Source organism: Nyctereutes procyonoides, unplaced genomic scaffold, assembly GCF_905146905.1.
Source record: "Nyctereutes procyonoides isolate TBG_1078 unplaced genomic scaffold, NYPRO_anot_genome, whole genome shotgun sequence".
In the NCBI taxonomy this organism is placed as follows: Eukaryota; Metazoa; Chordata; class Mammalia; order Carnivora; family Canidae; genus Nyctereutes; species Nyctereutes procyonoides.
In genome coordinates, this window is record NW_026575120.1 from 40,550,542 (window position 1) to 40,688,006 (window position 137,465).

Here is a 137,465-nt window from a genome sequence, read left to right on the forward strand (position 1 = left end):
CGACTGCCACTGGGTGTGAGCGTCTCCGGCCTCAGCAGCACTTGTCACACTACCAGTCACCTTGGTGGGGCTTCTTGTCTCTGTCCTTTCAAAGGCCTGTTCTCGGCCTCCCTGTGGCTCCGTGGGAAGCGGCCTGTCCTTCGTCGGGCTGCCCTGAACAGCCGTGGGCGCAACAGCTGTGCCGCCCGCTCACCTCGGTCCCGACACCGTCACTGCCTCAGAACACACGTTCACCACCGGCTTGTGCTCCACGCGGGATCGTCGCCACATCTCGGGCCCCTGAGGCTCTACAGCCGCGTGTGCTTCTCCTGCTGACGTTCGTGCGAGGACCGAACGAGGACGAGCAGTCCGAGGACGAGCAGGGCACCCTGAGAAGCTGTTGCCCGCCAGGAGCCAGCGTCCGGCCCCCTCCACATCCCTTCCCCTCTCCCAGTGTCACACATGCAGGAAGGGGGGGGTCTTCTCTGATGGAAGCCATTCAGGGCAAGCTGTAGGTGCCCCATGCCCAAGCCTCTGGGTGCCTGCAGCCTGCGTCACCCGGCCAGCGGTCACCTAGTGACTGCCTGGTGTCATCTGAGGCCGGCGGTCCCCACACCCCTCACGGTCCCCTCGGGCTCCTTCAGGAACTGTTAAGATCCCTCAGAGCTTCTGTTCTCCGATCGATCCTGCTGCCTGTTATTCTAGAACAGTCCCCATGCCTTTTTTTTTTTTCCCATGCCTTTTCACATAAAAGAAAAGTTTTATTTCCCGTGACACACAACCTCCTGAAGGGGGGTGGTCCACGGCTGACTCCACACCCACACTGAGTGGCCCCCGTGTCCCAGCCCCAGCCCCGCTGGCCCCCCGGGCCCCTGTGGGGGAGCCTTCCCGGCAGGTCCCCAGTGGGGAGGGACCAGCAGGGACACCTCCCGCTATCAATGACAACGTCGAGGCCAAGCGCGGGGAGCTCTCACCTGGACAGGGGGAGGGCTTGCTCCAGAGAGAGGCTCGCGGCGGAACCAAACCTGTGAGGTGGGTGTGCGTGGCCAGACCCTGAGCTCCGTGGGGTTTTGCCAAGAGAACTGTGCCCCCCAAGCTGGTAACCACAGCGAAAATCAAGGTGTGCACGCAGGTGTGCAGGGGGCTGGGGGCCGCACACCGCTTCCCGTCGCTGCCCCACAGCCGTGTGCGGGACAGGTGACGTGCACCCCAGCCAGCGTCCTGATGGGAGGAGAGGCACACCCACCGGACTCCCCATTCCCCCGGCACGCCGGCAGGAGCTCAGTAATTGCACCGGCTAGCCTGCTAAATGCCAGAATTAGCCCGCCTTCCTCTCTCCGCGTGCACCGTGTCCTGACCTCAAAAGAAATATTATGACCTTCATAACGTACGTTTGCCTCTGCCCGGCGTGGCCAGAGTCCTTTCTCGTACACCGAGGGATTCACTGCTGCTCCCAGCAAACCTGCAAAGTGCTAGATTTCAATCGAACCTCATAGTATTACATTTTTCTGATCATAAAAATCTGTCGTAATGCTTTTGTAAACCACAAAAACTCGTATAGAAGGAGGGAAAGACACCCGTGTCCTCATCCACCAGACACACGTGGACACGTGGCTTCCTGCACTGTTGGCGTTTGGGCGCTCTGCCGCACTGCTCCCGGGCGGCAGCACGTCGGTGAGGGCGGGGGGCCCCCTCGCTGGGTGCCGAGGACCACGGGGGATGGGGTAGCTGGCCCTGACTCAGTGGCCCCAGACCCTCGACGTTGTGAGACTCAACGCACCCCAATCCATGAGCACTCGCCGGGTCCAGCACCCGGAGCCCAGCCCTGGGGCCGCAGGAGTGGGACATAAAAGTGAGCTAGAAGTGGCCTCTGGAGGTCACAAGGGAGAGGTAAGGACAAGGTAAATAATTGTCACTGGAGACTCTGAGAGTTCCCTGCGCTGCTGTGGAAAATGGCTCCAGGCCGGGCGGGGTGGTCATTCTGCATCACAGCTTCCTTCTCCCACCGCCCGGTGCCCCAGGTTCCGGTCCAGACGGGTCAGGGCCGCTGCCCCGGGATCCCCGCAGGATGGCTGGTGGCCTGCAGGTCTGCGGTCCTGCGGCTTCCCTCTGGGTCGTCTCCTCCTCCTACAAGGACAGGGCCCCTACCTGTCCCTGGACTCGGGGCCCACCCTGATGCAAGACGATGGCATCTCGAGGGCCTTAACCACTTCCAGGTAGACGTGAGTTCTGGGGGGCCCCGGTCCACCCACCACAGAGACAGACATGGAGGAGCATGGGGCAGGGGGAGGAGGGGTTCTTGCGACACACCCTTATCCCAAGGTGGACACAGGACCCCGGGCTGACCCGCTGCCAGAGACCTCAGGCTCCGGGCACAGTGACGGCCTCGGGAGTGAGCTCGTGGCCCTGATGGAGCCCGGGAGGTTCTTGGCCGGGACCCCAAGTGCATGTGCGGAGGGCACATTCCCCTTCAGTGGTCGACCCCCAGTAGGAGGCGGGCGCTGCTGGGCTCTCTTCTCCGGCACAAGGATGGAGCCGACCTGGGAGTGACCCAGGGCACAGGGGCACTTCTCCGTGTGCCCCTCCTGCTGCAACACCAAACACAGTTTGGGCCTGCACCTGTCAAAGGTGTGCCTGAAGCACCCTGGCACCCTGGCTTCCACCTCTCTGGCCACTGGACTTGGGCAGAACTCTAAGGCAGGGGATGTTTGGTCCCTGGCCACGCAGGGATGTCTGGGAACAGTTCAAGAATCACCAGGAGGGCTGGGGGCAGCAGGCAGGGATGCTCGGCAAGTGTGCAGGGCAGGGGGACTGGGTAAGTGTGCAGAGCAGGGGTTAGGGCAGGGGTGCGGGGTGCGGGTGCAGGGCAGGGGTGCCAGGCAAGTGTGCAGGGAGGGTGCTGGGAAAGTACACACGGCAGGGGTGCAGGGCAGGGGTGCTGGGCAAAGTTCATGCCTGGGGTGCAGGGCAGCTGGTTAAGTGTGCAGAGCAGGGGTGTAGGGCAGGGGTGCTGGGCAAGGTTCAGGGCTGGGGGGGCTGGGCACAGTTCAGGGCTAGGGGGGCTGGGCATAGTTCAGGGCTAGGGTGCAGGGCATGGGTGCTGGGTAAGGTTCAGGGCAGGGGTGCAGGGCAGGGGGATTGGGCAAGGTTCAGGGCTGGGGGCTGGGCAGGGGGGCTGGCCTGCCCAGCCTCGCCGGGAGTGCCGTCATGTTACCTGGTGCCACCAGGTGTGCTGGTCAAGTCACTGCCAGGCTGGGTGAAACCCAGGTCAGCGGGGTCCTGCCCAAGGCATCTCCGGAGCATGGGGGGCGGGGGGGGGCAGGGCGAAGCTCCCCTCAGGGTTTTCCCCGAGAACCTGCGCCTGGGGAAGCTGTGAGGCAGAAGGAAGCCTCTTTCTTTCAGAGCAGGGAGCGGGAAGACCCTCCCTTCTGCATTTTATGGAAATGGAGCCGCCCCGGTGGCGGGAGGAGGGCGGGTGGCGGGCCCTGGGCAGGGCAGGAAACCGCTGGCCTGGCTGGAGGGCACCTGCGGCAGCCCGCAGAGTGCGGGGTGGGGGGACGGCGACAGGCTCCCTGGGGGTCCGTGCACCTGGAGGGAGGCGAGGGGGACTGGCTGGGGGCGGGGGCTGCGGCCCGTGGTGGTGGATTTGGGAGCAGCTGCCCCCACCCCGGGAGGCAGAGGTGGCAGCCCTGCCTGTGCCAGCGTGAGCCGGCCTTGCACGCCACCCATCCGAGTTGAGCACCCCCCGGGGGGCAGAGTCGCAGAGCGCAAGGCACCCCGCGTCGGTTTTTCGGTTTTGGTTTTCCCGTGAATCCCCGATGGCCTTCTCAGCCTCTGGCTCCTATATTTAACCTATTTAATGAGATTTCTTTTCCAGTAATTCCTGAAACTGGTAATCTCTAATTGGGTCAAATTCTCTACCCACGAGCCAGCGATGCTATTTTTAGCGCAAATCCTCCTGAAGACTCCCCCTCCCGGCGCAGCTGTCAGAGCCGACTGCATCGGGCTCCCCCCCCCACCCCCGCCCAGCAGGCCTCAGTCGGTGTCTGGCCTGGAGCGGGGCAGGGGCACCTGCCGGCCTCCCCACCTTCACCCTGACCCCCGGCCCCTGTGACACGAATCCACTTAATGCCCGCCAGGTCCCGTCCCGTGTCACTATAAATAGCGAGTCTCAGCTTGGGCAGGGCGGGAGGCGAGGCCCGCCTCCCCGGTGGCCTCTGGTCCCTGTGGGGCTGCTCCCTAGGAGAGCGAGTACTATGGCGGGTTTGGTGACCTGCGAGGACCCTGAGCATCCCCAGAGGCCAAGCTAAGCCGCACGGAGTGGAACCCGTACACAATCTCATCCTCCTCCCCATTCAGCCAGGGGACCCCGCTCTGTTCAGGGGCCACACCAGCACTGCCTCCGGCGTGCGAGGCTCTCGCGCTCACTGACCGCCTGTCCCCTCCAGTGGCACGCTCCGCGCCTGTGTCCCTGTCTTCCCCCCGCTGGGCTGTGCGCTCCTGGTGGGCAGGGTGGGACTTGGTCACCGCTGTGTCTTCAGGACGCAGCACTGTGGGTCTCCTAGGTTGCCCCTGGTGGCCCTGGCTTCGGGGCCTCGGACTGGAGCCCCTGATTGAAGCATATGGGTCCCCGCCTGTCACGTGCGCGGCCCAGGGGTCGGTGAGGGCTGAGGCCGGCCAGCGTTGGTGTGGACACGCGTGCCTCTGGGCTCAGCGGGTCATCACGGGACCCGACCAGGAAGGCCAGAGCCCTGTGTCCCGAACAGTAGGGGTCGGGGAGAGGGAGCAGAGGCCCGTTTTCCCCAGACTCTCCTCCTTAGCGATCTGTCACTGAGGTCTCCCTCGGGCGTCTTCCAGAAGGCTCTGCCTCCCGCCCTCCCCAGGAGCCCTGGAGAGGACCGTCGGTCCATGCTCACCGTCCCTACCAGCCTCGGCCTTGTTCCTGACCCTTGACGATTAGTTTCCAGTTCGCTGCCCTGGCCTGGCCTGGGGACAGAGCAGGCTTTCAGGGGGGGCCCCCGGCCCAGCCGATTCCCAGGAGGACCACGCACTGTCCTTCCTGAGAGGACCGTGGCCACTGGTTCTACGTCAACCACCGGATGCTGGAGCTGCGTCCGAGCTGCCTCCGTGTCCTACCTGTGCTCTGGGACGATGCTCAGGGCAAGACCGACTCCCCCGACCGCCCCCACCCCCGCCCCGTACCTCCCGGCACCCGGGGCACAGCGCCCGAGGACCGCTGCCCCTTGAAGCCACACTCAGGTCCAAGGCACACGTGGCGAATAGTGGCGCCAGCTGTCACATCCTTTGTCTTCCCTGGGATCAGCAGGAATAAGTGAAAACCCACCCGTGCCCTGGGAGCCTGGCACAGGCGGAGCCACTGCGTGCGGAGGACACGCGTCCCCTCATGTCCACTGCCAGGCTGGGGGTCCCGTCCTCTTTGGGAAAGTGCCTGCCCGGGATGTGGCATCTTTTGGGTTTAGTAGAAAGCAGCTGCAGTCTAGAGGAGCCAGAGGGGACACACTTTGGCCTCTCGAGGGAGGGGAGGTCACATCTTGGGAGGAGGGCTCTCCCTTCAAACTCCTGAGTGGGCGTGGATGGGCTCGAAGGGGCCGCCTCTCACCTAGAGCGTCCACCCCACCTCCTCCGGGGGCCAGTAGACTGTCCCCTCGCCTGCGGCTGCTGTCCAACGTCCTGGGGTCCTCAGGAACCTCCCACCCTGCCTTAACGACCTCCACCGCGGCCTCAGTCCTGGGCTCAGTGAGACCCTTCTGCCCGGCCAGGGGCCAGTGTCCACTTGTTGTCTGGGCACCACAGTTCTGGTCCTCCAGAGCTCAGGGTACCAGTTCCATCCACCGCCTCCGGTTGCCCACCCTGCTGGGGGCCCGGGCACGGTCACGATGGCACAGCCGGGCCGCACTCTGCTCCCCCAGGGCTGGCCAGAGGTCACGCGCTGTGGCTGCTTTCTGTGGGAGCCCTGGCCACAGTTTTGAGCACATACGTATTTATTTGTGGGGTCACTGGGCTGGCCCCGGCCGCTCCCACCGGCCAGCAGTCCTGTTCTGCTTAGGGCCGAAGCCTAGTGACAAGCAGCAAGCCCCCGTGACCATGACACCAACTCCTCCCGCCGGCCGGGTGTCCCTACAGACCAGGCATGCAGTCTGACGTCGTCTGGAGCCTGGCACTCTGGGCTGGCCTGACCCCCGGGCACAGCGGCAAGGATGCCAAGTCCCTGGGACCCTGCGAGCCCAGGGCCCCATGCAGGGAAGGGGCAGAGCCAGCTGTGAGGCCCCAGGTGGTCCTCCTGGTCATTGAGGTATGGGGACAGCGATGGGTGAAGGGGGACATTAGTGGGTCCTGTCCTGCCGCTCTGCCGTGTGGCTCGGCGGCCACCCACCTGCCCGTCCAGCTGTGGCCCCTGGTTTGGCTGGAGGACCCGCTCGCTCTCCTTGTTGGCCGCCTGCGCCCCGGGGGGCCTCAGCCAGATGGGTCAGCGTCCTGCCGTGGGTGGGGGGTGTGTGGCCAGTGGCCGCCCGGCGTGGTCCTCGGTCCGTCCTGGCCGCCTCCAGCTTCTGGATGGAGTCCTGGCCCATTCCTGCTGGAGGAGTCCCTGTCGGATCCCTGTGGCCGTTTCCAGTCTCCGTCCACACTGCGTTCCTGGGCTCCCTCGCCTCCGGCAACCAGCCACCGGGACGTATCCGGGAAGGTGCCTGTCCAGCCACCAGGGACAGGGGGAGGCTGAGCCCCGTGTCCGGGTTTCTACGGCTAACGGAGCCCGTGGCGGGGCCCTTTGATTCCTGGACTCAGTCTTGGCAAAATGAGCATTCCTGAGCCACTTCCCTGGTGAGGACCATCCGCCTGGTCCCCTAGCGGCCTGCATTTCCACGGGGTTTCCAAAAGACCCACGGGGAAACTTCATTCCCAGATCCACCCCAGGAGGAACACTCGCCGGGAGGCCGAGTCTCTGGCAGAGGCCCCAGGAATTTGGCGAGCGCCCCAGACAGAAGCCGGCTTACGGCGACCTCCCTGGCTGCTATGGCCACCGTGTGCAGGGCCTGGCGGTCACAGGGTCCTGCGCGCCCAGAACACTGAGCAGCTGGCGCTCGTGGGTGCTCCGTGCAGCCTCTGCGTGCACTGGGGGTAACCCCGCGGGCCGGGAGCTTTTACATCCCCGAATCGCCGAGGAGATGGGGCACGGAGAGGGTGAGTAACCTGCACAGAGTCACGCAGCTGGGGGAGGAGGCACACGTCTGCGCTCTTGGCCTGGACACCACACGCCGCTGGGGAGGCCGCAGCCCTGCCGCACGACGCCCACTGCCGTCCCGCAGAGTTCCGGGGTTTCTGGGTCGGACAAGCCCTCAGCCGCGGTGAGCCTCAAAGGCAAAGACCGAGATTTGTGACCGATGACGGGTCCGAGGGACGCCCGGCTGCGCTCCTGCTCCAGGAGGCCCGCGTTCCCGTCTCTAACGAGGCGCTGGCGATGCCCGGTGGCGTGCTCCGGGACTGGGGGACACAGGATGACCACGATGGCTCCTGTCCCTCTGCTCACCTCCCACGGGGAGGGACGAGGTGCCTCCAGGAAGAGCAGAGTGTCTCGTCCCCGTCTGTGCAGCAGCCACTCTGCTGTTGGTCAATATTGACGATCCGTCGTGGACAACGGTATCCAGGGCCGACCGCGCTGGGGGTGCTCGTGGCCAGGGTCGCCCTCACGCAGCCCCGAGAGCAGGGGTGTGGACGCCTGTTCCCATAGCCGTGGGGGCCGGAAGGCTGGGATGGGGGTCTCAGGGCCGAGTTCCCGGGGGGAGGAACCTCCCGCCTTCCCGTGGCTCCTCTGTTTGCCGCAAGTCACCGCCTTCTTTCTCTGAGCGTGTGCGTGTCTGTCTCCCGATGTCCCCTTTGTGGAAGGACACCAGTCCTGTTGGATTAGGACCCACTCTATCCCAGGGTGGCCTCATCTCAAGGTCGTCTGCATGACCTTAGTCCCAGAGAGGGTCATGTTCTGAGCTACTCGGGGTCAGGAGCTCAGCAGGTGGATTTTGGAGGAGGGGAGACACGATTTAACTGATGACATCCGCAGGAGCACGGGGTGTGGGCCCCGCGGTGTGTCTCAGACAGCGTGCCCGTCCTCCTCCCTGGCTGCAGACTGCCCAGCGGACGGGACCAGAGAGGATGAGCGCACCTGCAGCCCCTGGCCCACGGCACCCACCCCGTCCCCCACCCGGGTGCCGTTGCGGGCTCCCACGGGGGCCTGGTGCCTCCGTGTCTGTGTCTCTGTGAAGGAGATGGACGCAGCTCCTGCTCATGAGGGTGCTGTGACCTGGGTCCCAGGGCATTGGTCATTCCTTCGTTCTTGGGTGGCTTGCCAGATTTTTGGACATTACTCAGCTTTCCTTCCATAATATCATTAGGACGTAAAAATATACATTTAGCCGGAGAACCCACGCTTGGTCCTCCATGCTTGGGAGCCCGTGTGGACTTTGCTACCGGTGGGCACAGGTGGGCACTGGTGAGGAACTCGTCGTCCTGTCTTCTGAAAACAGGGAGGGCCGGGAAATTCCAGTCCCCCTGCCCCAGGGTCTGCCAGATAGAGCCCTGGGCCCTGGGGACAGGGAACTGCGGTGGGGACGCGGTCACGGAGCCTGTCACGGAGCCGTGGAGCCAGGAGGGCTGCGCTGGGGAGGCCTGTGCAGGAGGAGGTGTCGTGGGCTGCTGGGGATGGCACAGCGGGTGCTCCTGGCCAGGCAGCCGGTGAGGTGCCGCGTCTAAGCCACCGGGGCTGGCGTGTGTCGCCCGTGTTGTGCCGCGTGGGAAGCGGCCCCCTGAGGTGGCCCAAATGATGCGGTTCCCCACAGTCTAGACCTGGAGCCCACGGGGGAGGGGGGGGCCTCCGGGGAGGGGGACAGCGGCGGCCGCAATGCCCTGGTGCCTGCGAGACGGACCGGCCTGGGGGGCTCGGGTGCGTCCTGGGGCCCGAAGGACCCCGGAGGGCCCTGCTGCTGCCTCCCGGGACCTGGGGACCCTCAGTCCCGCCTGCGCGTGGGGAGGGGGCGGCGGGTCTGCGGCCTTGCCGGGGCCACCCCCCTCCTCGGGGCGCGGGGCGGCCGCTCGGCCCCTCCCGGGTGTGAGCCCAGGGGCGGCCCGTGGACACCCAGACCGCGCGGCGCCCCCGTCCCGGGGCTCCAGGTGCAGGGCGGGCCGCGGGCCCCTCCTCCCGGGACTCTGGTCCGTCCTGGGCCGCCGGTGGGTCCTGCAGCCCGGAGGCCTCCCGCGCTCCTGCCGGTCGGAGGGTGGGCCCCGTCGTCGCGCCCGCGGGGTGCTCCGCGCTGCGGGGGGCGGCGCGCGCCGGCGGGGGGAGGGGGGCGGGGGGCGGGGGGAGGGGGAGGGGGCGGGGGCCGGGGCGGGCGGCGCAGTGCGCAGGCGCGGCGGCGGGAGGGGACGCGCTCGGGGCGCGCGCGCGCGGGGCAGCCTGCGCCCCGAGTGTGCCCGCCGCGCCCCGCGCCTCCCGCCCGCGCCCGGCCCCGGCCCCGGCCCCGGCCCCGGCCCCGCCGCATGGCGCTGAGATGGCGGGGGCGCCGCGCGGCCGAGGCGGCGGCGGAGGCGGCGGCGGCGGAGGCGGCGGCGGAGGCGGCGGCGGAGGAGGCGGCGGTGGAGGCGCGGGCGAGCCCGGGGGCGCCGAGCGGGCGGCGGGGCCGGGCGGCCGGCGCGGGCTGCGGGCGTGCGGCGAGGCGTTCGCGTGCCCCGAGCTGGAGGCGCTGTTCGGCGGCTACACGCTGCGGCTGGAGCAGGCGGCCACGCTGAAGGCGCTGGCGGTGCTGAGCGCGCTGGCGGGCGCGCGGGCGCTGGCCGAGCTGCTGGGCGCGCCGGGGCCCGCGGGCGGCCTGGCCCGGGGCTCGCCCCCCGCGCACTGCGCGCTCTTCCTGGCGCTGCTCGTGGTCACCAACGTGCGCTCGCTGCGCGGCCCGCAGCTGCGGCAGGTGGGCCAGCTGGCGCTGCTCTTCAGCCTCACCTTCGCGCTGCTCTGCTGCCCCTTGGCGCTCGGCCGCCCCGCGGGGACCCCGGCCGGCGCGGCTGCGGGCGCGGCGGCCGCCGAGCAGGGCGTGTGGCAGCTGCTGCTGGTCACCTTCGTGTCCTACGCCCTGCTGCCCGTGCGCAGCCTGCTGGCCGTCGGCTTCGGGCTCGCGGTGGCCGCCTCGCACCTGCTCGTCACCGCCACCCTGGCGCCCGCCAAGCGCCCGCGCCTCTGGAGGACGGTGAGTGCCCGGGGCGCGCCCACCCGGGACGCGGCGCGCGGGGTGCGCGGGGCTCGGGGCCGCTCAAGGTCACCCGGCGCCGAGGGCGCGGCGGGGCTGCGGGCTGCGGACCCGGGGCCGCGCGGCCGGGAGCTGCCCCGAGTCAGCCGCGGGGGCGCCCAGGTCGGCGCTCCTGGCGCCGCGCCTCCCGCCCGCGGTTGGGGGTTGGGGGGCGAAAGTGGGCGCGGGCCCGGGTGCGCTCCAGTGTGCGGGACCGGACCTCGGGGGCGCGAGCACAGCCCCCTCCCAGCCTGCGGCACCCGGGGACGGACTCTCGTGCTCATGGTGGGCCTCTCCCGGGTAGGAAAACGGGTTTGCCAAGGTCGAGCAGGGCTCCGGTCCCTGCTGCCCCCGCCCTGCTGGGACCTGACCGGGCTGCCGGCAGCTGAACTTTGTCACTGCCTTCCGGGTGGGCCAGCGGGCCGCTCCCAGGGGCTCCTCGCAAGCCGGGGACTGAGGTCTTTGCGCTGTGGGGCTCCCCGAGCCCGTCCGGGCAGTGGAGCTCCGCCCGGCCCACTGGGGCTTGGAGGGACCTCAGGGAGGGCCTGGTTTCCGCCCCCAGCAGCAGCAGCTTTGTGGCAGGAGGATGGGGGGGGGCAGCTCACGTGTGGAGACAACGTGGCAGATAAGAGGGGATGGGGGAGATGAGGGGAGGAGGGGAGGCTGCACAGGGCAAGAGCTGGGAAGAAGAAGGGAGAGGTGAGGGGACCAGGATGGTGATGCCAGGGGCGCACACGGTCAGAGGGGCCGTGGATGCACACGGTAGACTCTCGCTGGAGGAGCATTTCGGGGGCCCACAGAGGCCAACATGTGCTGGAGGCTGAGGAGGAGGGGATGGGGGAAGGGAGCTGTGGAGGTGGGAGGAGGGAGGGAGATAGGGGTGTAGGCCAAGTCTGAGGTGAGGCTGAGAAAATGGGGAAGAGGGCCTGAGGGAGGGGACGGGGCTTCTGTTCTGGAGGGTTCTGCAGCACACCCCCTGCTTGCTTGCCTCTTGTCGGTGGCCTGTAGCCTCGCTGGCTGTCCTTCGGGGGTGCCACTGTACCCCTCCATCGCGGCTGATGAGGGGAGCCCCCAGCAGGACAGCCTCCCCTCCCGGACTGGGAGGTGCTGGCCCGCAGCCAGGTGGGCTCCAGGTGCGGGGAGCCTGAGCCGACCTGGCCAGGCAGGCCCAGGGCCAGGGCTGCTCTGGCTGGGTTCTGGTGTACCAGGGGTTCAGCTGGTTCAATGAAAGGCCGCACTGTTGGTTTTTCTGGGGGGGGGGGCAGTTTTTATACAGTTTCTGGTCATTCCTTCTAGACCATTAAGGGAGAGGCTGGAGTCTGTGAAGGTGCCTCGGGCACAAGGAGCTCTGCCAGGATAAGACGAGCCCCTGTATCCTCCAGGCAGGGAGCCTGTCCGGAGGCCGTGCACCTCGGGGGGTGGCTGCTGCTGGCTCACTGGGCAAGGCACACTGAGCCTCGGTTTCCCTACCTGCAGAGCTGCCAGGCAGGTGGAAACCCGCTGGGAAAGCACATATGCAGAGTCTCCTGCCACTTCCCAGTTCTCTTGGCTTCCTTAGAACGTTCCCGTCCAAGTCCAGGCGTCCGTCACTACTGGTGGTGGCGATGTGGGCAGACGGACGGGATGGGCGCAGACACACATGTGGTGGGGGGCCTGGGGTGCAGTCTGCAGATTGGCCTGGACGCCAGGGGGGAAGGTGGGAGCCATACGTGCCAAGCGGGTCCTCCTCTGCTGCTCCGCAGCCTCCCTGCTACCCCGTGGTGCAGTCACATGCCCACAGCCCCATATTCCTCAGGATCTGGTTTGGGGTAAGCAGAGGCCTTGCAGGCGTCAGCTGGAGGCCCTGAGGAGGCTGTAGGAGGCCCGGGTGATGGGTGATGGGTGATGGACGGTGACTGAGGCCGTCTGTGTCAGTGCAGTGGGAGAGAGCCGGTCCTGCCGGGGGGCGCTGAGATGGGGGGTCAAGTCCCAGCCCCCGAGCCTCAGCCCCTCCAAAGGGAGGTTTCTGCAGCAGTCTTGCACTGCCCTGGTGTGCGGAGCTCTGGGATGTGACCATGTGCTTTGGGGACCCTGTGGCACCAGGCTGGCCCGGCCTGAGAGCACCCAGGAGCGCCCTGACAGGACAGTTGAAGTACAGGGTCCTGCCCTTCCGCAGGAGGGGCGCCTGCTGCTGTGCTCAGCTCCCGCAGAAGGAGTTTAGGGACAGAGTCTCATCCCCCTCCCCAGCCCCCAGGAGGAGCCTAGTAAATATCGGCCAGACTGGGTCCACTTCCTGCCCCCCCCCCCTTCCGGGCTGCAGAAATTCATTCCAGCAACGTGGGGGAACCAACACATGTTGCAGAACCCTTGAGGTCTGCTCAGGGGTGCATGGGGGGTCTAGGACGTCTGGGGCTGGTGGGGGGAAGAGGGAGACATCACGCGTGTGACCCCTGCTCCTTTGCGGTGGGTGGCACTCGGGACCTTGAGGGGTACAGCGTGAGGAGGGAGTGGCTGTGTTTGGGGAGGAGGGGGCAGTGGTGGGGAAGTAGGGAAGTAGGGTTAGTGTGCGTGCCCAGGTCCTGGCCTTGGAGTGGTGGCTGGGGCAGTGGGCTTTGTCTGCAGAGGAGCAGCTGGGGGGGGGGTCTCTGCCCCCCCTCCCCCCTCACCCCGGTGCTTGGGGTTGTGCCCCTACGGGCACCAGCTTCCTCCCTTCCTCCAGCTTCCTCCCCTGCGGCCTCAACCCCCAGGGCCCCAAATGACCACTTGTTGGCCAGGGGGGAGCAACGGCCTGGGTTTCCCTGCAGGCGTCCAGGGCCCACTGCCCTGTGCAGAATGGCCTTGTTCGGTGGCCTGTCAGTGTGGGTGACATGTACCTCGTGTCCCCTCCCGGGTGCTGGGCCGCCGGCAGGACAGGACAAGGCACCCTGACCCGGGAAGTGAGGTTTGGCGGGTTCCCGGCTCCTCGGTCGCCTGAGCTCTGCGGGGAGCTCCCGTGCTGCCGCGGGGGGGGGGGGGGGGGGGGGCTTGTCCCCGCCCTCAGGGCCCGGCGCCCTGGCGACCTGCTGCGCACCGAAGGGCCCGGGCCCAGGTGTGCCCAGGTGTGCCCAGGTGTGCCCAGGTGTGCCCAGGTGTGCCCGCGGGAGCCCTGTGCGCCCGCCCGAGCCGCGGCTCCCCCTCCCGCTCCGGGCCGTCCGCCCCGCTCTGGGTCCCGCTGCCGGCCGCCCCTCCCTCCACCGCAGCTCGGCCCCGCCCCCCGCCCCCCATCCCGGGGCCTCCCTGACCCCGGTCGGCCCCCGCCCCCGTACCAGGGCCCCGCGCCGACCTCCGCCCCTGGCCCCTCCCCTGCCCCCGGCCCGTCTCCTTGCCTCCGGCCCCTCCCCTGCCTCCTCTAGGTCCCCCCCCACCCCCCGCCCCTGCTCGGCCTCCCCGCCCCTCCCCCCACAGGCCCCGCCCCTGCTGCCCTGCGCCCCCGCAGCCGAGCGAGCGCTGTACCCGCCGGGCCCCTCCCGCCGCGGGGACGTCCGTCCTCCTGCCCCATCTCCCTGGGCCTCCTCACCTTGTTGGCTCACCTGCTGGTGCCCCCACCTGCCGCGGCCGACAGGTGCTGCTGGGTGGGGGCTGGGAGGGGGAGGGAGGCGGGGGGGGGGGTCCTCTTGGCTCCGGGGCAGTTGGGGGCGGGGAGTGCGGTTTTCTGCCTCTGAGGAGCGAGCCCCCCCCACCCCCCCCCCCCCCGCAGCCTCCTGGGTCTGGACCCCCTTTCCCTAGGCCTCGGGTCGCCGGGCGGGGCTCAGCCTCCCATCACTGCATACTCGGGGTGTCCTCCGGGCTTCCAGGGCCGCGTCCAGCGTCCAGCGGGCATCCCACGGACGCCTGATTCCTCACAGGCGACACTCCCACATCTGCCCTGTCGGTCCTCGGGTCCCCTCCCCAGGATCTGGTCTGCTGTCCTCCCTCCAGGGCGGCTGGCCCTGACCTGAAGCAGCCCGGGGGGGGGGGGGGGGAATGGCCCGGGCCAGGGCAGCAGGAATTGGGCAGGCGCCGCACGCTGAGGGGACACATCCTGGCCTCAGGCCAGGCCTTGCACCTGCTCGGGGCAGGCCTAGGGACTGTTTCTTGCTGCCCCAGCAGGTGCCAGGTATGGGACCTGCCTCCACAGGCCCCAGGGACTGTGAGGGCTGGAGTCTGGCCCCAGCTGCGGACCTGGTGGGGGCGCAGGGGACAGGCTGGGCAGACAGCTGTGACGACTCGGCACTTGTCCTGGTTGTGCCGCCTTCTCTGGGAAGCTCTGTGACCCACCTTGGGTGCCAGGCCTCGGGCTAGGGGCTGGGGGCCCAGTGGGAACGAGACCCCCTGCCCTCTAGGAACTTACTGTCTGTGGGGGGACGCTGGCCTGTGCCGGGGAGCCTGTGACCTTCAGAGGTGCGTGAAGGGGACGGGGCGGGCCGAGGGCTCAGGGCGGCTTCCTGAGGCCCGTGTGCTCCAGGCTGGACGGATGAGGCCCAGGGCAGCCTTCGGGGCCTGGGGTCAGGCTCAGCCCGGGGGGGTGGGCGAGCCAGAAAGGGCAGGTGAGGGCTGCAGGACACGTGGAGCATCTTCTGTTTCTTTGGAAAGCCGTGTCGAGGCCCTGCCAGCCTTTTTATTTATTTTTATTTTTTAAGTTATATTTTATTGGAGTTCAAATTGCCAACATATAGCATAACACCCAGTGCCCATCCCGTCAAGTGCCCCCCTCAGTGCCCATCACCCAGTCACCCCACCCCCCGCCCACCTCCCTTTCCACCACTCTGCCAGCCTTTTTAGCAGAGTGGTCTGGTCGGGTTTCTGTTTGGGGGTTCCTGGGACGCAGCGGGGAGCAGGGGTGACACGAGTGGACGTGGGTGCTGTGCCTGGCTCAGACCAGAGCGACATCCTTGGGGACGTGTCTGCTTGCCACTGCCCCCACCTGCTGTGGGAGCTGCCCAGCCGCCTGCCCAGAGGCGATTGTTCTTGGGCGATGCCCGTCTCCTGTTCCCTGTCCGAGGTCCCGAGGGCCAGGGCTCATCTCCCAGGGGGACAGACAATCCGTGCTGTGTCCCTGCAGACTCAGCCCGAAACGTCCTCATCCCGTTTCCCGACTCAGACGGCGTGGCGGGCCGGTGTGGAGGGGTGCTGGAGCTCCTGGCTGTGGGTACTTAGCCTGTGCCTCGGTTTCTTCTGGGGTGGCTCCGGGGCTTTGTAGGAGCGCGTGCAGCTTCCTGTGCCCCGGGCGTGGGGCCAGCGCTCGGCCAGGTGAGAGCCGCCTCTTGTTACTGCTCGGGGCCTGTGACCCGCCAGCTTTCTCTGACTCAGTGCCCCCGCGTCTGGGCTTGGTCGAGTGATGCAAGAGACGCCCCGTCGGCTGGTGGCGGCCAGACTGTCCAGACGGTGACCTCCGGCTGTGCTGTCGGCGCTCTCCCCCTCCTGCAGCGCGGCCGGGGTGCCCCGCGGTGGCAGCCACACGGAGGCCTGTGTCCGTGGCCTCAGGGCTTAGGTGGTCCACTTGCCCGCCAGGCAGGGGGCTCGGGTCGGGGCAGGAGGGACAGACCCCGGGTCGCCCGGCGCCAGGTGCCTCGGTTCACACCGCGGGGCTGGGCAGGCGGGCAGGAAGGACCTTGCCCACTTAGTAGGGCTGGGCACGTGCGGCCCCCCGTGTGGCCCGTGTACACGCATGCACACACGCACTGACGCCTCCCACAGATGCACCTGCAGACACATCCACGCCCTCACGCTTCACCCGCACGTCCTCACACTTGTCCGCCTTCACACCCCCCCCACGTACACACAGGCACACGCTGCGCACCCCACACATCATTCCTGTGTTCACGTCGCCGCGTTCTTACCTGAAGGATATGGGACCCGGGGCCCTCCAGCTTCGTGACCCTGAGTGGCCTCAGAGACGGCCCAGAAAGTGAACCAGCCTGGGCTTCGTCTGGGGTGGGGGGGGGTCGGGGTTGCAGAACGTGGGTCAGCGACAAGGGCGGGACCCCTGCCCAGCCTGGGGCCGTGCCCCTGAAGCTCCCACCCTCTGCTCCCCGATGTGTGGGCCGAGGGGGCGGCAGGCTGTCCCTCGCTGCCGCGTCAGGACCCTCCCTGGATCCTCCTGTGTTCCTGGCCCCTGGAGCCTGTGCTCTCGGACTGCGGGTGGCGGGACCTGCTGTGATCTCTGAGCTGCTGGTGTCCGGGCTGCCTCCTGCCCTCAGGCCCGCAGGAAGGCTCCCTGCTGATCAGAGAAGGGCTCGCTGCTCCCGGTGCTGTCCCTGTGAGGCCGCTGCGTGCACACGTGCGTGTGTTGGTAGCATTCGGAGCCCTGAGGCCCACCCAGGACCTGCGGGTCTGGATGTCTGGGTCTGAGGCTGCTCACTCTCCTCTCAGCACCCAGGACCCACCTTGCTCTGGGCTTGTTGCAGCGTCTGTGGGCCGAGAGCTTGGGTGGAGGGACCGCAGTATGGCTGTCCTGGGTCTAGGTCTGCAGTTAGGGGCGCTGCCCTTGGTGGGGAGCAGGGCTGGACGGGGAGCCTGACCAGGTAGGAGCGGCCCGCGGTGACGGTGACTGTGTGGGCAGTGTGGCTGCTCGGGCCCAGCGTCCTGATCAAGCTGCTGAGGGATCCCCAGGGAGGAGATCCCAGGGAAGGAGACAGGGGGACAGGGTGTCCATGGAGGGACCCAGGGGTGAAGGGGACAGGGCGCCAATGGAGGGACCCGGGGGCTGGGGGGGACAGGGTGCCCATGGAGGGACCCGGGGGTGGAGGGGACAGGGTGCCCATGGAGGGACCTGGGGGTGGGGGCTACAGGGCGCCCATGGAGGGACCCGGGGGTGGAGGGGACAGGGTGCCCATGGAGGGACCCGAGGGCTGGGGGGACAGGGTGCTCATGGAGGGACCTGGGGGTGGGGGCTACAGGGCGCCCATGGAAGGACCTGGGGGGGGACGGGATGCCCATGGAGGGACCCGGGGGTGGACGGGGCACCCATGGAGGGACCCAGGGGTGGAGGGGGGATGGGGTGTCCATGGAGGGACATGGGGGTGGAGCAGGGACAGGGCACCCATGGAAGGACCCGGGGTGGGGGACGGGGCGCCCATGGAAGGACCTGTGGGGCGGGAGGACAGGACGTCTGTGAGAGGATCCCCTGCACACAGGCACAGGGTGCCCATCCACGCGGGGGACCTGAGGACAGGGGCCGTGGCCCGGGGCGTGTCAGGGTCACGGGAAGGGCCAGGAGCCCCCCTCCTCCTGGTGTCGACCGGCAGAGCAGGGGTGCGTGGGCGTGCGCTCCTGGGTGTGCAGCGGCACCGGTGGTGCTTCTGCGGGGCCGAGCGGGCGCCTCCTCGGGTGATGCGGACCCCGGCCTCCAGGAGCGAGGCCACCTCCGAAGATGGACCAGCCTCTTGGTTGGCACCGTGTGCCCCAGTGTGGGGACGCGAGGCCCGATGCCCGGGAGAGGAGAGTGTGGCCGGCAGCCAGGCCTGCGCCCTGCCCTGGCCCTCGGGGCGCCCACGGCCTCGGGGGGCCGCCCCCCCAGCAGTCTCCCTAGGGCCCTGTGCCTGCCTGACCGTGGGCTCTTCGGGGGTTGCCTCGCACATCTGCACCGCACGCCTGCCCGAGGGGGCTCCGGGAACCGTGCGTCCGGGCTGTGCCTGTCAGAAGGTCCCGATCCTTACTTGGAAGCAGGTGTTGCTGACCTCAGGGGCGTCCCCCTGGCTGACGGCACCCCGGGGGGCTGCGGGGGGCTCACTGCCTGGGGGCGCTGTGGGCAGGGGCTGGAGAGCGCCTCTGTGGCTGCTGTCGCTGGTGCCGGCCCGAAGGTACGTGGAGGCCTCGAGACGTCCCAGGGCTGTGGTCGGCGGCTGAGATTCCACAGCCCGGCGGGGACACGCGTGGAGGCCCGGGAGCCGCAGTGGGGCGGGCAGGCCCTCACGCCGGGATCCCCCCAGGAGAGCCGTCAGGGCGCACAGGAAACGGCGCGGTGGCTCGCCGGGCCCCTGGGCATGGGCCGCTCGCGGTGGTGGCCACGGCCGGGGTCCTCAGTGTCACGTGTGGGAAACCCGACGGCAGGAGCTCACAGCCCCCCCCCCCCCCCCCCGGAATCTGTAGTTAAGAAACCTGTTTTTTGTTTTGTTTTTGCTACGGAAACTCGCCAGAGCGCAGCCAGCAGGGCGCTTTCTTGGGGCTGGGGGCAGCCCCGACCCCTGTCCCTGTCCTCTCCGCTTTTCCTCCTCCAGGGGATGCTCGTCCCAGAACACTTTTCTTAATTCCACCACAGAGAAGGCGGCAAGCGGTCGCGTTAGGAACCACGCCCGTGAGCAACGTGGGAAAGGCAGCACCCTGTGGGGAGCACCCCGCACCCGCAGGCAGGACTGGGTGGGCCCAGTGCGGGCGCCGTCAGGGGGGCCCCAACCAGAAACACAGGACTTGGTGAGGCCCGGGCGGGGCGTTGATTTGGCGCAGGGGGTGCGCCCGGTGAGGTGGGGGTTCTCGTGTGCGGGCAGGGCTCCCCCTCTTCGGGCGGTGGCCGAGCTGCGACGCGGAGGCCGGTGCCCTGTGCTGGGCGGTGCGGGCGGCGGCTGGATGGATCCCGGGCGTTCCGCGCAGAGGTTTGAGTGCTGAACAGGGGGGATCTTGGGGTGCCTCAGGCTTGGGGTCAGGAGGCTGCCCAGTGGTCAGAGGGAAACCCTTGAGGCGGAGGCCGCCGTGGGAGGCGCCGTCCCGAGGGAGAGCGGCACGCTGCAGGCCTGGGGGGGGGGCACGAGCACGTGTGTGTGCACCCGGGGCCCCGATGGGGAGACGGGACAGGGGAGAGGTCAGCCTGGAGACGTGGGCCGAGCCCCGGCCTGTGAGGGATGGGGATGCCGTCCTGGAGACCACGGACGTGGGGCGCGGTGACCAGAGGGTGTAGGGGGCAGTGACTGGGGCAGGGGGCAGCGACCGGCAAAGCTTTGAGGTGCTCCTTCTCAGTTGGGGTTATTTTCTGTGTTCCATTTCCCCTTCCAAGGGGCCCCTCTGAGAATGCACGCGGCCATCTGGGAGCTTCCTTCCCGGGTCCCCGCCCCACTGTAACGCGCAGGTGCGCCCCCGGGGAGGCTGGGCTGGTCATGTGCGTGGCCCTGTCGTCCGTGGTGGCCCCTGGGGCCCCCTCTGAAGCAGCCTGGGGCTCCCCGGGCTGGGCTCTTCCCCTCGGACATGGCCCTTCTGTCCGGACAGCGTCTCACTCACCTGTCCTGAGAGCCCACCTGGTGACCTCGGCGCTAGCCGCCTCTCCCCGTGTACGAACAGCCCGTCCCTGTCCCCATGGGCCCAGGGGCCGGGCCGCTTGTGAAGGGGCCGAGCGCGGGACCTCGGCCAGTGACGCCTCCCCCTCTCCCACCCCTGACCCTGCAGCCTGTGGTCACCTTCATCTCTGGGAAGCTCACAGCAGCTGCAGCCCACCCCCCTCCTGGTGGGTGCCGGCCCCGGCTCCCTCCACCTGCGCTGAGCCTCTCCGGACCCCGTGCCCAGCCCGCGGCCAGGGCCTCTGCTGCCGTGTAGACCCCTCACCAAAGCCCAGGAGCCTCGACACCCGGCTTACGTTTGCGGAGTCCCGCGCCGTGTGTGCTTCCTGGTGCCCCAGAACCTGCCGCTGGGTCCTTATCCTCAGTCCCCTTGTCCCGAGAGCACCTGCTCCCGCCTCCGGGCAGTCCCCCCTCCGCCGCCGGGTACCCCTCACCCTCGGGCCTGGCTCCCCTCCTCCCAGCCTCTACTCTTGTCCTGGATGGAGGACGAGGGGAGGGTGAGGCCAAGGCCAGCCCCCCACTGGCAACGAGCCTGGCCACCCTGGAGCCGTGGGACCCCAAGGCCCGTCCGGTGCCTGGATCCGGAGGTGGCTGTGCGGGGCCTGGGGCGGGCGCTCGGGCTGTGTGCCAGCCTCTGTGAAGCCGCATCCTGCCGCTAGGTGTGGGCGGTGGGGTCGCAGGCTGTGCCTCGGCTCCGCGCGATCTGGATGCGGTGGCACCTGGCCCCCTGCATTCCCGGGTTGCCGTGTCCCCAGTGGGTCTGCAGACACTCCCGCCTCCGGGCTGGCAGGGTGCTGGCTCTGCTGCCCCTGCCCGGCCTCCTGGGGGCGGCCCGCCCTCCTGCCGCGCCTCGAACCCTGGCTCCTGGCTTTGAAAGCGTGTTCTGGGGTTGAGTTCTTGGTCTCAAGACTTGTCAGTGGTTGTGAGGTTCAAGGTGATGCCTGTGGTCGGCACGGCCGGCGTCACTCTGCGTCGTGCAGCCCGTGGCTGCTGGAGTAGGTGTGCGTCAGACGGGGCGTGACCCCGGGGGCAGGGGGCCCGTGCTGCAGCAGCAAGGGGCAGGCGCCTGGCCCCGCTCCGGGAGCCCCAGGGCAGCGTGAGGCCCCGGGGGCCCGCTGTGGGCTGTGGGGCGGGGATTGGCTGCTCACCCGGGGGCAGAGGGCCGTGTGCCTGCCCAGCCACGCATACTCGTTTCCAGGTGACCCCCCATCCCCGCCCCGTGCCTGTCCCATTGGCATCTGCCCAGGTCCACGGGGCAGGGGTCTGCTTCGACCCATTCCTGCGCCTCGTGGCCATGCAGGAGGCGCCCTGGGCGGCTTTTCCCGCCGCTCTGGCCTTGCGTGTGGCCCTTGCACCTCCAGCCTGCGTGCCCCGCTGGTGAGCCAAGCGCTCCGTGGAGCTGCCGGGAGCAGGAATGGGGCTTCCTGGAAGCCGAGGCAGCGCAGGAGCTCGCTTCTGGTCCTCTGCAGTCAGGTGCGAGGGCAGGAGACGCGGCAGCGCTGTGGCCACTTTTCCTGCAGCAAGCAGGTGCCCTGGCTCACGGCTTTCAGTCCGGTCCTTCACAGTGGTGCTGCCTCCCGGGCCAGGGGCGGCTTCCCCCTGAGCCACGTCCGTTACCGCTTCACACAGGCCCCGGACGCTTCGCACAGGTGTCGGTGTGGTGCCCACGCGGGCCGGGCGGTGAGCTCTGCGCCGCTCCCACCCTGCATAATTCAGCTTCGCCTTGGACAGGTCATCCCCCGACTGTGGCCTCAGCTTCTACCTTACGGAGGGGTCTTCTCTGTAGCGGATGTGCGTGGCTGCGCCGTGTGGACTGGGGTGGGCCACGCGTGCCTCTGAGCCAGAGCTCTCGCATGCGTCGTCCCCTCCAGAAGTGCTTTGACGTCGATGTTCGGTTGTCGCCCTTGTTGTCCTTTGAGGTTCCCGGGACTCCTGGAGCCACCTGGCCCGTCTAAGGCGAGGAGGCCTGCCAGCCCTTCCTGGAGTGGACACAGATCCAAAGCCTTGCCCCTGTTGTGCTTGAGTGGATGGACGGATGCAAGGATGGATGGCGGATAGATAGGTGCATGGGTGGATGGGTGGGTGCGGATGGATGGGTGGGTGGGTGGGTGGTTGAGTACATGAGGATGGATGGGTGGGAGGGCATAGATGGATGATACGGATGGGTGAGTGGGTAGGGGATGTATGTATGTATGCGTAGATGGATGGATTGGATGGGGAAGTGGATGGATGGGTGAGTGGGTGGATGGATGGGTGGGTGGGTGGATAGATGGGTGAGTGGATGTGTGAGTGGGTGGGTGAGTGGGTGGCTGGGTGAGGGGGTGGATGGAAGGGTGGGTGGATGGACAGGTGAGTGGGTGGATGCGTGAGTGGGTGGATGGACGGGTGGGTGGATGGGTAAGTGGGTGGATGGATGGGTGGGTGAATGGGTGGCTGGGTGAGTGGGCAGGTGGGTGAGTCCGTGGCTGGGTGAGTGGGTGGATGGATGGGTGGATGTTTTGAATGGGGCGTGTATGTCTACAGATTTGATTCGGCTGGTGACACCCTGATTACGGAAGGAGATGGTGTTTGTGGTGGAGCAGTTCCTTGTTGGTTTCTTCACTCACTGGGAAGTGGCAGGGAGGGGGGACAGCGGGGTGTTACCCACGTCAGCACGCTGCAGGTGCGAGTGGTGGTCCCATTTGCATGGGGTCCCTTGGCAGTGGGCAGAGCTGGATTTGAACCCGGGCCTCTGACTTCGCGGCCAGTGATCGTCCAGAGGATTCACTGGAAGCAGGGCCCAGCGGGAGAGCGCAGTGAAGGGGGTGGGCGGGAGGAGGAGAGAACACGGAGTGGGGCTTCCAGGGCGGGACACCTGTAGCCTCGAGGCCCTGACAGGGCCCTGTGTCCAGAGCAGTGTGGGCTTTGGAAAGTGGAGGGTGGACAGTCCTGAGGAGCCTGTGTGCTGAGGCCACGGGTGTGGGGCAGGTACAGGAGGCCAGGGGTGAGGGCAGGTACAGGAGACCGGGGGGTGAGGGCAGGTACCGGAGGCCAGGGGTGAGGGCAGGTACAGGAGGCCGGGGGGTGAGGGCAGGTACAGGAGGCCGGGGGTGTGGGGCAGGTACAGGAGGCCGGGGGGTGAGGGCAGGTACAGGAGGCCGGGGGTGTGGGGTAGGTACAGGAGGCCGGGGGGTGAGGGCAGGTACAGGAGGCCGGGGGTGTGGGGCAGGTACAGGAGGCCGGGGGTGTGGGGCAGGTACAGGAGGCCGGGGGTGAGGGCAGGTACAGGAGGCCGGGGGGTGAGGGCAGGTACAGGAGGCCGGGGGTGTGGGGCAGGTACAGGAGACCGGGGGTGAGGGCAGGTACAGGAGGCCGGGGGTGAGGGCAGGTACAGGAGGCCGGGGGTGTGGGGCAGGTACAGGAGGCCGGGGGCGTGGGGCAGGTACAGGAGGCCGGGGGCGTGGGGCAGGTACAGGAGGCCGGGGGCGTGGGGCAGGTGTGCAGAGGCCAGAAGCTCAGGGCTGCAGAGTGTGCAGCAGTCGCTTCAGCCCAGGGCCGCACGTCCTGAGTGCCGCTGCGTCCGTTGGTGACAATGACGGTGGGGGCGGCGAGGACCAGTCACCTGCCGGGACCCCCTGTGGTTGTGCGGCCAGGGGCCACCGCTCAGCAGGTGGTGACTGGGGCAGTGGCCCAAAGCGGCCAGGGCAGGGGCCTCGCTCCCTGGGACCCCTGCCTGGAGCCCCCCTGGGGGAGCGCCGCAGCAAGGGAGGCGGGAGCATAGTGCGTGAGGGGTGCGGACGCCCCGCTCCTGTGGCCCGGCCCGGCCTGCGCCAGGTGCCAGGTGGGGCAGCAGTGGGCATGGCTGCTCTCACGTGGCCGTGGGGCAACGAGGAGGGCAGCACCGGGGACCTGAGTGGGTAGCGGGATGGGGCGGCCGCAAGGGCTGGGTTTCTTCACGGGGGGAGGGGGTGGCACAGGCGAGCAGGGTTTCGGGGCGCCCTCCTCCACAGGCCGGCGTCCTGGCGGGGACCCAGAGGCCAGACGAGAGAGGCAGCAGATTACGCCGGGCCCTCCCTGGCCGGCCCTGTGGCTCCTGCCACCCTACCCTGTGGCCCTGTCAACCTGTGGGTCTTGGGGTGCTCGTCTGGACCCCGATATGCCCTGCTCCAGCCTCGGGTGGGGTGTCCCCCACCTCCACAGTTCCCCATGTGAACTCCCCCCGCCCCCGGTCACACCTGTCAGCAGGTGAGCTCCAGGCATCACCCCCATCACTGTTGGCTGGTTAGGTGGCCGACGCTGAGGGCGCCCTGCGGCCCGCCGGGCAGGGCTGTGCCCGACCATGGGGTGTGGGCGACGCCAGGAGGGAGGGGAGCGCCGGCCGGCAGGTGGGGGTGCAGGGAGGCCCCGGGCCAGGTGCATGCAGAGCGCCAGGCAGAGGAGCCCCCCGCCCCCGGCCCGCTGGACACGGACTCCTCCTGCACGCGGGCAGCTTCACCAGTGCTCACGGGGCTGACCGGCGAGGGGGCCTCAGTTTCCCCGGATGGATCATCGTGGCGGGGGGGGGGGGGGAGGGAAGGAATGATGAGGTGCTTGTAGGGCGGCGACCTGGGCCCCGCCGCTCTGCTGTCTGCTTCTCCCCTGGCCCGCTGGCCTCCCGCTGGCCCGTGTCCCGCTTCTGGCCCAGGGCAGGGCAGCCCGTGGGGTCCCGACCTCCCACTCTGTGCCTCCGAGCGGGGTGCCCGCATGGGGGCTGTGGGGCGCCGGGCTGGGAGGGCACGTGGCTCGCCGGTCCCTTTGCTGCCACATGCGCGGTTGAGGCCAGGAGGGGGCACAGAGAGGCCAGACGGGTCGTGTGTCGGCCTGGAAAAGACGTGTGCTCCGCGCAGGGACCTGTCAGCGTGTGGGGGGGTGGAAAGGCGCCCACGACGGCGCCCGGGGCACGTGAAGGAGCACCTTGACCCTGCAGAACCCCGTCCGTGGCCTCCCGCACCCGCGCTGCCCACCGCCCCCGACTCGTGGCTTCAGGAACAACTGGCACGAGCTGAGCCCCGGCTGAGCAGGTGGCCTGAGCGGACGCCCCGGGACGTGGCACAGGCCCCCGAGGCCGCGCCGCCCCTGCTGCCCCCGGGCCCGGTGGGAGGCTGCTGCAGGCACCACAGAAGCACCTCCCTGGCGCCGTGAGCCTGCTTCAGGCTAGGAGCGCTCCAGCGAGGGCGCAGCGGTGGGCTCCCGGGACTGGAGATGACCAGGGTTGCAGCAGCACGGCCGGGCCGGTCACAGGGCGGGGAGCGGGTCACATGGGACGGGCGGCTCCCGGGGACCCTCGCGGGACAGCGGTTTTTTGGCTGCGCGGCGTGCAGGGGGCGCTGTCCCGGTGCCAGGAGGAGAGCGCGGCAGGTGAGCCTGGCTCCGGGGACGGAGAGCTCCCTGCGTGCTGTGCTGCCACCGCATGAGGCGGCCCACTCGGGACGAGGAGTGCACCTGCCGCCCCGGCTCCTGGTCCGGGAAGCAGCCTCGCCGGCACCCGCGGCCGCCTGGGCAGTGCGGTGGGGACACGGGCTGGGTGTGGAGGCTGAGGAGCCCCGCCGAGCTCGCGCCCCCCGCGTAAGGTGCCCTGTGCTCTCTCCCTTCCAGCTCGGAGCCAACGCCCTGCTTTTCCTCAGCGTGAACATGTACGGGGTCTTCGTGAGGGTCCTGGCCGAGCGCTCCCAGAGGAAAGCCTTCCTGCAGGCCCGCAGCTACATTGAAGACCGGCTGAGGCTGGAGGACGAGAACGAGAAGCAGGTGGGCGCGGGGGGCTCTCACCTGCAGGGGCACGGGGCCCACGGGGGACACGGGGTGGGGAGCACAGCTGGGGGCATGGGGCCGGGTGGGGGGCGCGGACAGCACAGTGTAGGCCCGGGGTGCAGGGCCGGGAGCACCCAGCGGGGAGCATGGAGCTCAGGGTGGGGATGCTCAGGGGCCTCAGGCAAGAGGGGACAGGGCAGTGGCAGTGGGGACTCCGTAGACGTGGCAACCTGCCACCCTCTGGGGCCGCAGCCTCAGTCTCCCCATTGGTCAGACGGTGTGCCCAGGTGACACTGTAGGGCTGGGAGGGGGCAGGGAGAGCTGCAGAGCTCGCCCTGTGGGTTTGTTGCCCTGCAGGGGCTGAGCTGCTCCAAGGCCGGCACGGAGGGCGGGGTTTCACCTGTGGGGGGAGTTTGGGTGGGATCCAGCTGGAATCCACTCCCTTGGAGCCGGGGTGGTGAGGCAGGTCCTGACCGGCCCTGGCACAGGTGTGGTGGGCCCTGACCCGCCGGCCAGAGGCTAAAGCTCCGCGGACCCGAGGGTGTCCCTGTGACAGTGGTTGTCACGGTCACCCTGGCCAGCAGCTCGGCTGTGAAGCTGGGGGGCCCCCTGGCCGGCCCCTGCCACAGCCTCCTGGGGCCGCGGGACCACCCCCCCCCACCTAGATGGCGAGCTGGATGGGTGCACACTGCCCGGAGTCCTGGGCTCGTCCCGTCAGGGGTGCCGGGTGGGCTGGGAGCCCCCGGCGAGGCTTCCCCTCAGCGTCGGTGCTGAGCCTTGTTTCCGTGGGGTGGCGGGTGGGATTGCTCCGTACGTGAGAGCCCACCGTATTGCAGACGCAGGGCGTGGGGTACGGGCTGCCCTTCTAAAACATGCACACGCGTGTGTTTTATTTATAGATACTATAACGATACCTAGTGTTTACAGTGAAGGTAGGTTGTGGTTTAGAAGCAGATGACGTACGTATGCTTAGATTGTGTGTGCGTATCCGGATGGATTTGTCTGTGGGAGATCCACGTCTGCGTGTATACGTACGTGCACATGCGTGGTGTGCATGGGTGTGGGCCACATGTGCGGAAACGTGTGCATTTGTGTCTGTACACACGTGTATGTGTATATGTGGAGCATGTGTGCAAGCGTCCATGTCTGTGTATGTCTACGCGTGTGGATTTGCATTCGTGTGGACTCTGTGCATGCCAGTGTCTGTACGTGAGTGTGTGCATGTGTGTACATGTATGTGGGGACACGTGAACATATGCATGCAAAGGTCGGGTGTGTGCATATACGTGTGGATGTGTGCGTAACTGCACATGTGTGGATGCGTGTGCGGATGCGAGCGTGACCGTGTGCGCATGTGTGCAGACGTGTGTGTGGCTGAGCTGCGTGTGCATGCACACACGTGCGTACGATCCGGAGTCCCCGGGGCTGGTCCCTGAGCGCCTCCTCCGACATCAGCCCCGCCAACTGAGGGTCCCTTGGCCATTTTTGAGACGCTTGGACGCGCAGCGCGGGGACCCCCCTTGGATGCCTCCCCGACACCCTGGAAGAAGCGACGTTTGGGGGCCGCCGCTGTGTCTTTCTCTTCTGAGTTTTCCTTTGCTCTCCTGTCTTCCATCTCCTCTGCGTTTCCTTTCGGATGTCTTTCTTTCCGTGCTCGGCGCGTGTCTGTCTTCATCTCTTCTCTTCCCGTGGCTGCCTTTCCCGATGACCACGTGAGGCTCTGGGCCTGTTGGGCCCCCGAGCTTGGGGTCGGCCGCATGCGATGCTGCAGTGGTGGCCGCGGTGTGGACCGCACGTGCATGCAGACTCCCAGGCCTGCGCCCTCCCCGCACCCCCGGCCCCGGCCGCAGGGACCAGCGGTCACACGCACTCCTGCCGTCACGGGGCCAGTCTGCGTGCTCGTGGCAGCTCCGCCAGCAAGGGCTCATCCCGCAGAGGGGGGAGCCCAGACACCGGGAGGCTCAGGGCCGGCATGCGGGCGCAGCAAATCTGCAGGATGGCAGATGTCACCCCGACCCGTCAGCCCGGTGACTGCTCTTACCGTGTTGTCACTCTGGGTCTGGATATTTAGATTTTCTGCATTTTCCCACGGACGGATCCACCGGTGCTTTGACTAACTTGAGGCCGTTGTGCCTTCCTCCCCGGCGTGCGCGCGGGACTTTGTGTTCTCGGCCCCGACGTTGAGACTCCGTGTTTTGAAAACGTGACTCCTCCCGAGCATCCTTGTTCATCGCCTGGGAGCAGGCCTCAGCTGTGTCGTCGGGAGAGCAGGCGCGACTTCGCTCCGGGGGGTCTCCCGGTTCCGCCGTGTTCCATGTTCTCCTTGGAAGTTCCCCGCGATCGCGCGCGGCTCCGGTAGCGGTGGCCTCTGAGCGGGGGCCCGGGGCCCGCCAGTCCATGGGGGGCCGGCTGAGGCGGGCCTGGTGGTCGGGGGCCCGGCGTGCGTCCCGGAGAGGAGTCTGGTCTTCTTTGTCCATCCTCCACTTCCGGGCGGGCCTTGCTGTGCCTCCTGGCCCTCACTGACGCCGGAGGGCCTCTCCCCACACGGTTGCCCTTCGTATTTCTTTGTGGCGTATGTGTTTGACCCGTCCTGGCCCACGCTCTGTCCCCGTGGGTGCGAACGGGCCGCTCACCGTGGAGAGGCCGGTGTCTCCTCCGGGGTGGTCCCCGTGTCCCCACCTGTGTTTCTCTAGCCTTGCTTCTCTTGGTGTAGGAAGTCAATAGTTCCATATTTCAGACATTTCAGTCATTTCTCTTGGTGGTTCACACGGTGCTTTTGGAACAGGAGGGTGAGGGTCATGTCCATGCATCTCTGGCTGGCCCGAGAGCAGGCGAGTCCGGACTTTGACCTGCCATGTCTTCTCTGTTGGGGCCTGGGGGTCGGGTCTGTCACACGGGAGTAGGCTTGGCGCACGGCGAGGGCTTGCGGGCCCCGGGGGTCAGATACTCCAAAGGGACTTGGAGGGTCTTTCGCTTCCAGAACAAAGACGTCCAACCTTAGGTCTTCAAAATGGGAAAGCCTTAGAGCAGCTGACCAAGAAGAAAGAAAGGGCATGAGGCGGGTGTTAGGGACGGAAGGCTCGGCGGCACATAGAGCCGTGCTAAAAGCAGACACAAGGGAAACACTCAGGATTCGTCGCTAGCAGGAGATTTGAAAACTCCGAGATGCACCGGTTCCCGCACAGTTTCCAGGATCGAAACTGATTCGAGAAGCAAACAGAGGGCTCGGAAAGCCCGTGGCCACCCAAATGTTGACTTAGCAGTGACCGTCGTCTCCGGCCCCGGTGGTCACCCATGAGCCATGTGGGAGTCCGGGGAAGGCGCCATTCCTGCTCCCGTTTGTCCCGGGGATGTGGGCACAGGGTGACTCTCCAGAGTCGCCGACGTGCAGGTCGCACACACAGGTGGGGAGCGGCCCCTGCTCCCGGCGCTGTGCCCCTAGGCCGTCACCCCCAAGCCCTTCCTGGCGCTGAGCGGGGAGCGGGTTTTGTCTGGACGCCTTGGCGCATCCATGTGCCACGTGTGGGGCTCTGCAGGGGCTGTCGCTACCCCGTGTGTTGTCATCCCCGTGATTGCCTGGACACCGTGGAAGCAGAGCTGACAAAGTTTTCTTTTCTTTTTAAATGTTATTTATTTACTCATGAGAGAGAGAAAGAGGCAGAGACACAGGCAGAGGGAGAAGCGGGCTCCATGCACCGGGAGCCCGACGTGGGACTCGATCCCGGGTCACGCCCTGGGCCAAAGGCAGGCGCTAAACCGCTGAGCCACCCAGGGATCTCCCTGACAAAGTTTACTTTTTTGTCTTGATCCAGTTTTGGTATCAGATAATATTGACTTTATGTAAGGAGTTGGGGTGTGTTCCCTTGGGGTAAGGTGGTATCTCATTGTGGTTTTGAGTTGGATTCCCAGAGGATTAATGATGTTGAGCATCTTTTCAAGCACCTGTTGGCCATCTGGATGTCTTTTTTTGAGAAATGTATATTCAGACTTTCTGCCCGTTTTTTAAATGCATGATTTGGGTTTCCGATGTGGAGTTGTCTAGGTTCTTTATATATCTTGGATACTGACCGCGTATTGAATCTACCATTTGCAGATACCTTCTCCCATTCAGTAGGTTTCATTTCTTTTTCATTTTGTTAATTATTTCCTTTGCCGTGTAAAAGCTTTTTATTTTGGTACAGCCCCAATAATTCATTTTTGCTTTTGCTTCACTCACATGAGGAGACATATCTAGAAAAATCTTGCTAAGGCTGATATTTTCTGGAAAATTTTAGGTAGAATTGGTGTTAAATTTTCTTCAGTGCTTGGCAGGCATATTTAGTAAAACCATCAGGATTTGGAGATTTCTTCTGTATGAATTTTATTCTTTTCATTTCTTTATTTCTTTATTTTTTATTGGTATATGAATTTTAAAATTAAGAATTCAGTTTACTTAATAGATTACAGAGCTATTCAGATGTTTTATTCACAGTATTTATATCTTACCGCGTGCGTTGTAGTGGCTTGTGCTTCTTTGAGAAGCTTGTCCGCATCTTTGAAATGGTCAAATTCACGTGTAAAATGTTACTACTGTTCCCTTTATCTTTTCGGTTTCTGCAGGGTCTGTAATGATAACGTTTCCTTCCTGATTTTGTTAATTATGTCATATCAGTCTCTCTCTCACTCATTTTGCTAGAGGTTTGTGTATTTTACTGCTATATTTAAAGGATCACATTTTTGTTTCGTTGATTTTGGGTTTTTTTTTTCCTGTTTTCAGTTTCTTTGATTTTTTTCTTGTATTTATTATGCTATTCCCTCCTCTAAATTTGCTTTACTTTGTTCTTCTTTTTCCAGATTCTTTAAATGGAAGCTTAGATTATTTATTTGACAACTTTCTCTTTTTTAGTATGAGCAAATAGCCTCATAAATTTCCCTTTCAGAGCGGCGCGCCACCGATATTGGTGTGTGCTATTCTCACTTTCATTCGGTTCTGTGTATTTTTAAAACTTTCCTTTGACATCTCCTTTCGACTCCTGGGTTGCTTAGAATCCTTTTGCTTAGTTTCTCAATATTTGGAGATTTTTTTCTGCTGTTTTCTGCTCCCGATTTTTAGTTTGAGTCCGTGATTTTCAAAGACCATGCTCTAGAATTTGAATTCTTGTAAATACGCTGACGTTCGTGTCATGGTCCAGGATATGGCCTGTCTTGGTGTGAGTTCTGTGGGTGCTTGAAGACAACGTGTTGGGATCCCTGGGTGGCGCAGCGGTTTGGCGCCTGCCTTTGGCCCAGGGCGCGATCCTGGAGACCCGGGATCGAATCCCACGTCGGGCTCCCGGCGCACGGAGCCTGCTTCTCCCTCTGCCTGTGTCTCTGCCTTGCCTCTCTCTATCTCTGTGTGTGACTATCATAAATAAATAAAAAGTAAAAAAATTAAAAAAAAAAGAAGACAACGTGTTTTCTGCACTTCTTGGGCGAGGTGTTTTATACCTGTTGTTGACGCACTGTTGGCTGATGGTCTTCTTGAGTGCTGTGTATCATTGCTAATCTTTGTCCAGATTTTCTATTATTTATTTTTCTTCTTAAAAATTTTTTTTAAAAAAGAGTTTATTTATTTGTGAGACACACACACACACACACACACACACACCGATGCAGAGACACAGGCAGAGGGAGAAGCAGGCTCCCCGTGGGGAGCCCGATGCGAGACTCGATCCCAGGACCCCGGGATCACGCCCTGAGCCAAAGGCAGATGCTCAACCACTGAGCCACCCGGGCGTCCCTGGGTCATACTTGTTAGAAATCAGTCTGCCGATGTCTGTCTTTTGTATGTTTTAGAACACTTCTCTTTCATGTAATTATTATGTCAGAGCATCCACTTGTCATGTTTTGTTGTGTTTCTTTTTCCTGCTTTCCTCTGTGTTAGTCAAATGCGTTTTTAAATTTTATTTTATTTTATTTATTTATGATAGGCACACAGTGAGAGAGAGAGAGAGGCAGAGACACAGGCAGAGGGAGAAGCAGGCTCCATGCAGGGAACCCGATGTGGGATTCGATCCCGGGTCTCCAGGATCACGCCCTGGGCCAAAGGCAGGCGCCAAACCGCTGCGCCACCCAGGGATCCCCGAACGCATTTTTAGAATTCAGCTTTGATGTATCGCTGTGCCCCTGAGTGCGTATCTTTCTCAGTGCTGCTTGAGGTTTTATACTAAAGACACGTAATGTCACATTCTGCTGTTGTCGACATGTTACCGGATAGGGCGAAGTGCAGAAACCCCACCTCCGCGGCCTTCAGCCTCACCCGCGACAACACGGTCTTGAATATTTCTTCTGCATACATTTGAGCCACACCAGGCAGTGCTGTCCGGCTTGCGTCCACCAGCACGTAGCGGAGAAGGGAAGTCAGTTTTATTCATGGATGTTTTTGCTTATGTTATGTCATTTCTTCCTCCCCTATGCCCAGATGCTTCCTTTTTTTTCTCCTTTTCTTTCTGGTTACAGGTCTTTCTCTTGGGGCCGGTCCGTTGGTGACAAGGCCTCCTACTTTTCCCTCTTGATTTCTTTCGTTCCCGAAGGGCTCTGGGTAGACAGTTCTTTTCTCTTGCACTCGAGAAGCCGGCCACCGTCTCATGGCCTCCACGATCCCCGATGAGAAATCTGCGATAATTCGAACCGTGTGGGCAATCTCTGTCATTCCGCCTGCAAGGTCACTAGGCTCTCCTCTGTTCTCTGCCACCTGTCGAGCTTTTTATTTCATTATTATTTTTTTTTCAGCTCCAACATTTGTATTTGAGTCTCTTTTGTACCTTTTATCTCTTTGCTGGCGTTCCTTTTTCTTCTTTCATTTTTTTCAGGTGTGTTTGTGGCTGTTTATCGAATGATTCTTACAATAGCTGCTTTAAAATCTCGTTAGGTGTGGTGATTATTCTGTTAATCGTGCTGTTGCTGTCTATTGATTGTCTTTATTCATTTGTTGAGATTGTTCTGCTTCTCGTGTGCTGCGTGATTTTCTTTTTTTTCTTTTGGAGATTTTATTTATGTATTTATTCATGAGAGACACAGAGGGAGGCAGAGACAGAGACACAGGGAGAAGCAGACTCCCTGCAGGGAGCCTGCCCGATGCAGGACTCGATCCCAGGACCCCAGGGTCACACCCCGGGTGGAAGGCAGATGCTCAACCACTGAGCCACCCTGGCGTCCCTAATACATTTATCTTAAGTCATGTTTTGGTGTTTGTGGGACGCTGGGAGACTTTGTAGGATCCACGTTCATGAGTTCGTCCTTTGGATTTCTGGCTTTGTGTTTCATTTTGCTGGTCAGAACACATCAGGCTTGTCGGCTCCTGATGCAGTGTTTACTGCTGCCTGGGGCTTTCGGGCTGGGTCTGAGATTGGACGTGGATTGCAGGTAATATCTTTATGATGTCAGAAAACTACTTTGTTCCAGGTTTTGCTGTTTTTAATCGGGGATGGGTGCTTGATCTTGCCAGATGGCGCTTTGCACCCTATGGGGAAGTTGTGTGCTTTTACTCTTGGTTATGTGTGTCGGCTTTCCGTACCATCCCTAATCTCGTGGGTGCAGCTGATGCTGAGCCCTGGTCAGAAGGACAGCCACAGCCTGTCCTTAGGAATTTCATGTGACAGTGGCTTATGCAAATGTGAGCACTCTTTCCCCCTCGTGTGCGGGTTCCAGGGGGCCTCCTTATGGCTGAGGTGGCAGGGCTGATCCATGCAGCCCTTCCAGGCCAGTCCCCATCTCTTCACTGGTCTGCCACTGCTGGTGTGTGGCCCTCGTCCTCGTGAATCGAGATGGTAGGTAGAGGACTGGACATCAAGACCATGTCCCCAGCAACAGAGGGTCAAAAGGAAGAACAGGCCGTCTTTAAGAGCCATTCCGGACGCTCTCACATGACCTTTCACCCCCTGTCTCCTGGGCCACATCTAGCTGCAAGAGCAGGCTGGATAACGGGGTGTTTATCTTAGGTCTCTGAGCCCCAGATGAAAGTAAGGGGCTAGACGGTTGTGCTAGTGGTGATGAAGGGATGTGGGAACAGCGGCCAGCTCTGCCCTGGCCTCACTTCCAGCACCAGATGCCACTGCCCAGCATTCCCAGCGTGGTGCTCTCCTGTGGTCTGTGGCTGACTCAGTTTCCCTGTCCTAACTCCACGGTGCAGGGCAGCTGATGGGATGGAGAGACCAGGTCCTGGCGGTGTGCCCTCAGCTGGGGTCCTTGGAGAGGGAGGGGTTCCAGGGCATTAGGAGAATACTGAACGGGGAGGAGGGTGTGCTGGGCCCGGCGGGTGTGGGGGGCAGCCTCCCTTGTTTGATCTGATGTAGCGTATTTGTAGGTGCAGGTGAGGGATTTAAGACCTGAGCCCTGAGCAGTGGGAATTGGAGGTGTGGCAGGCAAAGGGGGAGCAGGGTCTGGGGGGCAATGACCCCCTCACAGAGCACCTGCTGAGGAGGCTGTGCACCTGTCTCCCTGTCTGGTGTGATGGAATTCAGACAGGGCAGAGGTGCGATGCAAGGCCAGGCCACCGTGCACTTCTCCAGGGACCCTCCCTACGGGGCACGCTGGTGCAGGAGCCACCCCCGAGCCCCTAACCGCAGCTCGGCAGCCCAGGCGGCCCAGGATCGTGGGGCCCCGTGACGCTGGGTCTTCCCAGGAGAGCGTGAAGCCCCAGGTGTGTTCTGGGGCACCATTCGGTAGTGTCCTGGCCTCGTGCCTCGAGGCCCAGGGGCCATTTCCAGCAGCTTCCAGGTGTGTTCGTGTTGCTGATGCTGCCCTTGGCCTGTCCGTGAGGTGGCCTGGGTGAGGCCCTGCCCAAGCTCCCTCCACCACCGCCCACACAGTCTGGCACCCTCTGCCTGTGTCTCAGTCTCGCCCCAGAGGCCCCCGGCCACGGAAGGGGTCGGCGTCTGCTGGCCAGGCACCAGTCACACAGCCGCTCCCACACCCCGTGCGCTGGGGCTGCCCCTCACATGTCAGCCTGGACGTGTCCATGCATGGTGGCCGTGTGCTCGCCAGCACTCAGAGCCTCTCTCCCAGGGGTCCCAGTGCTGAGAGTGGTCACAGGCCATGGCAGTAGCGTGAAGTCCTGCCGCGGCATTGCAGTCTGTCCATTTGGCCGCCGTGGGCGTGGGTCTCAGGGCAGAGCCAGGCCTTGCTCGGGACACATGGTCCGTTACTCAGGTTGGCCTCGTCTGTCTGCTTGGCTCCACGCAGCATCTAGCGGCGCTTGGCTGGCCTTCCCCTCTGCGGTTTACGTGGAGACGCATGACCTGGGGAGGCTCCTGAGGGGTGTGGGCTCCATGTGTTAGGCCTGTGACGTGCTCTGTGGAATCCAGAGCAGACGGGTGAAGCCCTCACACCCCTGCCCCAGGCCTCCGAGGCCATCGCCCAGAGGCCCCCTGGGCTCTGGGGGACTCTTGTCACTGTGCCGCTCTCATCGTCCTCCTGAGGTCATCACGTGGGACGTGGCCTCACGGAATGGGGCTGTGGTCCAGGAGGTCACCCGATGCCTGCTGTGGGCTGGGGGATGCCGGGGGTCGGGGGCTTCACTAGAGCTGCTGCGTTGATGGGACAGGCTGCAGCTCAGGGCAGGGGTCCCGGAGCAGAGCCTGGGGCTGGAGGGATGGAGTGAGGGAGCGGCTTCTCTTGCCCAGTCTCTGCCGGGTTTGCTCTTCCGAGCAGGCTTCCTTCCTCAGTCTACTGGGATTTCAATGTGATCTCTTTGCTTCCCGAAGCAGGCTGGGAAGGGGAGCGAGAGGCCCTGAGGGGGGGGGCCTCAGATGCAGGTGTGGCCAGCTGTGGTGACGGGCCAGGGGGCTTGGGGGCGGGTGAGGATCCCTGGGAGGCGGAGAGGCAGAATGAAGCAGGTGGGGAAACTGAGTCCCCGGGAGAGGGATGGAGTCTCCTGTGCGGCAGGGCACCTCTGGAAAAGCCTAGATGTTTATTCCATTCTCTGAGAGGGAAGAAAACATCTGACCCCCAGAGAGAAGGAAGAAATCGGAAGATAGGACCGGGGGGAAATGCGACGCTGTGTACCAATCTCTGTGAGGTCACGGGACTCCCGTCTGTCCAGGGGGGCGGGTTTTACGGCTCATCTGGAGGTCCCTCTCGGGGCCGTGTTGGGCAGTGGGATGTGGAGTGAGGCCTGGCCATCCTGGTTGGGGCCGGTGGCGTTTCCTCCCTGTGACCTCTGCTCGGTGAAGCGGGGGCACGCGGTGTGGGTGGACGGTGGGTGAAGGTTGCCGTGGAGGTGATGCAGGCTCCTTGCCAGTGCTCCGGGAGCGAGTTTCCTGTGTAATGTCACTCCAGGCCTGGGCACAGGCTGCAGGGGCCCAGGGGCCAGGCAGGGTCTATAGCACCAGGCCGCCTGCTGCCTGTGAGGAGGGTCTGCAGCCCCTTGTGCAGGGCAGCTCCTCAGCACCACCTCGGTGGGGGTGATCGAGGACTCGCAGGGGAATCCTGCTGCGTCACACAGACCTGTCTCTCCTGTCCAGGAACGGCTACTTATGAGCCTTCTGCCCCGGAATGTTGCCATGGAGATGAAGGAGGACTTCCTGAAGCCCCCCGAAAGGATTTTCCACAAGATTTACATCCAGCGGCATGACAATGTGAGGTAGGGCTGATGCGGCCCAGGTGCTGGGCCTTGGGGCGCTCAGATGAAGATGATGGAGGTGGAGATGGAGGCGGTGGAGGCGGTGGAGGAGGGGGAGGAGGGGGAAGTGGTGGAAATGATGGAGGAGGAGGGGAAGAGGTGGAAGAGAAGGAGGAGGAGGTAGAGAAGGAGGTGGAAGAGGTGGAGGAGTGGAGGGGAGGCAGTACAGATGGAGGAGGAGGGGGAGGAGTGGAGGTGGAGAAGGAGGGGGAGGAGGAGGGGGAAGAGGTGGAAGAGAAGGAGGAGGGAGGAGGAGGAGGTGGATGTTGATGTGGTGGAGGTGATTTCCGGGTTGGGCATAATGGAGATAGTGAGGGCGATTGTGGGAAGTGATGGAAGTGAAGGTGATGGATATGGGGGCTGTGGGGGTTGGCAAGGAGGTGATTGAGACGGGGGGGGGGGGGGGTGTGATGTGGGAGGTTGCGGAGGAGGTGGTGAGCGTAAGGGTGAGAGATAATGGAAGTGACGGTGATGGAAATGGGAGGCGGTGGTGGAGGTGGAGGTGATGCAGGAGGTGAGGATTAAGTGTGAGGCGCAGGTAGTGGCAGAGGTGGGAGGCCTTGGGCAGATGGGGGTGGAAGGCCTCGATGTGAGGGGAGGAGGGAGCGGGTGTGCGTCAGGAGGCCCAGGTGAGCACCTGCTGGCCGGGAAGCAGGTCCCATGGAGGAGGGGTGTTGACCTCTTGGGTGATAGGTGTCACAGCTGCTCTTTCCCGCTGTTCCTCACCTCCCATGTCCTGCGTGGGCTGGGGAGGGTTGGCACTCTGTCTCTGAACTGGTTTGGGTGGTGGCATTTCAGCTGGATCTTGGCCCATGTCAGGATAACAGCTGAGCAATATTCCACTTGGTGCCAGGGCCTGGGGTAGGCGTCCTCTTCCTCCCCCGTTCCTCTCATGGCAGCCCAGGAGGTAGGGATTGTTCCCGTTTTACAGGTGATGAAGCAGCTTGCCCCAGACACGCTCTGAGGTTTGCTTGTTTTTACAAATCCTATCACAAAGAATTTTATTCTACTACATCGTATTTTCCCTTTTAAAGTACTTAGACTAGGGACGCCTGGGTGGCTCAGAGGCTGAGCGTCTGCCTATGGCTCAGGGCGTGATCCCAGAGTCCCGGGATCGAGTCCTACATTGGGGTCTCCACATGGAGCCTGCTTCTCCCTCTGCCTGTGTCTCTGCCCCTCTCTCTCTTTCTCTCTGTGTCTTTCATGAATGAGTAAATAAATAAAATCTTAAAAAAATAAAGTTCTTAGACTAGCTGAGTATTTCCCTTTATGTAAGCGTCAATCAGGCTGGTGATGGTGGTTGAGGCCCGGAAGCACCCTCCACCCCTGATATTCTTTGCTGGTCCTGGTTGGTGTCAGGCCTACCTGCCACTGGGCCTTTGCAGACACAGCAGGATAAAAACTCCCTCTGTTTGTATTGAGTGCTGTGGACTGAGTCTCTACAAGCTGTTGCTTGTCCGTCTAGGCTGAGCAAAGGACTGCTGCTGCCGCCAGCCCCTCTTCATCAGGGCCCCAGCCATCCCTGTGTGCGAGCCGGTGTGGCTAGTCGCTGTCTGGTGAGCATGCTCACTCCCACTGCTGTGCCTCTTGCTGAGGACTAGTGCTGTCCTCCTGTGGAGGATACTGAGCCCAATGGGGTTAAGGCCCCAGTGTGTGGGGCCAGCATTCCAGGCCAGGCAGCCCAGGCTCTGTCACCTCCACTTGGAGGTGGAGCCAGTGAGTGGTGGGGCTGGGGCAGCCTGGGATTGGCTGATGCTGATACCCACATAGACTTCCCATTCACACCACTGCCTCTCCTCAGTGGGTAAGGAGGTGGCACAGTGACCCAGCCCCTGATGAGACCAGATCACCAGAACAATCCAGGGAGTGCCCAGGGGGAGGGGTGTGGAGTGTCTGCACACAGCAGGGAAGGCATCAGATGTCAAGGACTTCCTGGGGCAGCAGGTGGAGGTGAGCATGGTGTGTGGTGCCCATGTGCCTCCCCCCTCTTTTCTGACTTGGGACAACAGACACAGGTGTGGAAAGTCACCATTTCCCTCTGATGTGAAAAATCTCCGCCCACATCCCCCGGCGGATGCCTCATTCCCAGCAGGTGCAGGTGTGACGATGCTGAGATAGGAGAGGGAGCTGAGGCCGGCTCCCTGTCCCTGATGGCACCAGCTCCACCATGGCTCCCCTGGCCACCCTTCAACAGGGTCAAAGGTGGCTTTGTAGAGCCCAGATGTGATCAGCTCACTGTCTTCCTCACCATCCTCGTTAGAGTCCCTCTCTGGTTCCCCATCATCCAGGATTAGAATCCCGAGTCAGTACACCATTCAGAACTAACAGGCTGATGTCATCAGGAACGGTGGAGTAAGGACATCTGAAAATCCTCAACTCCATAGAAGCAATGACAATACTGACAAAAACTGAGTCAACATTGTCAGAACACTGGAAATTAAGCAAAGCCTTGCAAGAATCCAGGAATGTTTATTTATGAAAAACAGCTGGATCCTGGTAAAAAACAGCAAGCTTTATAGAGTTCTAACTTACCCTGTTTCACTGTCTTTAGCTCCATGATAGCGTTGAAAACCAGCAGCTGCTATTACAGGGGAAACCTGTCCACTGACAGCCACCTGAGGGGACAGAATGGGGTCAGGGCTTTGAAAAATTCTCAGAGAACTGTCATCATTTGACTGCCTGGGAATTCCCTGGGAAACCTTGCTCACAGGCTTGTCTTTATTTGACCTGACTCAACACTCAGTTGGAACAGCTTTTGCCCTGGGACATTTGTTAAGAACAATCAGTGGCAAGTGTTTAACATCATAGCTGTCAGAGGCAGTGATAACAGCTGAGGCAAGCAGCAGGGCACTAAAATCTTAAAACTAGGGAATGAGATGTCTGTCAGGTGCTTTGAAAGGCTCTGGGAATGTTTCTGGGAATCAGAAGATCCCACTCACAAGTCGGGCGACGTGCATGTTCAGAAAAGACCATGATGACCCTGGGCTGTCGTTAGGTCTTGAGGCTGACCTTGAGCATGTGTGCAAGCAGGAAGAGCAGACTGAGACAGTTGGAATCTGCCTGGCTGAGTGCCCATCATCAAAGACTGAGAGACTTACTGGCTTCAGGAATGGGAGGAAATTTCTGTGTGGTCATTAGCTGACCACTAGCTTAACCAACCACAGACTTTAATGGCCCCACATGAGATAGGAAACAGACTTTTCAGAGTTTGTCAGAAAAGTCACTGAACAAATAACAACACAAATAGCAACAAGAACAACTTCAGTCCTGAGGTGGGGGGGGGGGTTGGTTCTGATTTTCAGAGTTGCCACAGTGTATTATCTGATTTTCCGTGAAAATATATGCAAGTGTGCAAGAAAGCATGAATGTATAGCTCACATGGGAATGAAAATGCAGTCCCAGAGGGAGCCCACACATTAGACTTCTAGACAAAACTTTAAGTCACATATATATATTTTTAAAGATTTTATTTATTTATTTGAGAGAGTGAAAGAGAGAGAACATGAGCAGCGGGAGGGGCAGAAGGGAGAGAGAGAGGCAGATTCCCCGCTGAGCAGGGAGCCCGACCCAGGGCACAGGGCTCCATCCCACGATCCCGGGATCATGACCTGAGTCGAAGGCAGATGCTTGACCCCCTGAGTCACCCAGGCGCCCCTAAATCACCTGTTTGAAATACTCTCAAAGAACAAACTGTCTAAATAAAGGAGAGCATGAGAAAGACTTCTCATCAAGTAGACTATACCAATAAAAAGGTAGAGCTTATAAAAAACCAACCAAACAGAAATTCCAGCTTTGAAAAATACAGTGACCAAAATAAAAAGTTCACTAGAGGGTCGGGGTGGGGGTTCCACACTGAGCAGATCTGAGCAGGTTGTGGAAAGCCTCGGGGAACTTGAAGACAGCCACCTGAGGTCATGGAGCCTGATGGATGGAGAGAGAACAGAGGCTGGGGGTCTCGAGGGACGCCGGCCGGTGCGACAGCACCCCCAGGATGAGTCTCAGAGGAGAGGAAAGGAGGAGAGAGAGTCTTTGAAAAAATAGGACTCAAAAGGTCTGAAATTTCATGGAAAACAGTAACGTACGCATTGCAGAAGCCCTGTCAGGACCCGCATGGAGCCCCCCACGTGGTCGTTGAACCATGAGGGCCAGAGGTTAGGAAAGGAGTGGGACAGAAGTGACGGCCAGCAAGACCAGCGTGGGATTTTTCACCAGGGATGGTGGAGGTGGGGGCTGGGGTGACGTGTTCAGGGTGGAACGAAACAGGCAGGAATTCGGTATCCAGCAAAAACGACGGTGACGGCAGCTCGGTGTGGCCGTGTGCCTCACGCTGTGGCGCCCGGGGAGGAGGCTGTGCGGGTGGCGGGCGCCGTTGTTTAGACCCGCCCCGTTCCGTAGTAAGCGGATGCTCACGTGGCAGGCTTCCGTCCCGTGAGGTGAGGCCCTGTCCCACTGCAGGACCCAGGTGGCCCGTCCATGAGGCGCAGGGGTTCGCAGCGGGGCTCCAGGGCTGTCCTTCTGTCACCTGTCAGCCTGCAGGGGCCGCAAGGGCTGAGGAGGGCCATCCGGGGCTGGGGGCAGGTCTGGTGGCTGTGGAGCTGTGCCCTGCCCGTGTCCTGGGGGGTCAGCAGGAGCTCTGAGCCCCCCGTGGTGGCGAGGGCCTCCCCTGCTTCCCCAGCTGCTGCTGCTGCCACTTGTCAAACAGGACAGACCCTTCCCTCCCAGGCCGGCCCGAGGAATAACCAGGGAGGGTTATTTTGGGGTGCTCGTAAGGCCGCTCTGGGGACCGCATACTCGTGGAGGAGGCAGCCTGGTGCGTTTTTCTTGCAGCATCCTCTTCGCGGACATCGTGGGCTTCACGGGCTTGGCGTCACAGTGCACCGCGCAGGAGTTGGTCAAGCTCCTCAACGAGCTCTTCGGCAAGTTTGATGAACTGGCTACGGTAAGCGCAGCCCCCGATGTTCGCGTGTCATTGGAGCAGCCTCGGGGGCTCCGGGGTTGCAGGTGCGACCTCGTGGATGCCGAGTGCGTCGGTCCCGCCCGGCTGTCCTCACCCACAGCTTCTGCATCACCGCCCGCGACTCCTTTGTGCAAAAGAGGGCGCTTGCCCGAGCGCAGCCAGGGCGCCCCGAGCTGGCCCCAGACCGAGGGTGGTGGCTGGGTGGGGAGGCCCTGCCCTGAAGGTCACCTCAGCCGGTTGGTGGCGTTTGACGATGCCGAGCCCCTTGCTGTGGCAGGAGAGTGCTGGCGTTTTAAGAGCTTCCTGGGGCAGGTCACGTGAAGGCCCGCAGAGGTCAAGCCCAGGCCTGGCTCCCTGCCTGGTGTCTTGGTGTGGAGGCAACGAAGTGCCTGGTGTCCTTGGACCTGGATGCCGGCCTCCCCTGCCCCACAAGGACGTGGGGGGACGCGGGGACGTACAGCCCCATCCACCGGCCCGGCCAGCCTGCCTCTGGACACAGAGGGGTCCTGGGCAGGTGGTTGGGGGGAGGGAGTTCGCAGACTGAGAACTCTTCACCCAGGGAAAGAACTTGGTAGAAAGAGTGGACGGATGTCCCCTTGATGAGGGAGGGGGAGGAGCGGTCCCCGGGCCAGCGTGCCTCGTACAGTGGAGTCCTGAGGATGTCCCACGTGCGTGCAGGGCTGGGGGAGGGTACCCCGCGGGCTGCAGAGCGCCGGGCGCCAGCATTCACCCTTGACCCGCAGGTGGAGTGGGTGGCTGTCACACGGGCTGTGCCTGGCTGTAGTTTCGGGACCAAGTCAGGAGGAGAGCACTGGGCCTCGGCAGCGGTGGCATGCGGCCCTTGGACGCTGCCCCCCGCCCTCCACCTGGAGTGTCCTCGAGGCTGGTCGAGATCTTGAGACGCCCAGTTGGGAGTTCGCCGCTTGCTCGGACTGGGCTGGCGCTGGAGGCCTTTCTCCTGGGGCACCCGCTGCTGTCCCAGGCCAGGGCTCTGCGGGGCCCCATGTGGGGAAGGCTGCTGGGTCTTTCCCGAGGATGAAAGGAGGGGGTCGGCTCTCTGTCCGTTGCGGGCGCTGCCGGGCCGTGAGGTGCCCTGGCAGCCTGGGCACGGGGGTGCTGGCCTCGTGCCCTGGGGAGCAGCTGAGGCTCGGCCTCCGGGGCCTCTGGGGCCTCCTCCCTACCTGACCCCTGTGGTTTTGGGGAAGCATGATGGAGGAGTCAGGGTGACGAGGCCCGTGTGGCGTGGGGGGCTCACGGACACGGCCTCCCATATTAGGGTCAGAACGTGTGTTTTGTCCGAGGCTGGGGTGCCTGGTGGCCCGAGGCTTTCTGGGTGCTGCTCTGAGCTTTCCGGGGCCTGCGCCTTTCCCCTGCCCCTCCACGAGGAAGCTTCTGGATGAGGATTCACTGGCCACCGGGGCTCTCTGAGGACAGGCTGCTGATGTGAGGGGTGTGCCCTCCCCCACTGTCCGAATCTGTCTTGCCTGGTACCGGAGGGGACGTGTTCCCTCAGTGACTCAGTGGTCAGCACTGCCACCAGCCTACCGCCAACCCCCGCCCCTGCTTGGGTCGCTTACAACAGCCCCCGCCCCAGGATGACAGGAGTCTGTAGAGTCTTAGCTTGTCCTTCCGCGGGCACACGGTTGGCAGATGTCTTCTCCCTGGCTTCAGCCAGTTTACTTAACGTGGCGCGTGACTCTGCGTGCAGCCCACTTCTCAGTATCCTCTCGTGTGGACCGTGGCATCCCCAGAGTGAGGGAGGGGTGGGCTGGCTGGCCCACTTCTGCTCGGGGTGGGGGCTACAGATGTGGGCCTCCCCTGACCGCAGGCTGTCCCCGGGATGCATGGTCTGGGTCTTGTTCTCGGCATGAAATGTGTGACGCGGGGGCTCGCTGTCCTGTCCCCTTCTTTCTTCATCAGCTCAGGATACATCGGGCTCACCCTGGCCCAGGCGGGGCCTCCCGGGCTTGCACCCCAGCTGCGATGTCACCATCCCTTTGCATCGGCACCCCACTCGGGGCTCACGCGGTGGACATCTGCTGGGCCTGCTCTGGGGACAGGACATGTTCCAAACACCTCTCAAGTCATCAGACTTGCCTTCCTGTTTTTGTTCGTTGAATTTATTCCTGGGTATTTTATTCCCTTTGATGCAGTTGTAAATACAATTATTTTCTCCGGTTTTCCGAGCATTCATTGTTTGTGTGCAGAAACACCACAGATTTCTGCGTGTTAATTTCACATCCTGAAAATTTGCTGAATTCGGTTATTAGTTCTGACAAGTTCTTGGTGGCATCTTTAGGGTTTTCTGTAGATATTAAGCCATTTGCAGAGAGAGAGAGTGTGTGATTTTCTTTCCGTGCCCGGTTGCTGAGGCTGGGACTTATGCTGTTGGATGGGAGTGGCCTCCCTGTCCACTCCTGACCCTGCAGGGGAAGCTCTCCTGTTCTCACTGTCGGGGCCGATGTGTGCCGTGGGCTTGGCATCCCTGGCCCTCACTGTGTCGAGAAACGTGCCGTGCACCTGCCGTGTTGGGAGTTTTTATCCTGAAAGGACGTTGCATCCTGTCAAATGCTTGTTCTGCATCTGCTGAGACCATCATGTATTTCTACCCTTTCTTCGGTTAATGCGATGCATCACATCGATCGATTTGTGGGTATCGAACCATCCTAGCATCCTGGGAACAAATCCCACTTGGTTGTGGTGTCCAATCCCTTTAATGTACTGTTGGAAGTGGCTTGCTCGTGTTTGTTTGGGGGGGATTTCTGCATCTGTGATCATTGGGGGTATTGGTATTAGTAAAAGATCCTCGTCTTTTCTGGTCAGGTCCAGTGGTTTTGGGTTCAGGGTAATGCTGGCCCATAGAGTGAATTTGGGAGCTTTCTTAGAGCTTAAGAAGTGTTGGTGATCTTCTTCAAACGTTTGGTAGCGGTCACTAGTGAAGCCATCCGGTCCTGGGCTTTTCTGTGTTGGGGGCTTCTGATCACTGCTTCAGTCTCCGTACTAGAAATGTCTGCAGATTTTCTGTTTCTTTATGATTCGGTCTTGGTAGGTTGAGTGTTTGTAGGGATTTATTCATCTCTTCTAGGTTGTCAGGTTTGCTGGTGTATAAGATGTGTCCCTTTTTATTCACTACCTGGCTCTTTCACTAGGACACGTGCTTGTGTGGGCTGCAGTGGGACGTGGTGGGACGTGTCCATGTAGCTGTGTGTGTGGGGGGCATGCACGTGTGTGTGGATATCCGCGAGTGCATTGCATACATGCATGAGAGCGTGTGCGTATGTGGCTGTGCACACAGACATGTGCATATGGACACGCTTGTTCACGTATATGTGTGCAGGTGTCCATGTGTGAGTATGTGCATGTGGGCTAAAATTTTTTTTAGATGTCTTCCTGTTATGTTTCTGAAGGATGCTGTTCTATGGCTTTCTTTCCTTGTGTCGTCTTCATGTGGAATCTTGGTCAGGCTGGTCTCCTGGAAGAGTTTGGGCATGTTTCCTCCTGTTCCACTTTCTGGAGATTTTCTTTCTGAAACTTTTAAACAATTCTTAAGAAAACTTATGTATTTGAGAGAGAGAGACAGAGCACGAGAGAGCACAAGTAGGCCGGAAGGGGAGAAGCAGGCTCCCCACTGAGCGGGGAGCCCAACTGGGGGCTCCCTCCCAGCACCCTGAGATGACGACCTGAGCGGAAGGCAGACGCTTAACTGACTGAGCTGCCCAGGCGCCCCTGGAAGTTTTTATGTACAAGTTCAATTTTTAAAAATAGGGCTATTGTATATATATATCTATAAAATCAGGGATTTTTTAAAAAGATTTTATTTATTCATTCATGAGAGATACACACACACAGAGGCAGAGACACAGGCAGAGGGAGAAGCAGGCTCCATGCAGGGAGCCCGACGTGGGACTGGATCCCGGGTCCCCTGGGCCGATGGCAGGTGCTAAACAGCTGAGCCACCCTGGGTTCCCTAGAATCGGTTTTTTTTATATGTATGTGATATATCCATATACGATATGCATATGTCCATATATCGGAGTGAGCTTTGTGTTTCTTAGTCTTTCGAGGAATCTGTCCATGTGAGCTAAGTCACCGAGATTGTTAGAATAAAGGTGTTTATGGTATTTCCCTGTTAGCTTTCTAATATTTGCAGAAGCAGCCGTGACATCACCTCCTCCTTTTCTGACTGTGATAATTTGTGCTTCCCTCGCTCTCCCCCATCATTCTGGCTGCATGTTTGTTATCAATTTTTGTAAGGAGTTTGCTTTTGGTTTCATTGATTTCTCTGTTTTATTGTTTTTCTCTGATTTTTTTATTATTGTGATTCTTGTGCGTTCCTTGTTTTTCTTTTACTCTTGTTTTTGTCGTTTGGGAAGATGGAAGCTGAGACTGCTGATCAGGATCTTCCCCTCCAAATGTGAAGAGTTGGTGCCGCAGACCAGGCGGGTGTCTGGCTAAGGTGGCATCCCCGCGTTGCTGAGACACTGTGTCCTCGTTTCCCCTCGGTTCAAGATGCTTTCTAATTTCCCTTTTAATTTTTGGTTACTCCCATGGCTTGCTTGTTTGTTTATTTATTTATTTATTTATTTATTTATTTATTTATTTATTTATTTATACTTTTTATTTATTTATGATAGGCACACAGTGAGAGAGAGAGGCAGAGACACAGGCAGAGGGAAAAGCAGGCTCCATGCACCGGGAGCCCGATGTGGGACTCGATCCTGGGTCTCCGGGATCGCGCCCTGGGCCAAAGGCAGGCGCTAAACCGCTGTGCCACCCAGGGATCCCACCCATGGCTTATTTAGAGATATGTTTTTTGAGGGATTTTTTCAAAGGTCTTTCTGTTTTTGAGTTCACATTGAATTCTGTTTTGGTCAGAAAACACATTTTATCAAAAATTTGAGTCCTCTAAGTGCATGGTTCAGAACACGGTGTCCTCAGGAACTGAGCAACAAGATGCACTGTGCTTCCCTGCCATCCTTGTGTTCTGGGGCGTTGCGTACACACGCTGAGGCTGGCTGGGGACGGGCTGCTCACATTCTTACTCTGCATCATTACTTACGTCCTGGCTCCCGGGTTTCTCAGTTCCTGATCGAGGGTATTGAGTCTGCGACATACTTAGAGATCTGTCTGCTCCCTGTGTTCTCAAGCTCTGCTACTTGATTTGTAACATTTAGGGTTCTTAGGTCCTCTTGATGAATTAACTTTTTTAAGATGTTATTGATTCACGAGAGACACACAGAGAGAGAGGCAGAGACACAGGCAGAGGGAGAAGCAGGCTCCACGCAGGGAGCCGGACGGGGGACTCGATCCCGGGACCCCGGGGTCACGCCCTGGGCCGAAGGCAGGCCCTCCACCACTGAGCCGCCCAGCGGTCCCATTCTGTGTTTTTAGAGACAGAGCGTGTGTGTGCGTGTGAGCAGGAGAGGAGCAGAGGGAGAGCTAAAACCAAGAGTCGGATGCTCAACCTACTGAGCCACCCACGCTCCCCTAATTAACTCTATTTTCATGAAGAAATGACCCTCGTTCCCTGGAGACCTAACGTCCTGTGAGCATAGCCGTTCCAGCTTTCCTTTGATTATTGTCGGGAAGCATGTCTTTTCCATCCCCCTTTTTTCCCCCAAGGGGTTCATCTCTTTTTCTCTAACGGGCTGGGTTTGTCTTTTCTCCCTCGAATCCGACCGTCTGTGTCTGCTGTGCTGTGCCGTCGGCCCGGGTTTGGTTTGTCCCGTCTGTTCTGTGTCGTGGTTTTACTTTTCCTGCCATTCTGTGGGTGTAGGGGGTGCGTTCTGAGACTCTGCCCTTGCACCTCTGTTGGCTCATGAGTGTGCACCGTTGGCTCTGGCACTGGGCTGCCTGCTCCGGGGTCTGCGGCAGGTTCCTGGACGTCGTCCCAAGATCTCGCGGATGCGCCTCCTCACGCGCCTCCCTTCCTGGCCTGTGTGAGGTTGCTGCTGTGCGTGTTTCACTTGTTGTCATAAACCCTGTTCTGCATCGTTGCCATTTATGTTTGGGCAAACGAGCCGTTCCCTTTAGGAGACGGAAGGTGGGGTCCGGCCTGTGCGGGTCGCCAGCGGGTCTGCGTGTGGGTGCTCTGCAGGGAGGAGGGCAGCCGGCCGGCGGTGAATCCGCTCCGTCTCTGTGTTTCTGAGAAGGGTCTTCATTTTGCCTTTATCTTTGGAAATTCTTTTCACCCGTTCCTTACAGGCCTGTGGGTCATCGGGTCGTGCTGTCCAAGGACGCCGCTCTGGTCCTCCGTACGCAACGGGGAAGACGTCTGTTTCCTCTGACTGCTTTTAAGGTTTTCTCTTCATCGCTGGCTTTAAGCAGTTTGACTCTGATGTGCCTCCATGAGGTTTTCCTCACGGATTTGGGGCTTCCTGCATCAGTGGGTTTACGGTTTGATCATCTGGGGGAGAAAGCCCTCGAACGCTCCTCACACATCCCCCCTTCTTTCAGGGACCCCGGTTTACCCGTGTGTGGATCTTGACGTCCCACAGCTCACTGATGATCCTTTTTCATTTTGGCCTCTTCTTCCTTTTCTTTCGTTCCGGATGGTTTGTGCTGCTGAGCTGTCCAGGCGACTGGCGAGGTGTGACCTGCTGTCCGTCTGTCCGCCCATCTGTCCCAGCACACCGCGTCGTCTCAGAGATTATGTTTCCATCTCTGGAACTTCAGCATGAACCACTCCCCCCCACCCACTGCCATCCGCCCTGTCGAGGTCGCTGCCGGGCAGCTGAGGATGACGACCCTCTGTTCTTGAGTGCTCCGATGGTGCTGGGTGTGTTTAAAACCTACGTCCCATCTGCTTGAGCCCGGCTCCGGGGAGACGTGTCTGTGTGCAGGACGCGGGAGCCCCGTGAGGTGCGCCTGCACGTGGTCACCCAGACACACCCCGCCTGAGCAGGGTCCCTGCGGGCAGTGAGACCAAGGGTGAGCGTGTTGGCCTGGTCTCCACGGTCTCCGGAGGTTTATTGACCCTTGTGCCCGGCGGACCGCAGATGGACACAGTGTTTATTGCTTGAGCCACTTTAGGTTTACATCTGCTCTGACCACAGGGCTCTTCTCTGGATGTGGGGAGAGCAGCCCCGCTGGGAGAAGCAGACGTCGCTCCACGCGCGTCCAGGCTCGTGGGGAGGCCCAGACTCTGGCTGTGCCGGCCGCGGAGGCAGCCTGGGTCCCACGCGCCCCTCGGGGCTGACAGCTGGAGACCACCCTCCGTTGGGGCTGCGCCCCAGGAGTTTCCCGGCCGGAGCTTGGTGCACTCTGGTCGGTTCACAGCCCCCAGGTGGCCTGTGCCTGGCACACGGCGGGTGTACACACTCGGACTCGGCCGGCGTGGGGTCCAGCGCAGTCGGCCAGCTTGGACGAGCCTGGGAGGCATTGCCTGTCGGGGCGCACGGTGGTCCACGCGGGGGCTCTCCTCGGGACCCCGCCCCGGGCTTGGCCAGTCCGCGCAGTCCCCGCCGCACACTCAGGGGGAGCCTTCCTGGCCCCCAGACCCGCTGGATAGGGACGCGGGGAGCGTGTTGGTTGGGATTGTGAGGGAAGACGGGGCGGTGAGGACGCGGAGAGTCTGGCCCAAGCCGCAGGGCTGTGCTCCCCTTGGAGCCGCTGGAAGGTGACCGTGAGGACCGGTGAGGGTGAGGGTGTCCGTCTCCAGCACCCGGGGTTCCTCTGCGTGTGGCTGCGGAAGCCAGTCCGGGAGCCAGAGCTCGCTGCGGTGTGTGCCCACGTCCCTCCTCCTCCCGGGCTTCCCCTGGGCTCAGCAGGCAGCGCGAGGACTCAGTGGCGCCCTCGGGTCTCCTGGCGCCTTGGCTTCCTGGCCGGTGGACGTGAGGAGCCCCGGTGGCCTCATGCCCGGAGGTGGCCTCCTCCCCGAGCGTGCTGCGGGCCGGGAGTGTGCGCGACGGCCAGCTGTGTCCCTGGCTGAGCGGTGCCCTTTCCGCAGACGTGCTGTGCCCGCGCCGTCAGGCTTGCACGCGGGTGGGCTATGGGCACGCGGGGTTCGCCTGGAGTGTCCCGCGCAGGAGGGGCCTGCATGGGGCGGTGTGGTCAGGACTGGGCCCGGCTGTCCCGAGGGAGGAGGAGGCAGTGCAGGCGGTGTCCACCCTCGACGTGGGGGACCGTCTCCCCGGGCGAGCCTTGACGTGGTGGAGGCGTGTGCACGACGGCCAGGGGCGCGAACCGGCTGCAGAGCATGTGCACATGCAGCCACGAGCCGTCGGGGGTGGGCTGTGGGGACGAGGGCCCCAGGGCCGTGGGGTTCTTGCTGAGTTTTAATTTTCGGAGCTTCCTGCATTATGATGAGCCCGATTTAATTCTTCCTTAATGAGCAGGAAATAAACCCTTCCCTGAAACAGCAGGCGGTGTGTGGAACGCGGGCTCTGGGGTTTCCCGTGGGTGGAAGCCCGGCCGCACTCCCTCGCGGGCGGCCGTGGGGGCTCCGGTGCGTGGTCCCCCGGGGCTGCCCCGGTTCACGATCCCCCGTCCTTGCTGCGTGGTACTCGGGGGGCTGCTCTGGTGCACGGTCCCCAGTGCACCGCACCCTCACTGGGGTCCCAGTGAGGACCCCAGGCCCCTGGGGGGACTATGCACTGGGGCCAGCCTGGCCCCTGTCCCCACCCCCAGGGTCACTCGCCTGGTCGTCCCCGCCCCGCCTGCCTCTGGTTGCAGAGATGTAGCTTCGTTTCAGGAGGGGACGATCACTCCTCGTCCAGGGCAGCTCAGGGCTGTGGGGTGTGGGCCCCCGGGAAGGTGGGGGGCACCCGGCTCACCTGGGGGTGCCTGCATGCTTCTGGGGATGCGCTCAGAGAAGCTGCAGGGAGAGGTTCAGCCCTGCCCTCGGGGGCTGGGGAATGTGTCGTGTGGACTCACCTATGCATGATGGCAGGGAGGACACAGCGGCCCCACCTGACCCCTGTAGCCCCTCCGGCTGGCGGCTCCCCTCCCGGGTTCTAGACGTCACCGCACCTTGTGCTCACAGCCTGGCCCCAGCCCTTCCCTCGAGAATGACGAGGCCGCCGCGATGCCTTTGTCACCTGCCCAGTGGACCGCCAGCGTGGAAGCTCTGGGTCTCTCTGGGCCGCGGCACCTGCACGTCATGTCAGGCGTTCTGTCCTTGGCAGCCGTGTTCCAGGCGGGATACGTGTCTGGGTTTAATATACGTTGGGCGCTGGCGGATGGCACGGAGCTCGTGCCACTGGTCACGGCCCCGCAGACCCTGAAGAGGGCAGGGCACGGCGTGCGGGGCGCAGAGGGGGCTGGGCAGCGTGGTGGGGCTTTCTCGTGGTTTCCACAGAGGAAGGGCAAGGGGGGCGAGGGGCCTGACAGTTGGTAACACGGACCCTGGCTCCGGTGTCCCCTCCTCTGTGATCTGGCGGCCGGCCTGGGCGGCAGGGCGCGTAGAGCACGTGGGGTGGGGTGGGGGCTCCAGACCCTTGGGCTGCTGTGGACACAGCGGGACTGGTCGTCGCGGCCCCCGGATGTCTGTCAGGACACAGGCCTCGGGGCGGCTCCTGCCCGCCACCTGCCCTGAGCCCCCGGCCCCTGGGGCTGGGGCCCGGCCTGGTTCCTTCGTGCTGGGGAGCCTTCTTGGGTGCCGCCGGTCTCCCCGTTCCTCCCCTGGCGTGCCCTTGGCCGGCTCCCAGCTCGTTCAAGGCTCGCGGTTTCCGTGGTCCCCTGCGTGCGTGCGACCCACCTGCCGGCTGCTTCCCATGACGTCCGTCCCGTGGGGGGCCGTGGCAGCTGCCCCGAAAGCGGGGCGCTTGGTAATTCACTGCGGCGAACTTTTCCCATCATTGTTCCTGCACTTATTGGCTCGTGATTCTTTACATCGAAGAAGGTTCACACGTCAGCTGATTGGTGATCCTCAAAAACGGTGCCCGCTTGGCTTTTGTCACCGATGTGCTTTCCGACTGAGGAATGGGCGCCCGGAGCCGCCGTCTGGCCCCTCCGTCCCGGGCGGTCCTGGGATTGTGGGCGCCCGCTGTGCCTGGATGCATCCCCCCTGCTCTGGGGCCTCCCCGCGGGCGCCTCCCGCCTCCAGGGACGAGGCCGCCCCCAGCCCGTGTCCCCGGATGGCGAGACGCCCCCCCCCCCACCTCCGCACACAGATGCGGCAATTGCTTCCGTCCACGGGAACTGGTTTTCCAGCTCGTCCTCCGGCGTCTCAGGACGCAGGGGTGAGGCTGTGTTTTAGAAGAATAACGGCGCATCCTGTGTTTGTGTTGCTCTTTCCGACCACTGAGTCCCTCCGCTCCTTTGATTCTCCCCTGCACGTCCCTTCTCCCCGAGGCTGGAAGTCCCCACGCCGGCGACGTCCTTTCCCTCTTTCATGTCTCTGCGCATCGAAGGCTCAGAGGGACGTTGCCCGCTCGACACGTGCGACAGGACACCACGTGCGGTTTCGGGTTCCTCGAGGCCTTTCTTTGTTTTGTCCGCGGCTGACGTCCCACTGGACATGCAGTCGCAGCACCGGACGCGGTCGCCGTTCCGATGCCGTCACCCTCCCGACGCTGTCACCCTTAGGGCTTATTTCATTTTGGTTTTGCGTTTTGAGCATCGCTGCTTGCCGTTTGTTTATTTATTCATTCAGATTTTTAAAGATTGATTAGAGGGAGAGAACGTGAACACGGGCAAGGTGACGGGCAGAGGGAGAAGCAGAGTCCGTGCTGACCAGGGAGCCCCATATGGGGCTTGATCCCAGGACCCCGAGATCATGACCTAAGCTGAAGGCAGACGCTTCAGCTGAGCCTCCCAGGTGTCCCCCAATTGAGTTTTTTGAACTGTGTAAAGTATTTGCATGGCTTGGTTCCTTGGTGGAGACCCTGAGGCCTGTGCGTGGAGGGAGGGCCCACGGGGTCGGGCATCGTGCTGCCGTGGGCGGTCCCCTCGGTCCCGGTACCAGGAGCCGACGTGCACGATGACCGCCTGCTGCCCAGAGCCACACCGGGCGCGGGGCCGTCTCGGGCCTGCCTGGGCCTGCGGAGTCGGCGCTAGGCTGACGGCCTCTCTGCGGCCGGACAGACGTGGCTCCTGTGCGGTCCCCCCCCGGCGGGCAGAGGCTCTGGGACCACAGGACCCTCATCCTACCCGGGGCCGGCTCGCAAGGGCCGGGTGAAGGGAATTCTGTGCGGACGGTTCAGGAGGAGCGGAAGCCGCGGTGGATGGTGGTCGGCGCCTCCTCCCCGCGCACGCTGTGGCTGATGTCGTGGGTCCAGGCCCCGCGGCTGCCCGTTCGGCCGGGCGGCGGGTCAGAGCTTGTCCGTGAGGCCCCGCGTGCGGCCTTCCTGCCCGGATCCTCCTGCAGCCCCTCGGGCCTCGCTGGCCGCTGTGTCCCCAGCGTGGACATGTGGGCGGAGGTCTCAGAAACCGCTGTCCCGTCGTCATTGCAGGGGCCTGGCTCCAGCTCCCGGGCTGCCCCTCAGGGGGCTTGAGGTTGGAGCACGGCCCAGTCGGTGCGGCACCTCCTCTGTCTCGCGAGCTGGCGAACGGCAGCCGGGACGTTGGAGGTTAGAAGACGAGGCGAGGCGTTCGCTGCTTTGAGCCCGGTCTGCCGTGCGCTGTGCCCTGCCCTGCCCCGCGGCCGGGCAGCCGGGAGGGGCGGAGGCCGCGCGGCGGGACCTTCACCAAGGACACATCTGCCGCTGACAGCCTGTAATTAGGAGGCTGTGGCCTCCGGATGCTGCCTGCTCAGTGGCTTTGCCCTTCCTTGGAGGGCGGCGTGCGGGCGGCGTGCTCACTCCGGGGCTCCCCGTGGGCACCTCCCTGCCTTCCTGCGGCTTGCGCACACCTGGGGTCCAGAGACAGCCGGGGCACAGGGACGCCCTGCGGAGGTGCCGATGGGCACACATCACCCTTGAGGTACCGGGACCCGGGCCGGCTGCAGGAATAGTGCCGTCACCCCTGGGCTCCTCGGAGGTTGGGGTCTGCAGCCCCAGGCCGATCGCTGGGAGGACGTCCTGACGCCCAGGACACGGGCGAGGCTTGGCAGTGGCCCCTGGTGCCAATCCTGGGCCCCAGGCCTGGGGACGGGACGTTGGGAGAGGGCTCCCTGTCCTTGGCCTGCATGGGCGTCCTGGCCTGCCTGCCCACTGGGGACGATGGGGACGGTGGGGCGAGTGCTCCGGAAGAGCCCGGAGAGATCCCAGGGCTGCCTGCTGGCTGGAGGCCTGGCGAGCGTGGCTGAGGAGCGCGGGCCGGCTGACTCCCTGGGGCCCGGCCCTCGGCTCCCCCGGGGGGGTGTCTGCCTCCGGCCATCTGGCTCCCCAACACCAGCAGAGGACAGGCCGCCTCCGGCCCGACCTTCCCGTGGGACACCCGGGAGCTCCTTTCCGCAGGCAGGGAGGCCGGCGGGGTCCTAACAGGTGGCTGCCACGGTCCCCCGGAGGCTGAGTGGTCAGAACCGGACGTCCCTGCGGCCAGCTTGCAGTCCACGGGGGAGCCCAAGGGGGCCGGGCGGGTGCCCTGTCCTCTGACGTGGGGGTGGGTGGGGCTGCAGGAGGCGGGAGCTGCGGGCTCTCACGGTGAATTCTCAGGTCACCGTGTAGCACCGGAGAACACCCAGAGGGGTCTGTCCTTCTGGGCAGACGGAGGGCAGCATGAGCAGAAGCCGGGGGATGTGCTCTCAGAGGGGGCTGCAGACGCCCGTGGGCCCGGGGCGCCCGCGACACTCCCCGTGTGAACACAGCCACGCTTCTCGCTGCTTGTGTTCATTCTGGAAAAGGTCATTTTTCGTGAAGTTTGCGACTTCCGTTAACGTGTAGGGGGCTTGCCGTCCCCTCTGAACGAACGCGTGAATGGGTTTTGGAGAGCGTCTCCCTCGTATCTCGTGGTCACACCCGTGGACCTGAGCCACTGGCGGGAAGGAGTTTTGTGAGGCCGTCTGCTATTAGGGACGTAGAGGGGAGCTTTACGGAAGTGTCCGAGGATGGTCACAGCCGAGAGCGGCGGGTCAGCGTGTGACAGGTGCTAGTAGGTCTGCCCCCGGGCGACGGCGAGGTGGGCGCTGACCCTCTTACTGTTGCGAAGTGCCAGAGTGGCAGTTCTGAGATGACCCTGGGTGGCGAGGTCAGGGTGCAGGCCCTGGTGCGCCCCTTGCGGCTCGGGCCCCAGTGGGTGACTCTTCACAGCAGCCGCCCCACACATCCCGTGGAGGCCAGCCACGAGGACGCAGGTGTGCGCACCTGCCCTTCGGGGGCCGGTGTCGGGGGTGTCTGGCACGATGCACAGGGGCCAGCAGGTGACGGTCTGAGGTGGTGGTCAGGAGGGAAGCAGTGCTGGTCCCCCTGGAAGAGAGAGCTGGCTCCAGGCTGGGGCTGTGTGGGTGTGCCAGCTGGGCCGCAGGGCGGGCAGGGTGGGCCCCTGCGTGGGAACCGGCCTGAGTGCAGGTATAGGGCCGGGTGGGTGCCCCAGGGTGACCCTAACCACAGCCCTGGGGGCTGCTCACCTTCCTGAGGCTGCCCTGGCCTCCGAGGGGTCCCCTGCCTGTCGTGCTGCACACTCTGTGGTCTTTGGCACCTGGTGGTGAAAGTGCAGATGCCCAGGCCCCGGGCGGGTCACTAACCTGGGATTTGTCCTGTCGCCCCCCGCCCCCCAGGAGAACCACTGTCGCCGCATCAAGATCCTCGGCGACTGTTATTACTGTGTGTCCGGCCTCACCCAGCCCAAGACCGACCATGCCCACTGCTGCGTGGAGATGGGCCTGGACATGATCGATACCATCACGTGAGTGCCCCGCGGCGACCGTCCCCGCGGCGACCGCCCCCGCGCTGTCCCGTCCACTGTGCCGAGAGCCAGGCCGCATGCGAGGCGCGTGTGCCTCTGGGACCCCCTCCTCTGCATTTCCCTGGGACGGCATTTCTTCCTCCGTGGCCGTCCCGGGCGTTGTCGGGATGGCGTTAGGGGGGTGGGAAGAAATACACTTTGTCGTGTAGCCAGGCCGGGCATCCAGGGAGTCAGCCGGTTCCGCTTGAAGGAACTGCACGTGCTCGGCCTTGCGCGCCTCGGCGTCCAGGTGCCCCGTGCCGAGGGGCCTTCGAGGGAACAGGTGCGCGTCGCCTGGACACCGCGGGGCCGCCCGTGTCCACTTCTCAGCCAGCCTGTCTCGTCCCGTCAGGCGGCGGGATGAAGAGTTAGGGACCCTCGGTCGGGGTAGGGACGACGGGGGTCGGGAGGCTGCGCTGGTGGCTGGAGCACCCCCGTGCCCACGTCTCAGCAGCTCAGAGGGGTGGGTGCAGCCCCGCAGGACGGGCTTAATTCACAGGGACCGCTGTCAGCATCCACACTCGGAGCTGAGAAGTGGCAGCAGCAGCGTTGTCTAAGGAACAAGAAAGGGGAGAGAGAGAGAGAATGCAAACGAGGAGGCCCAAAGTGTGGACGGGTGTGGAGGTGGGGTGTCCAGGAGCCGGGCAGCGCCCTCGGGGACAGGGTGGGGGCCCTGCGGGCAGTGGGTCCCTGTGCCAGTGGTGGGGGTCTGCGCCCGCGCCAGGGTTGGGGGCGGGAGAGGCCCCGGTGAGGCCAGTGTGCATCCAGACACTGGAGCCTCTGCCCTCGAGGGGGAGCTGCCCTGGGGCAGGCGGGCAGGGCCAGGCAGGAAGCGCAGGTGCGTCTCCCAGAGGGTTCAGAGGCTCCCCCTCCGACGGCGACGGCGTCCTCTCGTGTCCCCGGCCACGTCCCAGCCATCAGAGCGCCGGGCGCCACGTGCCACGAATAGCCTGCGGTTCACATCGCGTCCTTTGTCAGCATGTGACGTACGCCCCGTCGCGCGTCACCCCTCGTGTCACAGCCCGTGCTGTCTTATGTGACGTCGCGTGGGGCTCACGTCCAGCAGCTCTCACGTCGCGGCCACATCAGTGTGGAGCACGGCCTGGGTCACGTCCTGTCTCGTTTTGGGACCTCCTGGGCCAAAGTGAGGTTGTGCAGGGGAGGTGCGGGGAGGCAGGTGTCCACTCCCCCGTCAGCCGGTCAGAGGTGCGTCCCCGGCAGGGCCTGGCCAGGCTGTCGCTGACGGCTCGTGCCGTTGATGTCCCTGAGGGGGGTGACGCCGGCCTCCCCTGCTGGGGCCTCCTGGAGGGACCTGGTGCCCCTGCCACCCCTCGGTCTCCTTGGGTGGAGAGGCGCCCAGAGGCGTGCTTGGGACACCTGGCTGCTCACGCGGGCTCTGGGCCTGCCCTGGTGCGCCCCACCTTCACCGCACTTGGGCGGCCTCGGAGGGATTTCTGTGACCGTCTCCTGGCTGCCCCAACCCGGAGGTCTGCGCCGCCCCTCGGGCGTGGCTGCTGCTGTGCCGTGTGGAGAGGTGGATCGGCCACCTGTCTGCCCCCTGCTCCGTTCACTCGGGGCGGTGGGGGCCCCTTGGCTCTGTCTCCTGTCCGCTGAGGCTGAGCTCCAGGCTCCCGACCCTGTCGGCCCTGAGACCCGGCCTTGGCCTCGGAGGCCGCCCACCCCGGGGCCAGTGGGCATCTTCCTTGGCCTCCAGGGGCTGCCGTCTGCGTCGGCTCCGGATTCCCAGAGGCTTCCACGGCCACCTGGGATTCCGGGGCCCGGTCTCTGTCTCCACAAACTGGGAGCGTGTGCTGGGCGCCGTCCCGGCTGTGGACGGGGGCGAGGGCCACCAGAGCCACAGCTCGGAGCCGGCCTCCTGCCCACGATGAGCCCCTCTTCCCTTCTCCGGGGGCCCCAGCGCAGGGCGCCGCCTGTGTGCGTCCGCCGCATGGTGGGCCTCACGCAGGGCCGGGCTCCTGGGGGGCCACTCCTGGCCTGCTGGTGGCCTCCCTCACCTGCCGCACCGCCCCCGTCTGACACAGAAACGTGCGCAAATGTGTGTATTTGTGTTTAGCCTGGAACTCTGCAAACGCGAAACTTGCCCAAGAAGAAGCGAGGAGCAGTGGCCAGGGCGGGTGTCTGGCCTCTGGCCGGGCTGCGGGCTGCTGTGCGTTGGGCCCGCGGCACCCGGGGAGGACAGCGGCTTCCTTCTGGGCAGGGCCTGTCAGTCTTCTCCCTGGGAGCCCCGAAGGCGCAGCATCCCCGAGGCCCCGCCGCGGCCTGGAGGGCTAGAGGAGCTGTGGGCGACCGGCAGGCAGGTGGTGCTTGCAGACGCCCCTCGCCAGGCCGGAGCGGTCGGCTCCAGCTGGGGGTCCTCAGCGCACGGGGGAGACCCAGAGCCGGGGGCTGGTTTGGGCCGGTTGTGGGATTCTTAGAGCATCTGCTGCAGACCCTGTGTGCGGTTCCAGGGTGCTCAGGGTCGGGGGATGCTGCTCCTTCCACCCCGAGGGTGTTGCCTCTCTGGCAGTACACCCAGGCGGGGTGCAAACGCGAGGGTCCCTGGACTTGTGAGCTCAGGACAGGCGTGTGAGGGGCTGGGGTGTTTGCTGCCCCTGCATGAACACGGTCACGGTGATGGACGGGCTCTCTCAAGGGCAGGTGCGTGCAGGCCCTGGCCGCCAGGGTTCTGAGCTCTCCTGAGGCTGGGGGCGGGGGGGGTGGTTTGGGGAGGACGTGTGTGTTCCTGGTGCAGCGGGTGGGGGCGGTCTTGTGCTCCACTCCATGGCAGGCACGTTCCCGTGGGAGTAACAGGCAGGATCGCTGGCACGCTCTGTGTTCAAGACCGCCCAGGGCACTGATGTGGAAGCGGAGGCCCAGGGCTCCCTCCTTGCGGGGTGGGCGCCGCTCCTGGGGTTGGGGGCTCTCCGGCCGGGCCGGCCCTGGTGCTCTGCTGGGTCCCCATCAGCCGGAGCCTCAGTGCCCCCATCCGCGGCTCCTCTGCCCCGGCCCCTGAGGCCGCAGAGCGTCGGGTCGCACAGCCACCAGCAAGCAGGAGCCGCTGTTGTGCCAGAGACGTTAGCCGGACGCGCTTTGCTTGGCTCTGGTGTTTGGGGTGTTGGGGGTTACGTCTCCGTGAGACCTTCCCTGATGCGCGTTTTACTGAGAAGTGAGTGTCCCGGTAACTGCATCTGTTGGCAGATGTTTGAGGCAGAGCTTTCCAGAGCAGGTGAGGGTGTGTGGGTTGTGGGATTTGGTTGGCGGCCGGCTGGGGTGCTGCCGGCCACACGTGGGTCCCCGCCTCCCCGTCCCTGGGCCCCTTCCTGGCTGCAGAGGCGGAAATGTTAAAAACGCTCCAGTAGACCGCGTCCTGCTTTTCTCATTCAGGTTTCTCTGTCTTCCTTTCTGTTTGCAAATCCAAAACAAAAAAACAAAACAATAAAAAAAAAAAACCCAACCCAAATTTTAACCTCGTTTTGTTTATCTTGGCGCCTCTCACTAGAGGTTGGGAAACGGGTGATAAAGTTAAAATTGAGAGAAAATACGTTCATCACGTATAAAAGTCAATAGGTATCGAGGACACATCCGTTCAGACTCCCAAGTAACCCGTGGTGGCGCGCGGACTTCTGGGCGTGCACCGGGGACCCCGGACCCGACGCGAAACACTGTGGTTCTGGGGGCTGGGCCCTTGGTGGGCACAAGGGGCGGTGACGGGCGCCCGGCCACGGCAGGCTGGGCCAAGGGGGACGCGGTCCTCACGGGCTGGGGGAGGGGGTTCCTGCAAGGGCAACCGGCACCCAGAGGCCCTGGCGATGGGCCCTGGGGGATGGGGGTGAGGGCCTGGGAGGGCGCCCTGGAGGCTGCGTCTCAGCTGGGCCAAGTCGCACTAGGAAGAAGGTGGGCGCACGTGAATCAACCGCAGTCTTGAAGCAGGAGGGAGGTTGGTCTCTGAGCTCACGGGCCACCTGCTCTGCTGGGCGGGTGGGGGTCTGCCCCGGGCTGGGCGCTGGTGGGGTTGGCTCCAGGGTGGCGGCCTGGTGGCCCTGCATGTCTGTGGTTTCCCTTGTGGCCGACTTGCTAACCACGGGGCCACCGTGGCCTGCGCCGTGGCTCGGCCTCCTGGTGTGGTTGGGCTTTGCCGCTCATGCGGAAGGCCCGTTGGACACACCTGCTGTGGGGGCACCTGTGGACAGACCAGGGCGGCAGAGGGGCTGGTCACCTGGCTCAGCGCTCCCTCTGGCACCTGACTGTGGCCGTGCATCCCAGAGCCGGGCGCGGACCCCATGCTCCCGCCTGTCCGGGCTCCCCTCACGGGTGTACACGAGGGCCCAGCTCATGCCCGTGACCTGTTTCTTGCAGGTCAGTGGCCGAGGCCACTGAGGTGGACCTGAACATGCGTGTGGGGCTGCACACCGGCAGGGTCCTCTGCGGGGTCCTCGGCCTGCGCAAGTGGCAGTACGACGTGTGGTCCAACGACGTGACCCTGGCCAACGTCATGGAGGCCGCCGGCCTGCCCGGGTGAGTCGAGGGGAGGCGATGCGCTCCGGGCCGAAGGACTGGGGCAGGTGCTTCTCGGAGCCACCTGGGAGGGGCCCGCGGGGGGCCCCCAGGACCCCCGGCCTCTGCAGGAGCCGCAGTGGACGGAGAGGAGGTCCGAGGCTCGGACCGCCTGGTGCTGTCGCTTCTCTCTGCTCGTCCCCTGCGCTCACCCGAGGAAGGGAGGCCCCGTGGCCTCACTGTCCGGAGGGCACGCCAGCTTCCTCCTGGCACTGCGTGTCCACGTGCCTGGGCTGCCCCTGACACGGGGAGCCTGAGTCCTGGACGCGTCCGCGGGGAGGGCCGCTTGCCGCCGCCTGCAGGCCCTGGGCATGGCGGGGCTGCTGTGTTGCAGGAAGGTCCACATCACGAAGACGACGCTGGCGTGTTTGAACGGTGACTACGAGGTGGAGCCGGGTCACGGGCACGAGAGGAACAGCTTCCTGAAAGCTCACAACATCGAAACGTTCTTCATCGTGCCGTCTCACCGGCGGAAGGTGGGCTCCGGGAGGGGAACGGGGCCCCCACTCGCCTGGTCCTGGGCCTGGGCCAGGCCTTCGGGGTGGACGAGCTCCTGGACCCCCAGGCGGAGCCCGGGGTCCTCTCGGGGGCGGGGCCACCCTGCAACCGCCCCCCCCCCCCACTGACCTTCCTGGGCCTCTACTCCTCTCCAGCATGCCAGGCCAGTGGTGGGGCTGCTGAGGGCTGAGGGAGCCGTGCACACGGGAGAGGCCCGTGACCCGCATAGGGGGCCCTCAAGGGCTGTGTGCCCAAGGAAACGGATTTGGGTGTGATTAAGGGGGCCTAGTTCTTCCCAGGCTCAGGCGAGGGTTTCAGGGCACAGAGGAGGGTCTCAGGGCACAGGCGAGGGGCTGGGGGCACAGGCAGGGGGTGCGGGACACAGGTTGGGGTCGGGGGCACAGGCAGGTGATGCGGGGCACAGGCGGGGGGCGAGGGGCACAGAAGCGGGGAGCAGGGGCACAGAAGGGGAGGCCACGGGGCACAGGTGGGGTCTGGGGGCACAGGACGGTGTCTCAGGGCACAGGCAGGGGTCGTGGGGCACAGGCAAGGGGTGGGGGCGCAGGCGACGGATGGGGGGCACAAACGAGGTGGGGGGCACAGGTGAGGGGCAGGGGGCACAGAAGGGGGGGCCGTGGGTCACAGGCGAGGTCAGGGAGCACAGGTGGGGGTTGCGGGGCACAGGCGGGGGACGCAGGGCTCAGGCGGGGGGCATGGGGCACAGGCAGGGTCTGGGGGCACAGGCGGGGTCGGGGTCACCCGCAGCCCCGGTGCTCCTTCAGGACATAAGCAGGTCGGCTGCGAGACAGAGCTTGAAGCTTCTCCGTCCTGCGTGTCCGTGGTTTGGGGCTGTGCAGGCCCTGTGACCTGGGGCCCATGGCCGAGGGGCTCCCTGAGCTCACTCCTGCAGCAGGGGCAGCCCTCGCGGGCCTGGAGGAGGGCCAGGCGAGGGGTCGCCCAGGACCCCAGCACAGCAGCAGTCACCCAGGCAGTTGGGGCCTGCGGGGCAGGGCCCCGGGGGTCTCTGGGCGCTGGTCCTCGGCCGGCTGCCGCCCCGCCCGCCAGCGACGTCCAGGCCTCCGGGGACCTCCCTGGCCGGGCCCCAAGCCCTGCACTGCTGCAGGCCCAGCTCTGGGGCCTCGCTCTGGGTCCAGAGGCCGCGGGAGGAGCCGAGAGCCGTGTGCGTGGAGCCGGCCCGCCGGTCCCGCTCGCCTGTTTGGCGTCTGTGTCCCCGTGAGGTCGTGCCCGGCCCGGGGGCAGCTCGGGGCCGCTCACGGGCCGCTCACGGGCTGTCCCCGGGCCGCCTCTCTGCACAGATATTCCCCGGGCTCATCCTGTCCGACATCAAGCCAGCCAAGAGGATGAAATTCAAGACCGTGTGCTACCTGCTGGTTCAGCTCATGCACTGCCGGAAGATGTTCAAGGCGGAGATCCCGTTCTCCAACGTCATGACGTGTGAGGATGACGACAAGGTAGGAGGGCCGCCCGCGCCGTCCTTTGTGCTTCCTGACCGTGTGGGTGCCGTCTGGGGCTGGGTGGCTTTCGTTTCCCTGTGAAAATCTTCCTGTCCTCTTGCATTTTTTTTTTTCCATTTGGCATTCCCCGTGCTTCTCGGTAAATTCGTGCTCAGACCCCCGCTGCCGTCTGGAGGTTCACGGTCCTCAGATGCTCTGTCGTGAGGTCTGGAGCCCCGGCCGCCGTCCCACAGACCCGCCCTCGGCCCCCTCCTGTCCGTGGCCTCCTGCCACGCACCTGCTTGCCTCTCCTCCGTGGCTAGATCGTCGAGTCCGCGGAAAGCGGCCTCCCCTGGGGTCCCCGCCTCATGACCTGGCTCCCGGGAGTTTCTGGTTTTCCCCTTGGGTTGGTCAGAGGCATCCTTGGGTTTTCTCCTCTTCTGCTGGGTTGGGGGACGGTGCCGCCCCGTGCGGGTCCCAGCATCTGCTTCAACCACATGGGCCTCCTGTCTGGGGGTGTGGGCGGAGACCCCAGCCCCTCCAGGGGCGACCCCGGTCCTCCGTGGGGGCAGGAAAAGCCTGGCGCGCTGCCCCTTCCCCTCCTTTGTCCTTGCGTCCTGGGCCACCCCAGCCCAGCGTGGCTCCGTCCACGACTGATTCCCGTTTCCCGACACCGTGCCGCCTGTCCCCCGCCGTCCTGGGTTTTGTGCAGTTACGAGGAATTCCATCCCTGTAGTTTTAGGGGCTTTTCAGGAAGAAGCCAGATTCTGCTGACTGGCACTCCCAGGGGTTTATGGCCTCTAAGGGTTTTTGTGGATTTGTCTCTGAGCTCACGTTTGTGAGAATTTTGCTGGGACGTGAATTCCATCGACACTGACCCCCTGCACCCCCCCATACCCGGGGGCTTCACGTGTGTGGCCGGTGGGTTTGGACATCCCAGGTGGGCAGGCATGTGCACGAGTGTTCCTGAGAGCGGGTCCCGTCGGTGCAAAGCCAGGTCTGAGAGCGTGGTCCTCACGTCCCCTCCCACGGGGGCAGGGTCTCCCATGTCGGTGTTTACTGGTGGGGTTTTGGGGGGAAGCTTCCTGCCCGTCTCGCTCAGGCCCTGCGTGGCTGCAGTTAGTGACAGGCTCCGCGAGCTCCCTGGGTGCATCTGCCACCTGCCCGGCCTGGGTTCCCACGTCCTGAGGGCCCCTGGCGGCTTCCCTTTCTTACCACGTCCTTGTGCCTCTGTAAGTGTGCCTGCGTGAGTGTCCACGCGTGTGCATGGCCGTGTGTGCACGAGAACGCATGCCTGTGCACGTGCGCGCCGGCCCTTCCCTCCCTCCCTGTCGTCTGATGTCGCTGCTGGATTCCTGCGCCTCCTGGGAGCACAGTGCCGCGTCCCTGAATCCTGGCCCAGCCCCTGACCCCTGAACCTCTGCAGTGTGGGATGCCTCCCAGGTGGGGCCGTGCGCACCTGCCGACCCTGGTCCTTTGTCTGTTTGCCGGGGACAGCGGGTCCTGGCCTCCCACCTTGGGGGTCGCCCCCGGGGTGGAGACGGGGCAGTGACAAGGCCGGTGGTTCCGAAGGGCGGGGGACAGGCACCGAGGCCGGGCCAGCATGCCAGCTGGGCAGCTGGGGAGGTGGCTGTCGGGTGACCCTGCCGGGCAGGCCCTTCTGCCCACGGGCACTGTCCCCACTGCCCCCCAGGGCCTGTGTCCCTGTTGAGATGGGATCTCTCACTGGCCCTGTGTCCCGTCGTCCATGTGCAGGCCTGAGTCCTGCGCAGGCGCCCTCGTGTGTGGCCAGGGCTGGCTCTCTCAGGTTTTCTGGACGAATGGTTGTAGCTCTGACTTTGGCGCCTCTTTTCCACACTGTGTTATTATTATTATTATTATTACTACTACTACTACTATTACTACTATTTTTATTATTAGGTTTATTTATTTATTCATGAGAAACACAATGAGAGAGACAGAGACACAGGCAGAGGGAGAAGCAGGCTCCATGCAGGAGCCCGATGCAGGACTCAATCCCACGACCCTGGGGTCACTGCCCTGAGCTGAAGGCAGATGCTCAACCGCTGAGCCCCCCAAATGCATGTCACACGTGTGTGTGCTCAGGGCCGCTGTGAGTCAGCGTGGGCGTCGTGCTGTTGGACAAACCCAGCGGTCGTGGGGGCTTGACCAGGAGAGAGGTTAGCTTTCTTACGCTTAAAGTGAACCCAGAGAGCAGGCAGGTGGGGGCCCACGTGGCAGCTTCGCGATCATCTTGAGCCAGACCCGTGACCTGTTCCGGCCGGCCTGCCTGCTGTCATCGCCACGTGGCCCCGCAGGGATGCTGGGGCTCCGGTCATTGCGTCCTCGTTTCAGCCGGCGGGAAGGACGCAGAGCAGGCAAGTCCATGTCGGCCCCCAAGCTGGCTCTCCTGCCCGCACAGCCCTGTTCCCCCCACGTCCCCGCAAGGCCCGGTGGCGAGCAGAGCGGGTCGGGTCACCTCTCCTGCCCGGGGTCAGCCGGCCCAGCCCGGCCTCCCGACTTCCGCAAGGGCCTCTTGCTCCCGGCGGCTCTGCCTCACTTGGGTCTCTGCGTGGACTCAGGTGCTTCCCGCTGGCAGCACGCCGTGCCCCCCCTCGTTGTGGGTCGCAGACTGGGAAGCTGGAGCAGAGAGGTCAGGGGCGCCCTCGGGGCTGCACGGCTGGCCCGCACCCAGGGCTCTGCACCCAGGCCTCGAGCCTGGCCTCTGGCAGGTCAAGAAACAGGCCCAGGCGGCCAGAGTGTGCACCAAAATGGGCACGTTTCCTTGTGACCTTGGCTCTGACTTGTTTTCCGAGGAAACACGATTGTTGTGGAAAGTCCAGGGAAGTACGACAAAGAGGGAAAGCGTGGCCTCGCCGCGGGGCAGGGGAGCGGGGGCGCAGCGGAGGTCCTGCCCTCGAAGGAGCCGTCCCGGGAGGAGCACGGACGCGCTCGCTGCTGGTCGCTGTGGGAGCAACCTGCCCAGCAGGGGTCGTGGGTGACGGCTCTGTCCCATCCCGTCCCACATTCTCGCCGCATTCCGGAGGGGGGCGGTGATGCACCACCCTGGCCGCATGCACGTCCGCGGCGGCGCCACGCAGTGTGCACACTGGGGCCCCCGGCGGGCTCCCCGAGGTCGCAGCTCCCCAGGACGCGTGCACCCGAGCTAGTGACGGGCGCCGCTGGGTGGTGCGTGTGGCTGTGCCCCGGGGCGTCCTGGCGGCCACACTCGGGGCCCGGAACGTTCCCTCACGCCACGATCCCCCTTCTGCTGTGCCACACGCCGCCCCTCCCAGCCCCCGGGCCCCCCCACGGACGGCTCTCCGTGCTGACCTCTGCACTGAGGACATCGTGGACGTGGACCCCGGGATGCGCCCCGTGACCCTGGCTCCTCCTCACTCGGGACGGAGCCCCGGGTCCCCCGTGCCCCCGTGGCCGGCTGGCATTCCGGGGGCGGGCGGGCCACCGTTTGCGGGACCCGTTGAAGGACGTTTAGCTTGTTCCCGACCGTGACTGTTAAAAATAAAACCGCAACATTCGCTCGCGTTCTCTTTCGTGGGGACGTAAATGCTTATTACCGGGGACAGATGCCCAGCTGTGCTGCGGATGGGTCTTGTTTTTGGTTTTTTTTTAAGAAACCGCCAAACTGTTTCCGGAAAGACCGTCCCATACCACGTTCCCGGCAGCCACGTGTGCAAGACGCAGCTTCTCTGCGTCCAGCCAGCTTTGTGCGGTCTCTGCTTTTAGAAAATTTTGGCTGTTCTAACACCTGTTTAGTGACTTGCGTTTATTGGCATCTCCCAGGTGGCCCGTCATGCCAGCCACCTTTTCAAGTGCTTGTTTTCTGTCCATATATTTTCTCTTCTTTGTTGGCAAAATGCCTGTCTGCTTTGTAATTCGAGTGTTTTTTTAATTTTTTTAATTTTTTATTTTTTTGGTACTGTTGACTCTTCAGAGTTCTCGATGAATCCTGGATCTGATTCTACTGTCACACGTGTGGCTTGTCTTTCCGTCACGTTCACAGTGTCTTTCCCAGGACAGAAGTTTCAGATTTCAAAGATGTCCGATTTACTGATATTTTTTTCCTTTCTGGACTGTGTTTCTGGTGTTCTCAGAATTTTTTATGGTGCATTTTGAGTTAATCTTTTATATATACATAGATTTTATCACATTTTAAAATTTAAGTTAGATTTGCCAACATATAGCATAACACCCAGTGCTCATCCCGTCAAGTGCCCCCCTCGGTGCCCGTCACCCATTCACCCCCACCCCCGCCCACCTCCCTTCCTTCCACTCCTTGTTCGTTTCCCAGAGTTAGAGGTCGCTTGTGGTTTGTCTCCCTTTCTGATATTTCCCACACATCTTCTCTCCTTTCCCTTTATTCCCTTTCACTATTATTCATATTCCCCAAATGAATGAGACCATATAATGTTTGTGCTTCTCCGATTGACTTACTTCACTCAGCATAATACCCTCCAGGTCCATCCACGTTGAAGCAAATGGTGGGTATTTGTCGTTTCTAATGGCTGAGGAATATTCCACTGTACACATAAACCACATCTTCTTTATCCATTCATCTGTCGACGGACACCGAGGCTCCTTCCACAGTTTGGCTATTGTGGACATTGCTGCTAGAAACATCGGGGTGCAGGTGTCCCGGCGTTTCATTGCATCTGAATCTTTGGGGTAAATCCCCAACAGTGCAATTGCTGGGTCGTAGGGCAGGTCTATTTTTAACTCTTTGAGGAACCTCCACACAGTTTTCCAGAGTGGCTGCACCAGGTCACATTCCCACCAACAGTGCAAGAGGGTTCCCTTTTCTCCGCATCCTCTCCAACATTTGTGGTTTCCTGCCTTGTTAATGTTCCCCATTCTCACTGGTGTGAGGTGGGATCTCATTGTGGTTTTGATTTGTATTTCCCTGATGGCAAGTGATGCGGAGCATTTTCTCATGTGCATGTTGGCCATGTCTATGTCTTCCTCTGTGAGATTTCTCTTCATGTCTTTTGCCCATTTCAGGATTGGATTGTTTGTTTCTTGGGTGTTGGGTTTGATAAGTTCTTTTTATAACTGTGAGGTTTAGGTCGAGATTTCCTTTTTTTGCACAGGGATGACCAGTTGGTCCAGCCCCCTTTATTGACAAGACTATCCTCTTCCATTGAATTACTTTTGCATTTAGTCAAAAATCATTGACCATACTGGTGTGAGGCTGTTTCTGGACTCTCTATTCTGTAGATCTCTGTGCCTCTCCTGTCACCAGCGCTGTACTGCTCCGACCGGGGTAGCTACACAATCAGTCTTAACCTTGGGTTGAGTGATTTTGAGAAAAACGAGCTATTCTCATCCCCTTCCCTTTCCATTTATAGTTAAGATAAGCCTGTCTATCTATGAAAAAATTCCTGTTAGGATTTTGATAAGAATTACCTTAAACCCATGCACCGCGGGGCACCTGGGTGGCTCATTGGTTGAGCATCTCTCTTCGGCTTAGGCCCTGACCCGGGGTTCTGGGATCGAGTCCCACATTGGGCTCCCTGCATGAAGCCTGCTTGTCCCTCTGCCTGGGTCTCTGCCTCTTTCTCTGTCTCTCATGAATAAGCAAATAATTTTTTTTTTTAAAGAACCTGTGCACATCAATATGAGGAGAATCGACAGCTTTACTGTGTCATGTCTTCTCATCGATGAGCACGTGTGTCCCTCTGTTCACTGAAATCTTTGATTTCTTTCATCAGTATCATATAGTCTTCAGCATACAAGTTGTTTTTTTTTTAAATTTTTATTTATTTATTTATGATAGTCACAGAGAGAGAGAGAGAGAGAGAGAGAGAGAGGCAGAGACACAGGCAGAGGGAGAAGCAGGCTCCATGCACCGGAGCCCGACGTGGGATTCGATCCCGGGTCTCCAGGATCGCGCCCTGGGCCAAAGGCAGGCGCCAAACCGCTGCGCCACCCAGGGATCCCCAGCATACAAGTTGTGTACGTGTTAGATTTGTAGCTAGTACTTCGTTTTTCTCCATGAGTACATATGGCACTGAATTTTAACTTTGGTCTTCACGTGCTGATTATTAGTTTAAGAAATACACGTTTTTTTAGAGAGAGAGAATGAGAGTGCACAAGCAGGGGGAGGAGCAGAGGGAGAAGGAGAAGCTCGAGCAGATTACCTGCTGAGCAGGGGGCCCAATGTGAGGCTTCATCCCAGGACCCCGAGATCATGCCCAGAGCCGAAACCAAGACTCAGACGCCCAACTGACTGAGCCACCCAGGTGCCCCAAGAAATACCTTTTTTATGTTCATCTTGTATCCAGTGACCTTATGGAATTCATTTGTTCTAGAGTTGTTTCCTCCCCTACATAGAATTTTCTGTGTACACCATTGTGGCATCTGCAAAGGGCCAGTTTTCTGATGTTCTTTTTTTTTTTTCTTTTTCTTGCCCTATTGCAATGGCCGGGGTTGCTGAAAGCACTCCATCTTTTACCAGCAAGTACGACGGTAGCTGTCAGTGTTCTGTGGATCTTCATCAAGTTGGAGAACTTCCCCTCCCTCCCTAGTTTTCTGATCTTGCTTATCAAGAATGAGTGTTGAATTTTGTCAGATTCAGCTGTCAAATTTTTCTGTGTCAATTGACACAACCATGGGATTTTTTTTCTGTGGTGTGTTGCATCGATGTGCAGATGTGTAAAAGGATCTGCATCTCTGTTCATGGTCATGGTGCATGCTTCTGTTCTTAGGCTGCCGAATTCTCTTTGCTGTTTTGTTAAGGATTGTAGCATCGGTATTGAAAGAGCTGGCCTGTAGTGTTCCTGTTTCTGTCTTGTCTCGGTCTGACTTTGGCATCAGGATGATTCCGAGTTTATAAAGTGAGTTGGAAGGTGTTACCTTTTCTGTTTTCTGGAAGAGATGATGCAGAATTGGTGTTTATCCTTATTTAAATGTTGAGTAAAATTCTCCAGTGAAGCCACCTGGAGCTGGAGATTCATTTTTCGGGAACTTTACAGTTATGAGTTGAATTTCTTTAGTAAATTACAGGGCTAATCTCATAACCTTTCATGTTAGGTGAGTTCTGGTAGCGTGTGTGTTCCGAGTCGTTCATTGATCTGAGTCGTCAAATTAAGGTGTGTAACTGTTCACAGTATTTCCTTATTACCTTTTTGACGTCAGCATAGTATGGTAGAATTGTTTCATCCCCAGGTTTGTTAGTCTCTCTCTCTTTTTTTCTTTGTCATGCCTGCTGGAGATTTGTCAATTTTATTGATATTTTTTAAGAACCAACTTCTGTTTTCTTGCTCTGTGCTGGGTTCCGCCCGCATCCACACGGAGTGCCACATGAACATCGCATGCCCGTATTTGCAGACGCAGGCGTCTCAGGGCCAATGATGCACTAAGTCACCTGGGATCTCAGGTGGTGGAGGCACGACCGCATCTCGGCCCCGCACCTGCCCCCCAAGACAGCAGGCTGAGGGGAGTGGAAGAGCTTTTTCTTCAATGAGCGGAGGATTTGACATTTATTTTTTTCCCTCCATGGCGGCAGCGGAGGGCATTGAGAACCGCATCGGAGAAACTCAGAAACCGCTCATCGTTCTCTGCGAACGTCGTCTACACCACGCCGGGCACGCGCGTCAACAGGTACATCGGCCGCCTCCTGGAAGCGCGCCAGATGGAGCTGGAGATGGCAGACCTGGACTTCTTCACCCTGAAGTACAAGCAGGCTGAGCGCGAGCGCAAGGTAGGTGGCAGGGGCCCCCCCGGGAGCCACTCCCCCCACCCGTCTCCAGGCGGCGTGGTCCCCGGGTCTCGGGTGCCCCTGCGGGGACCTTGCGTGTGTCCTGGCAGCTGCAGCCACTGATGGGCGGTCTCCGTGTCCCCCAGTACCACCAGCTCCAGGACGAGTATTTCACCAGTGCCGTTGTGCTGGCGCTCATCCTCACCGCCCTGTTCGGCCTCGTCTACCTTCTCATCATCCCGCAGTAAGTGTGACGGGCCTGGCCGTCGGGGCAGGAGGGCGCCGGAGGTCCTTCCTCGTCTGCTCGTTGCCACCGTGGTCCCTGGCACCGGGACCGCACGAGCCACAGCCTGTTGTCCCCTGGTTGCAGTCAGGCCGTCAGGCAGGCCCTGGTGGCACACGTGTGGGACGCTCACGCTCAGGTTCTCGTGTGTCATTTACACAGTTCTAAGACACAAGATATTTTCAGCGCCTTTCCATCCGCCCAACGTGTACCCTTGACTTCAGGACAGATTTCGAGGGACGTTGATTTCTAGGTGCGCGTCATCTTCAGATATGTTAAAGTGAGAAATAGTGGCCTCTGGAAAGGAAGAGAAACGTAGTAATTTGGTAATAATCAGTTACCCAAAGTCAAAGTGAGTTTGGCAGTGTTTGCTTTCAGGAGGAAAGTCCACTTTCCTTCCAGAGGGGCCAGTTTCTTAGACCCCCTGGTGGAGTGGCTCTCCTTTGGTTTCCAGAGTTTCCAGAAAGCACAGGAAGCTGCTCCGTCCCCAGATGCTGTAAACACGGCGACCACCTGATGGCCCCGTGTGGGGATCAAGCTTTTTCTAGAAAATCTGCTCCCAGATGACTTAGCCCAGGAGGGCAGTGCCCAGCGGCAGGTCCTCCATGAAGGAGGACCTCTCCGTGGGCCCCGCTGGTTAGGAGTTGGGGGGAAGACAGAAAGGGACTTGGTGGAGAGGTCGGGGGTTGGAATCGCGGGCACTTGTCAGGCACAGCTTGCTTGGCCCCAGCCCGCAGTGACCCTGCATCTTCTGTTCTAGGAACGTGGTTGTCCTCTTGCTCCTGGTGTTCTGCATCTGCTTCCTGGTGGCCTGCGTCCTGTACCTGCACATCACTCGGGTCCAGGTGCGTGTATGTGCGTATGTCCAGACCTGCCATCGCCTGGGTCCAGGTGCATGTGTGCATGTGTCCTGTACCTACACATCACTCAGGTCCAGATGTGTGTGTGTGTGTGTGTGTGTGTGCGCGCGCGTGTGTGTGTGTGTACTGTACCTGTACATCACCTGGGTCCAGGAGTGTGGGTGCGTGTATCCTGTACCTGCATATCACCTGGATCCAGGTAGTTATGTGTGCATGTGTCCTGTACCTGCATATCACTGAGGTCCAGGAGTGTGTGTGCATGTGTCCTGCGCCTGCACATCACCTGGGTCCAGGTGCTTGTTGTGTGTCTCCCTGACCTGCAATCCACGTGGCCCAGGTGTCTGTGTGCCTGTGTCCTGTACCTGCACATTACCTGGGTCCAGGTGCCTGTTGTACTTCTCCCTGACCTATGATCCATGTGGTCCAGATGTGTGTGCATGTGTGTCCTGTACATCACCTGGGTCCAGCTACTTATGTGTGCATGTGTCCTGTACCCGCACATCGCCTGGTCCAGATACTCATGTATGCGTGTGTCCTATACCTGGACATCACTCAGGTCCAGGAGTGTGTGGCATATGTCCCGTACCTGTGCATGACCTAGATCCAGGTGTATGTGCGTGTGTGTGCCTTACACCCTGCTTGGGACAGGTACACGTGTGTCTTGCATCTGTATATCACCTGGGCAGGTATGTGTATTTGCCTGTGTCCTTTACCTGCGCATCACCTGGGCAGGTACATGTGTGGCCTCTGCTTGTCCTCTTGACAGGACGGGTGGGGCGGTGGAGAGTAGCAGGAGCTCCCTAAGCCCTGTCATGTGCTGGATCCTGCTCGGAGTTCCAGGAGCGCCCCTGGGACACCGGGCAGGTGGTCTGTAGTGATGGGATGAGGGCCGTGGGGTGTTCTGAGTGGAGAGTCCCTCAGGGCAGGGGACCAGCGATCCATCATACGCCTGCGTGGTGGACGGGACACCTGCACCGTGGAGGGTTCTCTGTTGGCTTTGCTGCTGTGAGCTTTGGGGTGGGGGCTGGGCTGGCTCCATGGGTGGCTGTGCTCCTGGGAGAGCCCTCGGTCCCAGCCCCGCCGTGGCCCCCTGTCCGTGACTTCATGCACCCCATTACCCCGCTTCACCCCATGGCCATGTCCTGCCGACTCAGGATTCTCTTTGTGTAATTGTTGGAAACAGCAACTTTTTGAAAAACTAAATTCGCTTTTATCCACTTAACTTCTTTGTTATTCGTAGGTAACTTCTTATTTTTTTTTGATTGAAAAGATGTTATTTATTTAAACCAATTTCCAGTTGTTTGGTCTTCATAGGGTGACACGTGGTTTGGAAACTGCCATTTTCAGCTTTAAATAAGATGGTGTTTTCACGTAGTTTTCGGGGAGAATGTGACAGGTGGAGCTGACTCGATGGCCCGCCACCCCCTCCCGGGGAGCCGGGAGCCGGGTGCTGTGACAGACACATCCCTCCTGGCAGAGGTGGCTCAGCTGAAGTGTGTGGAATTCGGAGTCTTGTGTCCGTTGGTGCTTCTGCGCTAGCTCTGAGTGTCCCCCCCGGGGTGTGGCCCAGAGATGAGATGGTGGGGAGGGGTGGCGGCCAGCAGGTGGGGCCTGGCCTCAGTGGAGGGAGGTACGGGTGGGCGAAGCTGTGCATGTGGGTGAGCCGGGGTCCATGGTAGCAGGGCCTCCGTGGGAAAGCCTGAGTCAGCTGGGCACGGGCTTTCCTCTGGGACAGGGCAGGCGGCCACAGGCAGGGCATCGGGCTGCTGGGCCAGCTCTGTGGCCCCCTGGGACCTCCATCCCAGGCTCCCGCATTGCTGGGGGCTGCTGGCACTGGGGCCTCCGTGCCTCCACGTCCCTGTCTGTGATGCAGGTCGGAATTGAGTTGATACGCACCAGTAGCGGGAGCCTGGCACACAAGGGGAGAAGCTGCAGGACAAAGGGACAGGGTCAGTGGGGCCAGGAGGAGGCCAGGAGGAGGCCAGGAGGTGGGGATGGGGAGGGGGGACCTGCAGTGCCGTGGGCCAGCAGAGAGCGGGCGTGAGGGTGCAGGGTGAGAGCTAGGAGGGGCCTGCGCTGGACCAGGTGGCCACGAGTGCCAGTGGGAGCGGGACAGCCGGCCCTGGGTGGGGGGCGGTGGGGCCAGGGTGGCCACTGGGCAGGAAGGGACTGTCCGCGAGCCTCTCCAGGTTCGGGTACGCTTTGCTGTGAGGGCGCTTGCTGGGGGCTGGGCAGCGCCGTGTTGTGAGCAGAAGGGGTGGACGCTGCCTTGTCCAGCACAGAGGCTTGCACAGGCCCTGCCCCGGCGACAGCTCGTCCTGGGCCGTAAGCTCCAGGCGCCCGTGTAAAGCAGGCTGCGGCGAGCCCAGGGAGGCGGCCACGGAGGCCACGGCTGCCTGTCTCACACACCCTCGGCCACAGGCTCAGGCCCGGGTCACCAGCACCGCGTGCCTAGGTCGGTGCGTGGGGTCCTGGCCACGGCAGCCTCCACGGAGAGGCAGGTGTCCTGTTGTGCTCCGTGGCATCGCTCCTGGTGGCCTTGGCGACGTTCCGCACGTGGTGTGCGTACAGGTGCTCACGGGGTCATTGCTGGAGTTGGCACGGCTGCCTTTCGGGTGGATGGCGTGGCCCGAGGACGTGCAACCACGGACAACCCGCCGGGCCACGTTTGATGGCTGTGCTTCTCGTTCCGGGGGGGTTTCTCCCGGGTTTGGGGCAGATGTGCTGTTTTTTTTTTTTTTTCTGTATTACAACAATTTTCCATGCATGTGTTTGCTCCATGAGTGTATAAGCAAACTGACCGTGAAGATGAGCAGCGACCGGCCTCAAAGCTAGGACAGGCCCCGTGGAGTCCACACGTGGCCAATGGCACGCAGGTGGCGCCCGCATCGGTCTCCGCGACCAGCAGCGTTCACTTTTCAGAAGAGCGTGTCACCCCTTTGCATGTGAGTGAACGCGTGCACAGGCTCAGGAGTTGGGGGCGAGACGGGGGGGGGTCTCAGCACCCGCGCTGGCAGTCCCCGCTCCTGCAGGGCTGTGGGCGTGCTGGCCGGCGGGACCGTGGCTTCGCAGGTAACAGAAGAGCCAGCTCCCGTGGTGGCATCTCCCGCAGAGAGCCCGCGAGCTGCCCTCCCTGCGCCCTGGCGTCTCCAGGCAGCCCCAGGGAACAGCGTGTCCGAGCGCCCCGCCCAGGAGGGTCCCTCCCCAGGACCTGGCCTTCCTCCTCGGCTGGGCTGGGGCCCGTCCCCGGGGGAGTCTGGAAGCTGCGGCCCAGGAGAGCAGAGGACACGAGTAGAAAGCGGTGGGGGGGGGTACGTGTGTCGCGGCGGTGGCTTCCTTGGCGCACTGTTCTGGTCGTGCTCCTTCTGAGTCCCCGTCCGTCCCTCTGGGGTTGGGAGTCACCTATCGGGGCAGCCAGCTGCTCTGGGGGCTCCCGCCCGCCTGCGAGCTCGTGCATGGAGAAGGCCCCCGAGCTGGATGTGTCTGCTGTGGGCTTGTCGCTGGTGGGCCTCGAGGTCCCCAGGGCGGGCAGGGGGCAGGGGAGACGCCTGGCTAGCGGGGGGGGGGGGCGGAGTGGCAGGAGCCCTGGGGCCCTGCGAGTGTGAGTGGATGACTGCCCACGTCTCCGTTCTTGTGCTGTGGGGGTCCTGGCACGGAGCACCCAGCCAGCCAGGGGTCTGTGACCCTGAGCAGGTCGTGCGAGGCCACAGCGCCCCATGGTTCCTGCGGGCCCGCGTCCTAGCCCTGGCGTGCTCTCTGCACCCGGCGAGGCGGTGTGCCCGGCCCTGTGCGCTCCGCTGTGCTCGGTGGCCCCGAGGCCTGGGTCCCAAGACACCGGTCCCTGGATGTCACTGTGCGCTGTGGACTGAGTGTGGGGGAGCCGTCCCCGGGCAGCCGAGGATGTGGAACCGGGCTGCCCACAGTGTGGACGGTGTGACAGGCGCTCAGCGGGCGCCCCGGGTCGGAGGTGACCGAGGCCAGCCCCCGGCGGCTCGCTGGCTCTCTCGTTTCCGCGGAGCGTCGTGTGGCGCTGGCACGTGGGCGGCGGGAGCAGAGCTGTCCTGTGTGAGTGCATCCAGGACTCGTAAGTCCCTGCCCGTCCGTAGGACATCCGGGAGCGGCTAGCGCCCGCCGCGTGTCCCCTTCAGTGAGTAGAGCGCGGAGGGAGGGCCAGACCGGGGGAGCCACGGGGGCAGATTGTGTCCCCCGTTCAGCATCGTCTGGCCGGTTGGCAGCCACATGGAATGGGCGCATCCACCCCCCAGGCCGCCCCCGCCTCTGAGCCCCGCCTGCACACTCCAGGCCGCCTCCCGCTTCAGCCTCCCTGCACTCCGGGCACAGCTTGCTGAGCGTTGGCTGGTGGCCCTCCAGTCACCAGAGGCCCCAGAGGCCAGGCCTGGGCAGTGCCCCCAGGGGCTCCTGATGTCCACAGCGGCAGGAGCCCCCCTCCCCCCCGTGTTTGCTGAGCGAATGCGTGAGCTGCGTGTGCCTTGTCGGCCAGGCGAGAGTCCGTGGGCACATCTCTGTCCCCGGGGGGGGGGGGACACGAGATTGGACAGGGAGGGAGGTGGCCAGCGCCAGGTGTGAGCAGTCGGGGCTGGCGCCGCTGCAGGGGGCTCCTCTCCCCGAGATCTGGGGGCCCAGCGTGTCTGCGCGGTGCGGCAGCGTCAGGCTCAGGAATCCCGAACGGAATCTGGAATCGAGGCTGCGCCGTGGGAGCCCTGTAGGACGCGGAAGGCCAGCTGGTGGGGACAGGAGGGTCGGGACTTCCCCAGGGGAGGGCCGCGGAGGGGCCGGCCCTGGCTGGCTGCGGGGCTCGTCAGCGTCTTGTGCAGGGTCCCTGCGGGCTTTATTTTAGTTTTTGTTTCGAATTGCACGAGCGTGAATCTAAAACGAACTTTGTGCTTTTATCCACGAAGTCACGTGATGACTATTGCAAAAGGTATTTGAGCTGCCTTCCTTCTTTTAAAAATATTTTATTTATTTGAGAGAGAGCAAGAAAGCACAATTTCGGGGACGGGCAGAGGGCGGGGGAGAAGCCGACTCCTTGCCGAGCGGGGAGCCCGACGTGGGACTCGGTCCCAGGACCCTGAGATCATGGCCTGAGCTGACCAGGTTCCCCCAAACAGATTTAAAACAAAATTTCTAGTAACAAAAACAGCGTAAAGCCTACGTGAATAACGTAAAGCCTAAAGTACCTAAAAAAGACACAAGTACGTGTAAATCCTTGTTATTTAATATAATGAATAACAACATATAAACTTAAAAAATGCATAACATAGTAAGGATTTAATGCAATGAAAATGTCAAGTTAATCCGTTCATTCCAGTGCCAGAGGCACAGCGTGGGGCACACGGTGGCAGGAGTGGTTGTTTTTCACTGAAGGACAGTAGTTTTTGTTTCTTTTAATTTTGGCAGCGTCGACCTGGGAGAGGAAGCCTGGGCACAGCTGAGATGCGTGGGGGGGGGCCTGGGTGGGGAGCCAGCGGCACCAGGGCGCGGCCCGTTCTGTGCTGTGACCGTTCCTGCGACCGGAACCAACTCTAAGGAACGCCTGTGTTCACAGTGATGTGTTTTATCGTCCAGTGTTTTCCCGGATGCCTGACCATCCAGATCCGCACCGTCTTGTGTATTTTCATAGTGGTCTTGATCTACTCCGTGGCCCAAGGATGTGTGGTGAGCATGTCCGCAGGCGGCAGGGGGTAGCGGGGGGAGCCCCCAGGTGTGCGGGGCTGAGGGGGGCTGTCTCCGGGTGAAGGGACACCCAGCCCCTCCCCAGTGCGCAGTAGAAGCTGGGGCAGGAGGCAGGGCAGGGGGTGGGGCGCTGAGTACCAGGAGGGAGGCAGGGCCGCAGGGACCGTAGGGGGGCCGGAGAGGGCACGGGCGGTCTGGGGGGGCCAGGGGGTCTCGGGCTTCTCCCAGCCTACACTGGGAGGAGCCTGGAGGGCACAGCAAGGGGGGGCGGGCGGCACCTGGGGGCATCCCCTCCTTCCCACAGGAAGCTGTAGCAGCAGGTGGGCGGTGCAGGTGGGGCTGAGGGCGGCTGGTCCTGAGCCCCGACTCCGTGCCACCCCTGCCCCTGTCTCAACACCCCTGCCTCTCCACCCCTGCTCTTCTGCCCCTGACCCCTCTGCCCCTGCCCCCTCCACTCCTGCCCCTGCTGCCTCCACTCCCCACCATCCCCTCCACACCTGCCTCTTCTTGACCCTATGTCCCCTCTGCCCCTGCCTCCTCCACCCCTGCCTCTTCCACCCCCGCCTCCTCTACCCCACCACCCCACCGCCCCATCCGCCCCTGCTCCCTCTGCTCCTCTGCCCCCACCGCCCCCTCTTCCTCTGTTCCTCCACCCCTGTCTCCTCCACCCCTGCCTCCTCTGCCCCCTCCCCCCCCCGCCCTCCTGCCCCCTCTGCCCCTGCCTCCTCTGGCCCTGCTTTCTCTGCTCCTCCTCTCCCTTCACCCCCGCCCCCACCCGCCCCTCGCCCCCTCCCCCTCCGCCCCTGCCCCCTCCACCCCTCCGCCCCCTCCAGGTGGGCTGTCTGCCCTGGGCCTGGAGCTCCAGCCCCAACAGGACCCTGGTGGTCCTGACGCCCGGCGGCCAGAACACACTGCTGCCCGCTGCGCCCTGCGAGTCTGCGCCCCACGCCCTGCTCTGCGGCCTGGTGGGCACGCTCCCACTGGCCATCTTCCTGCGAGTGTCCTCCCTGCCCAAAATGATCCTGCTCCTCGTGCTCACCGCGTCCTACATCCTGGTCCTGGAGCTCAGCGGCTACACCCGGGCCTCGGGGTAGGTGCGCTGCTGCCGCGGCTTCTCCGTGTGTCCATTTGGGCCCAGGGCCAGCGAGGCCTCGGTTTGGGCGGGAGGTGCTGCAGCCGGCCGGTGGCAGGTGCTGCCGACTGGCCTGCCCCGGGGGCGCGTGCACGGGTCTTGGGCCCTCTGTACTGACAAGGTTTCCCTCCTGACCCCCCCACCCCCCCCAGGGGCGGCGCGGTGTCCGGGCGCAGCTTCGAGCCCATCATGGCCATCCTGCTGTTCTCGTGCACGCTGGCCCTGCACGCCCGGCAGGTGGACGTCAAGCTGCGGCTGGACTACCTCTGGACGGCACAGGCAAGAGGCGCTCCGTGTGCTCCACGGAGGGTGGGGTGCAGCAAAGGAGCCCCTGGGGAGGGGCCGTGCGGGTGGAGGGGCTAGTGCTGGGGCAGGACGGGGACCAGGGGAAGCTGAGCACAGCCGCATGAGCCCCGCCTGACAGGCACAGGAGTGTGGTGGCATCCTGAGCAGTGAGCTCCCCATCCCCAGTGGCCTGGTCCGGGTGACACATAAAACCTTCCAGCTTGGGTGAGGATACAGTGACTAGTTCCCCACCAGGACGGGCTTGGCCGCGGGCCTGGAGCGCAGTAAGTGCTCGGTGCGGCTGGGCGGCCTCCGGACGCCGCCTTGCTCATCTCTAGGGACGCTCCACCTGCAGGAGGCCAGTCTGATACTTCTCTGGTTTTGTTAACCTGGGAATGACAGGTCCCGGCTGAGGATGTCCGGGCAGGATGCGTGTTCGGGACCATGAAGGGTGATCCCGTTCCTCCGGGTAGACAGAGGGGGGAAGACCCGTGTGCGTGGGCCTGTGCGTACCCGAGTGCATAGGGGGTCTGCACACATGTCCGTATGCTGGGGGACAGCGTAGCCTGATCATTCTTTTCTGCGTAACACCGCACTGAGGTTAAAACCACTCTCTTCACGCTTCGTTCCTGTAAAGTATGCGGTTCGGTGGTTTCCAGGGTATTTACAGACTTGGGCCGCCGTCGCCGCGGTCAGGGTTAGAGCATCTTCACGTTCCCAGAGAGCCCTGTCCCCAGCAGTGGTCACTCCCTACGTCTGCCGCCCCATCCCCGTGGATGCGTGCTTCTGCTCATTGCCCATCCCGCGTCTGCTCTGGGGAGCCCACACCCCCGAGTGCTGGGGAGACCCCTGATCTGAGGGGCTCGCTGCCCCGTGCCGTCTTCACCGTACACTTGGATTCTGGGTTCTGGGTGGGCAGAGGCCCTGGAATGCTGAGCCCTCTGGACCCCTGTCCATGCGGCTGGGACGCCCTGGGGGGGGCGGGTGTACAGTGCTGGCCTGAGTCTCCCTGCAGACCGGGGAACGCACCCGATGCTGGCTCTGTCCCTCAAGGGACTTGAGCTGCCACCGTCATCCCACGTGAGGGCCCGACCACAGCCCGGATTGGGTGGGTCAGGGGTAGGACCGTCGGCTCACGTGAGATGGCCCGGTCTAGGGCCACTGCAGGCGCCCCAAGGCAGGCCACCAGACGAGACTCACGGCCTTCAGCCAAGGGACCCGGCCGGCCCTCTGTGACCGTGCCGGGAGGGGCCCAGCCGCGTTCTCCCCGGACCTGCTGATGCTCCGGCCTGGCCAAGCCCGGAGGTGTCAGGTCGGAGCCGATGTCAGACAGACGGCCGCATACGTGGGCTCCCAGAAGGGAGACCGACCGCTGCTGTTTGCCACGGCCTCACCAGGTGACGGAGCACAGCGTCTCTCGTGGGCTGTGCCAGGGGACTCAGGGGACCCTTGTGTGGCTGCGGCTGGCTGTCCAGGGGCACCAGGCTGGCTGGTCCCTAGAGGTGCGCACCCCGCGGTCAGCTGGCCCGTCTGGTTTCAGGTCTTTAGTTGCGATTAGCTACTCAGCTCGAGGAGAGCAGTCAGGGTGCGCTGGAGAGCCGGGTCGGCCTGGCGTGCGCGCATCTGGCTTCCGGCTTGTTCACAGACAGAGGCTGCGGTGCCCCGTCTGGGTTGGCAGGCGCTCTTCTCGGTGTCCCTTTAGATGGTGTAAGCCCAGTGGTTGGGCCTGCCCTGGGGTTCCCCACTGACAACACCCCGGGCCCCCACCTCTCGGTGAGTTTTCCGGGAAGCTCAGTGGCAGGGAGACCCTCCACGTGTCCCTGGGCAGGGGCGCCTACATGCGACGCACTGACATATTTTCCCAAGGACGTGTAACGGGAAAGGCCACTCACCTTCCTGTAAACCCAGCAAAACAAGGACATTTCTCGACTTTGCCCGCTTGCCCTGTGGGTCCGTAAACATCACAGTGTCTCACGCCGTTGTGGAACGGTCGGGCCAGGCCTGGGGGTTAATTATCTACGGACCCCGGGCGGGTGGTCACAGGAGCCTGCGTGCTTGAGCCTCCTCCTCGTCGGTGGCCACCGCAATGCCTGTGTGCCAGAGCCGTGTTTCCTTTGGATTCCCCAGACAATCGGGTGCCGACCTTAGTTTGGGTGATTGTAGGGCAACTTGTTCCTGCACAGGGAATGCCTGTCTCGGGAGGGTGATTCCCGTCGGTGGTGGCGCCGTATTGGCGGCACTCGGAGGGAAGGTGGCCCGGCGTGGGCTTGCCTGTCGTGCGGCAACGGTTTCTGCGCGTTGTTGGATTCGCTTTGCCAAAACGTGGTAAGGGGATTTGCGTCGGCGCTCGTGAATAATGTAGTTCTCTCATTGTCAGTCACTTACTTATTTATTCATTCATTTATTTATTTATTTGTTCATTTATTTATTTATTTATTTTTGTAGATTTATTTTCTATTGGTGTTCAGTTTGCCAACGTATAGGTTGTTCTCTCATTTTCTTTTCTATTTATTTATTTATTTATTTATTTATTTATTTTTGTGGATTTATTTTCTATTGGTGTTCAGTTTGCCAACGTATAGGTTGTTCTCTCGTTTTCTTTTTTCTTATTTATTTATTTATTTATTTATTTATTTATTTATTTATTTTTGTGAATTTATTTTCTATTGGTGTTCAGTTTGCCAGCATATAGGTTGTTCTCTCATTTTCTAGGCCAGACAAGGCTTTGAGGTCAGAGCCAAGCAGGCCTCGCCAGGGGGGGATCTGTTCCTTCCTTTGTGGGTTCCTGGAAGAGTTCGTAGAATTGGTACCATTTCTTCCTCAGACGTTCTGGGAAGTGAAGCCCTTCGGCTTGGATTTGTACGTCTGTCTTTAGAGTAGGAAGGTTTTAACTAAAATGAGCTTCTCTAAAGATAAAGGGCCATAAGGCTTTCCTTTTTTTTTTCTTTTTTGAGGTAGTTTTGGGAATTTATGTCATTGCCTGAACGTTGTTCATTCGATTATCACAAACTTGTTTTTACTATTCCCTTCTTACCCACTTTACCATTTGTAGGATTTGTGGTGACATCCCCTCTCTCCTGATGTAGGATTGTGTAGACTCTTTTTTTTTTTTATCAGTGTGACTAGAAGTTGATACATTTTATTGATCTCAAGAAATAGCTTTTGGTCTTATTGATCTTTCTCTGTTATTTTGAGTTTCCAATGTCATTGAATTCTACTCTGATCTTTATTTTCTTCTGAAAACTTTGGGGTTAACTTACTCATGTTCTCTAGTTTCTCAAGATGATTTGTACTTTCTCTAACTCAGCGGTTTTATTATACATTTTCCTCCAAGTGCTGCTTAATTCACGAATTTTGACATTAAATGTCATTTCATTTTCCTTTGGCTCAAAGATCTTTGTTGCTGTTGTTGTTGTTGTTCTTCTTCTTCTTTCTTCTTTCTTCTTCCCAAGAATTATGAAGACATACATTCTTTTGTTGAAGATTTCCCAGGGATCTTTCTGTTACTGACTTCTCCTTAGTTATACTGTGGTCAGGGATTATGCCTTGAATTCTTTTAGATTTCTTGAGAAAGAGGGGCACGTGGGTGGCTCGGTTAAGCTGCTGAACTGATTCTTGAGAATTCTATCATCCCTGTTCCATTTTGTGGCTGTTGGATGGTGTGGGTTTTTTAAATTTATTTTAATTTTTTAATTTTTAATTTTTTTCGATGGCGTGTTTCATGAATGCCAATGAGGCCACCCTGGCCGAGGATGCTCATAGGTCTTCTATGCCCTAATGGACTTTATGCCCAGATATTCTACCAATTTTTGAGAGAATAATGTTGAAATCTCCCGTTGTACCCGTAGACAGAATTTTGTGCGGTTCTACCAATTTTTCCTTCGTGTATTTTGGCAATTCATTATTAGGTGCATAATAAATGTTTAGGATGAGTCTGTCCTCTTGGTAAGTTGGAACCTTTGTCCCCTTTATCACTATGGAAAGAGCTGCTTTTCCCAGGTAATGTGCTTGGCTCTGCAGTATACTTTACATGATATTATATAGGTAATCCTGCTCCCTTTATATATTTTTTCCATCATTTTACTTTTAACTTATTTATATATTTTTACTTAAGGTGGGTTTCTCATAAGCAGAACACAATTGGACCAACATACAATTGGACCTTGCCTTCTTATCCAACTTATAAATCTCTGCTTTTTAAATTGAGCTGTTCAGAGCATTTATAATTAATATGATTATTGATGCATTGGATTTTAATCTTTTACCTTGCTGTCTCCTATTTGTCATGTCTGCCCATCTGTTCTTTGTGGTTTTTTCCCTCTTTTTCTGCCTGCTTTGGATTAAATGTTTTTGTTATTCTATTAAAATATAAAAGAGTATTTATTATTCCATTTATAATTAGTATTTATTACTTTATTAATAGTAATAATTCATTTGTCTCTCTTGCTCTCCCTCTTCTTTTTCCCTTCCTCTTTTTATTAGCTGCATTCTTTGTTGTATTATTTCTTTTAGGTTTCAAGTTTTTATATAAATTCGATGGTTAAATATAGCTATTATTAGTTTCAAGGGTAGTATTTAGTGATCCATCACTTACACATAATGCTCAGTGCTCATCACAGGTGCCCTCCTTAATACCCACCCACTCCCTCTCTCCCTTCCCCTCAGCAACCCTCAGCGTGTTCTCTGTAGCTAAGAATCTGTTTCCTGGTTTGCGTCCCTCTCTTTTCTCTCCCTGTGTTCATCTGTTTCATTTCTTAAATTCTGTACATGAGTGAAATTATATGGTGTTTGTCTTTCTCTGACTGACTTATTTCACTTAGCATAATACGCTCTAGCTCCAACCAGGATGTTGCAAATGGCAAGATTTCATTCTTTTTGATGGCCAAGTAGTATTCCTTTGTATATATAGACCACATCTTTTTTGTTTTTGTTTTTACACTTGTTTTTATTAAAGTTCGATTTTCCACCATATAGTATAACATCCAGTGGTCGTCCAACCAAGTGCCCTCCTCAGTCACCCAGTTACCCCATCCCCCCCACCCACCTCCCCTTCTGCAACCCTTTGTTTCTTTCCCAGAGTTAGGAGTCTCTCATGGTTTGTCTCCCTCTCTAATTTTTCCCACTCAGTTCCCCTCCTTTCCCTTATAATCTCTTTCAGTTTCTTATATTCCACATATAAGTGAAACCATATGATGATTGTCCTTCTCCAATTGACATTTTCAGTCATCATAATACCTTCCAGTTCCATCCACATTGAAGCAAATGGTGGGTATTTGTCCTTTCTGATGGCGGAGTAATATTCCATTGTATACATAGACCACATCTTTATCCATTCATCTTTCGGTGGACACCGAGGCTCCTTCCAGTTTGGCTATTGTGGACATTGCTGCTAGAAACATCGGGGTGCAGGTGTCCCAGCGGTTCACTGCATCTGAATCTTTGGGGTAAATCCCCAGCAGTGCACTTGCTGGGCCGTAGGGCAGCTCTATTTTTAACTTCTTGGGGAGCCTCCACACAGTTTTCCAGAGTGGCTGCACCAGTTCACGTTCCCACCAATAGTGCAGGAGGGTCCCCCTTTCTCCGCATCCTCTCCAACGTGTGTTGTTTCCTGTCTTGTTAATTTTCACCATTCTCACTGGGGTGAGACCACATCTTCATCCATGCACGTCGATAAACATTTAGGCTCTCTTGATAGTATGGCTATTGTTGATAATGCTGCTATAAACATCAGGGGGCATATACCCCTTCGAATCAGTATTTTTGTATATTTTGGGTAAATACCTAGTAGTGCAATTGCTGGATCTTAGGGTAGTTCTATTTTAACTCTTTGAGGAAACTCCATACTGTTTTCCAGAGTGGCTGTACCAGTTTTCATTCCCACCAGCAAGGAAAGAGGGTTCCCCTTTCTCTACATACTCACCGACACTTGCTGCTTCTTGTGTTGTTAATTTTGGCCATTCTGACAGGGGTGAGATGATGTCTCATCATGGTTTGATTTGTATTTCCCTGATGATGAGTGATGTTGAATATCTTTTCATGTGTCTGTTGGCCATCTGTGTGGCTTGTTTGGAAAAATGTCTGTTCATCTCTTCTGCCTATTTTCCAGCTGGATTATTTGTTTTTTGGGTGTTGAGTTTGATAAGTTCTCTATAGATTTTGGATCCTAACCCTTTATCAGGTATGTCATTTGTAAACATTTTGTCCCATTCTGTAGGCTGCCTTTTAGTTTCATTGATTGTTTCCTTCATTGTGCAGAAGATTTTTATCTTGATGAAGTCCCAGTAGTTCACTTTTAGCTTTGTTTCCCTTTCCTCTGGAGACATGTCTAGGAAGAAATTACTATGGCCAATATCAGGGAGGTTACTCTGTTTGTCTTCTGGGATTTTTATGGTTTCAAATTTATTTTGAATAAATTAACTGGTCTGTGGTATGTAAGAAAGTGGTCCAGTTTCATTCTTCTGCATGTGGCTGTCCAGTTTTCCCTACTACCATTTGTTGAAGAGACAGTCTTTTTGGATGTTCTCTCTTGCTTTGTTAAGGATTAGTTGACCATAGAGTTGAGGATCCATTTCTGGGCTCTCTATTCTGTTCCACTGATCTATGTGTCTATTTTTGTGACAGTACCATAGTGTCTTGATCGCAGCTTTGTAATACAGCTAGAAGTCCAGAATTGTGATGCCTCCCACTTTGCTTTCTTTTTCAAGATTGCTTTAGCTATTTGGGGTTTTTTGTGGTTCCATACAAATTTGGGGATTGTTTGTTCTAGCTCTGTGAAAAGTGCTGGTGGTATTTTGATACGAATTACATTACATGTGTGGATTGCTTTGGGTAGTACAGATATTTTAACCATATGTGTTCTTCAAATCCACGAGCATGGAATTTTTTCCATTCCTTTGTGTTCGCTTCAATTTCTTTCATGAGTGTTCTATAGCTTTAAGAGTATAGATCTTTTGCCTCTTTGGTTAGGTTTATTGCTGGGTATCGTATGTTTTTTGGCACAATCGTAAATGGAATCAATTCCATGATTTCTCTTTCTGGTGCATTACTGGTGTACAAAAATACAACAGATTTCTGTACGTTGACATTGTGTCCTGTGCTTTCCTGAATTTGTGTATCAGTTCTAGCAGTTTTTTGGTGGACTCTTTTGGGTTTTCTACATAAAGTATCATGCCTTCTGTACATAGTGAAAGTTTGACTTCTTCCTTACCGATTTTGTTTCTTTTTGTTGTCTGATTGCTGAGGCCAGGACTTCCAGGACTATGTTGAATGTCAGTGGTGGGAGTGGACATCCCTGTCTTGTTCCTGCCTGTAGAGGAGAAGCTCTCCTCCTCATTGAGGATGATATTAACTGTGGGGTTTTTTTTTTTTTTGTATATGGCTTTTATGACGTTGAGGTATGTCCCCTCTGTCTCTATTTTGTTGAGGGTCTTTTTCAGGAAAGGATGCTGTATTTTGTCAAATGCTTTTTCTGTGTCTATTGAGAGGATCATATGGCTCTTATCCTTTCCTTATTAATGGGCTGTATCACACTGATTGATTTGCAAATATTGAGCCACTCTTGCAATTGCAAGCCAGGAATAAATCCCGCTCAATTGTGGTGAATGATTCTTTTAATATACTATTGATTGGATTTGCCAGTATCTTGTTTTTACATCCATGTTCATCAGGGATTTTGGCCCATAGATCTCTTTTTTACTAGAGTCCTTGGTTTTGGGATCAAGGTAATGTGAACCTTGTGGAAGGAGTTTGGAGATTTTCCTTCCATTTCTATTTTTTGGAACAACTTGAGAATAGGTATTAACTCTTCTTTAAATGTCTGGTATAATTCCCCTGAGAAGCCATTTGGCCCTAGACTTGTTTTTTAGAAGATACTTGATGACTGATTCAATCCTTTGCTGGTTATGGGTCTGTTCAAGTTTTCTATTTCTTCCTGTTTCACTTTTGATAGTTTATATGTTTGTAGGAATTTATCCATTTCTTCCAGATTGCCCAATTTATTGGCATATAATTTTCATAATATTCTCTTTTAATTGCTTTTCTGTGATGTTGGTGGTTATTTCTCCTCCCTGATTTGTGATTTTATTTCTTTGAGCCCTTTTTTCTTTTTGATAAGTCTGCCATGGGGTTTATCACTTTTATTAGTTCTTTCAAAGAATCAGCCTCTGGTTTCATTGATCTGTTCTACTGGTTTTGTTTGTTTCTGAATCATTTATTTCTGTTCTAATCCTTATTATTTTCCCTCTTCTGGAGGCATTGGGTTTTTTGTTTTGTTTTGTTTTTGTTTTAAGGCATTAGGTTTTTATTTGCTGTTCCTTTTCTAGTTCCTTTATGTGTAAAGTTAGATTGTGTATCTGAAAAATTTCTTGCTTCTTGAGGAAGGCCTGCATTGCCACATACTTCCCTCTTACGACTGCCTTTGCTGCATCCCAAAGGTTTGGACTGTTGTGTTTTCATTTCATTTGTTTCCATGTATTTTTTATTTTATCTTTTATTTCCTGGTTAACCTGTTCGTTCTTTAGTAGGATGTTCTTCAACCTCCATATATTTGTGTTCTTTCCAAATTTTTCTTGTGGTTGACTTCAAGTTTCATAATGTTGTGGTCAGAAAATATTCATGGTATGATCTCAATCTTTTTGTACTCATTGAGGCCTGATTTGTGACGTGATCTATTCCAGAGAATGTTCCATGGGCACTCGAAAAGAATGTGTATTCTGCTGCTGTAGGATGGAATGTTCTGAATGAATTTGTGAAGTCCATCTGATGCAGTGTGTCAATCAAAGCCATTGTTTCCTTGTTGATTTTCTTTTTTTTTTTTAAAGGCAATTTTTTAAATTTATTTTTTATTTATGATAGGCACACAGTGAGAGAGAGAGAGAGAGGCAGAGACACAGGCACAGGCAGAGGGAGAAGCAGGCTCCATGCACCGGGAGCCCGACGTGGGATTCGATCCCGGGTCTCCAGGATCGCGCCCTGGGCCAAAGGCAGGCGCCAAACCGCTGCACCACCCAGGGATCCCTCCTTGTTGATTTTCTGCTGAGATAATCTGTCCATTGCTGTGAATGGGGTGTTGAAGGCCCCTACTATTTTTGTATTATTATCAATGAGTTCCTCCATGTTTGTTATTAATTGATTTATATATCTAAGTGCCCCCAAGTTGGGATCATGACTACTTACAATTGTAGATCTTCTTGATGGATAGACCCCTTTATTATGATATAGTGTCCTTCTTCATCTCCAGTTACAGTCTTTGGTTTAAAATCTAGTTTGTGGGATCCCTGGGTGGCGCAGCGGTTTGGCGCCTGCCTTTGGCCCAGGGCGCAATCCTGGAGACCCGGGATCGAATCCCACGTCGGGCTCTCGGTGCATGGAGCCTGCTTCTCCCTCTGCCTGTGTCTCTGCCTCTCTGTCTCTGTGACTATCATAAATTAAAATAAAAAAAAATAAAAATTAAAAAACAAATAAAAAAAATAAAATCTAGTTTGTCTGGGCAGCCTGGGTGGCTCAGCGGTTTAGCGCCTGCCTTTGGCCCAGGGCGTGATCCTGGAGACCCGGGGTCAAGTCCCACATCAGGCTTCCTGCGTGGGGCCTGCTTCCCTCTCTGCCTGTGTCTCTGCCTCTCTCATTCTGTCTCTCTCTCTCTGTCTCTCATGAATAAATAAATAAAATCTTAAAAAAAATAAAATCTAGTTTGTCTGATGTAAGGATGGCTACACCAGCTTTCTTTTGATGTCCAATGGTTCTTCATCCCCTTGCTTTCAATCTGCAGGTGTCTTTAGGTTCAAAATGAGGCTCTTATAGGCAACATATCAATGGGTCTTTTTTTTTTAACTTATTGTTTTTAATTTTTATTTATTTATGATAGTCACACACAGAGAGAGAGAGAGAGGCAGAGACATAGGCAGAGGGAGAAGCAGGCTCCATGCACTGGGAGCCTGATGTGGGATTTGATCCCGGGTCTCCAGGATCGCGCCCTGGGCCAAAGGCAGGCACTAAACCGCTGCGCCACCCAGGGATCCCTCAATGGGTCTTTTTAAAATCCATTCTAATACCCTATGTATTTTGGTTGAAACATTTAGTCCACTTGCATTCAGAATAATTATTGATAGATATAAGTTTAGTGCCAGTATATTACCTGTCAAGTCTTGTTTACGGAGACTTTACTTTGTTCCTTTCTAGTCTTTGTCACTTTTGGTCTTTCCCACTGAGAGTCCCCTTTAATATTTCTTGCCCAGCAGGTTTAGTGGTCACAAACTACTTTAGTTTCTGTTTGTCTGGGAAACTCTGTCTCTCCTATTTTTTTTTCTTTTCTTTCTTTCTTTCTTTTTTTTTTTTTTTTTTTTTTTGGCTCTCCTATTCTTAATGACAGCTTTGCTGGATAGAGTATCCTTTTGGCTGTAGATTTTTCCCTTTCAGCACATCGAGTATATCATGCCGCTCTCTTCTGGTCCGCTAAGTTTCTGTGGAGAGATCTGCTGCTAATCTGATTTGTCTTCCCTTGTAGATTAGGGACTTCTTTTCTCTTGCTGCTCTTAAGATTTTTTCTTTGTCTCTGTGTTTTCCATATTTAACTACAGTGTGTCTTGGTGTTGGCCTGCTTTTGCTGATTTTGATGGAAGTTCTCTGTTTCTCCTGGATTTGCATGTCTGTTTCCTTCCCTAAATTAAGGAAGTTTTCAGGTATAATTTTTTATTTTGGCATGGCTAGGTTTTAGGTCTTTGATCTCTGCAGTAAGAGACTCTTTGGTGTCCTCTATGCTTATCTCAAGCCTAGCTAATATCCTTATGATTGTTGCTTTAAATTCTGGATCAGTACTTACATCTGCTTTGATTAGATCCCTGGCTGTGACCCTTCCTTGTTTCATTTGGGATGAATTCCTCTGTTTTGGCATTTTGTCTCAGTCTCCGTCTTCTATGTGTTAGGAAAGCCTGGTATGTTTCCTGCTCCTGAGAGTAGTGGCTTTATGAGGAAGAGGTCATATAATGTCCAGGGCTGGGATTCAGGAAGTGTCCTGGTGTGTGCTGTGTGCACTCTGCTGCAGTGTTCTGGCGGCTGCATCCTTCATGCCAGTTGTCTGCAGAGTGTCTCCTTGCCTGCAGTGGGCAGTGTTTGGACCTTGTCCAGCATGTGGCAAGTGTTAACTAGGTGTGCTCTGGTCTGCTTGTTAAAAGAGGCTAGATCCTGTTTGCACTAGAGCTGAAGCTTTGCGGCATTCTGTGGTCTTTAGATGTGGTGTGTGCAGGGGGTTTGTGCTGGTTTTCTTGGGGAGGGACCCACTGTTCTGCTTCTTAGGCTCACTGGCCCAGGAAAAGCAGCGCCTGCAGTACAGGGGGCAGGGCTTGGTTTAAGCTGTGCTGCTTACTGAAGTTAGTTTATGCTGACGGGTTGGGGAGAGAACTGATGCTTGCAAGTCTTTTGTCCCTGGAGAAGCAGTGACACTTCTCCCAGATGTGCTCCAAGTAGGGGGAACTGTCTTTCCCAGTGTGTCCTAGGGGATTCTCCAATTGTGCCCTCCACTCCCGGGCTCTGCACCTTCCTTCTCCATAGGGGTGCTCACTGCAGTGCCCACCGGGCTCCATACTGGCCACACTGTGGGCCTCTAGAACTCCAGTCTTTGAATCCCGCCAGTTGTAAAATCTTGTGAAAATCAGCCTCTCTTGTTTTCCCCATCATTGGCTTCGGGGAATTGTTCCTGTGCATAGGCCTGTGTGCCCACCCCCCCACCCCCGTGTGTCTGTTGCCTGACTCTGTGACCAGGGTTCTTTCTCCACTGCAGTGCCCACAATCTGTTTCTCCCCAAACCACGTCTCCCCACCTCCTACCATCCATGATGTGGCCTTTTCTCTCCCTCTTGTGAAGTTTGTTGTCAGTCCTAGATTGACTTCTTGGGTGTTCAGAATGAGTTGATACGTATCTAGCTGTGTTTGAGGGACGAGGCAAGCATGGGGCCCTCCTCCTATTCCACCATCTTAGCGCCCCCCCACCCCCTGTGGTATTATTTCAGTGAATACTTATTATTGTCTCTCTTTAGTTGATGTTATTCTACCTACAACAGCATACATCTTTCCTCCCACCCTAGGTTTTTGGTACTGACGTCATAGATCTTATTTGGAAATATATAATAAACTCCAAAATATATTTTCCACCATAAATTTATTTAATTGTATTTTAAGGATATTTTATGAGAAGAAGTGGTATTTTTATGTATCCACAGAGTTGTGAATTCTGGTGCTTGTCATTCTTTGGTGAAGATCTAGGTTTCCATCTGGTACCCGCCTTCTTCCTGAAGGATCACTTTTAACATTTCTTGCAGGTCTGTTGGCAATTCATTCTTCCAACTCTCATGTGTCTGGAAACATCTTTATTTTGCCTTCATGATTGAAAGATAAGTGTGCTATAGGTCTGTAGGTTGACGATCCTTTTCCCTTTCACATTTTAAAGATATTCTCTTGTCTCTTGTCTGGCATTGCTTCCAGCGATTCATCAACCACCATCTTTCTGTGAGTAAATGTGTCCTTGTATCTGGTGGCTTTTGAAGATTTTCTCTTTATTCCTGTTTTTTTTTTAAATATTTTTTTTATTTTTATTTATTTACGATAGTCACACACACACACACACACACACACACACACAGAGGCAGAGACACAGGCAGAGGGAGAAGCAGGCTCCATGCACCGGTAGCCCGACGTGGGATTCGATCCCGGGTCTCCAGGATCGCGCCCTGAGCCAAAGGCAGGCACCAAACCGCTGTGCCACCCAGGGATCCCTTTATTCCTGGTTTTAAGTGGCTTGATTGTGATGTACCCTGATGTCATTTTTTGCTTGAGGTTTGTGGAGCATCTTGGATCTGTGCGTTTGCAGATTTCAGTAAATTTGGAAAAATTTCATCCCTTATTTCTTCTGATGTTTTTCTGTCTCTGTCCTTCAAGGGCCTTGCCTGTGTGTGCATTAGGCATCTGGACGGTGTCCCACACCTCTCTCATGCTCTGGGCACACTCTGTTCCTCCCTCTTCTCAGTGCCTTCCACATTTGGTGCTTTTCACGTTTATCCTCATTTCTGCCGCAGCACCTAATATTACTTTTGCTAATCCCGTCTGTGCATTTCCCATCTCAGATTTTGTAGTTTTCATTTTTAGAATGTAGATTTGGGTCTCTTTCACATCTCCTCTGTATCTACTGACCATGCTTCCTCCAGCTTTTTTTTTTTTTTTAAGATTTTATTTATTCACAAGAGAGACAGGCAGAGGGAGAGGTAGGCTCCCTGCAGGGAATCTGATGGGGGACTTGATCCCAGGACCCTGGGATCACAACCTGAGCCAAAGGGAGAAAGCCAACCACTGAGCCACCCAGGCACCCTTCCTCCAGTTTTTTGAACAAATTGTTTAACTCAGACCACCGAGTGTACGCCTATAGGTCGATGTCAACTGATAGTTGTCAACTCTTAGTTATGAGCTATAGTTTTCTGCTTCCCTGTCTGCTAATTTTTAGTTAGATGTTATGAATTGTGAATTTTAGTTTCTGGGTGCTAAGTATTTCTTTATGCCATAAATATCATTTTGATCCCTTTTTTGGGACCTAGATAAGTTCAAGTTGAGGCCTGAATAGAACAAAAAGGCAGAGCTGGATTCCAGCACCTCCTCCTGCACGGTTGAGCTGGGACATTGGTCTTCTGCCCTTGTTTCTCCTTCTCAGGCCTTTGGGCTTGGACAGGAACCACCACTTGTTTTCCTGGGCATCCGGCTTGCAGACAGCAGAAGGTGGAACTGCTCAGCTCCGTGATCTTGTGAGCCAAGTCCTGGTAATCTCTTCCTGTGTCTGCATATATTCTGTTGGTTCTTTTCTCCGGAGGACGCTAGTGCAGCATCAGCAGCTCTGTTCATAGTGAGTGTTCTGGAAATTAAGAAATACACTCTCCTACTATTTGAGGAATGAGCTGGCAGTGACCATCTGCCTCAAGCCAGATGTCACTTCCAGGAGGATGCAGGGATGTCACTTCCCAGAAAGAGCATGACCGGCTGTTCATTTTGAGTGAGCATGTCCTTCATTCCAGGCACTAGGAGGGGTGTGCTGGTCTGGTTGGTTAAATTAGAAATCTTTGCAGCATTTTATGGGAGTCATGGTGATAGTCACAGCACATCTAGCCCACTGGTCACTGTGCCAGCAGATCTGGGACCCATCAGGTTATGCTGTTTTGTTCTGTTCTATTGATGGAGAGACAGTGGCCCCAGCCTGCGAGCCCCTCTTCCGGTGCCACGTAACTGTAAGTGCACCCTGGGAAGTACTTTCTGAGATGTCAGCTCCCACATTCTGTCCCTTAATGTCCAGGATCGGATTTTGATGTATGAGAAGGGAAATGTCTTTTGAAAGAAGCTCTGCTGCAGAGGGAACAGCTTGAGAATGGGTGTTGGTTTTATCTCTCATGTGCTGGCAGGAATAGTGTGTGTCAGCTACACCAGCCCCTTCTCACCAACACTTAGAGTTTCCTGGCTGGTTAGGAAAATCTTACAAAAAAGAGAATTTCACTGGGTGTTCCTCTTATTTGTTAAATATATTACAATACAACTTCTTCTACTTAACTTTTTTTAAAAGATTTTATTTATTTATTTATTCATGAGAGACACACAGAGAGAGGCAGAGAGAGAAGCAGGCCCCCTGCAGGGAGCCCGATGTGAGACTCGATCCCAGGACTCTGGGATCATGCCCTGAGCCAAAGACAGATGCTCAACCACTGAGCCACCCAGGTGTCCGTCTTCTGCTTAACTTGTAAGGAGATGAACATTTATCCATCATGTAACATAGACCTTTGCATCTGTGGATGGATTGAAAAACAGACAACGGTTTTTGCTACCCTGATTTGCTATAGATGTCAGTGAATTCTAAGTCAGTGGAAAGAAAATGAATTTTGAACTAAAGTTTTTGATCACAAAATGATAAACCAAGATTCTTTTATTTTACAAAGTTGAAGTGCATTCACTTACGTTGCTTTCTTCAACACTGACAGTATTTTGGGGAGAGCAAAATGGTTAGTGCCATTAGCAAATAAAACTGCCGTCTTAAAAACATTTACTTCGTCTTTATCTTACCCTGTAAAAAACTTTCTTTTGTGTCAGTCATTGCACACCCGTTGACAGGTAATGAATTGCATGCTCCTAGGAGGGGTTCCTGGCTTCCTTCTGACGCTTCCATTTCTCCCATGGCCGCAGCCTCCCTTCCACAGAGGACAGCTTAGCCCATCTCCACTGGGTCTTGTAGCTTCTGGGCTCCTTCTCCTGTGCCCCCTGCTGCCTGACTGCATGCTGTGAGGAGGAGGATGAAGCCCATCCCATCGCCAGGCTCCTTGATAACCAATGGGCCAGTGGACCACCCATGGTGGTTTCCCAGCACAGCCCCCAGAGGAGGCCTAGGGCTGCTGACTGGGCCCCTCATCCTGGCTGCGCCCTCCCCTATGGTCCATGCATCTTCCTCCTCAGGCCGGGCTTCTGCAGCTCTGCCTCTGGGAGTCACTGCTTCTCACTATAACTGGTAGATGTTGTACTGAATTAATAGGAGCGGATGGTTCCAGGCTAAGCAGGTAGCAAACATGCTCCAAAACCTTGATAAGTAAGAGCAGGGCCCTAAAATTGAGGACCTTCCATCCACTTTATGATGAGGAAGATGGGGCATGTCACCTGGCCATGATGCAAGACAGGAAGTGCGGAGTGGGGCCTCCAAGCCCCAGCTTTGATCACCAGGCTGCAGGCTCCCGACGAGGCATCGCTCTGCCACTGTTAGCACCCCTAAAGGCCAGTGTCCACAGGGCTGATGCAGCCCTTGAAATGTTCCTCAAATGGCCCCTCTCAGGTCAGGCTAGGGGCCAGGTTTGGGAGCTAGAGTGAATGACCAATGGCCCTCTGGTTGCTTCAGCTCATGGGCAGAGCTGTGGATGCTGGTTTCATTACTCTGTGCAAGGCCCTGAGGCTCAGAGGACCTTCACCTCCCCAGCAGCATAGCCAGGGGACCCCCTTGGCCTTCGCCCCCTGCTCCCATGAGCCTATACCCAGCCGAGCTCCATTGGTGCTGCATCTGTTCCCAACCCCAGGTCCCCACAGGTCTCCCTGTCTCAGTGCCCAGGATGTGAATCCTGCTGGAAGTGGGGAGATTCTAGGGGAAATGGGGCTGCCTGCCTGGCTGTGGGCATCCTGAGTGACTGACACAAGTGGCAGTGCCCATGAGTGTTCTAGGGCACATCAGGGGCTGCCTGGGGGGCAGCATGACCTGGGAGCAGGCTCGTGCCTCAGAGCTGCTACAGGTGTCTGGGTCCCAGAAGGTGGTGGGGAGTGTACTTTAGAAATGGAGTGGAGCCCCCCATTATCTGTCCTGTGGAGGTTACAGCTGATCAGGGTGGGGACTTACCCAGAAATTTGTGGCTCCTCTGGATCCCTGTGACAATGATGTAGCTGCTCTGCCTGGAGAAGAGGAGCTCTGGGGGGTGAAGAGGCGCCTTGTAGACCAGGGATCAGCACCTTTGGAGTTTAGTTTGGATGATTGGAAAGACCTGGGTGCTGTAGGAAAGGCGATTCATGGCCCTCGCTAACAGTGGTGAGGCGGATGTCATTTAGAGCCAGGGGACAGGTGCAGCATAGGCAGGTGGGGTTCATCGCCGAGGAGCAGGTCAGGGCCAGCAGAGAGAAATACGAAGGGGGACGTCAGGGGCCAGAGGTCTGGTTGAGCTGACCCAGCAGGCCTGGGGAAGGCCGTCCAGGGCGTAGATGCCACCCGGGAGGGAGGGGCTGAGGAGCCCCATCAAAGCTCAAGGTGGGAGCCTGGCTGGACTGCTGGTTCTGCTGAGACCAGGTGATGCCCACGCAGGGCCAGGCTGGAAGGGGCTGGGGGGCGTGCTCAGCCTGGTTTGGGAGAGGTGGCCATTGGGAGTAATGAGCAAGGGGAAGAAGCCGGTGGGTGACGGAGGGTCTGTCCCTCAGGCAGAGGAAGAGAGGGATGACATGGAGAGGGTGAAGCTGGACAACAAGAGGATTCTCTTCAACCTCCTGCCGGCCCACGTCGCTCAGCACTTCCTCATGTCAAACCCCCGGAACATGGTGAGCACCTGCTCCCGGCTCCCACCCCACCGAGCAGCTGCCCCCAGGACGGAGGGGGGTCACAGGCCTGTGGCTGGAGCTCCCACCCAGAGGGACGTGCCCCCCACTTCTCTGCTTAAGATCGCAAAGCATGGCTGTTGCTGAGCCCGGGCCACACCGAGGCTGAGTGGGCTCCCCGGGCAGCAGGCGGGGGCCAGACCTCAGGAGGCTCCAGGGGCAAGGAAGTCCTTGTCCTGGGAGAGAGCAGAGCGCCTGTCACCCCTCATGGGGGAGAATGGGCTTCCGGGGACCCGTGCTCGGGCCAGCCGGGTGGGTCAGAGCTTCCTAACCACGGCGGCCTGCTGAGTGAAGCTCTGCAACCACCCACAGAGCGGGACCCACCAATGCTGACTCCAAAATAAAGAGGCTCGGTCAGCGGTTTAGATCCTAAAGGCACAGAGCCCAAGGCTCAGGCTGGCCGTCTCTGACCGTACATAGCTTCCAGGGCGTCCTGTTCCTCTGGCTGGCCGGGGTAGCTCGGCAGGCCCCGGCCCTTCCCTGCCGCCCCCTCACCCGCCCACCGCGCTGCCCGGCGCGCCGCTGACCTGACCTTTGCCTCCAGGACCTGTACTACCAGTCCTACTCGCAGGTGGGCGTCATGTTCGCCTCCATCCCCAACTTTGACGACTTCTACATCGAGCTGGATGGCAACAACATGGGCGTGGAGTGTCTGCGCCTCCTGAATGAGATCATCGCTGACTTTGACGAGGTGAGGGTGCCGGCCGTCCCTGAGGACCGCTCCTGAATGATGCCCTGGAATGTGGCCCATTCCCCGCACACAGAGCTGGGAGGAAGCACATGCATTCGGTCCCCTTGGGGGTCCAAACTGACCCTCGCCATGGAGAAGGGCCCGCAGGCACTGAGTTCTGGTGGTGGGTGCTGGCCTCCGTCCCCTACCTCTTTCCCACGCCCTTGCTGGCGCCCCTCACATCGGCCTCGACCTTGTCTGGTGCCCACAACTGAAGAGACCCTCTGCTTCCCAGAACAGACTCTTCTGTGCTGGGGTTGCTCCTGCAGTGGCTTCTCTCAGAGGTTACATCACATTTAACACTTTTGTGTTTTAAACAAAGCTCATGGACAAAGACTTTTACAAGGACCTGGAGAAGATCAAGACCATCGGGAGCACCTACATGGCTGCGGTGGGGCTGGCACCCACGACCGGGACCAAGGTGAGTGCTGTCCAGGGCTTTGCTGCTCAGGAACTGGGTCTCAGCTCTGTCCCAAGTTTCTTTGAGATTCTGGGCAGATTCCCTGCTCTGAGCCCCAGTCAGCACAGCACTGGGTCAGGGCAGTGGCCTGTGGGCTGTCCATTCAGGGGCCAGCTTTCTCCAGACAGTCTCCCAGGGAAAGTCAGCATGAGGCCTGTCCCGGGGGCCTCCTCTGGCCCTGCCCTGCCTGCCCCACTGATCCCCTCCTCACCAACCCTGCCCCCTCCCCACCAGCTGCACCCCAGTCCTGCCAGCTCAGCACCACGGAGTGTTCCCCTCCCCCAGTGCAGAACTGTGAATAAAGTCCTCAGGTTGCCCCTTAAAAAAGAGGCAGGGAAAGAAAGGAAGATGTAAAAAGAAATGCAATGAATGGAAAACAGTCACAAATACAAGAGGTACTAATCCGACTGTATCAATGATTACTTTAGATGCGAATGTAAATATGCCAATTAAAAGAGACAGAGTGGGCAAAAACACAAGACCCAACTGTATCTGCCACAAGAAATACCTTTTAAATGTAAAGACACAGTTACCTTAAAAATGGAGGATGTAGAAGGAGATCCCGTTCTGGCGCTAATAAAACAAAATTGAAGGAGCAATTTTAATTTCAGATGCAGCAAACTTCAGGTCAAGGAAAATTATCAGACACATAAAGGGAGGGAGACTACAGAATGATAAAGGTGTCAGTTCTCCAGGAGGATGTAACAGTCTTCAACATGCATCCACCTAACAACAGTGTGTCAAAATACACAAAGTAAAACACAGATGGAACCATGGGTGGGACTAGATGAACCCACTCTTATAGTTGGAGACTGCAGCACCCTTCTTAGTTATTGGCAGATCCTGTGGGCTGTGCATCTGCAAAGGTGGTTGGAGTGTGAACAGCATCATCAAGCACGTAGATAGAATTAGCATCTGCAGACAGCTTCATCCAACAACAGCAGAACCCACATTCTTCTCAAGCTCATGTGGAGCTTTTACCAAGATAGAGCACATTCTGGGCTCCGAGACATACCTCAACAACTTTGAAACAGTTGAAATCTTGTAAAGTATGTTCTCAGAGCAGAATGGAATTTAACTAGACATCTGTTGATAGGGAGAGAATTGGAAAATCCCAGAATATTTGGAAATCAGGCAACACTTGTCTAAATGACACAAATCAAAGAAGAAATATTAGAAGTTTTGAAAATGTTTTGAACTAAATGAACGTGCAGTTTATCAAGGTCTGTGGGATGCAGCAAAAGCAGCTCTTAGGGGGAAATTTATGTCGTTGAAGTCATATATTAGAAAAGAGGAACGATCCAAAATCAACCATGTAAGCTTCCACTTTAGGAAACTACAGAAAGAACAGTATAAGCCTCTGATAAGCATGGGGGGGGGGGAAGCACAAATTAATGAAACTGAAAGCAAGTATTAAAGAAAAGCAATGATGGGGCGCCTGCGTGGCTCAGTCAGTGAAGAGTCTGAGTCCTGATTTCAGCTCGGAGCATGATCTCAGGGTAGTGAGATCGAGCCTTGCATCAGGCTCTGCGCTCAGTGTGGAGTCTGCTTGAAATCCTCCCTCTGCCTCTGCCCCTGCCCCTCCTCCCACTCATGCTCTAAATAAATAAATAAATAAATAAATAAATAAATAAATAAATAAATAAAAATACAATCTTTTTAAAAAAGGAAATCAATGAAACTAAAAGCTGGATGTTTGAAAAACCTATAAAGTTGATAATCTCTAGCTATGCTAAATGAGAAAAAAAACAAGTTACTAATATTAGAAATGAAAGTCGGGCCAGTTGTACTGAACCAATGGGCAATAAAAGGATGAAAAGGTATGTTAGGAATAATTCTGTTAAAAAAAAAAAAAGGAATAATTCTGTGCCCACAAGTGTGATGATTTAGTTCAAATGGACCAATGTCCCGAAAATCACAACCTACCAAAACTCTGACAAGGGGGAAGTAAAAAAGTCTTAACAGGCCCATATCTATTCAAGAAATTGCATCAATAACTAGTAACCTTCCAAAACAGCATGTTTGGAGGAAGAACAGGAATGTTTCACTGAACATTTAGGGAAGAAACTATAGCGGTTCTCCAAAATCTCTTCCGGAAAGTAGAAGTTTCTAACTCATTCTGTGAGTCCAGTATTACGGTAACATGAAAACCAGATAAAGGAACGACAAGGAAGGAGGATCACAGGCCAGTATTTCTCACGAGTAGAGACGCGTAAGTCCTCAGCAATCATTAGCCGGTTGAATCCAACATTGTATGAAAAGAACAATAGACCACACACAAGGTGGATTTATTCAAGACGCCAAGGCTGGTGTAACATTTAAGAAAGTTACTGAAATCTACTAGATCAACAGGTTAGAGAAGAGAGATCACGTGATCATGTCAGTTGATGCAGAACAACCATTGACCAATCCAACGCTCATTCTTGATTTAAAAATAAAATGATAATTTTTTTAATTCAAGTGAGCAAACTCTGCAAACGGAAACCTTGTCAACTGGATAAAGAACATCTACAAAAACCCTGTAGTCTGACATCACACGGAGATGGAAGACCCGGAGCAGGGTAACGTCGTACAGCAGAAAGAGAAGGGAGTCGGAGGATGGATCCCGCTGACCTCAGGGTCGAATGGAAAGGTGCCGTGATCAGAGGTGTGGTGTCGGGGAAGAAGAGACGACTGGATCGGTGGAACCGAGAGCCCAGACGGGGACCCTCCACCAGTAGAGGCAACGGATCTCTGACGGAAGAGCGAGTGGAGCAACGGCAGCCTGCAGGGAACAGTGGTGGGACACCTGCACGTCTCTCCATGTTTAGATAGATGTTAATGCAAGATGTGTGAAATCAACTCAAAATGGGTCACAGACCTCCACGTCAAAGCAGACGTGTCATACATCTAGAAGATAACCTACGAGGAAATGTAGGTGACCTTGATGAGTTTTTAGATACAACCCCAAAGGCATGATCCATGGAAGAAAACATGGTTATGTTGGATGTAATTAAGAATTTAAAATTCTGTAAAGGACTTGGACCTAAAATACAGAAAGAAGTCCTGGGGTGTCTGGGTGGCTCAGCTGGCGAAGTGGCTGACTCTTAATCTCAGCTCAGGGTTTGCTCTGAGGGTGGTGAGTTCAAGCCCTGCATGGGGCTCCACGTTGGGTGCGGAGCCGACTTAAAAAAAAATAAGAATGAAATGTACAGAGAATCTTAAAATGCAACAAGTAAGAAAACAAACCACCCGATTAAAAAGTGGGCAGAAGAGCTGAAGAAGGTGCACGGGAGGAGTGAAGCATACAGAGATGCCTTGAAGGACCGGAAGGGCCCAGACCCAGAGCCCCGAGGACGCCCCGGGCTGGCGAGGACGCGGAGGGGCAGGAGCACTCACTGCTGTGGGGATGCCGAGGGGGCACCCAGACGGCCAGGCTGGCCGTTTCTCCCGGAGCTAAACATTCTCTTACTGTGCGATCCTGCGGCCACGCGCCATGGCATCTACCCCAGGAGGCGACCCCCCGTGCCCGCGTGAGCACCTGATGTGGATGTTCACAGCAGCTCTATGCGTGATCGCCGGAGCTCGCCAGCAACCAGGATGCCCTTCGCTGGGTGAGCGGATGATCGACCCACTGTGGCCCATCCAGAAAGGGAACGTTACTCGGCGCCAGCAAGGAGGGAGGTCGGAAAAGCTGTGGAGCGGCCTGGGGTGCGAGTCACTGAGGCGAGAAGCCCACCTGAAAAGGCTGATACTCTAGGATCCCATTTATGGGACATTCTGGAAGAGGTACAGTTACAGACACAGCGGAAGGCCCAGGGGCCGGGGGAGCCGGGGGTGGGGGACAAACACGTGGGCTTGGGCACCGGGGCCGGGCAGTGGAGCTGCTTTGTGTTAAACTACGGTTGTGGGTACAGGGAATCCTGCCTCTGTGGGAACGCACGGGATGTACCCACGCGCAGCGAGGCCTCGCGTACCCTGCGGACTTACCCCGTGGGTCCCTGGGGGCGCCTTGACGGTTACCGAAGCTCCTGATGCAGGAGGGGGTCAGGAGGGGGCCCGAGTGAGGGAGGGCAGCCTGCGGGGCTCCTGCCAAAAGGGAAAAGTGGACGGTCGTCGTCGTTTTACACGCGAGAGGCCGTGCTAACAGCACAAAGCCGTGAGAGCCTCGGGCTCCGTGTGCAGGGAGGCTGGACCCCAACAGCCGGCTGGCCGTGGAGCCTGGTGTCACTCACCGTGGCTGCCCCCGCCCCTCGCCCCTGCCCACAGCGGGGTCCAGTGCGTCCAGGGGCTGACGCCAGGTGGGCACCCAGCCCGTGGGCGGTGGGCGCTGTCGTGCATGCGGGGTCAGGTCCCTGATCGCCCCGGGGGCATGGTGGGGCACCTGCCGAGTGTCCCCGGCCCCCAGACTTGCCCTCGCACACGCCCCGTGGTAACCTCCGTCCGCTCGTGTGCAGGCAAAGAAGTGCATCTCCTCCCACCTCAGCACGCTGGCGGACTTCGCCATTGAGATGTTCGACGTCCTGGATGAAATCAACTACCAGTCTTACAACGACTTCGTGCTCCGCGTCGGTAGGTGTCTGCGGGCTCCCACCCGCCCGGGCCGGTGGCCTCCACGCGCCCCCACCAAACCCCCTGCCCCCGCCCCCACCCCCGCCACCAACGTCTGGGTCCCAGGAAGGAGGCTCAGGCCTTGGGGGGCGGGGGAGGCCTGGAGACGCAGGGACCGCTGCCTCTGGAAGCTGGCACCTAGGTCTTAGGACCCAAAGGGGTGCCCTTGAGACACTGGAGTCCACGTGTGGCCGGAGGAGGGTGCTCCCAAGTGGTTGCTTATGGTGGTTCTAAATTCAGAAAAAAACCTAAGAACTGAGTGTGAGGTTCGCTAGAGTGGGCGTCGGCTGGAGTGAGGGGTGCTCTGGGGCTGCGAGCACAGCTGAGCCCTGGTGCCCATCCCCCGAGTGCCGCACTCCGGCCTGTCCTCGGGCTGGAGCTCCACGTGTCGGGAGACACAGATGCTGCTCGCCCTGTGGCGGGATCCGTCCGGCTGTGAGCGCAGGCCCTTCCAGCCAGCAGGCAGGCCCTGTGGGGTCCGTGCCCCAGCAGCCGCGGGGGGAGTGGCTCCTCGGGCTCCTGTCAGGTCCCGGGTCAGCCCCAGCGCCCCCCCCCCCCGCCCCGCCACTGCAGGGTCTGGGCCGCTGACGATGCCGGTGACTGAGAGCACTAGCATCCCCGGGCTGGTCCAGAAAAGTCTGCGCAGGTACAGAACGGGGACACTGCGTGGCGTCAGCAGGGCCGGGGAGCCCCGCTGCAAGGCAGGTCTCGTAAAGAGAAGGGGGCTTCCGCACCCCACGTGGGAGCATCCCGAAAGACTGAACAGTTCTGGGCTGCACACGCTGAGCGCCTGCGGGTTTGCAGCCTGGGAAACCGTTGGGAGCGACCGTCCCTTTTAGAAGGGGCCTGCGGGCCGCACGCTGCCGTCCTACAGGCCTCCCAGAGCAGGCTCCGCGTGGGGCCACTGTTCCAGGAAATGGGACCGTGCGTGCGGGTCAGGACGGTGCCGGGAGCCCGGGGCTCTGTGTGGGAGCAGAGGCTTCTTCCCAGCATGGTGGGTCCCCGCTCCGGGAGGGGCTCCGTGCTTGGGGACCCTGGGAATCCACGACCCCGGGAGGGGCGGCTGCTGACGGCGCTCCGCGGCTGTCTTCCAGGCATCAACGTGGGCCCTGTGGTGGCCGGGGTGATCGGGGCCCGAAGGCCGCAGTACGACATCTGGGGAAACACGGTCAACGTGGCCAGTCGGATGGACAGCACCGGCGTTCAGGGCAGAATCCAGGTGAGCTCCTGGCAGTGCCTGCGGTGCCGGCCTGCAGGCGGGGGCAGGGCCAGCCCGGGCTCCCTTCCCTGCCACCTGCTGCGCGGCAGGGACACCTCGCAGGCTAGGCCGGCGTCCGCATGAGCACACCTTGCTGTGCCCGTGGCCGCGGGGTGGGCCCTGTGCAGAGGCCGGGTGCGGCGGGTGCTGGGGTCCTGTCACGGCAGGGAGCCGCCCGGCATCCCGGACCCTGCCCACCTTACACGGACCAGCTTCCTTGGGTTTCCAGCGCTGCTGGGCTGGGAGCCTCTGGGCAGCCCTCTCGCCCTGTATGGGGCCCCCCCGCCCCCCAGCTCCAGGACCAGGGCTGCCCCTCCCCACCGTGCACAAGTGTGGGCAGCCCTTGTGCCCTGTAGCACCCCCCGCCCCCCAGCTCCGGGACTGGGGCTGCCCCTCCCTGGGTGCACAGGTGCCCCAGCCTGCACAGGTGGGGGCAGCCCTCAGGACTTCCCAGCTCCGTGAACCTGGCTCTGTAGGGGCGCACACAGCAGGCCTGGGGGTCTTGGGAGAAGAAGGGGCCTGTCCACCCCCCCAGTGTGGCCGCGGCCGGGCTCTGGGGACCCACGGGGCTGGGATGGTCGATGCAGGGTGCTCTGTGAGCACTGGGCTCCTCTGCCCTGAGGCCTGGCAAGGTCATCCGAGACCTGCGTGAACTCCAGGTGCGGGCCCCCAGCTCTCCTGGGTCCACGTGTCTAGTCCGGGCCCTGCCTCCGTGTCCGGGGACCTTGGCGAAGCCCCGTTCACCCTCCAGCCGGCCACTGACCACGCCCACGTGGAAGTTACAAGTTTCCGACTTCCGATTCCAGCGAGCCCCTCCCCTGCTCAGGACCGGGCTGTCACTGTGGCTCCCGAGGCCATTCTCCGAGGTGTGGCCCCCTCACGGCCTTGGCCTCCCCCCAGGTGCTGGGCTTCCAGCCACGTGCCCACCCCATGTCCCCCTCGGGTCTTCCCATCCTCCTGCCACACCGCAGGGACCGGCCTTCCATGCCCCTGCATGCGAGTCCCTGCGTGGAGGGAAGAGCGTGGGAGATCCACAGGGTGCTTTGGGCGACCACGGCGCCGTGTGCCCACACTGACCCAGGGGCCTGCCTCACGGGATCCCACAAGCCCCGTGACCCCCTGGAGGCCACCCTGCGTGCTGGGCGGAGTCCCTCCCACACCCCACGCCACCGTGTCCCAGCGTGTCTGTGTCTGGACCCCGAGGGACAAAGCACTCCGCTGTCCCGCGAAAGCCCCGTTGTCCGCAGAGGACCGCGTCAGGGGAGCTGTGCAGACGGGGCGCCTTGCCCCTGCCTCGGCCCTGGTGTTAGTGTCGGTGGGAGCGTGCCAGACACCTGTCAGCTGGGGAAGCTGGCGGTCCCTCCGTCGGGGCCCCCGGCCTGCCTGCCACCTGGCCCTGAGACCACCCCTTCCACGCCCCACGCACACCCCTCCCCGTGTTAAGGAGCACCCCCATCGTTGCTGCGCTTACGCGTCCCTGCTCTGCTGGGCCCAAGCCAGACGTTTGGCTCTTTCCTGCAAGAAGTGAGAGCGAGCGGGAGGCTCCGATGTTAGCGCTTAAGCTTCGCCTGTCCTGCTCCTCCCTGTCCGGGGCTCTGGCTGGGCCCTGGGGCGCCACGGGGCCCACACCTGGCCTGATGCCACATTCCCCGTGCCCCGTCCAGCCTGGCCGTGCACGCGGCGCCCCAGCCCCCGCAGAGCGCTGCTTTCCCAGGCTCAGCCCTGGGGTCCCCTGGCACTCTGATGTTGGGGACAGGCCGCGGGGGGTGCAGGAGGGACCTGCTGTGTGGCCCTGCCCCTGGGGTCGCCCCCTGCTGACCCCGGGGGACCCTCGCTTGCTTTCCTCTGCTGCAGGTGACGGAGGAGGTTCACCGGCTGCTGCGAAGGGGCACGTACCGCTTCGTGTGCCGCGGGAAGGTCAGCGTGAAAGGCAAGGGCGAGATGCTTACGTACTTCCTGGAAGGCCGGACTGATGGGAACGGCTCCCAGGCCAGGTCCTTGGGCGCAGAGCGGAAGATGTGCGCTTACGGGCGAGCCGGCCTCCAGGCCAGACTGGCTACGGGCCCGCCCCCGGTGGCCCCCATGGCCGGCCTCCCGGTCCGAGCCGGGCTGGGGGCTCTGCAGGGCTCGGGGCTCCCCCCGTGCCCCCACGGCCAGCACCTGCCCCCCAGAGCAGCGGGGAAGGAGGCTTAGCGGAACCCACGCCGGCTGCTGGGGCTGAGGCGCTCCAGCAGGGACCAGCCCGGCCCACGGAGCAGGGCCAGGGGCCACACTGGGCCGCAGAAGGGGTGTCGCCCGGGCGTGACCCGAAGCAGCTGGGCAGCGACGGGCGAGGGGGAGCCCTGCCCGCCTGGATGCTGAGGCTTTCAGGGGACCGTGCCGGCTCGGTCCTGTCTTCCGTGGGGTCGGCTCAGCGTCCGGCGTGGAGACCCCGAGAACATCCTTCGCAGCTGCTGGCTTCGGTTCCGCGGAGCCGTGGAGCCGCGGCCGGGAGAGCAGGAGCAAAGCCTGCGTGTGGGCCGCGGCAGCCGGGGGCGGGGGGCTGGCTCTGCGACGAGCGGCTCGGGGGGAACAGAGAAGCCCCGCTGCACAGACGGGGGCGCCGGCCTCCTTCGGGACCCGTGTTTGCTGAGAGCCAGAGGCAGGTCTTCTGGAATTCTTGGGGCCCCGAGCTGCGCCTCCGTGTCATGACCAGCATCCTGCTCTGCCCGCCGTTCTGCATTGTCCTCGACCCCCGATGGCATCAGCCCCGCAGACCCTGGCCCCCCTCGCTGGGGGAGGAACAGCGGGCGGTGCCACCATCCTCGTCCCGCCCGGCCTCTAGGGCCCCTGCTCTTCTCACAACAGCACACGCCCGCGTGGATTGACGCAAGCGAACCTCATGCCCGAGAGAGGGCTTCCCCGGGGCGGAAGATTCCAGAGTGAGTTTGGGGCTCCGTCTGCAGGGGGCGCGCCGCAGGTGACTCTGGGAGCTCCGGGGGCCTCCTGTGCGACAGGTGCAGACCCAGGGATGTGCTGCTAGGGCCCCGGGGCGGTGGCCGGCATGGGGAAGGACGGGGAAGGTCGGGCCGTAGACCCCGACCCGGGGAGGACGGCAGCGTGGCCCTCGGGGAGGGCTGGGCTCGCTCTGGTTGAGCCCCCAGGACGGCCCTGGGCTGCTCCGGCGTGGGCCCGGGAGGCGTGCCATCCTCCCCGGGGGCCGTGTTGCCAGGCGGGGGCCTCTGCAGGGCAGCCAGCTCGGCCGGCCGCCGGGGGTGCGTGGACAGGCCAGCGGTGTGGGACTCAGGACGGAAGCGGGTGGGTTAGACGGCTCTGCGCTGGGCCAGCGACGGCCGTGACTACCCTGGGAAGGACTCCGTGGCCCAGCCAACGCCCTGCAGAGCCTTTAGTGACCTGGCGTGAGTCCTCCAGAGGAAACCGAGTCATCTCAGGAGTCCTGTGAGCATGTGGCCCATGGGCTGCAGGGCTGAGGACCCGGCGCCCGCCGGCTAGTGGTGGCCGAGCCTCCAGCCGGGGCAGCGCAGGGGGGCGGTGGACGGCACCGTGGCCCCGATCCCGTGGACGTGCTGTCACGTGGCAAGGGTGACTTTATAGGTGGAATGGAGGCAACGGGTCTCCAGCTGGGCGCGGGGTCCTGCGCCGTCTGGGGCCACCTGCCCCCTCGAAGTGGACGCAGAGGCAGGGCGGTCAGGACGGCCCGAGCATGAGGTTGCTGTTGAGAGGTGCAGGGACCCGGCCACGAGCCACGGGAGGTCTGGTGGCTCCGCAGACACACGCCACAGACGCCGGGACACGTGGACGCCCGTGAGACTCTCAGCGGCCCCCCAGCCCTGCCCGCCGGGCCCGGACCCGGGGTCCATGGAAGCAGGAGCTCCGGAGCCTCCCATGGTGGTGAGGCCCCAGCCTCCACCTGTGTCATCAGCAGTCCAGGCCCTGCCGACCCCGAGGGCGCGGGAGCTGCCACAGTGTCCCTCGGGGTCGGGTGCACGACGTCTTCCTCTTTCCTTGTGATGAGACTGTATGATATTGCCTTATTTATTTTTGATCTTGTACAGCGTTTGCGGACAGACGTTAGCCTGTCGAGTAGGGTTCTGTCTAAATGATTTAAGACACTCTGTAAATAGTGCACTGTTTCAAGTGGCACCTGTTCACTCCCACCAAAACTGAGAACAGCCCGACCCCCGTGCAAATGGCACGCTTCACCCAGATGTGTGACATTCCTAGGGGGCCACATCCCAGCGTGCGGAGGCCCCGGCACTTTGGGGGGGCCTGCGTGTCCCTCGGCCACCCTAGTGTGCTGCTTATGCCCAACCTCAGTAGAGTAGGAGGCGGCCCCGACCTTCCAGACGCTTCCAGGGGCCTGCCGGGCTGCATGGGGTCTGCGTCCTGCAGGGTGAGCCCCCACGGGCCAGGCGCCTGGAGCCTGCGGGTTTGCAGACTCCAGAGCCACCAGGGCTTCCAGACACCTTCTGTCACTAGAAGCAATAACTAACTGAACTGTGGAGACAAGCCTGGTCCAAAGCAGATGCGTTAATTCCAACACAAGCCATGTGCGCGGGTTTGCCTGAGGTCAGCCATGCTGCGGGGGGCCCCGGCCCCTCCTGTAGACCCCGCGCAGGCACCTCCCTCTGTGGGGTGTGCTTCGGGTCACCCTTGGGGCGAGGAAGGGGAGAGGCAAGGAAGGCCTAGCTCTGTGCACATCTGTGACCCTCTGAACCCCATGTCCACGTGTCCGCGGGGTGCGGTGTGCCTCGGGACCAGGATGCCCATCCTCCCTGGTAACCTGCCTGGCATGCAGGCTCTGCGCCTGGACAGGACCCAGCCGGAGGCACCACATGCTGCTTCCCCCGATAGGCTTGTGGTGCTCCCGTCCCATCAGCGCCCTGGAAGTGGTAGGAAACCCCCACACTGTCCTGCGGCTCGAGGAGAAAGGGTCCCAGCGGCCTTGTGCATTTGTCCCGGACCCGTGTGCATTCCAGCGTGTGTCCCTGTGGTTCCCTGAGTCGGGGTCCCGCCGGCCCCTCCCGGTGTGGCAGGGCCTGAGAGGGAACTGCCTCCTGAACGTGCACCTGCTGGCGCCCAGGGGTCGGGAAGGGGCGCGCCCCCGCCGTGCACCAAACAGCCCTCTGAGCGCTGCTAGCTCCGGTCCGCGCTGTAGAAGGTCACCCCGGAAACTGACCTGAGCCAATTTTATAGTGGCTTCAATTAAAAACATGACGAAACTAACAAAGCAAAAAAAAAAAATCAATCTTCTTAGAGGCAGTGGATTTCAAAATGTTTGGTTTGGTGAAATCAATGAGGGGCAAACGGTGGCCGGCCGGAAGCTGGAGCGGAGGGCCGCGTCCCCGGGCTCGGACATCCTGCCTCCCCGCCTCCCCAGCTGCAGGTTCACGCGGGGAGTCTGCGCCCAGCACCCTCTGGGGGACTGGCCGGCACGTGGAAATGTGACCTTTCTTTTCACAGTATCTTGGGGTTTGCATTTGCCTTCCCGAGTCTTAGGTTGGGGGGTTGAAATCAGGCAGCCTGAGGCCCCCCGTCCCGGAGGGCGAGGGGCGGATGGTCAGGGAGGCTCGGTGTGGCTCAGCCTCGTGCATAAGCCCCCGCTGGGGATTCTGCTAGGATGGACCTAGGAGGTGGGGGGCTGCTGCTGACCGGCAGGCCCCTGGGGGGGCAGGGGGGTCCCTGATTCTGTGAGAATGATGATGGTGGGGAGGAGCCACAGGCAGGCCCTGTGCCCGAAGATGGTGGGGGCCTCGCAGCCACGACTGTGAGAACGTAGGGGTGCCAGGGTGCCCGAGTGGGTGTGGCCTGCAGCGCGGGGCAGGGTGCCGTCAAACCGGCCGCGGCCCCTAGCTCCTCCCTGCGTGCCCAGCCCCAGGCCCCCCGCCCTCAGGGTGCTCCCAGGGACGCCCCAGCTCCGGAAGCCAGCCCGTGTGTGCACACGCTGGACGCCGATCTTGTGGTGCCAGGGCACGTGGGTCACCGCCACGGCCGGTTCATTGACGTCAACCTGATAGCAGAGGCCACATTCTGGGACTGGGCCTCACTAACAGCCTCGTGGTAATGACTCGTACACCTGCGTTTCGTGATTTCCTTCAAAGTTATAATCCACCTGTTCCCCGCCAGCCCTGTTCACAGAGATAAACTAACTGCTCTGCTGGAGCCATGCTTTACTCACAGCTGTGTGTGCGCACACGCGTGTATATGTGCATGCGTGTACGTGTGTTTGTGTGTGTGCAGGTGTGCATGCATGCAGGGGTGTGCACGTGTGTGGCTGTGTGCTGGGGGTGTGCGCTTGTGTTGCGTGTGCACCTCTGTGTGTATGTGGATGCATGTGGGTGTGCATGTGTGTGCACATGTCTGTGTGGACTGCAGGTGTGCGTGCATGCCTGTGTTGCGTGTGCACCTGTGTGCGTGTATGTGGATGCGTGTGGGTGTGCATGTGTGTGCTCATGGTCTGTGTGGACGTGTGCAGGTGTGCGTGCACACCTGTGTGCGTGTAGATGCGTGTGGGTGTGCATGGTCTGTGTGGACATGTGTGTGCGAGCTTGTGTGTGCACCTGTGTGCGTGTATGTGGATGCGTGTGGGTGTGCACGTGTCTGTGTGGACGTGGGTGGGTGTGCACGTGTATGCATCTGGCGTGTGGATGCGTGTGTGTGTGCACATGTGAGGGTGCGTGTGCTCACGCGTGCACACGGTCTAGCGTAACCAAAGTGAAAAGCAGTTGTGTGTCCCGAGATGGAGGGAGCGTGCAGGGAGCAGACTGCCCTGGGTGGGTATTCGGCAGGACGTGGCCAGGGGCCCAGCAGTGGCCCCGGCGAGGAGCGAAGGCTCTTGTCCGGATGTTTCCCCCAGAGTCCGTGTGCGGTTCGTCGCAGAGGCGCCGGGTGTCGGGCGCTGCGCGTCACCTCCCCTTTGTGCGGCGGCTTTTAGTTTGGTTTTGCCTGGGCCTCTGGTGCCCGTGGAGCCGGGCAGGGAGGCCGGGGGCGCGGGCGCGGGGATTCCCGAGGCGGGGCTGGAAGGAGCCTGGGCCTGCCCGCGGCTGCTCCTGGTCCACGCTGGAGCCCCCCCCCCCCAGGCCATGTCCACTGTCTCTCTGCCGTGCAGACGTCCACGGACGGGGGCCCTCTCAGGTGACGTTCTCAGTTGTCCAGAAGCACGTGTTGGTCGTCAGTGCTGACCACGGGGGCAGCCCCCTGTCACCTCCACCGGCGGGGGGGCGGGTTAGAAACAGCCCTTTAGTCCTTTATGAGATCTGTGCGTGGCCCCTGCCCCACGCTGGGTTCTGCAGGTTCGCACAAAAGCTGCAGGAAAGGCCAGTGGTCATCCGCATGTGTAGTGAAAACGCGGCTCCTCTGGAATTCCCGTGTGGTCCCCGTGACTGAGACCCATGTACGCGGCAGCCTCAGAGCGCCCGCACCCTGTGCACCCGTCACCACCCACGGCCCCTGCGGTGTCCTGAGGTCTCGGGCCCAGAGAGGCCATGACTTGAGCGAGCCCACAGCGCAGCGCCGGGGCCGGGACCCATGCCCGGGGCAGGGACAGTGGCAGGCCTGTCTGTCCCAAGCCTCGGTTTCCACCGTGCCCAGCGGCTCTTTGCCGACCCTGCGTTGGTCGTGATGGTCTGCACCCGGGGGCCCGCTGCAGTGGAGGGCCCCTGGCAGGCTGGTTCTGAGAGGTTTGCCGCCCAGCCCACCCCTGGGTGTGCCCCGGGCTCGGCCTCCTTCAGAACGCCGTCCCCAACCGTGGGTCCCCCCAGGACCCTGGAGGCCAGCCCCAGGAGCCCCACCATGTCCCACTTTCCAGCCTCAGTCTGTCCTGGGAAAGCACAGAGCCTCCTTCAGCAGGGAGGACAGTTGCCTGGGCCTTCTGGCATCACCTAGGGCGACGAGGGCCCCCGGGAGCCCCCAGACCACACACGCTTCCCTGCACACCTGGAGCCCAGTGGCCCCCAAGTCCCGGGCCCGAGGCACGTGGACCCCGGGAGGCTGTGGGTGCAGCTGGCCGTCTCTGCTCTGTCTCGCTTGGTGGTGCAGCCATCCGGTGCCTCACGCCCCGGGCCCCAGGTGGGTGGCCTGTGTTCCCTCCTACGGGTCGGGGGACAGCCAAAGGCAGGTTTTCCGGAGAACGTGGGGAAGGCAAGATGGGGATCGAGGAGGCTGGTAGGAAACTGGCTCCTTCCGCTCCTTCCGCTCAGACCTCTGAAGCTCGCCTCGTTTGCTGAGAGCTGAGGTCTAAACAGAGGGGTCGTCCGGGACCAGCCCCCTGAGAGATCTGGGGGGCCTCCGGGGCTCGCCACTGCATGTGCCGTGCGGACGATCTGCAGAGCAGCCACTCACAGCGCCGTGTCCGTGGGCTCTCGCTCCTCACGGTGCGGACCACGGGCCCACCAGCAGCCAGAACTCGTTTCCTGCCTCCACCAGCAGCCCCCGGGCCCTGGGCACGAAGCCCACGTCTCAGGGGAGCGTCCCTAGTGGCGGGAATCCCGAGGGAGCCCACCGCCGCCTCTCGCACACACCGAGGAGCCCACACTCCCGAGTGTCAGTCCCGGGGCGGGGGGGGGGGTGGGCGGTCTTGCCTTCACCCTGTGCAAACCACGGGCTTGCACACCACACGCGCTCAGAATTGCATGCCATGAAACCCCGTGTGTGTGAAGCCCACCGTGAACGTAAACACGCAGCATGCACATGCACGGAGGGACAGGCCCGCCTCGGGCCATCTGCCGGCTGGCCGCAGAGTGTCCCCGCGACACAGCGCAGCCTGGGGCCCCCGCCCGCTGGCCACACGACGGCACAACTGCTGGCCGCGTTGCACAAGGAAGATGACGTAACGGTCGCCACCACCTCGAGTAGCTTCCATTCTCGCTGAAGGTAAACCCCAGCACCCCCCCGACCCCCCCGGAGTTTGGTGATCGCCAAGAAAGGCCGTGTGGGCCCCTGCGCCGTCCGTGTTGGGCTGGGCGTGGCCGAGCCCTCGGGGATGCGGGGCGGTGGGCCGGGGGACACGCTCCCCGCCAGCGCTCGAGAACGTCTCTCCAGACACGGACCCGGGTGACGGGGTCAGATGATGGCAGCTCACTGTCACCGGGTGGCGTCTCTCAATAGATTTGTATAATCAATACGGGTCTATTTTTATGTCAACCCCACACTGTTCCTTCCAGTCTTTTCCAAGATTGTCCGACCGAGACAAGTCACCCAATAATTGGTCCTATTTTTATTAACGAACCAGTGAACGGACTGAAATGTTAACGTGAATGTACATTTCTTAATTGCGACTTTTCTACCGAGTGTTTGCACTATACTTTCTGGAATCTTATTTAACAAAAATAAAGGAAAAAAAATTGCTTGACTAAACCCTGAGGTCATCCTAACCGAGCACCACGGGGTGGCGGGGCGGGGGGGGAGGGTGCGGAAGACACGCCTGCCTGCGGGAGACCGTGGGCCCCTCCCGTGTGGGCACAGGGGGCTCCTGGCCGGGCTCCGCTGCTGCACCCACCGCCGGCTGCGGGGTGGGGGGGGGAAGGCCTCTGCTTCCAGCCAGGGCCCCGGGAGGGTGACTCGTACCGCCTGCCGTCCTCAGACCAAGCCGTGTCCTCCCGGGCAGGGAACCTGGTTGAATGAAACCAAGGGTGGATGGTGGGGGCCAGTGGGGGGACAGCAGGTGGAGCCAGGCTGTTCCCTAAAGCCAAGTTCCACGGGCAAAGATCGGGGCCAGGCTCGGGAGGGGCTGCGAGGCCCTGGACCGCAGTGTCAGGAAGGACTTGCCGGGCCACCCCACCGGGACACCCCCAATGCTACCGTCCGGGGAAGCCACCTTCTACCCCCACATGGCGGCCAAGAGTAGCAGGACTGGCACAGGGACAACCCCCCACCAGCTGCTGGGGATGGGAGGGGACGGGTGTCTCCCTCCCTGGGGAGGGACTGGGCCAGACCCTGCAGAACATGAGAGCGAGAGTGTGGCCCAGGCTGGGCACACCCTGTAGGGCCGAGCCCCAGCCCCGTCAGCAGGGAGGGAGGGAGGGAGGGCGGGCAGGGCGGTGCCTCCTCTGACAACCCCGAGACCCCGGGCGAATTTCCAGCCCCCACTTGCTCCGCATCTTCCCTCAGAGGTCAGCAGACACATCATGGGGTGTGCGCCATCCTGAGGGGTAGGAGCACACGACAGCACCGAGGGCCCGTCACGGGGCTGGCAGGTCCCGTCTGCAGGGCAGGCGGCACGTGGAGATCCAGGGAGAGGCTGACATTGCATTTGGAGCCCAAAGGCCGCCGGAAGGCAGAAATCCCTCCTCCTCGGGGCGGGGGGGGGGGGGAACCTCAGGCTTTTCTCTTAAGGCCTTCAACTGATTGGACGTGGCCCACCACGTGATGGAGCTTGATCTGCTTCAGTCAGGGTCCATGTACACGTCCATCGCATCAAAACCGTACCTTCAGCACGACATCGGGACTATCTAGACTGGCGTTTGACCAAACGGGGGTGCAGTGGCCCAGCCAAGCTGACACATAAAATCAGTCATCACAAGTGTAACGCGTGGCTCCTCTGGTTGCATCTCCATAAGTTCAAATAAAGTCAATCCAAAGTAGAGGAATTTATTTATTTTTTTAAACATTTTATTTATTTATTCATAGACACAGAGAGAGAGAGGCAGAGACACAGGCGGAGGGAGAAGCAGGCTCCATGCAGGGAGCCCGACGTGGGACTCCATCCCGGGTCTCCAGGATCACACCCCAGGCTGCAGGCGGCGCCAAACCGCTGTGCCACCGGGGCTGCCCCAAAGTAGAGAAATTTAAAAAGTCCTTATGAAGAGCATAACCCCCCCACCCCGGAGAAACAGGCCATTTATCGAATCCTCCGAGAAAGGGCTACAACCCGCCAGGGAACAGGCAGACACACATCCACAGAGCCTCCGTGAGGGACGCGCGCGGTGAGAACGCGGAGGTACTGTGTCCCCCTTCCGGGCGGTTTGCGTTTTATTATTTTTAATTTATTTTTAGTATATGTTTTAAAGGAGATTACACAGCTAGCAGAGCTGCAGCGAGTGCCCGCTCGGATGCCGCGCCCAGGACTTTGAGCCCGCCGGCTGCTAGCTAGCAGGGAGCTCGTAACGCTAAGACCCTTTAGCCCACGCAGCGGCCTGTAGGGCTCTAACAGAATTGGTAGACGTTAGTACAAGATGCTTCGTGCTGAGCAGGCTCGCACAAAAGACACGATTCTGGAGCTGCCCGCAGCCCCCAAACCTGTGAGTGGGGGACGCTGTGACCCTGCTTGTGCCCTCAGCCACCACCTGGCACGCTAGACCCCATGCCGGCCCTCGAGCAGGGGATCCGGAGCACGGACGGTCTGTGTCCCACCCCACACGGCTGCAAGCCGAGGCGGCCATGTACACCCGGGCGGGCCTGGGAAGGCACGGGGCCCCGGGTCCTGCACCCCCACACGCAGTTGGGGTCCCCCTTTGTGCCCAGGTGCACCGCATGAGCACCTGCTGCACGTCCCCTGCAGGAGCCCAGGCAGAGGCGCAGCTGAGCCACCAGAACCGAGGCAAACACGGGCTGTTTTGAGCCTTTGTTTTGCAGCGAAAAGAAACTTAAAACAGGTGCTGAGACTTCCGTGGCGAGTGGTCTACAAACCAGATGTCCTTAGCCAGGTCACCTGAACCCAACGCGGGCAGCCCCTCAAAGCGGGTTCTGACACAGTGACAAGCTGTGTGAGCGTCGGACGCCCTGGGTCAATAGCGTATTTTAGGGGGAAAAAATGTGTCCTTTAGATAAAGATTAGGTTAGAAGGGGGTCAGTTCTCTTTTCCCGTTAAATGAAACTGCCCGAGGGGAAAGCAGGCTGCTTCAGGGGAGACCCCGCGGCCCAAGCAGCGGCGCCCACCTCCGGAGCACCCTCCCGTCTGCGGGTGGCCCGGGGCCCGGGGACGCAGGGGTCGCAGAGGTGGTGGGCACGGACGGGAGGTCCTCCCTGGGGACCTCGTCCCAACCTCGGGCACAGTCCTCGCTCCTTCCTCCGGTGGCTTCCCGGCCACGCCTCCCGTGACCGGAGCACACCCCGATCCACGCTGTGGGGGGAGACGCCCCGTGAGGTCGCATTTCCAGCACTAACTGGGCCCCTTTGTAGAAATGCAAGAGTCTGCTTCGCCGTCGTACAGGGGAGGAAATGCCCCAGGAGCACCTGGGAAAGCATCAGAGGAGCAGAACCCCTCCCCCGGGGTGCCTGGGGCTCCAAGCTCAGGAACACCCCCCCCCCCCCGCCCTGCCCCGTCCTGAGGTCCCTCCATCCTGCTTTCCTCCTCCCTGGCCTCCTTCTGCATCTGAACCTCTCAAAGGACCGAAGCAAGACCAGAAAGCCACTCGGTTCCGCATCGGAATCCCTTCGCATCAGACACAGACGCTCGGGGGGTTATTACCCCAGCACTAAAGCGGGCGAGGGTTGGCCCCGAAGGGTTTATTGCGTGGTGTGCAGTTACAGCCAGACTTTCCGCTGTTGTGGCTTGGAAAATAAACCTGTTTCCCCAATCCGTTAATTGCCATAACAAAGGAAGAAGCGGAGACAAGGGGGAGCTGGGAAGGACCCACCCGGGGCACTCAGGAGTGTCCAAGCGCTTAGCACACGCAGGTGGCCTCAGGGTGACTCGCCCAGTGACCGCAGGCCCCGCCCCGCCCTGCGAGGACCCGGCCTTCCAGGTTGGAGACCTCAGAACCACCGCAGGGAGAGCCGGGTTCCCGCCCCCGCCTGCTGGGCCCGGTCCAGGCTCCGGGGTGCCCCCGACTGTCCCAGCTGAGCGCTGTGTCTGCTGTGTCCCTGTCCCTGCGAGTCGGGCCACGCCCGTCAGGCCTGGAGGCAACCCAGGGGAGGCAGCCCCAGCGCTCTCCTTCCCGTTGCCAGGACACAAAGACAAAACCAACCACCAAGTGTGTCCAAATACCGTGGGGGGTGAACACATTCGTAAGGTGAAAGCCTAGGTGTGCACGGCGGCCCGCGACACGTCTGCGCCAGGCGGGCCTGGGGTGGCGAGCCGTGGGCGCCCCGCTTCCTCCTCTTCATGGCACAAGGGTCCAGACCCCTCCGGCCCTTGGGCGGGACCCCAACGTTGCCCAGGGGTGGGGCCGAGGTGCCCCGAGCTGCAGGGGGTTGGGTTCGTCACCCCACCCCCGCCCCCGTGCCATGGAGCCGCCTCCCGTGGAGCCTCAGGCCTGCCCTCCCTGCGAGGTGGGGTGGGGGGGCGGCACCCGCCCATGTGCCAAGGAGGTCACCATGCTCCCTGCTTTCGACATATGTCACCCTGTCCCTGGGTCACACCAGGGAAGGTGGCATGGGACGGGGCTGCCGGGGTGGGTGGTGGGCGGTGGGCATCCACATCCCCTGTGGGCTCCGCTCCCTCTGTCCCGCTGTCCGGTGGTGCCCCCCAGAGCCACATGTGGGGTCTGAGTAGTGGGACCCCCTACTCGGGAGGCACCAGGTAGGGAGGCCGGTGGTCCAAGGGGGACCCGGGCCAGCCCCGAGGATGAGCTGGGGCTTGCAGATGGACAGACGGATGGACAGAGGCCAGACAAGCCTATAGGCCGCGGCGGGGGCTCCAGAACACGGCGCCTCCGGGCCGGCACCGAGGTCACTCGTCCTGGAAGGTGAGCTCATGCTGAGTGGCCTCCTCGATGTCCCAAAGCTGGCGGGCCTCCCACTGGCGCACGCGCTCCCTCTGGGGGAGGAAGAGCAGCTCTGAGAAGACCCGCGTAAGGGACACAGGCCCCGCGGGCTGCGCCCCCGCCCACCCCTGCCCTCGGGCTCTCGGCACCCCCACTGCCACCTGCCGGGCATTGCAGCACCCGGAGGGCTGCGTCTGGGTGTGACTGGGGCCCGTAAGGACCCGGGACCCAGTCTGATGAGGGTACAGACAGGAGGTGGGGGGGAGGGGAGCAGGGCCAAGGGGGGCCAGCCCAGAGCCTGGGGTCCCCCCACTGTGCCCGGCTGCAGCGGGGAGGGGTCCAGGCCAGGAACAGCCCTGCTCCAAACCCAGACGACGGCCTCCCGGGAACCAGAGTGGGAGCAGCTGGCGGGGGGTGCAGGTGGCTGAGCCAGACCGGACCAGGGTGCCCTGGGGCAGGGACCGGGGGGAAGGGAGATCTGGGGTCTCCAGCGCTCCAGGGTCCTCTAAATAGCCTGAAAGCATGAAAAATAGGAGCGACCCCCGAGGACCCGGAGAGGCTGGTGTTGGGGCTGCCCGCGGAGGTGTAGGCGGAGCAGGACAGCAGAGGGGGCCTCCGGGGAGCTTGTGGCCACCCCAGCAGTCAGGGTGCTGGGAGCTTGGCGCCCACGAGGGACCCCAGCCGTCCAGAGGCTGCCCCCCCGCGACCATGTCCACCACAGGGACACCCTCGGGCCCCGCGCCTTCATCAGCTCTGGAACATTCCAGCCACCTCACAGCTCTCCTGGAAGCGGGCGGGAGCACCAGCCCACGGGGACCCGACGGTGGGCAGACATTCGGGATGGCGGGCGGGGCTCCCCTGCCCTGCGAGGCCGGCTCCCCACACAGCCAGGGCGGCCGCGGCGCAGGGCGGGGGCCTCAAGGACGCTCCCCGTAGCGGCGCCCAGAAACGCCAGCGAGGCCCAGCAGCAGGGCGGGGGAGCCGGGCGTCCTGTGGCGGCCCGGGCACGTGCAGCCCCGCGCCCCCCGAGGAGACCTGGAGGGAGGCTGTCCAGGCAGCAAGGAGTCCAGCAGGCGCAGCAGAGTGCAGGACAACTTCCCAGGGGGACCCGTCCGGCCCCCGGGCACCCAGGCCATCCGCCGCCCACGGGTCACCCCAGGGCAGCAGACCCGGACCCAGGGTCAGCTGAGGCCCTGTGTGAGGGGCCAGGCCTAAGTCCCCTAGCGGTGCCCTTCTCAGAACCTTCTAGAACACCAGGGCATCGGAGGAGGTGGGGAAGCAGAGCTCCCAGCAGGAAAGGGGGGGCAGGGGCCATGGGGGGGCAGGGGCCATGGGGGTGGCCCCAGATCTTCACTCAGAGGAATGGAAAGAGCCGCGGCTGTCTGGGACCACTTGCCTCACCCTGAGAAGGCCCGGAGGGTTCACAGCAGCAAGTTCGGGAGCTTGGGGAGCAGAGGGGACCTGGGGTCACAGGTGCTCTACATGGGGTCACTTGGCCCCTCGGAGCAGGTGGGGCAGGCCCAGGACATCAGAAAGGCTGAGCCGTGGGGGAAGGGCAGCTGCCTCCACAGAACCCTGAGCCTCCAGGTGGGGTCAGGGTCAGGGACTGGTCAGGGACAGTGTCGGGGTCAGGAACTGGTCCGGATTAGGGTCAAGGTCAGGGACTTGTCAGGGACACGGTTGGGGTTAAATCTGGGACAGAGTTGGGAACAAGGTCAGGATCGGGTTCAGGTCGGGGACTGGTCAGGGACGGGGTCAAGGTTGGGGACTGGTTGGGGACAGGGTTGGGTTCAGGTTGGGGACTGGTCAGGGACAGGGTCAAGGTCGGGGACTGGGTTAGGGTCTGGAACTGGTCAGGGACAGGGTTGGGGTTGGATCTGGGACAGGATTGGGGACAGGGTCGGGGTTGGGAACTGGTCAGGGACAGGGTCAGAGACGGGGTTGGGGTTGGTAACTGCTCAGGGACAGGGTCGAGGTCGGGGACTGGTTGAGGACTGGTTGGGGATAGGGTTGAGGTTGGATCTGGGACAGGGTTGGGGACAGGGCCGAGGTCAGGGACTGGTCAGAGACAGGGTCGAGGTTGGGGACTGGTCAGGGACAGGGTCGAGGTCAGGGACTGGGTTGGGGTCTGGAACTGGTCAGGGACAGGGTCGGGGTTGGACCTGGGACAGGGTTGGGGACAGGGTCAGGGTCGGGTTCAGGTCGGGGACAGGGTTGGGATTGGATCAGGGCCAAGGTCCAGGACAGGGACAGTCCTACCTCGGCTGCCATCTTCTCCGGGTCCCTCCGCCTCCTCCCGGCCGCGCTCGGGATCCCGGGCAGCCCCGTGGGGCCAGGCCAGCTCCCTGGTGCGCAGGACTCCACGTGCTGCTGCCGCGTGACCGAGGCCTGCGCGGGCGGGTCCTCCTTGGGAGCGGGGTGCCCTGAGCGGGGTCCTGGCTGCCCGCGAGCCGCCCTGGAGGCCCGGCCGTCGGAGAGCCGCGGGGTCTGCAGGGGGGCCGAGCGCCCAGGCCCTGCCCGGAGAGATGGGGTGCTCCGGGGGGCGCGTGCAAGCCGCAGGGACCGGGGCTCGGGGCCCTCGCCCTGGCGGGAGGGGACCTCGCCCGGCGGCCGCCTGCGCAGGCGGGGGGAGCCTTCCTGCGGGGTGCTGTGCTTTACCGCCTCTCCCCAGTGCGGCTGACCCATCGTCAAGGAAGGAGCCTCATCTTCCTCGGCGTCGCTCAACGCAGGAAACTGTCAGGACAAAGCGGGGAGGTTGCTCCCTGGAAGGTCCCGGGGGGGGGGGTGCGCAGGACAGCACGCCCTCCTCCTGGGCCTCTGCTCTGGGTGCAGAGCCTCGGGCCTGCCTGGAGCACCCTCCCGCCGCGCCAGCGCTCCGCCAGCCTCGCCTGTTCTATTTTTTTGGTCAAAAGCAAGCATCGGTCAAAAATGCAATTTTTTATCTATAGACTTGAAAAAACAAGTGGCTTTCAGGTAAAGTCACTTTTTCCCCCCAAGAGAAAACTGTTAAACGTCGTCAGTGAAATCACGTTAACATCCACACTCAGCAGAGAGGAGCATCTGCTCTCTAGAGGTACAGGGGGGACAGGAGCCGGGTGGGGGTGCAGCGGGCGGGACACCGAGCATCCTGATCCCGAGCCCCCGAGCCCCCGAGCCAGTGTTTCCTTTCAGAACGAGCTTCGGTGAAAACCCTCTAAGTGCTGTGCTCATGGCCTTTGCCAGATGCTGACAAACCTCCTCAGCAAATAGCTTTATCAGCTTCATAGGGCCCCGGCCTCCAGGGCGCTCCTTGAAAAGTCACTGACAACATGGGACAGACTGAGCATTTGTTCTTTGAAAGGAGCCCTCGGGTTGCTTTAAAGAGGTGGCGCTTCCCGCGGTGACCAACACCAATGGGGGGAGATACTATCCAAGGTCCACCAGGAATTCCTGCAACCCGGCAAAAGACCCCAAATAATCCAGCTGAAAAACAGGCAGAGGAGCTGAACGGGGACTTCAGCAAAGACGACACGCGGACGGCCAACAGGCCCGTGGACCGAGGCCCCGCGTCCCTGGCATCAGGGAAGTGCAGAGCCCGCCTCACACCTGTCAGGCGGCGGAAGTCAGCAACACAGGAAACCACAGGTGGACGCAGAGGAGGCGGAGCGAGGGGGCCTCGGGCCCTGGGGTGGGCGTGCGGACCCGCGCAGCCACCCCGGAGCACGGTGTGCAGGCGCCTCAAGAAATAAGAAGTTGAAATACCGTGTGACCCAGGAATTGCACTTCCGGCCATTTAGCCCCAGGAGAGGAGACCTGCATCCCCAGGAGGGACCCACGGCGCCCCGGCCCCTGCAGCCGTGGGGTGCACAGCGGACAGCAGGCGCTCCCGGGGGACCATCGCCGTGCCCCCGTTGGCCGCGGCAGTGACAGTCTCCGGTCACAACGTCCCCGGTAGGCGGTGCTTCCCAGGGGTATTAAGAGAAGCCGCCGGCACGCGCGGTGTGGGAGGAAGTGGAACTTTTCTGCAAGAAGAGGCGGATGAAGCCTCCGGGATGGGAGCTTCTGACATTCCCGGAGGCCCGCGCGCTGCAGGCTTGGCAGAAAACCAAGGAGGAACCAACTTCCACCCGTCACGCGGGGCACGGCCGCGTGGTTTTCCTTGAATTCCTGCTGTGCATTTGCACCCGAAGGGATGTCCCTGGCGCTGAGTTTTGGGGGAGGCAGAGCCGAGAGCACGGGAATGAGATTGACGTAATAAAGGCCTAAATGTTTCTTAGAGAACCGAGGACAGAGGCTTATGTTCCCTTTAGCGCCAGCCTGATTGGGAACGTTGCCAGCAGCGGGGAGCGCGTGAGCATCACGGCAAGACCAATGAGACCCGCACCGAGGTGCCTACGACGGACGCTGGGACCTCAGTTTCTGCGGGTGGGAGCTCGGGTCTCCCGTAGGGCCCTTGGCGTCAGCTGTCCCGGCTGCAGCCACGCAGGAGGGGGGCAGGTAAAACGAGAAAGTCCAATTTCCACCTCCCCGCAGTCCTGCTCGCCCAGTGGCTGCCCTTAGCGGTTTGGGCTAAACAAAAGACACAGACCACGCGTCCCGAGCACAGAAGTGTTCATGCGTCATAGACGGCCCCTGGCGCGCGTGAGACGGTCGTGTGGCTGTCCACCGCGCACCCCCCGCCCCGGTTTGCCGCGTCCCGGACTCTCTGAACGGACACGTAGGATAGACTGTGGCTCGGGATACCAGAGCGGGGTCAGGGGCTGGAGTTCCCGCAGCGGCTTGGAGGCGGGGCAGGGCCGAAGGGGGTCCGCGGACGCCACCTGGGAGGAAGGGTTGTTTCTCCGGGACGCGAGCATAACCAGGTCCCCGGGGCTCTCAGGGCGTCCTTACCAGGTGAGTGTATCACCACCGGGTAGCGGGCGGGGGTGCAGGCCCAGCCAGAAGCCCAGACGGGGCCTGGCTGCACGCGCACCCACCAAGGAGGGGGCCCGGGGCCGCAGCACCCAGGGGAGAGCCCTCCCGGGGCGGGGGTGGGGGCGGGCTGCAGAGCCTCCGCCGTGCGGCTCCCGCGTGCTCTTCCCACATTGTTCTCCTTTTGCAAAACCTTTACAAGTCGATGAACGCGAACTCGAACCACCCTGAAAAACTGGATTCACACCCGAGAACGGGTCCGCGGCAGGAAGTGCCCAAGCGTTGACCGGGGTCCCATGGGGGGACCCACTCCCTCCTGAGGCGCCCTCTCCAACGGGGAGCAGCGGCCGATGGCGTTGGCGGCCACTCCTTCAGCCACCAAAGGCCCAGACGCGTCTCTGTGGGTCCCCACTTACCGTGTATGGATCCCCGTCGCTGCTTACAGGTCTAGCCCCTGTGCCCTGTCAACAAAGGCAAACAGAATCAGCTCCACGCCGTCTGCAGGGGGCCGCACGGGAGACGGAGGGCTCCAGAAAGATCCAGAGGGTGCTGGCCACAGAGACAGCCTCGGGGAGACGCGGGAGCGCCTCGGTCTCCAGGGATAACCCTGGGAAAGGCCAAGTTCACGGGCAGATACAGTAGGTGAGCCCGGGAACAAAAGCCGTGTGCTAGGGGGTCCCTGGGGGGTCAGTGGTTGAGCGCCGCCTTCGGCCCAGGGCGTGACCCCGGGGTCCTGGGATGGAGGCCCACGTCAGGCTCCCTGCATGGAGCCTGCCTCCCTCTCTGTCTGTGTCTCTATCATGAATAAATAAATAAAATCTAAATAAAAACAAAAAAGCCGTGTGCTAAACCATAAAGGCCGGGCGGGATATTCTCTTGCTGGAAGTACCTTTGATGCGGACGCTGCAGCGTCACCATAGAGCTAAAGACACAAGGAAATTCAGAGAAACAGAAACAAACTACTAATCGGGGCTAATTGACGGTTCTGGGCTTTTTTTTTTTTTTTTTTTTTCAGTCTCTGGTGGATGAAAAAGAAGCAAAAGATCCTGTTCCCACGGACGATCACCAGCTGCTGTGGACGGAGACCTAACCTTTCCACGGAAGTGCCCCGAGGACCATACGCAATGAGTTGTTCCCTGTTTTACCGAAAGAACCGTCGGATCAGTTTTTTGTAGGACAGTCCTGTAGGGCCGACAGCTCACAGGGAGGCCTGTGGTTTTTACAGACACACACTCAGCACAAGCAACCTGGACCCACCTCTGGGAATGTTATTCGGGAAGAGATGGGTTTGAAATGAGCGGGAAAGGGTTCTTTTGTTATTGTTTTTTTTTTTTTTTTTTCATTTCATGTTGTTCTGACGGCCCAGCCATTGAGGGGAAAAAAAAAAAAAAGTAGCAAAGCCAGGTCCCTACCTCCTACCCTACATGAAAATAAGTTATGAGGGAGCAAATATTATGGTCTTTAAAAATTAACATTACTGAGGCACCCAGGTGGCTCAGCGGTTGAGCGTGGGCCTGCGGCCCAGGGCATGACCCCGGGGTCCCGGGATCGAGTCCTGCATCGAGCTCCCTGCACGAAGCCTGCTTCTCCCTCTGCCTATGTCTCTGCTTCTCTCTCTCTCTGTCTCATGAATAAATAAATTCTTAAAAAAAACATTCAGATTATTAAAACGAAACAATGATTTTTAAAACTCTGAAAGAAGTGGAGTTCTTGCAGCATCCACCAAGACAAATTCCAGCTGCACAGAAGGCATAAATGTCGTGAGAGACGGCATGGCCTGGGGTCACTGATGTGGACGGGCTTGGGCGGAGCTGGGGGGCCGCACCCTCATCCTCCGTCCTCAGGGTGGAGCCGGGATCCTGGAACCGGGCCGAACCCCACACCCCCGAGCCCCTGCAACTTGCTACCGGAGCAGATTTTGCTCAGTGAGCGACTCCCCATCAGTCCTGTTGGGCCCGCCCGGCTTCTCGGCGCCAGCACCTACCAGATTCTTCCTAAGCAGCATTTGCAAACATGCCCCGTTGTCTTCAAAACCCCCTGAGCTCTTAGGAGACTCAGCTTGTTCCTGAGCTGCAATTCTGAGACCCCACATAGACGCTCGGCTTTGTGTCCCTCCTCCGTCTGTCCTCTGCCGACGCGTGTGAGTGCAGAACCACAAAGGCGCTGGAGGGAGGGGCGCCCGGGGGGCCCAGCGGATGAGCAGCCACCTGCGGCCCAGGCCCTGACCCCGGGGTCCCCGGATCGAGTCCCGCATCCCGCTCCCCGCCGGGAGCCTGCTTCTCCCTCTGCCTGCGTCTCTGCCTCTCTCTCTCTCTCTGTGCCTCTCATGGATAAATAAATAAAAACCTTAAAAAAAAATAAACAAATAAAACGGTGGAAGGAAATGCGGGCGGATTCCTCTGTAAATCGGCCGGAAGGAGGGCTTTCACATGACAACCCACGACACAGAAGCCGTGGAGGAGAAAAGTTAAACTAAACATAAAATTTTAAACTTCTGCAAAGAAAAACACACGATATCCTCAGTGAAAACAGAAGGCGCACAGCCCTGTAAAAGAGGCCATCGTCTCTCCAACCCGTGGAGAGCGCACTTGCAAGGAACCTTAATGGTTTAAAAAAAAAAAAAAAACCACAAATGTTTTTCTAATACACTGATAAGAAAAGATCTCCATGTTTTGGGTACAGTCTTTCTCTTTTTTTCCAAAGTGAGGAAAATTAAGGATCTAATGTTCTAGAAGCAGCTACAAATAACATTAGCTTCCGGTGGCGGCTGGGCAGGGAGGCAGGGCCACTCCGTACCTGCGTAGGCCTTTTGACACCTGGCCTAGAAATGGAGAAGGGAGGAGGGCCCCTCCTCCTCTGACCAGGTGCAGGAGACCAGGAGCCGTGGGCCGCCCCTTCCCCGGGCTGGGGAGTGGTTGGGGGGTGGTCCCGCCCCAGAGGGGGCCCCCGAAGCGCAGGGCTGTGTGACGCCCCCCAGGGACCCTGCCGGTCCTGCACCTGCTTTCCCCGGGGCACACGGAGCGGGCATCCCGTGAGCTCCCCTCCCGCCTCCCCCCCGCAAAGCCACACCGGCCGGGCTGGGGAGGGAAGGGGGGGTGGGGTGTGCAGGACGCAGAGCCGCACAGGTGAGTCAGGGGAGGCCGTGCTGGGTCCCAGCGCAGGGCGCCGGGGGCCAGGGGAGGTGGGCAGCGGTACCTGGGCCCTGAGCGCCATCCCGCCTCCGCGCAAGGAAGCAGCTGCTGCAGGGAGCCTGCGCCCAGAAGCACCCGCGGCGCCGCCCACGGGCCAGGCAGGGGCGTGGATCCACCTGTGCTCGGCCTGCACCTGCTGCCTGTGTGGCGCAGGTGTAGGGCGGAGCGTGCATGCGCATGTGTGGGCGGAGGCCCGGGGGTCTCCACCTGGTGGGCTCCCAGGTACACCTGTGTGTGTGCTCGGGTTTCCTGTGGCGCCGGACCTGGCATCCACAGGAAATTGGATGCATATTCACTGCAAGCTACAGGAGTGGAGACCATCATCCCACCAGGCACCCAGGGCAAGGCCTGCGTCCCCGTGCCCCCGTGTCCCGAGTAGGGAGCCACATGTGACCCACAGGGTCCTTGGTGCTGGGGACAGTCCTTCCCAGCCCTCAGAGGGTGGGCGTCAGAACCACCAGGCAGCCCCGAGGGTCTGCTGGGACCCGGCCTGCCTTGCTGGTGGTGCCCAGCCCTGGCACTAGCGGTGCTGCCGCCGCCACGGTGAGCTCCCCCCATGGCCAGCATCTCCGGGAGGGGGACGGAGGGGGGCAGGCGAGAAGCTGGGGCCCACCCAACCCGCCTCTTTTTATTAAAATATTTTATTTATTTATTCATGAGAGAGGCAGACACACAGGCAGAGGGAGAAGCAGGCTCCCCGTGGGGATCCCGATGCGGGACTCGATCCTGGGCCCCCCGGGTCATGCCCTGGGCCCAAGGCAGCTGCTCAACCCCTGGGTCCCCCGGGCGCCCCCTGACCAGCCTCTTAACGTTTCATAGTAAAGAGCACTTTAAAAAAACCTCGCCTGGTGCCGTCCCTCCTTTTCCAGATGCCAGGTGAGGGCCGCAGCAGGGACAGTTGGTTCCGAGTCCCGCCGTGTGAGCCAGGTGCGGCCTCCTGGAGAACACCCCGGTGTCCTGTTGTCTCAAGGGCCCCCTGACCTCCTGGTGCCACGGTTGCCCTGCCCTCCTGACCCGAGTCCCCCTGACCTGGCACCAGGGACCGCTGCTCTGAGCGCAGCCGCAGCCTCTTCTGTTTGCATTTGCCACTGAAAACAATTTCGAAATGGGCAGTGTGTGTCTCGGGTCACGTTTGTCGGGCACGCCGAGTCGCCTGTCCCCAGCACCTTCCGTGGCGCCCTGGGCGGGAAGCACGGGGTCTGGGCAGGGGCCGGGGCAGGGGAGGCCCTGGGCTCCAGGCCGGGGAGGAGCGGGCCGCACACCCTGCTCTGGCGCCTGGGGGAGCCCAGCGAGTTCCCAGAGCGGGGCCCGGGGAGGCCGTGCACCCGGGGCTGGGGGCCTTACCCTGGGCAGGGGCCCGGCCTCAGGCGCCACTCAGCCAAGCGGTAGAGACGCGTGTCCCCGGCCTGTCACACTGAAACCGTGTCACGGGCACGAGAGACCCTCTTGGCGCAGGAAAGAGCAAGTCGGATACTGGCTTTGGACAGACCCGCAGGTGGCCCAGGGCAGCGACAGCTGCGTCCCGAGCTTTAGGATAGTGGCCGGGGAGCGCCCAGCGGCACCCGGCAGCGGGTGGCATCGGCGCCCACTCACCTACTTCCTTCAGCGAGGCCGCTCCACCTCGCGCTGGGGCTTTCAGACTCCAGCACACAGAATTACTTCTTGTTTCTGCGTCGGATATTTATTTTTATTTTCTGTCTATGACGATGCTTTGGCCTCTTCTAGCGCCGTTCTGGCTGGGGAGAGGCTGCCTGCATGGGGTCAGCGGTCCCTGGAAGGGGGAGGACCCGGCAGGGTACACCACGCCTTCCGCTGGGCGCTGAGCAGCCCAGAGCCACAGCCCCGGGGACGGTGCTCCTCTGGCTCGGTTGCCCGGGGCGGGGAGCCAGGCACAAGGGGCCACCCCGCAGCTCAGAGCCCGCCGGGATTCCTCAAGGCAGCTGCCCTGCTCTCCTTCCCCGTGGAAACCCAGTGAGGGCTGCAGCCTGGGCCCTGCCCCCTTCCCACTGCCGCCTCCTGGCCGCCCCGGGGCCTCCCGGTGGCCCCGGGTGACATGCCATGCCGGCTGTCTCTGGATCACAGAATATAATGAATTTTCCTTCTAAGCCCCATTTCTAAAGATTTAAAACAAATTTATTAATGAGAGATACAGAGAGAGAGATATGGAGGCAGAGACACAGGCAGAGGGAGAAGCAGGCTCCATGCAGGGAGCCTGTCGCGGGACTCGATCCCAGGACCCCAGGATCACACCCTGGGCTGAAGGCAGGTGCTAAACCGCTGAGCCACCTGGTCTAAGCCCCATTTCTATCTCGTCCTGTGTCCCATTGATTTTACTATTCTGTACCCAACATGTATATTCCTAGAACAGATTCTACGCAACCAGTTTACTCAAGGTTGCAGTTGACCTCGGGTTATAAATACGAGGCTAATGACTGATACTATTTGGAAACCACTACAGAAGAGAAAAAAACCCGTAAACTTCACTAATAATCAATTAAGTGCAAAAGATCATAGCGCAGGGACTGCTTTAAATGCACTAACATTTGTAAACATAAACTGTCAAAATACCTCCCAAGACAGAAAGAGCCAGGTTCACTTGTGAATCCTACTGGACATTTAAAGAAAGAAATTATACCAATTCTTTATCATCTTTACCTGAAAATATGAGCAGAGTAAATAATTCTTAACCCATTCTTTGAGGCCAGCATTACCAGAATACCAAAAACAGATGAAGACATTACAAGAAAGGAAAACTATAGATGAATATCTTTCATGAACAGAGACAAAAACATCCTCAACAAAATATTAGCAAATCAAATCCAACAACGTACAAAATAATTATATACTGTGACCAAATGGGATTTATTCTGGTGTGCAAGGCTGTTTTGAGAGTTGAAAATCATCCAATGTAAGCCGTCACATCAAGCTAAAGAAATAGCACATGATCATATCAATAGAGGCAGAAAAAGCATTTGACAAAATCCAATATGCATTCATGATAAAAATTCAGTAAACTGGTACTCCTGGGGGGCTCATGCCCTTCAGCTCAGGGCATGATCCCAGGGTCCTGGGATCAAGTCCCACATCGGGCTCCCCGCAGGGAGCCTGCTTCTCCCTCTGCCTGTGTCTCCGCCTCTCTCTGTGTCTCTGATGAATAAATAAGTAAATAAAATCTTAAAAAAAAAAAACTCAGTAAACTGTGAATACAGGAGAACTTCCTCAACTCGATAAAGAATATCTCTAAAAATTTCAGTTAAAAAAAAACCAAAAAATAAAAATAAAAAATCAGCTAAATCACAGTTAATGGTAAGAATCTTTTTCTTTAAGATTTTTTAAAAAAGTTTATTCATGAGAGATGCAGAGAAAGAGGCGGAGACACAGGCAGAGGGAGAAGCAGGCTTCATGCAGGGAGCCTGATGTGGGACTCGATCCCAGGACCCCGGGATTATGACCTGAGCCAAAGGCAGATGCTCAGGCATTGAGCTGCCCAGGTGCCCCTAATGATGAGAATCTTGAAGCTTTCCCACGAAGAGCAAAACAAGACAAGGATGTCCCATCTCTCACTTTTTAACATCATGGTGGGAGTCCTAGCTGATGCAGTAAGACAAGAAAAGGAAATAAAGGTTTACTGATTGGGAAGGAGTAAATGAAATTGTCTTTGCAGATGACAAGAAGAATCATTGAAAAAACCCCTGGAACCAATAAGTGACTAAAGAAGAGTGGGAGGATACCAAGATCCAGAGTCAATCCTTTCTGAATATGCCAGCAATGAATAAGTGGAATCTGAAATTAAAAAGACACCACTTACATTAGTACCCCCCAAAATGGAATATTTGTGTGTAACAAAATATGAATGAGATCTATATGAAAAAGTACTAGACTGATGGATCTTACATAAGAACTGGGTAAATGGAGAGGCATCCCATGTTCATGGATAGGAAGACTCGATTTTGTCAAGATGTGGGTTCTTCTCAACTGGATCTATAGATTCGAAGCAATCCCAATCAAGGTTTCAGTACGTTATTTTGGAGATGTTGATAAATTGATTCTAAAGTTTAAAAAGAGAGGCAAGGGGATCCCTGGGTGGCTCAGTGGTTTGGCACCTGCCTTTGGCCCGGGGTGTGATCCTGGAGTCCTGGGATCAAGTCCTGCATCGGGCTTCCTGCATGGAGCCTGCTTCTCCCTCTGCCTGTGTCTCTGCCCCACTGTCTCTCTATGTCTATCATGAACAAATAAATAAAATCTTAAAAAGAGAGAGAGAGGGGCAAAAGACCCAGAATAGGCAACACAGTACTGGAGAAGAAAGTGAGAGGAGTGACGCTACTTGACTTCATGCCCTACTCTAAATCTACGGTAATCATAATCTATGACCCTATAGCAGAGAGAGGGATATTGGTAATTAATAGACAAAGAGAGCAATGGAACAGCTTAGAGGGCCCAGGAATAGACCCACGTAAATATAGTCAGCTGGTCTTGGACAAGCAAAGATAATACAATGAAGAAATGGCTTTTTAACAAATGGCACCAGAACAACTGCGTGTCCATATGCAAAAAATGAACCTAGACACAGACTTTACACCTTTCACAAAATTAAGTCAAACAGACTTAAGTGTAAAATGAAAAACTATCAACTCTTAGGTGATATGGGGAAAACCCAGATCGCCTTGGGTATGGTGATGAGTTATTCGATGCTAAGTGTGTGATCCACAAAAGCAAAAATGTAGAAGCTGGACACTAGTAACATTAAAAACTTCTGTGAAAGAAAACATAAGGAGAAAAGAAGAAAACCCAAAGACTGGGAGAAAATATTTACAAAAGATGAATCTGATAAAGGACTGTTATCTAAAAAAGTTAAAAGAACGCTTAAAACTCAAAAACAAGAAAACAAACAACCTGATTAATAAATGGCCAAAGGCCTTAATGGACACATTCCCCAAAGAAGATAAACACCAAATAAGCACATGAAAAATTGCTCCACATCATATGTCATCTGGAGAATGTAAAAAACAAGCAGATATAGGTAAACATCTCTTAGAACAGCCAACGGGATACTGTCATCACTGGGCAGGAGCATGTGATGCCACTCATGGTGTCCAGTCATGGTGTGACCAGGTTGACAGCACCCCCAGGTGCATATATCACAGTCACGCTGTGATGTGAGGGAGATACCACAGCATGGTGTCCACACTGTGATGTTGGGGAGACACCCCCATGATATCCACACTGTGATGTAGGGGAGACACCCCCATTGTGTACATGCTGTGACATTGGGGAGACACCCTCATGATGTCCATGCTGTGATGTGTGGAGACACCCCCATGGTGTCCATGCTGTGATGTTGGGGAGACACCCCATGACATCCATGCTGTAATGTAGGGGAGACACCCCCATGGTGTCCACACTGTGATGCTGGGGAGACACCCCCATGCTGTCCACACTGTGATGTAGGGAGACATCCCATGATGTCCATGCTGTGATGTTGGGGAGACACCCCATGACATCCATGCTGTGATGTTGGGGAGACACCCCTATGGCATCCACACTGTGATGTTGGGGAGACACCCCATGACGTCCACACCATGATGCTGGGGAGACACCCCATGATGTCCACACCATGATGTTGGGGAGACACCCCATGACGTCCATGCTGTGATGTTGGGGAGACACCTCAGCCTGATGTGCTACAGACCGTAGTATAGGAAATGATCCCCACTTTTCTGCTCGGCATCCTCGCCCTTTGAGCATGTCAGAGAATAGGCAAAGCTGTGTCCCCCCCACACCTGGTGGGCACGAGTACAGCACACTGTTGCCCCCTCTGGGCATGGGAGGTCCCAGTGTCCCAAGGATGGCTCTGCGGCTTGGAGGTTGACGGATGAGGCTGTCGACAGGTTAGTGAGCAGGTGCAGAGAGCAGCCCCAGGTCAGGCATCAGAACAGGGACCCCATCCCCCCAACTCTGCCCAGGGGCTCCTGGGGCTCCTGGGGTGGTGGAGCATTTTCTTGTCATCGGACTCTTGGGCACGCTTCACCACTAGGGAGACACAGACCTGCTCTCCAGGGCATTTTCATCACCGCCCAGCCAAACAAGGCCTGCCTGGGAGCCGAGGAGGGCCCCGGGCAGACTCCTGGGTTGCACTTCTTCCTTCATACACGGGGCGGTGGAGGGCGGGAACGGCTCCCTCTGGGGGGGAGCCCCGGCACGGGGGCAGAGGTGGGGTCTGTGGCTCCTGCAGAGTCCTGCCCATCACCCCACAGCCCATCCCACCCACCTTCTGCGGTGACCCTCCTGACCCCTCCCAGCGTCCACCCTGTTTCGCCCACCCTGGCCTTCAGCAAGAGCGGAGGAGGCAGGCGTGGGGGCCCCCGGGAGCTGGGGCGCCCGGGTCAGAGCTTCCCAGTCAGGGTGCGCATGGGGCAGGGAACGTGCCTCTCTACCCAGACCCCAGGTGACGTGAGGCCAGCCTAGGCCACGACACTTGGGCCATGGGTTCTGGAGAAGATCAAGGGAATGAACACAGGTGGGCACTGCCCGTGCGCCTGGCACTCGGTACCCTGACCCCAGCCGCGCCCGGACGTGTGCCTGCAGGTTGGGTGGCCCGCATCGCGGAGGAAAGCCCTGTGCCTTCGGGGAGCCCTCGGGTGGGCACGGGCCCCGGGCTCGCCGCGAGCTCCTGCCTCTGGGATCTGGGCTGTGCCGACGTGACAGGAGCCAGGTTACTTCCCCATGTGATTGGGGGGAGCGGGTGTGAGGACGGTGCCCTTCGTCACTCGGGGACGGGGCCGCGGCCAGGTGCTTGCATGGATTTACATCATCCCCGATGTCGATCGCAGAACACGACACAACATCTTTGTGTCCTTCCCCCGGAGGGGCCTCCGGATTGCAGTGTTCCCTCCCTTTGAAGGTTTGACTTCGCCCTTGACCCTTGCATTGTTTTTTAGAGCGGAGATTGCCCAACTTCCCGCTGCTGGTGAGTAAGCGGCGCTGCCGGGGCAGGACCGGACCCACCGGGTGACGGGAGCCCTGTGCGGTTTCATCATCTGGGGATGCCCCCTCCGCCCGTAGCAGCTGGGGGGTCGCGCGCAGCCTCTCAGGGCTCCTGATCCCCCCTCACAGGTCAGGGAAGTGGCATGATGGGCCGGGACGTGGGAATCGAGGGGCCAGCCCCCGGGGAGCAGCTGGGCAGGCGACCTGCCCCTGGGGACGGAGGCAGCCGTTGCCTGAGTCCTAGACGCAGCAGGTGGCTCCTGTGCCCGCAGCTCCTGCAGCCAGGGCCCGGTGCATGCTGGCAGGGACACTCGTACAGTCCGGGTCCCCGCCCGTGACACCCGCCCCGGGGTCACACGGAGGAGCGGCCGGCCCTGGTTTTCTGAGCCAGGAGCAGCGGCTGGAGGATGCACCCCGGGAGGCAGGGCGGGCGTCTCTCTGCGGCTGGGGTTCCACAGGGCGGAGGCTCTTTCTTGCTGAGCGGATCTAACACACATTCCGTGTTTGGCTCAGAAATCTTCCCCGTGCATCCCCAACCACCTTTCCGTGCTGCCCCCAGTCCACCCGACTGCCCTGAACTTGCGGCGTGTGACCTCCCCCGACAGCAGGTGTCTGCAGGCTTTGATTCGGGCCACGCGGCTCTACCTCCACGCCCGGATGGCGGCGCGAAGCCCACTAGATCCGGGGGGTTGTCTGGCAACGCTGCTGGGCACGGCGTGGTGCCAGGTGCACTCGGCAGGGGAGCAGGGAAGCCTGGCTCCCCACGCCCCACTCTGCCCTCCCCGCCCTGTGGCTCCTCCATCGCGGGTCAGATGGGCAGGGGTGCCCACGGGTAATCTGGGCAGGGCGCTGGGGAGAGACCCGCGGGCCAGCGCCCAGCCACACGCTCTTGGCTCGGCTCATCTGGTCGGCATGTCACGTGCTACCAGGGCGCAGGGGAGGAGCCCCGGCAAGGCTACCGGGAGATGGGGACACTCAGGTGGGTCCCCAGGGACGGAGGAGGGCAGCAGGGCAGACGCACACCAAGGTATAGCAGGGCGTGGGGGGCCTGTGGAGATGCAGACGGAACCGTGCACCACTTCCCGAGGGATGGTCCTGCGTGGACGCCCGTCTCCCCCGAGACGCCCGGCTTGGCTGTGGCCCCTCCAGCTGCGGCCCCTCCCCGTCCCTGAGCCGGCTGACCTTTCCGGCCTCACGACGGCTGTGAGCCTGTCGCCGATGTGCCTCTGGCGCGGCCGGCCTGCTCTGTCCGGGGTCCGGCCTGCGGTCCGTGTCCAGCCTGCAGGGACGCCAGCGGGAGGGTCTCGGACCGGCTCTCTGCCCTGCAGGCTTCACCCCTCCCCGGGTGGCCTGAGCCTGTTGCACAGCACCTACGGCCCCTCTCTCCCGTCCCCCGGCTGCCCTCTCAGCTTCCGGGCGGGACAGCGCTGGGTCCTCACCCACGCGTGGCACGGCGCCCTGTCCTCTGCAGGATGGGTGAGGAGGGGCTTCCCGCAGGGCTCACCCTGTGCCCCCGATGGCACGGACTTGGGCGGCGGGACCTGGGCTTGGGGGTGCACTCAGGAGCAGCCGCCTCCAGGGGCGGACAGACAGGCACGGCCCACAGAGGCCCCCGGGAGGGCCCTCGCCGTTTGGGGTGTGTGGCCACGGGAGGGAGCGCTCTCTGGCCGGCTCTGGTTTGTGGCAGCTCTGATGCAAGCAGCGGAAACATTGGGGACATCGATCTGCGACAGAGGAACTGAGCTGGGGCAGGGTGGGCTGGAGGCGGGGGCCTCGCGGGCAAGTGCACAACAGGGCGAACTGTCCAGGGCTGGCACCTGGCCCCCGCACAGCGGGCGGGCCGTGAGTGCTCACCCGATGATGCCCTTCGTGCGGCGTCCCTCAGGGGCCATCTCGGGTGGACACACAGATCCCGAGTGGAGGAAGTGCGAGGAAATCCAGAGCCCAGACTCTTCTTTTGGAAACGAAATCGTTGAGGCACCTGCTGGAAAAATAGCGCTCAGCCAGTCCGAAGCCTCGGTCAGCTCCTCGCCGGACACTGACCTTTACTCTGTAAAAACAGCGACAGACGCGACCTTGACCTCCTGACTGCAGTGATTTCCGCCGACCTTGTTTTGGTGGCCGCTGGAGCTGCGGCCAGGGGACGGGGCAGAGCGAAGCCAAGGTGCTCGCCCGCCGCGGCCCGGGCAGGGGGCCGTGCATGGGGCCGTGCACGGGGTCGCGCCTGGGGCCGGGACGGGTGTTGTGATACGCTCGCTCCTGGGGTCCTACGGGAGGATGCAAGCACCACTATAGGGACTGATGCTGATTTATGAGGTCGGGGAACCGGGGATGACGGAAGTCGGTGCTCCGCCCGGGTCCCTGACTTCACGCGCCCCCCACCCAGCAGGTGCCCACCTCGGGTTCTTACCTATTCCTCTCACCATTGTCCGTGAATGTCGAGTCACCCTGACGTGATTTCATATTACTGTTTGGCACACAAGCTGCATGCTCTGCACCTCCCCATTTTTTAAAGATTTTATCTATTTATTGAGAGAGAGAGAGAGAGAGAGAGAGAGAGAGCAGGAGCGGAGGGAGAAGCAGATGCCCCGCTGGGCAGGGGGCCTGACAGGGACCTCGCTCCTGGGCCCCCGAGATAGATCATGACCTGACCCGAAGGCAGGTGCTTCACCGACTGAGCCCCCCGGGCACCCCTGGACTGGCTCGTTTTTATTGGACATTATGGTAAACTTGCAAAACTTCAGTACTGGACATTTTCCCCACCGGTAAACGCAGAGCTGCCTCCTTCTTGCTAAGAGCAGCCTGGTTCCCAGGGGCTGGCTGTCCACGCGAGCCCCTCAGGCCCCAGAGGCAAGCGGGCCCCGGTCCCACTGCCTTTAAACGCACAGTGACATTCTCACCACCCACAGAGAATATCCGGGAAATGGGAATTTTCACAAAAAAAGAATCCTGGTAAAAATTCAGTCCGACGGGGCGCGTGTCGGGGGGACTCTGGGTTGAGTGTCAGACTCTGGTCTTGACTCAGAGCTCAGGCTGGGCTCTGCACTCGGCAGGGAGGCTGCTAGAGATCCTCTCCCTCTGCTCCTCACTCTCGCTCTCTCTAAAATAAAGTAATAACTCTTATTTTTTTTTATTTTTGGTCTGAGCCAGAAAGTCAGGGGAAGCCTGGGGTCCTGGAGCCCATTCCGCAGCCACGGCCCTGGCCCTTCGTGGACTCGGGGTCCAGTTCCTCTCTGGATGCTGTGCTCCGGCCACACCGGGGAGCTTGGCACCAGCTCCGGGGGATGCCGGGCCTTTCCTTCCATCCTCACCGTGGGAAGGGCTGCGCTGCGTGCGGGTCCCTGGGCCTTCTGCCTCAATTCTGGGCTTTGCCGTGGAGACCTGGCTGGGGTCCCTCCCTTCCCCTCCCTGGGCCTTGGCTTCCCCATTTGAAGCTGGCAGGAGGCCCGGCCCTGCCCGGCTGATGTCTCCCGCGCTCCCTGGGTGTGCGGAGGACGAGGAGGGGTGCCGACCGGTGGGCCCGGGATGCCCCTTGAACACAACAGGCGAGGCCTGGCTCTGCGTTCCTGGTTAGAACAGCACTTTGGGGCAGCCCGGGGGGCTTAGCGGTGGAGCATCTGCCTTCAGCCCAGGGCGTGACCCTGGGGTCCCGGGATCGAGTCCCCCATCGGGCTCCCTGCATGGAGCCTGCTTCTCCCTCCGCCTGTGTCTCTGCCTCTCTCTCTGTGTGTCTCTCATGAATAAATAAATAAAATCTTTAAAGAAAAAAAAAAAGAATTGCACTTTGGCTCCAGGTGGAAACCATAACAGGACAAACACAGTCGGACACCTGGGCCGGGGGCCCTCCCTCCACCCACCATTTGCGCAGGGCCTTGGGCGCGCGAGCAAAACAAACTTTTTTTTTCCAGACTTATTTTGAACGCGGCCACAAACACGCAGCACGGACAATCATTAACCGCCCATTCAGGGGGAAGGGGAGGGCCGGCCGCACCCTTTATAAGGCACGCGCGGCTCCCAGCGAGCATCGGGCTTCGGGCACTGAGCGTCGCCTGCCTGTGAGCCACCGCCCGCCAGCCGGCCTCCGAGCGCCACACCTGCGCGACAATGCCTGCGGCCCCCGCTGCCCGCGCCTGGCCGCCTCTGCTCCTGCTGGCCGTCCAGCTCGGCGCCACCGCTGGCACCCCGCAGCCGTGGCACTGTGCGCCCTGCACCCCTGAGAAGCTGGCGCTCTGCCCTCCGGTGCCCGCCTCCTGCGCCGAGACCGCCCTGCCCGCCGGCTGCGGCTGCTGCCCCATGTGCGCCCTGTCACAGGACGCGCCCTGCGGAGTGGCCACTGCGCGCTGCGCCACCGGGCTCAGCTGCCGAGCGGTGCCAGGGGAAGAGCGGCCCCTGCACGCCCTCATCCGCGGCCAGGGCGTCTGCGTGCCCACCGATGCCGCCGCAGGTAGGACCGCAGCTCCACTGGGTCCCCTCCCAGGACAGATGACCGGGGCGGGGCGGGGGGTGCCGCCGAGGCCCACGGCCAGTGAGGAGCAAACCCACCCACGGCCAGAGCACGGCAGGCAGAGGGTCTTCCGGCAGCTAGTGAGGCCCATCGCTGCGTGGTCCAGCGGCAGGTGCCCAGGAGAAGCGGGAGGGCTCCCAGGACTCGGTGCCAGGGTCGGGGAGGGAGGCCACGGGGTGCGGCCGCAGCTGGGTGGCCCAGGACGGGATCCCTCCTGCCAGCCGGCCCGGGGACGTCCTTTATCACGGGCTGTGGGGACAGCCTGAGATGCCCGCTGCTCCAGAGCTGGCGGGAGTGGAGGCCGGGAGCCTGCGTTCACTGCCACAGGAAGAAGGTGTTTGATGTGTGTGTCACCCCCGCGCAAGGACTGGACTGTCAGACGTTCCTGACTTGCAGAGGGGAGCAGAGGAAACACCCCTCCGTCCGTCCCTCCCCGTGGGGCCGGTGGCTGGGCTGTCCCTGGTCCTTCCTGGAGGAGCCCCATGGTTCCGTAACCCTGCTAGGGCATCGGCCCGAGTGCATGGCCCTTCCCAGGAGGTTCTCTGCCTTCAGAGTCAATGAAATGGGCTCATCCTGATGGTCCCCAGCAGAGATGCATCCCCAGGGCCCCCCAGGAAAGCCAGTTCTCTCTGTCCACGCGCCGAATCCCAACGTCCATGTGGCTTCACTCTTCCACCCCTTTAGAGGCAAAGACTCGGGGCGCCCTTGCCAGACCCCCCCCACACACACATACCTGAATTACACAATTGCTGTTGGGTCGTCACGTTCCCCAGAAACTCAGAAGCCCTGTTCAGCGGGAAGGGGGTAGAGCTCAGGATCAGCTCGAGCAGCCTCCCAGCCCAGCCTGGCTGCCGGGAGAGGAAGGCGCTCCCAGGGGCGCAGGCGCCCAAGCTCGGGGGAGGCGGCGGGGGGCTCACGGGTGTGCGGCGCTGCACGTTTCAGATGCCAAGGAGTCCTCGGAGAGCTCGGAGATCACCCAGGAGCAGCTCCTGGAGAACTTCCACCTGATGGTCCCGTCGGAGGAGGACACGCCCATCCTCTGGAACGCCGTCCGTAATTACAAGACCGTGGGATCCGGCGACTCCGACAAGTTGAAGGTGAGGCCCTGGGGCAGGTGCCACGCAGAAGCCGTGGGCCCCCTGCCTCCCGGGGGCCTGGGAAGGGTAGACCTTCCCCACCGCAGCTGTGGCTGGTCTCCCACCAGGGGCCTGCTGGGCGGAAAGCCAGCTCCCCGGCTGTGTAGCTTTGCCCGTGTGTCGCCCTAAAGCTCAGGCGGGGCCTTTACGCTCCCTCCCCGAGGGCGCCCGCACCCCCCTTAAACATTGTGATCAGAGGCATCAGCTCTGCAAGCATCGCCCCTTCTGTCGTCCCGAAACTGTCCCCACCAAGCACTAGCTCCCTGGTCCGGGCTGAGCCGACGGCTGTTTTTCATTCTACCGCTTGAGGGCGACCAAGAATCAAAGTTGGGGACACGGGCTGGTCTGTGAGAAAAAGAGCCAGATGGGGCCCACAGGCCTGGGCGACGGGTCTGACCCGCTTCCCAGGCGCTTCGGGGTTTTGTCTGCAAGGGTGACGGGTGCAGACGGTCCCGTTGTCTGCGGTAGCCCGGAGGAGCCGTGTCCTCACTCCGCGTGGCTGCTGTGACATAACAGCACAGAGGAAAGGCTCATGGCCTAGGAGCCTCTGCTGCGGGAGGGGCCGTGTCCTCTCTCCAGGCGGGGGGTGGGGGTGGGGGGGGCGAGTCCCCGCAGGGCAGGGGCCCGGGGAGGCCCGATGGGGACGCGCAGCTTCGCCCCGTCCTCCTGGACGGCCCCCGGACGCTCAGCCCGTCGGGTCAGTCCCTGTGTCACTCATGGCGATGTGGGCCTAATGCCCTTCCAGGAGCCCTGCCGGCGGGAGCTGCACGAGGTGCTGGCGCGGCTGGCCGAGGAGCAGGCGTCCAGGCAGCTGTACAGTTTCTACCTGCCCAACTGCAACAAAAATGGGTTCTATCACAGCAGACAGGTATGCACCTTGCTCGGGGCGCCCTCGCGGGTCGGCCAGCCTGGCACATCCCTGCAGAGCTGCCCTTTCCCCAGACAGGGCATCCAGTCCCAAATACGCCCTGCAAGGCCCCCCAACCAGCCGTACTGAGTCAGACTCAGCCCCTCCGGGGCCCGGGGCAGGGGGTGGGGGGACCCCGCAGTCGGCCAGGGGCTCTCAGTCGCTCGCGCAGTGAGCCTGGGCAGGTGGGCGACAGGCCCCATGCTCTGCACCTGTGTCCCGGCTGTGACACCAGAGGGAGGGGAGAGCTCCGCTCAGGAGATGGAGCCAGCCCCCTGCTTTCCTCCCCTCAAGGGGAAGGACCACCTTCAGGAAAGAGTGTTTCCGGCCTCCCGGGTGATCCCTGGGATGTGAAACAAAGTGAGGCTTCATCTGGGGGAGCTCTTTAGGACTCCGGGAAGGTGGGCTCTGGGGGGATCATGGGGGGGGGTCACCTCCCCCTTCCGGGAGGAGGCTGCGCTTTTCTGATGAGGAGCCTGCCTGGGGGCGGGGGGGGGGCACGGCGTCCAAGGTGACAGCAGCCACACTCGGGACGTGTCCCTCCGGGCCCAGCTGCCCCGCCGTCGGGGTCACGAGGCAGACAGCTGTGCGCACCGGGCCATCTACCGCATGCACAGCCTCCCTAACAACCGGGTGCTCAGCCTCAGTCCCTATCTTAGGAGGAGAACTGGGTGGGGGGCGTCCGTGCCCTTGGCCGCGGTCACGGGGCGCCACCTCCTCCCCGCCCGTGGGCCGTCCCTGACCTCGCGCTGTCCGCTTGATCTGCAGTGCAAGACGGCCATGGACGGCCAGCGCGGGCTCTGCTGGTGCGTGTACCCCTGGAACGGGGAGAGGATTCCGGGGTCCGTGGAGGTCAGAGGCGACCCCAACTGCGGGCAGTATTTCACCGGGCACAGCTGAGAGCACGCG

The 137,465-nt window shown here is 60.2% G+C and overlaps 3 protein-coding genes across 6 annotated transcripts in view; 2 read left to right on the top strand and 1 right to left on the bottom strand.

The window, feature by feature from the left end:
• The first annotated feature begins 9,908 nt into the window (after nucleotides 1–9,908).
• On the top strand, nucleotides 9,909–104,187 carry LOC129516202 (adenylate cyclase type 1). Its single transcript, XM_055335539.1, has 20 exons — nucleotides 9,909–10,226; nucleotides 25,142–25,291; nucleotides 35,776–35,894; nucleotides 40,761–40,872; nucleotides 54,488–54,615; nucleotides 59,011–59,169; nucleotides 59,543–59,684; nucleotides 61,023–61,178; nucleotides 68,686–68,880; nucleotides 69,024–69,121; nucleotides 69,921–70,005; nucleotides 75,607–75,696; nucleotides 76,548–76,804; nucleotides 76,999–77,125; nucleotides 94,090–94,206; nucleotides 94,808–94,954; nucleotides 95,316–95,414; nucleotides 99,890–100,004; nucleotides 101,138–101,262; nucleotides 103,156–104,187. The coding sequence occupies exons 2-20, from the start codon at nucleotides 25,178–25,180 to the stop codon at nucleotides 103,492–103,494; spliced, it is 2,724 nt and encodes a 907-aa protein (XP_055191514.1). The 5' UTR covers nucleotides 9,909–10,226; nucleotides 25,142–25,177; the 3' UTR covers nucleotides 103,495–104,187.
• Nucleotides 104,188–113,566: 9,379 nt separating this feature from the next.
• On the bottom strand, nucleotides 113,567–124,755 carry CCDC201 (coiled-coil domain containing 201). 4 transcript variants are annotated; one of them, XM_055335335.1, is made up of 6 exons: nucleotides 124,619–124,651; nucleotides 124,055–124,113; nucleotides 123,866–123,962; nucleotides 120,251–120,295; nucleotides 117,204–117,677; nucleotides 113,567–114,997 (listed from the first exon to the last, which is right to left on the bottom strand). In XM_055335335.1, the coding sequence occupies exons 2-6, from the start codon at nucleotides 124,105–124,107 to the stop codon at nucleotides 114,911–114,913; spliced, it is 756 nt and encodes a 251-aa protein (XP_055191310.1). In that variant the 5' UTR covers nucleotides 124,108–124,113; nucleotides 124,619–124,651; the 3' UTR covers nucleotides 113,567–114,910. The 4 variants fall into 4 exon arrangements, with proteins under 4 accessions (XP_055191310.1, XP_055191312.1, XP_055191311.1 ...); XM_055335337.1 differs by lacking the exons at nucleotides 123,866–123,962; nucleotides 124,055–124,113 and having other exon boundaries at nucleotides 124,619–124,755; XM_055335336.1 differs by lacking the exons at nucleotides 123,866–123,962; nucleotides 124,055–124,113; nucleotides 124,619–124,651 and adding an exon at nucleotides 123,030–123,078.
• A 9,268-nt stretch (nucleotides 124,756–134,023) lies between these two features.
• IGFBP1 (insulin like growth factor binding protein 1) overlaps nucleotides 134,024–137,465 on the top strand; it is a 3,742-nt gene continuing 300 nt past the window's right edge. Inside the window, exons 1-4 of the mRNA XM_055335270.1 lie at nucleotides 134,024–134,453; nucleotides 135,456–135,610; nucleotides 136,395–136,517; nucleotides 137,325–137,465. The exon at nucleotides 137,325–137,465 is cut by the window's right edge and continues 300 nt beyond it. Coding sequence (XP_055191245.1) covers nucleotides 134,114–134,453; nucleotides 135,456–135,610; nucleotides 136,395–136,517; nucleotides 137,325–137,456 — 750 coding nt within the window. The 5' untranslated portion in view covers nucleotides 134,024–134,113 and the 3' untranslated portion in view covers nucleotides 137,457–137,465. The remainder of the gene's footprint in view (nucleotides 134,454–135,455; nucleotides 135,611–136,394; nucleotides 136,518–137,324) is intronic.

What these genes read in the sequence shown, in the direction of transcription:
- CCDC201 (XM_055335335.1), bottom strand. Translation starts at nt 124,107, where the DNA reads ATGCAAACAGAAGAGGCTGCGGCTGCGCTCAGAGCAGCGGTCCCTGGT. An exon ending in GCGACGGGGATCCATACACG is followed by an intron (nt 117,678 to 120,250) that starts GTAAGTGGGGAC and finishes TTGTCCTGACAG; the next exon opens with TTTCCTGCGTTGAGCGACGC. An exon ending in CGGAGAAGATGGCAGCCGAG is followed by an intron (nt 114,998 to 117,203) that starts GTAGGACTGTCC and finishes TTCCTCCCCCAG; the next exon opens with AGGGAGCGCGTGCGCCAGTG.
- LOC129516202 (XM_055335539.1), top strand. Translation starts at nt 25,178, where the DNA reads ATGTACGGGGTCTTCGTGAGGGTCCTGGCCGAGCGCTCCCAGAGGAAA. An exon ending in TGTCAAACCCCCGGAACATG is followed by an intron (nt 94,207 to 94,807) that starts GTGAGCACCTGC and finishes CTTTGCCTCCAG; the next exon opens with GACCTGTACTACCAGTCCTA. An exon ending in TCATCGCTGACTTTGACGAG is followed by an intron (nt 94,955 to 95,315) that starts GTGAGGGTGCCG and finishes TTTTAAACAAAG; the next exon opens with CTCATGGACAAAGACTTTTA.